Consider the following 144,179-nt stretch of genomic DNA (forward strand, 5'->3'; position numbering starts at 1 on the left):
TAAGGGCACTCAAGTTTAAATTTCTCTAGTATTTCATATATCACAAAATATCATTCTTTCAATTTTTTCCCCAGCAATGTAAAAATGTAAAAATGATTTTTAGCTGGCAGGACATACAAAAACAATCAGTGAGCCAGATTTGGTCCAAGGGCTATAGTTTGCTGACCCCTGCTCTTGATCCCTGTGAGGCCCCCAAATCCAATGTCTACAGTGGACAGGCAGATAATAAAATGAGTGAAACGGGTTGGGCAAACATTAGGGGTTAGTGGAGACTATGGCTAATAGAAGAGCCCATGGCTCCCTCAGGGAAGCTCCTACTCAGCTCTTAACTGTTGTTGCCACATGAGAATGTGGCCTGAATTGCCAATCCTGTCAGATTGTCAAAGGAAATAAGCTAGAAGTTCAGGTTTGTATTTGCAGTCTCCCTGTTTCAATATTAGCACTGAATTAAAGTTTCTGGAAGAAAATACTGTCGATCAAAACACAACTTAGATCAGATATGACCCATGGGTCCCCTTGTTTACACCCTCTTCACTATGGTTGCGTGGGTTCCCAACCCTGGCTACTTTGGGGGATCATTTTGGATGCTTAAAAAAATGAAGATGTCTGGGCCTCACCCCCAGAAATCCGATTGAAATTGTCTGCGGTGCACAGACTGTATATTTTTAAAGCCCCTTGCTGATTCTGAGTTGTAGCCACAACTGCCTCCTTCGGCTGGAGCTGTGCACACGCAGACTGAAGGAGGGCAGATTTCCAGCTGCTCTCGGTCCAAAAGTCGACTCATTTAACCTGTTCCCGTGCCTGCCCCGAAGCTGGTGCATATAAACACCGCCACAAAGGACTGCAGTCTTTTACTCATTAATCTCACTTGTTAGATACAAACAATGCCTCTTCTTGTCTGACTGGGGAGCAAAATCATAAGGACCACTTGCCAGTGAGGTCTGAACGCACAGGGAACCAGCTGGGGCAGATTTGAGAAATGGTCTGACGGCAATTTGTTCTGCTCAGTGCCCTGCCCTGTTGAGAATACAGGAGGGCCTTGAACCCTGGCTGTAGACAAAGGAGCCCCAACCATAGATACAGACCAAATCCTGCTCTAGAGTCTTCACTAGCTTCCCTTGGCCTTCAGCTTGGCCTGCGTGGCGTGGTCCATTGTGTCTGTCAGGGTTGAATGAAGAAACACTGTGGGTTATGGGGTAAGAGATTTATTCACGAATTAGATCTTGCAGAGCTATAGAAGGACAGCAAAGCTGGAGTATCAAAGGTGGCACTAGCCAGTCCTTCTGACCAGCCAAGCATATTTGGCCACCAAAACAAAATTTGGCCAAAGAAAGGCTCTATGGCAAACTGTGCCTCCATGTAGTGACTGCCACAAAGCATCAGGTGGTGGGACAGGGGCCGCTGTTGGTCAGCGGGGTCAGCGCTCAGGGAAAGAGCTGGATGCAGAGCAGAGGAGAGCAGGACAGGTGGCACCTGCAGGCATCTCTGCGTCTGTCTATCCCTGTGTCTGACCATGATGACCTTTGGTGGTGGCTGCTGCTGCGTTTGCCTCTCCCGGCGAATCCAACAGGGAAGAGGCTTCTAGGAAACATTTCCAACTTAACCACGTTGACACAGCACAAACCACACATCCCTGCCCTCCTCTCTCGCCTCTTCTAGCTGTGATCCTCTGTGATGGTTAGTTTTATGGCAACTTGGCTGGGCCATGGGATGCCCAGATATCTAGTGAAACATGATTCTGCGTGTTTGAATCAGTAGACTGAGTCAAGGAGAGCATCCTCCCTAACATGTGTGGGCCTCATCTATTCAGTTGAAGGCGTGGGTAGAACAAAAAGAAAGGGGAAGGGAGAATTCTCCCTTTCTGCCTGACTGCTGAGCTGGTCTTCTCTTGCCTTCGATGGGAACTTATACTTTTGGCTCCTCTGGTTCTCAGGCCTTCAGGCTTGAACTGGAAGGATACCACCGGCTTCCCCGGGCTTCCAGCTGACCGGGAGCCTCCGCCTTCATAATCACCTGAGCCAATCCCTTATAATACCTTTCTCTCTCTCCCTGTATATCCAATTGGTTCTCTTTCTCTGGAGAACTGTGACTAATCCACACTCTCCTTCCTCCTTGGTTCTTCTTTCAGTTCCCAGAGGTTGCCAAGTTCTTTTCCACCCCAAGGACTTCTCACTTCTAGCTGAAGTGTTCTTCCTCTCATCAGCTCCTCACCTAGCTCCTGTTTCCCACCCTCTAGGGCCCAGCTAAAGTCACTGTCCCTGGGTTTCCAATATAAATGATCTCCTTGCTCTTTTTCTCTTACATGTACAACTAGGGGTTGTATCTGTACAGCAAAGCAGTAAGTCCAATACGTAGCATAGGGTTGCATATTTACTCAAGGTCTCTCTCCTGCAGGCTCTGAAGCTCTTTGAGGGCAGGGGTTGTGTCTATTATGTTCACCATCATAAACCCAGTGCCTGCCATGTAGTGGGTTCCAAAGTATACCTATTAAATGACTGAACATAGTAATTTTCAAGGCCAATGTTTGATATAGTGTTTAGGAGGGGGAAAAATTAGTCTCTCCCCTAATTCATGGCTTCATTTTGCTATATAATTTGTGGTTTACATATAGCAAAACAAAACAAAAAAATACTTCAAGTCTCTGCCAGCAGGCAAAAATTAGCCTTCCCCCCCCACCAACCCTTCCTGGGTCCCCATAGGCCTGGAAAAACCATGAAAAGCAATTGGTAGGACTTTGTGGTCATTACATAACCAGCTCTCAGCAGGAGTTTTAATCGCCAGCATGTGAGGTCCAGAAAATTTCTATGGCTTAATGGCCCACATACATTCCCAGCTCTACTTGCTTGTTTAACAGCTGCATCATTTGCTCTGTGAGAATGCCTTATCTGAGTGGGCTATTTTGCTTAAAAAATTTTTTTCCAAAAAAATTCCAGACAGTTATACTTCCCAGTGATAGCAGAGCTTCCTACTGCAATTCATGAGCTAATGAAGACAGAGAGGTTTGTGGCATCCCTGAGACGTGGTAGGCACTTAATAAATGGACGGCACTTTCCTTCGCACATCTCTGGGGCTATTTTCTTCTGAGGATTAAACACGCTTGCAACAGGCAGGAAATAAGTCCTAGAGATGTAATGCACGCTATAGTGAATATGGGCAACAGTATTGTATTCTAATCACCAAACTTGCTAAGAGACCAGGTCTGAATTACTCTGATCACTAAAAAGAAACGCTAATCATATGACACAATAGAGGTGCTAGTTATCACTACAATGGCCACCATATTATAATATTTTAATATATTAAATTAACATGTTGTACACCTCAAATTCATGCAATGCTATATATTAAATATATATCAATTTTTTTTAAAGTGCAGTTGAACTCAGATTACTGGATATGAAAATGTCCCTGAAAGAAAATAAATAGGTAAATAAAGACATTTTTTTAGCGGAAGAGAAAAATAGATATTTAAAAAGGTCTGTGGGGCCTCACCTGTACCCCATCTTGAAGCTTAACTGTAAATCTGTAGTATGCTTTTTTTCTTATTTTTCATGTAAAACATGAATTAAAAGTTGGAGAAAAGATTATGCTAATTCAGAAAATAACTCTTTGGAGTAAAGAGCTCAGTGTTTTTTCAGGGACCATTCTGATTCTTCCATCTGGTCCCCATCAGAGAATTCTTACTCTGCCATATCTCAGTGTCCCTGTGGTTACAGTGAAGCTCCTCTACCCTTTGCCTAAGAACCAGGGTAGGAAACCATCTCCGTGGATGGAATCATGGGCTTTAAATGAAGCAAGAGTAGATGATGTTCTACCACCATCCAGGCTTGAAAGGAAATCTCCAGCTTGCCCACTGCAGACATTCACCACCTCCATCAGCACCACGTCTCTGGGGACAAGGCCACCACCCTCTATTGTAGAGGACCTACAACTGGCCTGAGCTATGGCAAAGGGTTTGTCCACATAGAATGGACAGGTTGTGGAGCTGGCAAGTCCTGTGGCATAAAGCAGGGGCCCTAGGCTGGCTGTCGGTGGCGGGCAGTCCTCTCCAGCCAACATAGCTTCTTGCACCGACAGTTTCTGCTTGAATGAAGATAAGTGCCTGCCCTTGGTGACACAGCTGCAGTCTGTGTGGTCTTTCTCTTCTTCCCCAGCCTAAGCAGTGGGTCTCCAAACGTGACCCCAAGGCCAGCAGCATCAGCAGCACCTGGTTAGAATGCAAATTCTAGGCCACACCCAGACCAACTGAAACCCTGCAAGGTGGGGCGCCGCAATCTGTGTGTTTTAAGAACCCTCCAGGTGACTCCAATGTACACTATAGTTTGAGAACTGCTGCTCTAAACAACTTAAAAAATTTTGTTTTAATCTTCACCTGAAGACACGCTGAGAGAGAGAGAAAAACACCAGTCAATTGGCTTCCATACACACCCCAACCGGGAATCAAACCAGCAACCTTTCAGTGCACAGGCTGACACTCAACCAGTTGAACCACTGCTGCTCTTGTGCTTCCTAAACTGTGCTTATTACTAGCATTTCCTGGGAAACTTTGAAAAATCCCCAATGCCCAGGCTTCACCCACACTTGTTAAAGCAGAGTCTGGGTATCAGTAGCTCTTAAAGATCCCCCAGGTGATTCAGAGGGGCAGGCAAGTTTGAGAACCAGTGTTTTGCTCTGGGGCCTGGCTACTCAAGAGTGTGGTCTGGGGGCTTGTTAGAAATGCAGACTCTCAGGTGCCAGCCCAGACCTGCTGAATCAGTCTGCACTTGAGCAATATCCAAAGAGACTGGTAAGCACAGTAAAAATGTGACCAGCACTGGCATGGGGTACAAAAAAACCACAATCTGAAGCATGTGTCTGAAAGGTTCTGACTTACGGATCAATGATTTACTGAACCGGGTTCGGAGGTTGCTGCTTTCATTTCTCTGATTTTCTGCCCCCTCCCACTCCATCTCCATCAATGGATGCTCTGGCTCGGGGAGGGGAGAATAGTGAGGGGGAAGGAATTACATTCAGTGAGCAACTCTTAGGGGGGGCTACAGAATGAGTAAGGGACATCTGGACATATTCTGGACAATCCCTTCCACCGTGCTATTAATTACAGGTTGAATAATAGCTGCTCCCAGGAGGCCTCCTCCTGAACCGGCTGTTTCTTATTCACATTCTGCCCCACCCTCCAATTTCTTCTTTCATTCATTTCTCACCCGATCACTACCCAGTGATTTAGAAAGTGAAACCAAGGCTGTCTCGGAATTGGAATAAATGTTAACTTGAACTTACTGGCTTCTTAAGGAAGTGAAAAGAGCCTCAGATTTGAGTAGACCAACTTGGTGATGCAAGACAATAGAAACTTTATTGCCTTGCAGTTTTTTAACTGACAAGATCTTTTTTTATGAACCCAGTCCCCAAAGTATGTCTTTTTTCTCATACAGAGAGTGAGATGTGGCTATACACTCATCTCTGTATATGTGTTTATGTGTAGTTATGACAAATAGGATTTCCGAGATGCCTGTGTGTCCTGTCCAGGGAGGTGTGGAAGGAAAGGGGCCACCGCTGGGAGTGAGGACACCTGGATCCCTCCCTCATAGCAAGTCACCTCGCTATGCTGGGCCTCAGTTTTCTCACTTCTTGAACAAGGCAGTTTGACAGTTGAAGTTGCAAATTCAAATGTCTGCAGGAGTCAGGGTGGAAATCCAAATGGGACTGATGGCAGCCCCTCCTCTGCCCTCCTCTCCCTGTTAGCCTTGGGAATGTGGGCCCAGGGAAGAAAAAGGAAATCTGGATTTCCTTTGCAATTTCACAATTTTCGAATGTTGAGAGGTAATACAACTTGTTGTTGTTGTTGTCATTGTTGTTGTTTTGCAGAATTTGGAAACCACACAAAACACTCCTGAGGCCATAGTTCACCTGGGGCCAGCCAGGTAATGACCTCTAGACTAAGTGATATCCCAGGACTCTTTTAGAATCCAAATTCTACCTCTTTGATGAATCTGTTGCTTTTTGTGTAGTGATATCTGTGTCTCTAGTTTATTCTTTCAGTAAATATTTGAGGACCCTTTATGAGCCAGAAACCGTAGTTAATTAAAAAAAAAGAATGAGATGGAGTTTCTACTGAAGGTGAGTAAAGAGCTTAGTGAGATGCCCCAATAAATAATAAGGCTCCCTGAAAGAACTAGACTTGCTGAAAAGTCTAAGGAAAGGCAGATGTGATTCTTTACCGAGACACACAATCTTTGTGAGTCTTGGTAGTTTCATCTGTGAAATAGGGAGACCAAGACCTCCCCATCAGGCCTGTGTGCAGATTAGAATTCTATCTATAAAGTGCTAGGCATATAGTAAATGCTCAATAAATAATGCTACCTAGTGCTACTACTTTTATTATTATAAACTCCTTGGAGTTAGGGCTTGGGTCTGATTACAGTCATGCAGTGGCAATTGGTAACTTGTAAGCAGCAAGCAGGTTGTGTTCCCAAAGTGTATGCCTCAGAGCTTGTTTCCCACGGAGATGGCACCCATTGGTTACTTCCCCAAGGCAAATCTGAAAAAGCCTATTTAAACTACAGGGTGGCCTAAATATTGCACACTTGCAATTTTTTCAAAATCAAAAAGCAGTGTTGATGGGAGGCAAATACAACTGAAGAAGGTTTTTCAGGTTCTTTTTTTTTTTTTTTTTTTAATAAATGATGTTACAAGGCATCTTGCTTGTGAGTGGTACTTGAGATTCTAAGGCAGGTTTATTTAGAAGGCCAAGAGCAAGAGTGCACACTTGATGATCCTGAAGGGGGCTTCTAGGGATGTTCAAGGGCCTTTAAGATGGATGATTCTAAGTTTTTTAATTTGTCTAATTGCACTTAAAAACATACAACTTTCCTTTCCCTTGAGCCCATTATCTCCGACATTGTTTTCATACTTACCCGTAAGCATCATCTTTAGGTTGATGACTCTCAAATTTATATCTTTAGGCCACATTCTTATATATCCAGCTCTCAGTTTGGCATCTCTACTCAGAGATTTCATCCAGGCCTTGGACTTAACATGGTCAAAACAACTCTTGACCCAAATTTGCCTCCTTTCAAGTCTTTCCTATATCAATAAACACTGCCATACACTGGGTGCTCAGGTCAAACCCTGGGAAATATTCTTACTCCCATCATACCCCACATCTAATCCCTCAAGTAGCACCAGTATTCCATGGCATTATATGTAACATGTGATCACTTCTCCCCATGTGCACACTCTCTCTGACAGAGACTTCTAGTTCTCCCTCAATATCTACTTTTCCCTTTTCCCTCAAAAATGGAACCTCCTATTTTTAGCTGAGTCCAAAATAGGCCAATCCCCCTTAAACTGTTTATAGCTACATGGCTAAGTTCTGGCCAATGGAATATGAGCAGAAATATAATGTGGCAGCTTCTAGGAACCATCCGTAAAAGATATTTGGCATATACCCTTTGCCTCCCCACCCCTTTTATTCATTCTGCTGGCTGGAATGTGATGTGATGGCTGGAGCTGGAACAGCCATTTTCAATCATGAGGTAACCTTGGAAATGGAAGCTGTGCACAGCAGAGCAACAAAGTAGAAGGACCCTAGATTGCTGGGGACTTCATGAAGCAACTAGCCATAGCCAACCTGGATTACTTGCTTCTGGACTTCTACTGTGAGAGAAATAAACTTTTATCTTATTTAAGTCACTGTTATTTTGGGTCCTGTCACCAACTTAATTCCAACTAATAGACTATTCTGGCTAAAGCAGCCCTCTTTCACACTTATCTGTATTTTTTTCTTCAAAGTACTTAGTACCTGAAATTACCCTATATATTTACTTATGCTTCTGTTTATGTGTTTATTATGTGTCTCCCCCCCCCCCCAAGATAAACTCCTCTAGGCCAGGGATTATCTGATATTCACTGCTGTATCCCCATTCCCTGGGGGTACGCATGGCACATAATAGGTGCTTAATAAATATTTGTGAAATGAATTGGTGAATGAACACCTACTATGTGCCAAGGAGGGAAGATACAAAGATGTTTCCTGAGTCCCTTGCTTGAGAAGCTTATTGTGTAGTGGGAACTGACTCTAGTTAGAATGGCAGTCATCCTCATTGAATTCATCTAGAACAGCGGTTTTCGGCCAGGGGCAGTTTTGCTCCCCAAGGGGCAATTGTCAAAATCTAGAAACATTTTTGACTGTTGCAATTTGGGGGATACTACTGGCATCCAGTGAGTAGACACCAGGGATGCTGCTAAACATCCTACAAGGCACAAGGCAGCCCCCACGACAGAGAGTTATCTGGGCCCAAATGACACAGTGCAGAGGTTAAGAAACCCTGACCTAGTGAAGGTCAGCACCAGTTAGCTTTGCCAGGGAGAAAGCTGCTTGGACTATATGAGAGTAAAATCCATGGAGTGGGGGACAATTGCCATGTGGCCTCTCCAATGGTATTAACAAGAATGTGGGATTAAGCCCCAAGTAGAGATCAGCTGAGCTGTCAAATTCGGCAAAGCTCTCCATTGAGAAGCCAACCCCAACCATGAACCTTTACTTGGCACAGGGCCCATGTTTTGAGGACAATGTGGACTCAGAATAGGTAAAATTATGTCCAGAACTCTAGAAACCAAGCCAGAGAAGCTCTTTGAATGGTATCATCATTAATATAAAGAGCTCCACCATGAATTTTCACTTTGTTTGGTTTCCTAGGAAAGGCTGAGAGAGCTCTGAGGCTCTACTGCTCTCTGCTGTAATAAATCTCTTCTCTATATTCACAGCCCTCCTGCAAAATGTAATTTTCTCTTGCAAGTAAACAAATGATAGATGAGGGTAGTCTAGGGACAGGAGATTATGAAGGTGATAGTTCTGAGCCATTTCATATTTTAACTTTTTTTAGCTTTCCAATATGTTAGACATTGACATGTTTGGTGACCTTAGACAGGATGCTTAATCTCCCTGAGCCTCAGTTTCCTCATCAGTCAACTCCGGGGGTTGGATCAGGCCATGATTTAGTTGCCTTTCACTCTAAATAATCATAATGATTCATTTCTCACTTGTTACCAAAAGATAATTGATGGCAAATAAATGCCTGGGCTTGAAGAAAGAAATTTGAAAATAGAGGAAAGACTACAGTGATTATTTGCATCAATGTACCCACCCCCATTTTTAAAAATAAAACAAGCATTAATCTTTGGAACAATATTTCCTAAAATATGTTTCTAAGAACATAGCTCCTTAAGATATGAAAATGGGGCTCTACGTCAAAAAAATGGGGAGCACACTAGAGTGCCTTCTTGGAGAATAGCAATAAGTCATTTTAACTTTTTATAAACCCAGTGTTTCTCACTTATTTGAATAGAGAATCAATTTTTTATTGACTATTTATTAATATCCTTACAGAACCAGTGTTCCTTGAACTCACTTTTGGAGACCCTGCCTCAGTATATGACATTACTCTTTTTGCTCTGTACCTGTTAGGAGAGGGAATGATGGGACCTGCTAAAAAGAATCCCAAAGAAGACAGGCAGAATGCTTGTCAACATCCCTGGCCTTCATTGGAAACATGGAATTACCCACATACCTGATATCAGGCAACAATAACATAGTTGGAAACACTATTAATAAAATCCACTTATCAGCCTCATTTTGTTATTACATAGCCTGTGATGCAAAGAGAAAAATTTAAACTTGTGCCCATTTGCTGAATGTACTCTGTCAATCTTACTAAGTTACTCTATTTCAGGGGTGGCAAATAGGTGTGTTATTTTTTGGTCTCATGACAACTTTGATCAATGGGTAGTAGCTGCCTGGAGCTCTGTATCGAAGATGATACTAAGACCTTCAATGGGCTTGGAAGAAAATATGCTGTGATTGATTCCTAATGTCTGTCGTGGGCATAGTGCTGTGATTGATTCTTGATGTCCGTTGTGAGTGTAGACTGGATGGAACGTATATGATGCTGTGTGTTTCCTCACCAAAAATCAGAGGCTTCTTACAAACTACGCACATTGGTTTGGTTGGGGAATTAAGACTTAGTACACTTAAGTGCTTAAATGAGAGGTTAAGATAACTCTGGAGGGTCAGAAAATGGGGGTTCCTTTAGGTATTAAAGATAAATTTTATGGAAGAATTGACTTGGGCCTTGAAGGGTAGAAAGGTTAGGTCTTGTAAGGAGACCCTGGATCATAATTCTCAGCAGAGACTGCTGATGGGCTGCCAATGCCCCAGGAATAGCTTGTACCTCTAGAGCTGCCCAGCTACAATGTAGGCATCACGTACGCAGAGAGGAATGGGTCACATTCATTTTAATAATATATTTTACTCAACCCAATATATTATCACTTCCTATAATCAGTATAAAATTTATTAATGAGATATTTTATGCTCTATTTTTGGTAATAAGTCTTTGAAAGCTGGCATATATTTTACTGCCAGCATATCTCAGTGGGAGCCAGCCACACTTCAAGTGCTCAGTAGCCACAAGTGGCCAGCAGCTGCCGTATCGGATAATGTCGGTCTAAACGAGAACTCTTGCTCATAAAGTTTGAATACAGTTAATGAGGTTTTCAGCAGGTTTCCCACACTATTTTGACGAACAGACTGGCACTAGCAATATTTTTTAATCTAAAAATTACTTCTATAAATAAGATATAAGAAAAATCTATTACTTCATTACTTTAAAAATAATTTAACTTAATAATTTCTTAAAAATAAAAGATTTTGTTTTTTGTCTCTTGTTACTATTAGGAAGGCAGCATTCTTAAGTAGAGAACAGTAATAGTTCCTTTGACTTGCTCTCTCTCTCTTTCCATTTTTTTTATTGTGGTAAAATATACATAACATAAAATGTACCATCTACGTGAGTAGTTCAGTGGCATTAAGTACGTTCGTGTTGTGGTGCCATCACCACCATCCGTCTCCAGAACCCTCCAACAGAAACCCTGTACCAGTTAAACAATAACGTCCCATTCTACTTTGTGTCTGTGAATTTGACTACTCTAGGTTCCTCATACACATGGAATCATGTAGTATTTGTCCTTTTGTATACAGCTTGTTTCACTTAGCATAATGTCCTCAAGGTTCTTCTGCATTATAGCATATCTCAGAATTTCTTTTTTAAGGCTGAATAATATTCCATTGTACGGACAAGCCACATTCTGTTTATCTACTCATGGACACTTGTGTGGCTTCCATCTTTGGGCTCTTGGGAATAATGCTGTATGAACATGGGTATAAATATCTAGTTGAGTCCCCACTTTCAATTCTTTTGGGTATATACCCAGAAATGGAATTAGAAATCATATGGTAATTCTGTTTTTTAACTATTTGAGGATCTTTCATAGTGTTTTCCATAGTGTCTACACCAGTTGACATGCCCACCAGCAATGCACAAGGGTTCTGACCTCTCCACAAGCTCGCCAACACTTATTTTGTTTATTTGTTTATAATAGCCATTCTAATGAGCAGAAAATGGTGTCTTATTGTGATTTTGATTTGCATTTCCCTAATGGTTTGTGATGTTGAGCATCTTTTTGTGTGTTCCTTGTACACTTGGATATCCTCTTTGGGGAAGTGCCTATTCAAGTCCTTTGCCCATTTTTTAATTGAGTTGTTTGTTGTTGTTGAATTGTAAGAGTTCTTTGTATATTCTGCACATTAACCCCGTTTCAGATATATGATTTGCAAATATTTTCTCTCTTCCGTGGGTTGCCTTTTCATTTGCTGATAGTGTCCTTTGATGTTAACAAATTTGGTACATTATAGAATGGTCAGAAAAATGTTCCTCCTCCTATGCCCCTCAGGTAGTTTTCAGGTAGGGAGGTGTCTTTGATATCAGAAACCCAGGGTTCAAAACCAGTTTCTGCTACTTACCAGCCGGGTGGCCTGGGGCAAGTTACTCACTAAACTCTCTGAGTGCAGTTTCTTCCTATCTGAAAATGAGGATTTGATAATATTTACCTCCCAGAGTTTGAGGAATGGTGGTGGTTAGACATAAGTATAATTAAAATTCTAAGTAGTCATTATTATTTTAACAAAATGGTGATAAATGTGGTATCTGCTTTTAAACTGGGTAGCACAGGGCCAGGCTTTGTCGTTTATTAGCTCTTTCCCATCCTGGTATTTGCTGTGAATAAACACTTCCCAAACACTTGCTGGTGATTTGGAGATCAGGCTATTAATTTTTCTATAATCCTATTATTTTCATATTTCTATTTCCCTTACCCGAGGTGATTTCATACTCGGCCATCTGCTTTCCCTGCATCCAAAAGCCACCTCAAGTCTTTTTCTGAGAAGCTTCTTCCAGGGCCCAGCAGGGAGGGTCCCCTGAGAGGTGGCATGCCTGGAGGATGGTCCGAACGCCATGCCAAGCATTGTGACCTTCAAACCATTCTAGCAAAAAAGACCTTCCAGAGTAAGCCTTTATTTGCCTCCTTGGCATGGGACGAAGGGATCGTTTTAGTTATGACACATAGCAGACCACCGAAGAGGCTGAACGTTTCTATTTCAGCAAGAAGTCAGGAGGGAAATACTTATCCTTCCCTTACTTGCTGGGCTCTTTCACTCTTTAACGATAATGAATTAAACTTGTGACACATGATGGCTTTTAAGAAAATGGGCTACTCATACAATTCGATAGATTAAGTTGATTGTTGGCTAAATTATAGGGGCAGTGTGGAGACAGGTGAGGCAACCCCATGTGAGTTTAAACTTCAGCTCTATTATTTACTGGCTATATCACTTTAGGCAAGTTTTGTCCTCTATAAGCCTCTGCTTCATCATCTGTAAAATGGGACTAAGAGGAACAACCAACTTTCTGTGGTCAGCTTGAGGATTCAATTAGCAATTAACTAATTATGTAAGGCCCCTAGCACCAGGCCTGGTAGGTAACAAGAGCCCAGTAAATGTTAGCTATTGTTGATATGAATTATATCATCATCATCATCAGATTTGGGTGACTTCCAAGAAGTGACAGCAAATGCTGAAGGCACCACTCTCCTGTACCCTGGCTTTAGCTTCCATCTGCACACTTCCTATTGCGGCCCTCACCACGCATTAATATCTTTTCAGCCCAGTCCTGGTGGGCCCTGACTTTTGGCAAGATGCTTAAAGAAGGCTGGATTGGGTAAGAACTCAGGGAAAGGCACTAGAAGCCATAGCTTAAAATAAAATAGTCATGGGGACGTAAAGGACGGTATAGGGAATATAGTCAATAATATTGTAATAACTGTGTATGGTGCCGGGTGGGTACTGGAAATATCAGGGGGAACACTTTGTGGAGTGTATGGTTGTCTAACCACTATGCTGTACACCTGGAACTAATACAAAATCATATTGAATGTAAACCGTAATTAAAAAATATTTTTAAACTGAGTGAAAAACGAAAGGCTACATTGCTAGGAGCTCCTTCTAATAACAGCCAGACAGGAAAGAAGATACACTCTCTCTGGCCAAACAATATTTGTCAGTTAGCATTCAAAGTAGAAGGTCCTGCCCTCGCTGAGTAGCCCAGCTGGTTAGAGAGTCATCCTGATACACCGAGGTTGAGGGTTCAATCTCCGGCCATGGCACATACAAGAATCAACCAATGACTGCATAAATAAATGGAACAACAAATCTCTCTCTCTCTTTCCCTTCCTCTCTCTCTCAAATCAATAAATTAAAAAAATAAACAAAAACAATTATAAAAAAACAAAATAAAAAGACTGACTCCCATAAAGTCCAATTCTTCATAAAGACATTTACTAGCTAAAGGAAAGAAATATGCTTGTTGGGCTCGATCCCCAGTTGGGGGCATGCAGGAGGCAGCTAATCAATGAAGACTCTCTTATCATTGATGTTTCTCTCTCTCCCTCTCCCTTCCTCTCTCTGAACTCAATAAAGATGTATTTAAAAACAAACAAACAGAACTTAAAAAAAAAAAAGATAACCACACAAGCAATAGGTGGCAATGACTTGCTGCAGAGATGTTATTTACATACTCTGCATCTTATTTAACTGATATTGCTTTAATCTTGAGAAGCAAAGGAGGTGGCTCCTTTAGAATCCCCACACAAATCCTTGGTAACCACTAGGCCAACCATGGGGGAACCTCACCCTCTCGGTTTCTCCACATTATAAGTCTCAAACAGCTTTGGCTGGGCGTCATCGCCCTCCTATCTTATTGTTTGGAGAGTGCATAAGCCACTGGCAGCACGTCTTGTGTCCTGATTCATAGAAGCTTGGCCCTTGCCTCAAGCTGAGGCAGCCTGAGTGGAGGTTTCAAATGTGTCATGAGGTTTCCCAGCCAAATTCCTCCAGCACCAGCTTGAAAACTGGCTATAAAAATAGCCCTTACTAAGGGAGCCTGACTGTGACAACGATTTCCTATCTGGGAGCAGGAATAAGAGGACTGCTGTTCTTATTTTTTAAAAATCTTCTGTAATGTCTCTCTGATGTGGATTTGCTTTTAAGATTGTGTTTTAAAATCATTTTTGTACTCAAGTCTCCTGTTTGAGGATGAAGTTCCTCCATGCTTGGTGCCTAATTGGGGTTAATCCAGCATCAGATCTGGGAATTAAAGGGAGCAAAAGAGAGAGCCTTATTTTTTGTTTATCAGGATATAAATTTGAGAATTTGTCTAGGAAATTTGGAAGATCTATTTAGGAAAATCCTGGTGGTTAAGGCCAGGGTCTTTCAGAAGTTAAGAAAGGCTCAGGTCAAATTGCAGTGTTTGAGGCTCTGAGTATGTTAAACATTTAAGAAATAGCAAACAGGGCACAAAATTTATGGTATATTTTAAGAGTTTTCCTATTTATAATTGAACACTTTTAACACAATGCAATATAATGAGCTATTCACCAGATTTATTATGAAGTGTTCATGCAGAGTCTCTGCAGGCTTATGGACCAATAAGGGGACACAATTTTTAAATCCGGACATCTTTCCTGTCAGCATTCCTCTGGGACTCTGTATAACCTTATTAGGCCATAATGTCAAAGGTCTAAATCTGAGGCCTTTGACATATGTGAGGTTGGGACCAAATGTCTCTTCTGTCCCTGCCTGTGACAGTTCCTGCCTATCACCAGCAGGTGACCTTGGGCAGGCTGCTCAGTTCCTCTTGGTATGAGATACCTACGTCATAGTGTGGTTCTGAAGAATTCCATGAAGTAGCCCACACTGAGCATTTGGCTCAGTGCTTGGCATTAGTAAATGCTCAATAAATATCAGCTAGAGTTGGTCACTATTATTAGAGTTAAGACTCAATGCCTTGGCCAAAGTTTATTTAATTGGTCTATCTGGGTCAGTGCCACACCCTATGAGTATTCATTCTTTGTCCATTCATTCAACACGTATTTACTGAATGCTTCATTTTAGTTTTTGAAATTTTTGTTTTATAACTACCACTTCTGTATTAGGAAACTAAGAATAATCAGGAAAAAAAAAATCCCCCATGATCCCACTTATCATAGGACATCAATATTAGGTAAATTTAATACATTTTCTTCTAAGTTTTTTTTTTTCTATGAAACCTCCCCCTCCCTTTTTTAACTCAGTTGAGGTCCTAGCACATGCTCACTTCTGCATCTCATGCTTTTCTTTTTAACAAGTTAACATCATATTTTCCTGATTTCATTAAAAATTCTTCATAAATATAATTTTTATTGGTTGCAGAAAAGTCTAACTATGAATGTATTATCTCCTAATCAGTTTCCTACTGTTGAACATTTTCTTGCTATTAATAAGTGAAACTGAGATTAACACTTTTGTATTGATCTTAGTCCATATTTTTGTTAATTTAAATTTCATTCCTCCCATTAACAACTATTTTTGACTTCCTACACTGGAGATCAAAGGGGTAGAGGTGGGATGGGTGTGGACTTTGCTTTCACAGACAGAGCTCGTATCCTAAGGGCATGACAGATAAATGGGAGAAAAACTTATACTTGCAGATGGTGATGGGTGCTGCCAAGGAAAGAAGTAGGGAGTGTCACAGAGTACCTGGAAAGGGTACTGGCCAGCTTTTGGGGGGCTGGGAGGCCAGGGAAAACCTTTAGAAGAATTAAGATGGGCCATAGAAAGCTGCCAGGACTAGGGTGAGGCAGGGTTGGCACTTGCACAATCCTGAGAGTGAGTGTGCCTCCTTGAGTTTGGCACCATAAACACTTCACTCACTTTCACCCTGTGGAAATTACTAACGGAGACTTCAACCAGGACCAGAATCGGGGGAGGTCCTGGTGGAGGAGCTCTCACATCCATGATGGTTTCAAAAGCTCTGCAGGAAGATCTCTATGGTTATAACAGCACAACACCAGCCACTTCCCCTTCCCTCTATAAGAACTTCCTCTCCTTTGATTTCCCCAACTTGAAAGAGGGACGTGGCTTGCTGTAGCTAAACATGCTGAATTGCAATCTTTCCCCCCCTCCCCCCGCCCTGCTCCCACCCCTACCCCTGAAGAAATCCTTTTTGTTGAAGGAATATCTTGGCTGACTTTTTGCTGGCGATCAACACAACCCTGATGGGAAAAATGTAGGAAAGGTATTCCAGGCAGAGGAAAGAGCAAGTACAAAAGCCCACAGGCTCTGGCTTGGTGTGTTTCAGGAAGAGAAAATTGGTCTCTATGACTTGAGTGGAATGGAGAAGTGCCAATGGAACCAGTGAAACAGAACCACCAAAAGAAATGAAAATAAATTTTTTTGTATAGTTTTGAGACTTGACCATATTTGATATATATTTTTTAAAGTATCCAAGTAGTTGTCATGGGAAAAACTGGGCTTTCAATTCTTTTTTTCCCAGTGGTTTAGAATTGTCTTTACAGCCCACATATATTAGGATTTGAGGTTCAGGGGGCACTGATAACATGTTCAGTGCTTACAGGCTTGAAAGTGGTGTTTCTAAACCTTGGCTGCACATTAGAATCCCCTGTGGAAGTTTTAAAAAATACCGATGCCTGGGTCTACCCTGAGAGATTCTGATTTAGTTGGCCTGGGGTGAGGCCTCGGCCTAGGGATTTTACCCTGGGGACAAAATAGTGACCCACATATAGGATCCTGATCTGGATATGAGCTGCTGTGGGATATTTGCAATGTACATTAAAAGAAAAATTCCCTTAGATAGAGGGAGAAACATTGATGGTCTGGCTCCTGCACATCAGGGGACTGACCCTGACTGGCAATCAAACTGGCAACCTTTCAGTGCCTAGGAGGAAGCCCAACCAACTAAGCCACTGGCCAGGGTGACGTTTGCAGTGTAAAAGAAACCAACTTTTATAGCCTCTTGTAGGCTCTTAGTAGTGACAAGTATGGGAAGCCACTGATGGGTTTTAAGTAGGATGGTAACATGATCTGATTTTTATTTTAAGAAAATCACTTTGGCTGCAGTGTGGCAAATTTTCTTAGGGTAGGTTCCCAGAAGTGGAATTACTGGGGGAAAGGGTATTAACAACTTTAAGTCTTTGGATACACACTGTTCAATTGCTTTCCAGGAAGTTGCTGCCAAATGACACCTATCTCCTGTGTCCTTACACAACCCGTTTGCCAACACTGAGTGTTTTTAATGATTTCTGTGGGAGAAGTACAAAAAGCAATGATAAATAAGAAGCAATTGTTTGAGCAACCTGCCAGTTACTTTTTTTTCTCCTGCTTCATTGGTCAAATATTATCCGAATGACCATGTGTTTCAGAGAGGTTGTAGGTCTAATTTTTAGCTATTATTTATTCACTGCTTACTGTGTGGCATGCACTGTGCAAAGAACTTTACAGGCAATATCTCTGTTAATTCTCTCAACATCCTTAAGAGGTTGGCAGTACTGTTATCATCTCCATTTTACAGATGAAAAACTGGGGCACTATGAGTCAGGAGATTGCTGATGCTTCCTCAGTTTTTAAGGGGAGGGCTTGGAATTTGAACCCAGAGTCCATCCTGAAATTACTCTGCTGTTGTTCTGTAATTTGGAAAGGTTAGAAAACTCCTGTAATTTTTCTCAGGGGTTGAAGGTTTTGGTTATTCTGCTGCAAATTATTTTAGAATATGAATAATTGACATAATTTGTTCGCTGTATCATTATTGCAATCAATTATTTAAGGAAGTACAAATGATTTCTTGGCCACATCAGCCATTTGCTCATGGGCCTGAGGGTCCAGAAGAGGAGGGGAGCATCATCTCACCTGCATAAAAAGTAAAGATTCTGAGGAAAACAGGTTCAAGGACATTTGGAATTTAAAATTAAGAAAAGGCTTTGGGAGAGGGGGACTTTATAGTCAGATTGAAAGACAGGCTTGCAGGGTGGTGGAGAGAGGGCAAACCTAAATATTGTAGTCATTTCTTATAATAGAGCTGTCTTTCTGACCCCTACTTCCAGAGTTCCTTGAGGACAGGGAAAGAATAAATCATGATTAGGCTGTACATTAAAAATACTTGAGGATAATGTATTCACTATTGCTTATGTAATCAAACATCGACTACAAGATACAAAATCAAAATACCTTGTGGCAGAAATAAGTCTTCCAGAGAGGACCATACTAATGAGGGGACCCTAACCTTGGGACTTGATTCAAGAGGGACTCTTTCTCTTCATAGAAGAATAGGGGAGAGGAAATAATAAACCAAGAAGAAAGGACACCTCTTGTAGGGCCTCTTTTACAACTGATAGGACCCTTCCTCATATCCCCCCTCAGCAAGAGAGAGGTAGGCAAATGTGGAGGTACTAGGGCAAATTTCAGGCTGGAGTGTGTACATGAGGAATATAACCCTCTTAACTTGGGTGCACTATTAAATTATTTTTTTACACGTCTGGTTGACCATGCTTGGGTCTGACCTAGTGAGAATTTCTCCATTGAGTCAGATATCAGCTCCAGTTCAGAGCAGGAGTTTCTTTTCTCCTGAATGGGGGAGATGGGCGCATGCGGAGGAAGGGCTCATTTGAAAATCTAACTTTCCATCTTTTAGAGTTGGCAGGATCATAGTTTAGTGAGGGTTTGTGGGGATAAGCAAGGAGCCAAAGATTGAGGGGTATGTGTGTGGAGATACCAACATCTCATAATCTTCAAATACTTTTGGTAATAATTTTTAATTACACAAAGACTTTTTCTTGCAACATAAAACAAAGGGTTAAGACCCTCTAGGTAGACAAGGCTAACTCCAGTTACCGGTTTCATGTGACTCTTGTCCACCTTTCCTTTTCGTATCTGCATCCACAGTACGTATTAGGTGCTTTAGTAAAGCAAGTCTTTTGGGGAGACTGTTGGGGGGCTGGAGCGGGGGGAGTGCGCAGGTTTGCCTCTCTCTAGCCAAACTCTTACAGGTGGGGAAGGTGGACAAGCGCTAGGGTGCGAGGATTTCAAAGCACAGTTCCTGTTGTGGGGACGGGGGTTCGTGGTCACTGCCCTTTCCCCCTCTATTTAGCTTCGTTTTTTGCTATATGAAGAAATGGTCAAGGTGTCAGGACTCCAGGGCACACTTCAGGTTGGGGTTGGGTAAGTGGATATCCACTCCCTTTCTTTTTCATTATTTTTACTTTTCACCACACAGGGTGGGAGGGTGGGCGCCCGAGAACTGAGAGCGCCCGCGGGTACCCCGGGTCCGTGATCGGGTGCCTCTTACCGTCTGACTGCCTGGCCCGAAATGGACAGGTGCTTTCCGGGGCGCGCTGGGAGGGTGCGCATGTAGGGGTGGTGGCGGAGATCCCCTCTCCCATGAGCCCCCGCGGCGGGCCCCCGGACCTTGGCGTGGTTTGCGGGGAATGGAGGTGAGCCCTGGGCGCGGGAAGGCTGTCGGCTCGCCCCGCCCCGCCCGGCCCCGCCCCCTCCCCGGCCCCGCCCCCTCCCCGGCCCCGCTCCTGGGCCCCGCCTCTCGCTCCCAGCATGCCGTGCGGCAGCGCGGCGGGCGGAGTCGGGAGGCGGGGAAGCCGTAGCTGTGTGAGCGTGAGGAGCTGCCGCCACCGCCTCCTCCGCGCCGTCCTCCTCCTGGGCCCCGGCGTCGCGGGCCGCGCACGGGCCTCGAAGAGACGTCGCCTCCCCTTCCTCCGCCTCCCCGTCGCCGTGCCTCTCCCGCCTCCTCGTCCTGCGCTGCGGGCTCAGGCGGAACCCGGAACGGCCGTCTGCCTCCCCCGCCCTCCGCCGCCGCCTCCTCCTCCTCCTCGGCTTCCTCCTCATCCCCGGGCCGGAGCAGAGTCTCGGCGGCGGTCGGTTCGGGCGGCGACTCGCGCTTCTTCGGGCGGCGGCGCTTGGCCATGTCGTGTCGGGGAAGGTAATGAGCCGCAGAGCCCCGGGGTCTCGGCTGAGCAGCGGCGGCGGCGGCACTAAGTACCCGCGGAGCTGGAATGACTGGCAACCCAGGTGGGTGAGCCGAAGCCCAGCCCGCCACCCCGACCCCTGGGCCCCGCCTCGGGCGGGCCGAGGCCTAAGGCCGCTGGACTGGGAGGCGCGGCCTAGGCCCTCCACCCCCCGGGAACCGGGCGCGGCTTCCTGGGTCCCCTCCCGTCCCGGCTCCGGGTGGAAGGCCGCTGGGAGGCAAGGCCTAAATGCCTCTCCTCTACCCCCTGGGCAGGAGCCGGGACCCTGGGCGCCCGGCCGAGGCACTGGCCTAGGAGTTGGGTTAAGGGTGGTGAAGAAAGAGGCCTTGCGGTGGGGACACATATTAGTTACCATCTCCCCAAGTTGGGATTAGAGTTGGGGGATCCTGAGAGTCCAGGACCCTCTCTGTTACTCTTTCACTTGGTCCTTCGCCCTCTGAGCCCCCATGTGAAAGACCTCCTCCCCTGTGATCTCCTCTGTGACTCCCCCCCACGTGTTAATAATTAAAAAACAACAACGCCCGACTCAGGTTTTCGTCTGACTTTAGGCAGGGTAGTGGCGGGGCATGAGGTGAGATTGGGAGTGTGTTAATGGGGCTGACCAACTCGTCCTGGGAAATGAAGTTTTGGTGGAGAGCAATTCATACCTGGCCACTCTCTCAGAGTAGAGAATTTCCCCTTGTATGGAGGCTTTGCTCTGAGGCCGCTTTGGGGCCTAGTTGGTATTGACTGTAATAAATAGGAGCATCAACTTAAAATGTGGTGTCTTTCTGATTAATCATGGGGCAGTTGTGCTTAATTTCGGACTGATTTATTCTTACCTCTCTTATTGAATAAGTGCTTGTAATATTCAGAGACTTTGTAGGATTTAGCCCGGTGCCTAGAACTCCCTAAATGTATATAACATTTTAGGATTCGTTGATTCATGGAGCATTTATACTTTGAGGCACACTTGCATTATGATTGTCCAGGAACTGGCCAAATACATGTAAGACACAGGTTATTGGGATAACTTTTCCTTTTTGATGTTAATTCCAGCAGTGTTTGGAAAGAAATAATTGGGTAAGATGTTAGTGTGTAACATTTTAAGACTTGATAGAAAAATCACAATGATCTTTTGGCTAATGGGTGGTATGCATCCTATTTGATTTACTATGTCTAGACAAATCCCGTGTCTGTTGAGAACTGATGTATGTAACTAAATGATCTGAAAAGATAATGTCTGAATCTGGAATTGAGATGTTACATAGTTTTTAAAAAATTGTTTTAAAAAGTATAGCCAGGTAGAGTTTGTGAGTGCTTTAAATAAAATCAGTTGACTAGGGTAAGTATTTTTATCTGTAATTGATGTCCTTAATTGTTTTGTTCTTTCATTGAAATGTGTGATTTTTTTTTTTTTTTGCATTTAAGGAATTAGATGATAAATGCATTTGAATTTGACAGCTCTTTTTTGACAGTGGATTTTTTTCATTATTTTTCAGTATTGTGGTCATTATATACAAAATAATTTAATATCCCTTTAGAGGACTATGTAAAGTGCCCTTCTCAAAGAGTCCTAGAGCTTTTGGAAAAGAATTAATTGTAGCTTGTAATTCTAAATAGATAGCAGAGTTGCAGCCACCTGCGGGGGTCACCTGACATTTAACATATATGAAGCAGAATGGCCTCTACAGTTATGGAATATATACATGGATTATTAATATTACCCATGTTTTCTTCTTTCAAGTGCTTTATTTCTTGGCTTTGTGGGATGGGGTTTGCTGAGTTAGGGGGGATGTATGCTTGCTTTGAAGCCATACTCTGTAATAAAGTGTCAGAACTTATGCCTAGGTGGACGGATACTGTGAGGTATACTTGGTTACACAGAGTAACCGTTGGTTAGGATGTTGGAAATAACTTGACTTTTGTTGGAGAGTAGGGAACAGAGAAATATGGACAATACCCCGTAGCTTTATTTGCATGGTCACCTCAGTTTTGTTAAATAGCCAATAAAAAACAACCTTAGGTGTTTGGCAGGTCATAAGTTTTCATAAGTTAAATTTGAGGTGGTTCTGTCTCCACTTCACTTCAGGAGAGGTGACGGTCTCCTGTTAACTGACAGAATGGAGCTTGATCTTCCCCCTTGTTTAAATGGAGTTTTCTTTCTTAAATAAATATTTGTTTTTAACTTATTGATTGATTTTAGAGACAGAGAGGAAGGGAGGGGGAGACAGACAGACAGAGACATCGATTTGTCATTCCACTTATTTATGCATTCATTGGTTGCGTCTTGTATGTGCCCAGACTGGAGATTGAACTCACAACTTTGGCCTATCAGGCTGACGCTCTTACCAACAGAGCTACTCAGCCAGGGCTTATTTTCTAAACATCTTCAAATGCAGGCAGATTCCTGTGGTTCATCTGAATCACTTTGGTTTTTTAAAAGACTCTTTGCCTTTCTGTACCATTCCTCCTTTGCTTCCATTTCCCTAGATACAAGCTTTAGAAAAAAGTGAGATTTTAAAAAGTAGTATTTGTTGGTTTCTTCTAGTCGGTTAGTCTGGAAACTGACTGTTGAGTCAATCGTGGCCACACGTGGTACTTCACACAAATTAACAGGAAGTGTTCCAGGTGGCTGAATAGAATAGTGTCATATGGCATCAGAACAAGCCCACCTTTGCTAAAAGCATACTTTCAGCAGAAAGCATTTTTCTAGCACTATAGTCTTCTTTTCTATTCACTGTACTCTCAAGAGTGATTAGGCAAATGTTTTTTTTTAAATTCATTGCCTCTAGCCAAACCTTTTCCTTTTCTTCACTTTATTTTGGGAAGTAACCTAGTACCAATCAAGATAGAGATCAGAAGGATTTGTTTTTAAAATAAAATGTGTAATTAGTTATTGTACATTTTAATATTCCAAATGACATGATTAATTTTACATTGAAGTCAAATATAGATTAGTTCAACAAGAGGAAGCATGCAGGTCAACAGAAAATAATAGATTTTACTTCTACATTTGGGAGTCTTAGGCATTTATTCCTTTAACAGCTAGGTACTAGGTGTCTTACAGTGCCCAAACTTATGATCTTTCTACAATTCTAAAAGGATGAAACTGTATATTAAAAATATCTTCCATTTTGGTAAAATCTAGACAGATTAAAGTTCTCAAAAGTACAAATACCTTTAGTCTCCATTGTCACAGACCAAAAGACAAGGAAGAATGCTGTGAAGATAGAAAAGCCAGAAACCAGTATGTCTGACATTGTGAGAAGCTGGATTTTTGAAGTCAGAGTTGTCTATTCAGCCTTTTATGAGTCTGTACTGTCTAATATCCATAGATGCATAATATAGTAAACTACATAAGGAAAAAAATTAAGAGAAGTTACATGTTTTATAACTATAAGTTGAGCTTTAAATAGAATAGAATTTAATTGGCAATTATGTACCACTGATTTCTAAGCCCACTAAGGTTTTTCAGGTAATTGTGTATGGGTGCTTAATTTGCGCGGGGAGGTGCTATTTTTTCCATTGTAAAATAAAATATATATTTTTTAATGAAATAATTGTGTCTTTAAATTGCACCCCCCCCCATCTGTTTTGGTTCTTTTTTAGATTGGGAGTATAATTGAAGGGTTTTTTTGTTTTTTTTTAGTTAACAGGAGATTATGAAATATTCTAATTCAATGAAAATATTCCAGTTCAGGAAATATTGATGCTTTAGGGATTTTTATGACTAATAGAGGAGGTTATAGGTTAGTACGGCAGATAAGAAAGGACTTTGTAAAAGGTTAAGTATTATATGGATATTAATTGTAATATAATTCTTGGTATAATTATTTTTATATGTGATTGATAGTTTAAAACCTGGAGAGTCAGAGGAGGGAAAGCTATGGTTGAATGGGGGTTACGGGGTGGGGAAGCAGTGGGACCATAAAATTGATCTCTACTATTTTGACAGTAAATGGTGTGTGTGTGGGGTGGGGTAAGGAATCTTAAAAACAAACAGAAACAACAACAGAAGAAAGTACGGAGATGGCACAATGTAAGTTGTCCTTGGTAGAACATTTCTAGTTTGTTTAGAAGGATGGGATACTTGTGGGGAGTAATACAAATAAGAGAGAAAGCTCAGAGTTGGATTGGAGCTGGATTGTAGGCCTTGAATCATAGTTTAAATGTATTTGGAATGACTTTAGGGGACCACTGACATTCTACCAGCAGGAAAGTGGCATAAATTTAGGAAGATTAAAATTAGTTGGTGCGTGCGTGCGTGCGTGCGACATTGCAGTAGGAAGTAATTGGAACAGTCTGGACAAGAAACTGCTAAGGACCTAAATATTCTTTTCATAAGTCATGATTTTAATTCAGACAAAACTATTCAGCCCAATATACCGGAACTTCCATAAGCAAAAGCAGTCATTTGTTATCTGGTTTTGATTTTGAAGATGATCACTAAAGTGGTACCTTTTTTCTGCTCACACTTCAGGTTAGGACACTTACATTATAAGGAATGGTCATACACATGAAATGGAGTGTGGTCCATGGTGTCTTTTGGGAACATTGAATTCTCACAGCTTTTTAAGATTTCCTGCCTTTACTACCTGGCATGTAGTAGCACTTGCTTTTTTGCTTTTCTTTCCCTGTCCTAACCACCTAAAGTAAATCAGTTGGGCTCCTTTTAGTGGACTTCACACAAGTCGTCGTTTTGTTTCTCCTCGTATTATTATTTTGGTTATTTTTCTTTGTCTATCTTAAAGTTTTCTTAGAACCCGTTTTACTTTGGGGACTACAAAATGAAACATAACACACTCTCTTATATAGAGACCTAACAGTAAAGATTGCAGACATTTTGTGGTTTAATTCCTTTATGAAATACTTCACCTTACTACATTGAAATTTTTAAAAATGTAGAGTATTATCTGTTAAATTCCTATAGCCTTTTGATATAGAGATGTTTGTGTTTTTAAAATAGGTCTACTCCATCTTGTATTAGTTGAGTGTACTTTTCTTAGTTGAATTTTTTAAACTCCATTGTGTTACTTTCTTTATATAAAATTTACATATGTTTAGGTCTTAATTTTACTGTATTTGGCAAATGTAGACACTTGAGTGACAATGACCCTAAACAAGATGCAGATACACAATGACTTTTCAGTTGGATTTCACTCCCACTCCCATCCCTACCCCACCACCACCCCCCCGAAAAAACCATGGGTGGAGTACACAGGTAGGTTTTGCCTTAATTTAATTTAATTTTTTTGTAGAAAAGAAGCCTTAGAATATTATCTTATAATTTATTACCAACTTAATGGTTTCTGAGGATTGATAACCTCATCATCTTCAAGATATTTCTTTGATTCTTTTTTTCTATAAATATACTTAATTGGGATATTTGAAGATCCCTGTGAAATCAGGTTTGGACGATGGATCTGCTGGTAACCTTTCCAGGCATTTATGTCCTGGAACGCAGAAGAGCTCCTCTGCTTGGCCAAGTTTATTCCTGTGAGCCACAGGTTCACGCACCTTTCTCTTTCCTCTCCATACCTACTCTCGCTTAGTTCTTGTTTTTCATACTCAGCAATATAACCCTTAAGACTCCTCCCTGTTACCTCTGCCCTCAGTGATCCCTCTTCTTTCTGAATCTTGCAACAGCTCTCCAATGAAAGCTAATGGTGCTTATCTCTTCAGTGATCTCTTGTTCTCCAATTAGTTTAAGTCTCTAAGGGCTGAGCCAGAGCCAGATTCTCCCCTGCTGTGCTTTCTTGCCATAAAGCACTCCTCAAGCTCATTTCTGCCTTAGGACCTTTGCATGTGCTATTCTTGCTGCATGTTACTGCACAGTTTTCTCTTAAAATACTTGACCCTGGGATACTCTTATGCTGTCTCAGCCTAAATGTCACCCCCTCAATGAGAAGAAGCAGTGTTCTCTAACACTTCACTTTGGTTGTCTTCATAGCACTTACCACTACCTAGAATTTTCATATGTGTCTTCCCCAATAAAACATAACTTTCATATGTGCATGCATCTTGTATAATCATTGTACCACTGTATTCTTTCTTCCCTGCTATAGTACATCAAATAGTATATACTCTATTTTGTATATTTCTATTTTCTTAAGTAGATACATGAAAATAGAATTCTGCAAGTTTGTTTCTGTATTTAGAGTTAACTCCAGAATTTACAACACTTTTACTATAGGAGGCATTTTGAGAGGAACTGTTTTTGTACAACAGCCCAGTTAGCCAGAGACAGCAACTTAAATAAGCTGATTGAACAGGTTCAAAGGGAACAGTGTTCTAGTGGACTGAGGTGGCCAGATCTTTTACAGAAGAAAGAATATGGTTATTTAAGATTCATAAGTTTTATCCATCTTGAAAAAATACCTTGCTCTCATATTTAAAGTTTTTATACATTATCTTATCCTGTAACTATTGTATCTACTTGTACATTCTTTAAATCACTTAAAGTTAAGCACTGGGTTGAGCTTTCTGGCATTTCATCAGAATGACTTGAGGAAACAAACTACTTGCCGTATGCCCGCTGATTCTGGGAATGACTGAAACCCCAAATTTCCAGATTCAACAGATTTCTAAACAGTGAATTACTTCTTTTATATTAATCTTTATGTCCTTTCAAAAAGGAAATTTTATTCCTGCTAGAAATGATTGCTTTGGAGGTTAGTGTTGTTATTTATATTATTATTCATAGTATGTCTAGGATGTCATGTTTATTACTTGGAAACCTTTAAGGACTTTTTAAAAAATATATTATTGATTTCAGAGAGAGGAAGGGAGAGGGAGAGAGAGAGAAATATCAATGATGAGAGTCATTGATCGACTGCATCCTGCACGCCCCCTACTGTGGATCGAGCCCACAAGGGCATATGCCCTGACTGGTAATCGATCCATGACCTCCTGGTTCTTAGGTCAGTGCTCAACCACTGAGCCATGCCAGCCAGGCATAACAGACTTTTTGTATTATTTAAAAACATTTCTTTCAATTCTGGCTGGTGTGGCTCAGTGGTTATAGCTTCTATCTGTGCACCCATGGGTCCCGGGTTCAATTCTCGGTCAAGGGCATGTACCTGGGTTGTAGGTTCATCCCCAGCCCCAGTCAGGCCCATGTGGGAGGCAACCAATTGATGTGTCTCCCTTCTTCCCTCCCTCCCTCCCTCCCTCCCTTTAAAAAGCAATGGAAAAATATCTTGGCTTGAGGATTAACAACAACAAAATAGTAAAAATATTTTTTCAGAGGAGTTTCTGGTATCAGAATTGTAGACTGTTTTTTGGTATGGAACTTCTTAAGTTATGTTCTTTCTCTGTTTATAAATAAGAGAGGCACTACTTTCCCCCTTTACCTTACCCTTTTTTATCATAATAAAGAACCAAAATTATTAATGGCTCTGCAGTGGTCTGAGATAATTGTATACTCATATGTCTCCAGATTTTTAAAAAATTGTTAAATAGTTACTACATCTTTATTTTTGAGTCACATCCAATATATTAATACCTTTCTGTTGATTAGGGAAAAGGCTCCATTAATATATACATATTGAACTTTATAGCGATATAGCTTAGTTTTTCCTTCATATTTGACAGCATTGGCAACATTTTTTTTTTTTTTTACTGAAGTTCTTTGAATTAAAATTTTTCCCTCTTATTTAAATTTATTAATTGAAAGCTTATCTTTCCTCTTTCCTCTTTAGCATTTTAATTTTTCTTTTTTTTAAAATATATCTTTATTGATTTCAGAGTGAGGAAGGGAGAGGGGGAGAGAGAGAGAGAGTAGAAACATCAATGATGAGAGAGTCATTGATCAGCTGCAGCCCGCAACCTGGGCATGTGCCCTGACCGGGAATCGAACCCTGATCGCCTGGATCCTAAGTTGACGCTCAACCGTTGAGCCACGCCCGTCTGGGCAGCATTTTAATTTTCTGATTTTAAAAGAGGTCTGTTGTATGCAATTGAAATTTTAACTTTCATCTTGAAATATTTAGTTCTTTGAAGTAATTCATGACTCCTGCTATTCAGCCTCTTGAGGGTCTCCTTAGTTTATATTCCTGATAATATGAACCTTGGAATGTCTTGCCTGAAGTGTAACACTTCCTTTATTTCCAGATTCTTTGTTTTGATTCTAACCCTGGAAATTCAGATTCATTGCCCTAATGACAGATTCTATGATGGTGTGGGGCTAAAGAAATAATACTTTTTCTCCCATCTAAATTCTTCTGGCTGGTCTAATAATCAAATTAACAGATAGAGTAACAGGAGAAAATAAAATTTTAATGCATGTGTACGAGGAATTCACATAAGCATGAAAATTCCAAAGACAGTTTGGCAAAATTGTGTGTGTGTGTGTGTGTGTATGTGTATGTATGTATTTGTCTTTTGGACAAAAGAGAAGGGGTTGGTTAGTGATGGGATTTGAAAGGAAGTAGGCAATTTACAGGTACTTGAGAAAGAGCTGAACATACTGCAGGTCAATTCTTGCTTCAGTGGGACACAGAGGGTATCTAGCTAACTAGGCTCCTGCCTGGTGCCTTCCTATCTACCATACTTAACTCAAATTAAGCTGAGGCGAATAAGCTAAGGTTTCTTTCTTGGAGCAGATCTTTCCATCTGAATCTTGGGCAGAAAAGTAGGAGGGTTTTTTGTTTCTTAATCAGCTTAAAATCAATATCCCAAAAAGCAGGACTTTGGTCCCCTTCATTGGCTTTCTGATATTTGCCAGAAGTTAGAAAATCCTATTCATTTGAGGAAAGGTGTCAAACTTTTTGTTCTCTTTATAAAATTGGACTGTTTTCTGATTAGATGATTTAAAAAATCCGAAGATGATCAGTATCCCATAGTATGGTACAGTTGAATGAATATATGTTTAATTGGAAAGAAAACATTCTGGATTTTTTTTCTTAAAACTCTGGTGGTTTTTCTTGCTTGTCCTTATATTCTTTGGATAAATGTGAAAATGAAAATGTTGCAGGTTTCCCAGTAGTAGGACTATAAAACTTGAGATTTAGTGTATATTTGTTAGGTTTAAAGGAATCTAAAGGCACGGTTTGTATTGTTTTTGAAGGAGTTGGAGTTAGGATTCTGTTATAAGCGATTAATTCTGTCATTATTTCAAATATTGAGCATTTTAATATGTGATATCTTGTCCCTTTTTGGAAAAGATTGAAATCAAAAATTAATTTAGGCTTAATAAAGGTTGTGTGTGAGAGATTATCAATTGACTGACTAAAAAACAAAACTTTGTAAAAGAAGCCTTTTATTTAAAGTGGCCTGTCTTGTATAGTTACTATAATGCTAATATTCCCTATGTTTTTATTGTAATCTTATTGAGGATATAAAAATTATACCAAGTGCTGTTCTCCCCATTCTTTTAGTCCATTTAAAAATCCACTTGATGTCTTAGTAGAATTGCATCGGAGAAGATAGAAATAGAACCAGAATGTTTTAGATTCCTCTCTAAGATGTATTCATTTTTAAGAATATGTGCATTTTTAGTATTAATCCTTCACATACATTTATCTTAGGAGAGGCCGGTGTCATGAAAATAGCAGTGGGCTAGGAATGGGAAGACAAAGGTCTTTTGTACTGGCATTACAACAATTCCTCTGAGGAGGCCATTCTTACCTTCCTAAAATGTAGGGTTAGAGCTGGTTAAAGATAAAGTTGGAGAAATTACTTTATCTGTTAAAGTGCTACACAGATGCTATTTGTTACTATGTCTGAATCAGATGTGGGATTTTATCTCTTGTCTCTTCCTCAAAAAGTTTTAGAATTTACTATACATATGTACACACACACGCTCTAGTTCACTTTTCATTTTTCTCTTTTAGAGTGAGTGAGTGAGTGTGTGTGTGTGTGTGTGTGTGTGTAGTAACTTCTAAAAATTTCATAAAGGGCCCTACCTGGTTTGGGCATCAACCTGCAGACTGAAGGGCCTTGGGTTCGATTCTCGTCAAGGGCATGTACCTCAGTTGTAGACTCAATCCCTGGCCCAGGTTGGGGTGCGTGTGGGAGGCAGTCAATTGATGTGTCTCTCTCCCATCGATGTCTCCCTCTCATCGATGTCTCTCTTTCAACCCCCTTCCCTCCCCCTCCCCTTTCTACTCTGAAAAGCAATGGAAAAAATATCCTCAGGTGAGGATTAAAAATAATAAAAATTTCATAAAGGTTATTTATGTTGATTGAATCTCTTAGAGTATATATGAATGAAAGCTCATAATTGTTAAATTTTTGTTAAGTATGGCATATGACATCTGTGATATTGTTTGTATTCATACTTAAAAAATATATTGGTAGAGATGCAGTTAATTGCTCTCCAGTATAATGGTGTTCTTTCTGCATTTTCTACTGTGCTTCCATTAGGCTATAAACCTGTTTCAAGTGACTAATGAGGAATTTGACTGTAGATCTGCATCATTTTTTCCCCCCCTATCTTTTTATTCACGTTAAGAACTTGGTACCAGTTGAAACTGATCCAGCAAACATAATCTTTGTGACTACATATATTGAAGGGCAGGGACAAAGGGAATTGAATAGAGAAAGGATAGGTTAAAAGGTAGCTTGTACCTTTCTTAACTTTTATTATATCATTGGAATTTAAGAACTAATTCTTTTTTTTAATTAATATATTTTTATTGATTTCAGAGAGAGGAATGGAGAGGGAGAGAGAGATAGAAGCATCAATGACAAGAGTCATTGATCAGCTTGCCTCCTGCACGCCCCCTACTGGGGATGGAGCTCACAACTGGGAATCTAACCGCAGTCTCCTGGCTCATAGGTGGATGCTCAACCACTGAGCCATGCCAGCTGGGCAAGAACTAATTCTTCTAAGAACGCCACTTGAATGCTGCATTGCTTTCCCCCAGCCCCAGACTAGTATGTGTATGTATGTTTTAAAAGGAGTAGGGAGATAGATCCATGGAATCATGGAAAAGATATACTCTGCCAGTGCAATAGGTGGAAGTACTTCTTTAAAAAAAAAACCTACATGTATCCTCTAAACAAAGATAGAAATTAATGAAATTTCATATCATTGTAAGAATATATATATAGTGTTAAGCTGTCATGAAATTTTGGTACTATTTTAAATTATGGCACTATAGATTGACTCAAAATGAGTAAAAGATGTTTCTTAAGGGACTTAATCTAGAGACATTGATTTTTCTTTTTTGTTGTAAAGGGAATTATAAAAGGTTCTTATTTGAAGCCACTTTAAATCAATCTGATTAAATTGTGTTCCGTATACAATGTAGCAAAAGAAAAAGATACAGTTTGTATAGATCGTGTGGGTTTAAAATGGCTTAAGTGATCATTTTTAACTGTTCCAGAGCTTTCTTAAACTTAAGACTACATACTTTAAATACCTCAGTATATTTCTGGCTACTGATGAGCACAGTGGGAGCATTGTTTCCTGGTCCTTGGTTGCTGCTTGCTTGTATGTTTCAGGAACTACAAAAACTATCTTCATTTAATACATTTTCCTCTAGTTAGAATAGTGTGATTATTCTGCAAAGTATCTTTCCTATTAGATTTAGGAGACCGTATCTTTTGAGATTTCCTATGAGACATTTTTCTTTATGTTTTAGTAGTAGGAAATGGCTATTTCAAAGCACCCCTAAAAGAAATCCCAATGCTTAAGTAGGAGGGTTTATCATACATATTTTACCTTTGATTACAGATAGTATGTTTCTTTATCAGTTTGTTTAACAGCATATTTCCTACTTCAGGACACCTAAGGACATAGGTTCTGTAGTAGTTTTTTGTTTTTTTTTAAATATGTCTTTATTGATTTCAGAGAGAGGAAAGGAGAGGGAGAGAGATAGAAACATCAATGATGAGAGAGTCATTGATCGAGCCCACAGCCCGGGCATGTTCCCTGACCGGGAATCGAACCCTGATCGCCTGGATCCTAGGTCGATGCTCAACTGCTGAGCCACGCCCGTCCGGGCCTGTAGTAGTTTTTGAAGATGTTGAAAGGAACCAGAGTCCATTTAAAAATCCACTTGCTGTCTTAGTATAAGTACATTAATTAGTAGAGTTAGAGATAGAACCCCAGGGTGTTATAGATTTCTTCCTAAGGTATATTTTTTAAGAAGGTTGCAGTCATGTATAATTTGAGAATCCCCTAAAGATATTTCTAGTAATGTCCTCATGTTTGTTGAGAATCATGGGCATGGAATGTGAAATTCAGTTAAGTGTCTTTTCTATATTTGCCATTATTTAACATGTGTTACATGTTAAGGGATGCCTGATAGAATATTGCTCTTATGATGCCCCAAAGCCTTGACTGTGCCCAAGATTTGTAGGGTGTACTATACCTTTGTGATAATGTAGTGCCTAATGTGCTATTAGTTTTCTTTAAAAGTACCTATGTCTGAATTGCATAATATGTTTTTTTTTCTTAATGTGTTATGAATGATTTTTGGAATCACATTTTTTTGACCACTCTCACCTGTTATCTGTTACACAGTACATTTGTTTTTAAAGGCGACCATGGTACCTTTTTTTTTTTTTTAAATATTTCTTTATTGATTTCAGAGAGAGGAAAAGGGAGGGAGAGAGAGATATTCAGAAACATCAATGATGACAGAGTCATTGATTGAGCCCACAACCCGGGCATGTGCCCTGACTGGGAATCGAACCCCGATCGCCTGGATCCTAAGTTGATGCTCAACCGCTGAGCCACGCCTGGCCGGGCTCACGGTGCTTTTTAAAATTATTTTTTATTTTTAATTTTCACCGGAGTGAAACATCGATTGATTGCCTCCTACGGGGGATTGAACCCACAACCTAGGTAAGTGCCCTGACTGGAAATCGAACCAGCCACCTTTTGGTGCCTGGGATGATGCTCCAACTAACTGAGCCACCTGGCCAGAACTTTAAGATTATTTTTAAAGAGAAGATTTAAAATATGTAATTGTTAGAGAATCTCACATGCATGTCAGCCCCTTGGGGATATGCTTGAGACTATTAGCTAGAGGAACTTTATCAAAATAACTCTAGTTAGGTAATAGTCATTACCTAACTGTTTTCAGGACTTTTTAAAGATGGTTATATACATTTCTTATATTAGTAAAACACTGCTTTTCCTTGATTATAGAGCCTCAGTCTGGTTTCAAGATTCATTCTTTTAGGGTTCCTGTGGTGTTTAGCTCTTAGTGATTCTCCATCTCCTCTGTCCTTGTAGTGCTATGTTTGGCTTTTAACTAAAGAGCCTGGGGGTGGGACATGGTTCTTTGTAGACTTTGTCTTTTTGTTCTTCCTGTGCTAGGGAGGTTACAGAGTAAGAGATTTCCTTTCAATCTTGGCTGTTTCCCAACTGAAATGGATGTTTCTAAAGTACTTGACTTGCTGGACAAAAGGGGAGGATAAGTGATGCAGATGGGACCTTAAGCAGGGTTTCTTTTTAAGGCTGTAAACTAGCTTGGGTTTAAAAATAAAGGCCAGGAGAAAGTGAGTCAAATTAACATGATAGATTCAGGAACCTTTAGGTGTATGATTATTTAGCATAAACAAAATTGTTTTTGTTAAATACTGAACATCGAATTCACATTTGTATTGGAGATTAAAGCATACAAGATTTTATAATTACCAATATTCTTGGTACTTAGTAAGATATGAATTTATGCCAGTTGAGGTACAGGACCTCAGAATACTTAAATACCTAAAATAAATTAGCAGGGGATTTCATGTCTCTGTCTCAGCCAATGATTTTCAGATTTTATCAGCCTTAGTGCTTTGACTCTAAATTTTTTGCATTGCCTTAGTTGTTAATAAGACTTCAGCCACAATTTTGAAAGCTTATCAAAATGGGTAAGCGATAAAATATTAAGAACTTATGGTGCATTTCTTTTTTTAAAATTAAGTGCTAGCCCTGGCTGGTATGACTCAATTGGATGGGCATTTTCCCGTGCACTGAGGGGTTGCCGGTTTGATTCCTGTGGGGCCATGTGCCCAGCTGATCAATGTTTTTCTCTGTCTCTCCCCCTCCCTTCTTTTCCCTAAAAATCAATAAAAGTATAAAATAAAATAAAAATTAAGTGCTAAAAGATTGCCCTGTATTTCTTGGGCATTGATAATAATTTTTTTTTGCTATAAATTTAGAACTTATTATAGGTAAGAGTTGGCTTTTACTGGTATAAGTGCACTGTTTTGTTTCTGTGTCTTGGCTAAATTAGTCCTTTTCAAGCTGTAAATTCCAACTCTTCATATAACTGATTAATTAATTCAGACACTAACAGTCTTTGGTTTCATTGGAAAGCACAGCAACTTTAAGCCAGTGCTATGCTACCTTTTTTTTTAAAATCCTTTCCTGAGGATATTTTTCCTGTTGCTGTTCAGAGAGAGTGGGAGGGAGAGAGAGAGAGGGAGGGAGAGAAAGAGAGAGAGAGAGACATTGATTGGTTGCCTCCAGCACCCACCCCAACCGGGGTCCAGGGATTGAGCTTGCAACCAAGGTACGTCCCTTTGGCCCGAATCGAACCTGGGACCCTTCAGTCCAAGGGCTGACACTAACCGCTGAGCCAAACCTGTTAGGGCCACGCTATCTTTCTGCTTTTCCATTAGAATGACTAAATATGGTAGGCAATACAATACATGAGATACTGAATTATTAAAAATAAATCAAGTCGCTCAGCCAGATGTGGTTTATGTGGCTCAGCGGTTGAGCATCAATGTAGGATCCAGGAGATCATGGTTTGATTCCTGGTCAGGGCACATACCCAGGCTTCGGGCTCGATCCCCAAGCCAGGGGTGTGCAGGAGGCAGCCAATCAGTGACACTCTCATCACTGATGTTTCTATCTCTCTCTGTCCCTCTCCCTTCCTTTTTCTGAAATCAATAAAGATATATTTAAAATAAATAAATAAAATTCTCATCTTTTATACTTTTACTGTAAAGAAATGTGTTTCCTTTAAAGTCAAGTTTATTGAGGTACAATTTACATGCTGTGTAGTTCTTTGAATTTTGACAAATGTTGTAGTATTGTAACCGTGACCACCATAATCAAGCTATAGCAGCGATTTTCAACTCATTTGCCACACAAGTTTTTTTTTTTAACTTATATTTTCTATTTATTGCTCCTGCTAGTGATTTTTGTATGTGGATTTTATACTCAACAATCTCGGTGATTTCTTATATACATATTTTTTAAATCCTCACCTGAGGATATTTTTTTCCACTGCTTTTCAAAGAGAGAGGAAGGGAGGGGGAGAGGGTAGGAGGAAGAGAGAGAAATGTTGATGTGAGAGAGACCCATCGACTGGTTGCCTCCCACAAGCACCCCGATCAGGTGTGGGGAGTGAATCTGCAACCCAGGTATGTGCCCTTGACCAGGAATTGAACCCCGGACTCTTGAGTGCGGGTGGTGCTATGGACGCTCTTACCCTTGAGCAATACTGGCTAGGGCCTCAAGAATTTTTAAAACATGCAATACCTGACTATTTAGTCAGGGGTACTGACCTCTTTTCCCTTAGGCTGTCAAAAGAAAAAAAAAAGCCAACACAGCAATAGCTATCTAGTGTGAATGAATCAAAATGATATCTTTTTGTTGTTTTCATCAGATTGGCAAAAATATGTCTTTTGATGTGTTGCAGCTTAAAAGGTTGAAAATCACTGAACTATAGAATAGTTCCATTATCCTCCAAAATTTCCTTGTGCCTTTTTGTAGTCAACTTCTTCCAAACCCTGGTGTAACCATTGGTCTTTTTTCCCCTCTGCAATTTATCTTTTCAAGAATATCATAAATAAAGTTCTTTAAATTGTGGTAAAATGAATATAAAATTTACTATCTTACAATTAGTGTTAAGTACATTTACAATGTTGTGCAACCATTACCACTATCTAGTTTCAGAGCTTTCCATCACTCTAAATGGGAAGTTTGTACCCATTAAACAGTCACTGCATTCTCCCCTCTTCCCATCCCCTGGCAACCAGAAGCCTACTTTCTCTATGGATTTGCCTGTGTGCATATTTCATATAGATGGAATCATACAATATGTAGCCTTTCATGTCTGGCCTCTCACTTAGCGTGATATTTTCAAGGTTCATCCATATTGTAGCAGGTATCAATACTTAATTCCTTTTTATGGTTGAGTAATATTCTGTTGTATAGATATACCACTTTTGTTCATCTATTCATCCTTTGATGAACATTTAGGTTTCTGCCTTTTGGCTATTGTGAATAGTGTTGTGGTGACATTTGCATACAAGTTTTTGTTTGGACACCTATTTTGTTATATTGCGCATATACCTAGGAGTGGATTTGCTGGGTCATATGGTAATTCTATGTTTAACTTTCTAGATCATAAATTCCTAGAGAGTTGGAGCCATCTTAGTTCACCTTTTGGAATTGTTAACTCCTAATTAATGCCCTTGTAGTAAATGATCAAGAAAATATTGTTGATTTAATAAAACATATTTGAGGGAAAGTGTGGGTTGCAGGTTGAATTTTATTTTTTTTAAATCCTTTCCCGAGTATATTTTTTCCATTGCTTTCGGGGAGGGGGAAGACAGAGAGAGAGAGAGAGGAACATAGATGTGAAAGAGACACATGGATTGATTGCCTCCCACATGAACCTGCAACCAAGGTATGTGCCCTTGGCTTGAATTGAACACGGGACCCTTCAGTCCACCAGCCGACTCTCTAACCACTGAGCAAAACCAGCTAGGGCACAAGTTGTCTTGAAGAAAAGTTAGTGTTGTGTTAGGTTAGGGGACTGCTTTTCAGAGTCAAGAGAATGGCCTCAGTTATGAGAATAGGCAATCGTTTGGTCAGCAAGTAATTTATATGCCATGTAGGCAACGGGGATATAGTGATAAGCAAAATTGACAGGCCCGTGGCCTTCTGGCATTTATAATCTCCTGGCAGAACATAGTTAAAGAAGCTTTTCAAATGGTGTAAGAGCTAAGAAATTATTAGGTTCTCTGGTAGCACATGTATATAGCAGGGACTTCTGGCCAGTTCCAGGGGAATCAGAAACTTTCCAAAGGATAGCTGAAGCATGAAGAGTAGAAGAAATTAGGTAGGGTTGGCAAGGAAGGAGGACAAGGCTGTTCCAGGAAGACAGGGGCTGGGCAGGGTGATTCTTTCCATGGCACTGAAAGGTTAGGATGATGGAGAGTGGGGTGTAAAAGGGGTGGTTGGTAGAGACTTAGCTGAAAAAGGAAGTGAGATACATAGGATAAGGACAGTGGGAGGAATATCAGATTTGTGTTTTACAAGAATTATTTTTGTTGCAGTGTTGAAAAGAGATGGGATAGAGGTGAGAATTGGAGATGTGACACATGTCTCACTGATCAAATAGTGCCATTTATTAGAAAACAGTTGATGATTGTGCTGTTTATTAAAATAGAAATTCTGGGAGGAAAGGAGCCAATTGTGTTTGAGGCGTTAGAACATTGAGATGTTTTTTAAAAACAGTTGGATATATAGGGCTGGCCCTCAGAGTAGACCTCTATGGTGGAGCCCTAGATTTGGGAGTTGGTGGAATACAGATAGGTGATAAATACTGCCATTGGCATGTATTGAGGGAGAGTACAAACGGAGGTGAATAGAGGCTTAAAGCTTTGAGAAACTCCAAGATTAGTGGTTTGGTAGAGGATACTGAGCAAACCTTCAAAGGCTCCTGAGATAATAGAGCCAGAGAGGTGGGAAGAAATAGAGTATAAGGTCCCATAAGCCAAAGGAAGGGAAGAATCCACTTACTTTAAATTCTCAGGATCTGAACACAGAGGATTATTGTAAGAATTTTTAAAAGTGGTTTTCATTCAACCCACCTCATTCCTTTGCAGGGAACCTTTGTGCAGACCACAACCTGCTCAACTCTGCTCAGCAGCACTGTGAAAGCTGCTGAGAGGATGAGTAAGATGAAGCCTGAACTATATCTTGGATTTAGCAACCTGGAGGTCATAGTTGGTTTTGCCAAAGTGATGGGGTAGAAGTTGGATCAGTGTGGATTGAGGAGCTAGTAGAGGAGAAGAAATGGGAGTGGAGAGTAGAGACAACTCTTAGTTTGACTGTAAAGAGTGAAGGCAGATTGTTGGTGGAGGAAGATGTGGGATTGATGAAGTTTTTATTGTTTTTAGAAAAAAGTTTTTGTATTTTTAAAGGGGAGACATTAGAAATTTTTACATGTTTAAGGAGAGGATTCACTTTGGTGGGAAAGGTAGACTCCACAGGAGAAAAAGTATTTGAAAAATTGAGAGATGGAAGTAGATGAAGTTCTAATCAAGGCCTCTAGAATTGGGTGCAGATGTGTATGGTATCTTCCCCCCCCCCCCCCATGGTGAAGAGAGAGAATGTGAGAGTTTGTGAGTGAATATGAGTGTTTGAGACAGTGTGTGTGTTGGGGGGGGGGGCAGTTAGAGTATTTTGGAATGTGAAGAGAATGAGGAAGGTCTGAATAATGCATGTAGCGAATGGGAGATGAATATCGAAGTACCTGAGAATGTGGTGCTTACTGATGGATGATGGATAATTGATAGTTGGGTTTATCCATAGTTGGATTTTGCCAGATCAGTGTGAGGAAAATATTAAGGGAGATTTAGGGGATTGGCAAGAGTGTTATTGAAATGATAGGCCATGATGAAATCTAAGCTGTTTAAAGAACAAGTGAAGAAGGATGAAAGTACTGTGAAAAAGTAGTCACTGGATTTAAAGTTACTAAAAACCCTTCAGAGTAGTGTTGAGAAAGTGACTAGACAGTTACCTAAAGCAAGTTATTGGGGGCATTGAGCAAGGTGAACTGAAAAGGACATGTGACATTTTTTTATTTTTATTGATTGATTTTTTACTTTTATTTTTTTTTAAGAGAGAGAGAAACATCCATGTGGGAGAGAAACATTGATTGGCTGCCTCCCATGAGGGCCCTGACTGGGGATTGAACCCGCAACCTAGGCATGTTCCCTGACCAGGAATTGAACCCACAGCCTTTCGGCGCACAGCACGAAACTCCAATCAACTGAGCCACACCAGCCAGTGTGGGCATATGGCATTCCTACTTTGGTAGGAACAGTTTCAGTGTAGTGCTGACAGTGGAACCCAGATTATAGTTAGTTGAAAAGTGAGTGAATGCAGGGAAGATAAATTTTTCTCAAGAGGTTTGTCTTTGAATAAAGACTTAGAATTAGAAGTAGATAGGGAGTTACGATTTGGATTTTTTTAATGAAGGAAAGACTAGAGGGTGCTTATATGGTGATGATGTGATGAGCAGTAGGGAAGTAGGAGATCCCAGACATACCTCAGAAGATAGGGGGATGTCTGGATCCAGAGGGTTACTGTATATACAGGATGTACTTGTTCCATTATGTGAGGGTGATAGAAAGGCTGTGAATGCACATGTAGGTGAATTTGTGGACTTGCTGGAAAGAAGTTGGCAGCAGTGGTGGAGTATTGAAGACCTCTGAAGTTAGAACTGAGTTTGAGTTCTTGCTCTGCCTCTTAACATGCTGTGCTCCTTTAGGTCAGTAATGGAACCTTAGTTACATCATCTGTAAGATGGTAACTGATAGGATTATGTTAAGGATTAAGTAACATAATAAATATGTAAATTGCTTGGGTAAGTTGCCTACCAGACTTCATAGGAGCTAAAAATTATTAGCTCTAATGGAGAGTGCTATAGAATGAATGACTTGTTCACCAAGGGTTTGCTTATGAAAGCAGGGATCTATAAGGTCATCCACTGGTAGTACTGGGGAAAGGAAGACGGTGCAGAAAGTTTGAAAGCTTCTTTGGAAAGGCGAGACCCCTAGCTAGGGAAATGGGCGCAATATTGAACACCCTGTTGTCAGAACTACATGGGAGTGGTATGTTCACCAACCTTTTCACTGAAGACAATTGTGGACATGAAGCAAAGGTTAAAATCTGATGTGGTACCCTCGTAGAGTTGCTTTGTTTCTCCCTCTGGTTAATTTGATGAGAGGTCTGTCAATAGAGGGTGTATGAGATTTCTTGGAAGGGAAATAAAGTACAGCAGGTCCTTGAATAATGTCATTTTGTTATAATGTCCATAAGATGCCATAGGATCTTATCTCTTATTTATATCAATTAGATAAAATTGGTTTTGTTATATGCCATTTCACTTAAAGTTGCAGAACCTATTGACCATGTTAAGTGAGGACTTACTGTACTGAAAGTCAGTTCTTTATTATATTTGCTACAGATGTTATTTAAAAAATTTACAGTCTTTTAAATTTTGGATTAGCGTATATTCAGTGATTTTTAAATATAGGTGCATAGTTAGAGGGGGCATGGTCCATAAGACCATCTTTACTTCTGACACCAGTTGCAAGGAGGACCCCAAGACTATTCTTAGGTAGGATAATTCAGAAGGATTTACAGAACTCATTGAATTCTTATACTTGTGGTTACAGGTTTTTATAGCTAATGAATATTGATTAAAATCAGCCAAACATAAAGGTGCATAGGACAGAGTACAGGAAAGTTGCAAATGTGGAGCTTCCAGTTGTTTCCCTGTGGAGTTGTGAACAGTATTACTTCCTGGTGTTGATTTATGACAATACCCATGGAGTATTACCACCCATGGAAGCTTACCCCAGCTTTTGGTGTCCACAGTTTTTATTTGGGCTCCATGATTGACTGCCCACATGGCTGAACTTAGTCTTCAGCCTTTCTGGAGATCGAGGTGATTCATGTGACTGAAATCCCTTACCATAAATGGTATTGTTATATTTTCTGGTGTGACCCTAAACCCCTGGTGAACAGGAACACTCTTATTAGGCATGACATTCCAAGAGTTTAGAGATTACCTTCCAGAAGCCCAGGATAAAGGCTAGACGTCTCTTTGAGGAAGGTAAAAGTCTTACAAGTTTACAATAGTTAAACATATTTTCATATTTTGAGTCTATAGTAGCTATTTAGTTGAGAGAGTGAGTAATAATTAAAAATTAAAAAACCTATAAATAGAAACCTATAAATAGATAAAAATAAATAGGAAGTTTCATCAAGAAATTATATGAACTTAATATTTTAATATTGTAAAACTGATATTTCATTTATAACTGGCATGATGGTTCAATTCTGTTTCATTAAATTTGAACTTATTTTTTTCTATGAGAAGAGTTTTATATAATGAAGTCCCTGAGTCTCCCAAGTAAATTTTTAGCCCTAGACTCATTTTAGAGCAGTGTTTCTAATGTGAAAGTGATGTACACAAGGCTCAAGGTTATGCATAGTTTCACCATTTTTCTTATTCCCCATGAAAGCATGTCTGAATCCAGGTGAGTAAGAGACATCACAGGGATAACCTTGAATTTATTTCTAAAAAGGTAAATCATTTTCAAGTGGTATTAACTGTTAGTATGAAAAACTCAGCATATCCTAATCCTACAACATCTTTGTGACAGTGACAAAGTACCGTCTTTGAGTACCGTTGCTTTAGAGAATAAGTGTATTCCCACTTCATTGGCTTTAGTGCAAATCTTACTTCCTGGTTGATACCCATTACTAATTAGATCTCACCATGAAAGCAAAATCCCTTACTAAGCCTACTTAAAAACAGCTTGAAGCAATATGATGCTTATTCCCGTGGCACCACCAGGTGTGGTGTTTGCATCAAGTCATTTCGGGGTGCTTTATGGAAATACTTCATGATAGGGAATTCCTTGACTTCATCCTTCCATAGTGGCTCTTTTTCTCCCCATTCTTTATAATGCTTATAAGAACTGGACCACATGACCATATTTAGCCAGGAGATACTATTCTCTAACACATGGTAGATTGTTGATGTGAGGTCTGAGGATTTGGGTCGTTCAAAAATGAATGACTTCTCAGATTTGTTGCACTTTCTATATACTGAGAATAGGTCACTAAAATGAGCGGTAACTATATTTGCATGTGATTTGTTTGTTATAACGAACATTTAAGTTCTTCTATGTACTAAAAATTCTTTTGGTTGCCACGTTAAGCCTCTCTAAGGCACAGAGTGGCTTTCCATTTCAGTTTTTGCTTCAACATATGAAACCTAGAGGACCATAGTTGAACTAAAACACCTAATCCATAAATGATATTTGCTTCATGTGTGAACAACAAATGTTTTAACCCACTGCCTTCACTAATATTGTAACTACTGTCTTACAGATTGACTTGATGCAAAACATCACAAAGGCTCCATATTATACAGTATGCGATTTTTGAGGTATGAGCTTTAGAAACTTACCTCTCGTGTGGCATGTACATCAGGCTTTAACTTCAGTTTAATCATCTTGGGGAAATTTATGCATTTCTTTTTTCTCTCTCTCTCTCTCTAATATTTTTAGAGTATTAAAGGGGCTCTGGAGGTATTTTTGGATCCTTGCCCTAGGATTCTTAGTCTTAACAGATACATTTTCTTTAATCACTAAATTGAGACACTAATTCTGGCAGATGATAGCTTTTTCGGCCCTTACAACTAGCTTAACATTTATGCCTGCCTCTTTGAGTTCAATCTGCATTTTTTGTTTTGTGCCTTTGATTGCTTCATTTTAAGTGCTCATTTCTGTTCTTTAACAGTTTTCTGTTTATTGGACTGGGATAATCTTGATGATTACAACCTGATACCGAATTTTTTTTTTGGTTTGAGATCTAAGCAGTCTAGAAATTATAAAATACAGATTTTGTGGAAATGCTGAACCATTGTGCTTTTGTGTTCAGAATACCAGTAACTTGAATTCTAGTTGGAAATGTTTTAATCAGTTTGTATTAAAAGAACTTGACAATTGGGGAGTTTTTAGACAGTGGTTCTACCCTAGTGAATATTTTGGTTAAATTTCTGAAAACCCAAATTCTGGGGGGGAAAATCTTGGTGGTCGTAACCAATGGAATTTTAAAAACCCGTATTTTTAACAGATTGGGAAGTTGCTCCTGTTCCTTTTTTTCCCTATTTTTTTTCAGTTTAGTTTGAAATCAGTACTTGATAGTTAGAAATGTATTTGTTAATAGCTGTAGATTGCTTAATTTCTTTAATGAAGAACTTAAAATCAGCTGCAATATATTGAGTGTAAGAACTCATTTTGATTGTCTTCATATGTTCATGAACTGCTTATACATCTATTACAGTGGAAACCTTGAGTTAATTTAGTGGTATGACCATAATCATTGTGCGTACTCTGTAAGCTGAGTATTTCTTAAGAATTCATCATCTTATTTAAGCCTCACAACAACCTTCCATTAGTGTTATCCCCATTTTAAGCCAGTGCTCGAGCTGGGATTTGAGCCCAGATCTTTTTAAAATCTTTTTCTGCTGGTTTACTGCTATGCCACCAGAAAACAATACAAATATTTAACTTTTAATAGTACGGGAAATATGTGTGATTTATAAATATAATGAAAACAGGAAATTCAGACATTTAAACATTGGTAGACTTCATTTATCTAGGTGTTTCAGAATTATTTTACTTTCGTCATTCATTTTCTAACAGCTTACTTTCCCAGGTTGTGTTAGATGCCATACGTACAGAAAGTTCAAAACCTGTCAGAAAAGCTTGTATGTTCTCTTTTATTTTTAAGTTCCCTTTCAGAAACTAATGGTATGTTATGGATTATTACAGGTGAACATTTAATGTACTATTTTTAGATATATCTGGGTAATGTTTTTACATTAGTTTTTTAAAAGAAGTCCTCATGCTCCATTTAATGTTAAAGGTACTTAAATGCTTATAGATTTAGTATACTTAAAAATATCCTCATACATTTTTCTTGAAATTTCATTGATTCCCTTCCCCCCCCATATGTTGAAAGTACTGAGCTTTGTCTATCATTTAGTGAACCCTGTATGTTTGAAGAAGATACTCCATTATGAAGTCTTAGTTGTTTCAGTATGCTAGGGTTACGGAATTTTATCAAGTTTCAAATTGAGAGCCTTTAGGAATAATTTAGACTTGTGCCACTTAGGTATCTTAAGTTTAATTGGACCTACTGTCTGTATTCTATGCTAACAATCATCATAGTAAGTACATATCAGGGTGTCTGACTAATTGTGCCTGTGCAGAGTTTCATGTTTAGTATGTTTGTGGATGAGGGCAATGAAAGGATGATAAATAAACTAAGTGAAATATATTTACAAATACTGCAGTCATTTTTATACATGGGGTAGAGGCACGGGAGTTGAGGAATAGAGTAGTTTCTGCTCTTGCCAGTGTCCTTAACTTTTCCAAATAATTGTGAGTTCAGAACATGTTTTCAGTAAGTATCATAAAAGTGATTTAATTTTCAAAAAGTTGTTCCTCTCAGAAGAAATATCAGGAGAGGAACTTTTTAAAATGTTGCCATATAATATGTAGTGTTGTCTTATTTCTTGATACTTTGTGATTGATGGTTGGAAGGATAAGGTTCATGAGAAATTATGAAGCCCAGCTCTCTATTTTACTGATGAGGACATTGAGGCATAGAGTTGATCCTTGGATAATGACACTAATTTTACCCTCGTTTATTAATATCCAAGTATCAGGATTATTCTGGATAATGCTTGATTTTTAAAAATTTTATTTATTGATTGATTTTAGAGAGAGAGAGGAAGGGGAAGAGAGAGAAACATTGATTTGTTGGTCTGCTCATTTATGCAGTCATTGGTTGATTCTTGTATGTGCCATGACTGGGGATGGATCCTGCAACCTTGGTGTATCAGGACAATGCTCTAACCAACTGAGCGACCCATCCAGGGCCAATAATGCTTGGTTTTTAACTAGATTATGGACTGTAACCTTCAAACTTGGCTTTATTGGATACCTTATACTTTCATTTTCCTCACTTTTTAGAATTTTAATAGATTTAAAAAAAAAACTTTATTGATTTTAGAGAGAGGAAGGGAGAAGGAGAGAGAGTTGAAACATCAATGATGAGAGAGTCGTCATTGATCAGCTGCCTCCTGCATGCCCCTGACTGGGGATTGAGCCCTCAAACTGGGCATGTGCTCCGACTGGGAATTGAACCGCGATCTCCTGGATCCTAGGTCGATGCTCAACCACTGAGCCACGCCTGGCCAGGCTTAATAGATTTTTTTTTATAGTTAAGGAATCTTCAGTGAAGCTTTCAGTATTGCAGTTCATTAAAATAATCTTACTCTGCAACTAATGTGTTCTTTCCTTATGTCCCACTGAACTTGCTTTCAAATATCATTCTATAATTTATTTTCCATCAAATAAGTTACAAATTCAGGTGTGAGAGAGAATGGCGCATTGCCCTGAAGCAGTACTTTAAAAGTAATTTGGTAAAACATTGCCCCTGCCTGATATGTTGCCAGTGTTTTTTACAATTGGGGAGATTAATTTTTCCACTGATTAAACCTCTCCTGGGAGGAAGAACTACTTTTTTTTTTTTTTTTCTTTTACCTCCTGCTCCTCCCTCTCCCTGTTCCCCCCTCTCTCTAGGTGATACTGTATGGTTGACTTGTTATCACCTTGGTTCTCAGGTACCATGTCTTCCATAAGCTTGTAACTTAGAGATCCACTCCCAGCTATGCTGTAGGATTAGCTCTCACCAAGTAGTCTCCAAAGCAGTATTACAACCCTTTAAAGTCTTAACAGGAAGTCCTGAATCCTTTTATGAAGTGCAGGATCCAAGAGCTACTTGGAACACTAAACTCTGGTTCTCCTCCTGCCGTATCACTCTGTGCCACTGTCTGCAGTTGACAGGGTCACTTCCCAGTTAGGCAGAGGTGAGGGGCAGCTGAAGATAATTTCTTCCATATTCCTAAATTCGAATCAGACAAAAGCCTCTTTTTCTAGGCATTCTCCCTAAGTAACTATTTTTATTGAGTCTTGTGAAGAGAATCCTTGTCCAGGGTGACCAAGTATCCCAGTTTGCCTAGGACGGAGGGAGTTCCTAGGACATGAGACTTCCAGTGCTAAAATCAGTTAAGTCTTGAGCAGAGTGGGATAAGTTGGGAATCTTAATCCTTGTAGTTACTCATATTTCTAAATGGGTCCTTAGAATAGTAGTAGAAGGGGCTGAAATCTGGCATTTCATCCATTGACAGGCCCCTTCCCAGTTGAGACTTACTAGATACTAGACATTGGAGTGCTTATTTATAAGAGTAATGATTTAAAAAATTAAAAAGGTAGAGTGGAGAGGGGGGCTTATATAAAAGAAAGATTTATGACTTAGGCCAGCAATTTTCAACCCTTTTCATTTCATGGCACACATAAACTAATTACTAAAATTCTGTGGCACACCAAAAAATATATTTTTTTGCTGATCTGACAAAAAAAAAGGTATAATTTTGATTCATTCACACTGGACAGCTATCATATTGGCTGTTGCCATTGTTTTATGACAATCCAAGGGGAAAGGTGTCAGTACCTCTGACGAAATAGTCAGGCATTGCATGTTTTAAAAATTCTTGTGGAACTACCAGTGTGCCTCTTACAGCACATCGATTGAAAATTGCTGGTTTAGGCTGTTAAAATGTTCATTTAAAGTTCTAATCTTATACTCTTCTCTCTTTACAGAACTGATAGTGCATCAGCCGACCCAGATAATTTAAAATATTCTTCATCCAGAGATAGGGGTGGGTCTTCCTCTTATGGACTGCAACCTTCGAATTCAGCTGTGGTGTCTCGGCAAAGGCACGATGATACCAGAGTCCACACTGACATACAGAATGACGAAAAGGGTATATATATTTTCTTATTGGTAGAGGCATATTTTTTAACCTACCCATCTCTCCCTCCCCTTTCTTTCCCTTCTGTACCTCTCTCTTCTAACATGCTTTAAATATAGCTATTTTATATTTATATAAAATGTCAAAGTAAACAGTTTATAATAGGCAGCACACCATAGTGCAGAGGAAAGAAAGCCTGGACTTAGAGCTATGTGGTTTAAAGAATATCTATATCTATATCTATATATCTATATCTATATCTATCTATCTATCTATATATATATATATATATATATATGTATAATACAGTGAGATTTTTGAAACTTTCTAAGTTTGCCCCTTGATTTTTAAAAATTAAAATGCTCTTTATATACATATAATACAGTAATGCAGTTTCCTGCCCAAAGAGGAAAAATATAACATCATTAAGGCTGAAGTCTTGGTCGACTTACTGTCTTCTCTCCAAAAGTGTGTTTAAAAAAAATTATTTATTTTTTTAGAGAGGGAGGGAGAGAGAGGGGGTAGAAATATATATATATAGAGAGAGGGAGGGAGGGAGGGAAACATCCATTTGTTGTTCCACTTATTTATGCACTTATCAGTTGATTCTTGTATGTGACATGACTGGGGATCGAACCTGCAACCTTGGCGTATTGGGACGATGCTCTAACCAACTGAGCTACTGAGCCAGGGCTATCCCAAAAGTTTTTAAAGACCAAATCTGACTTTATTTTCATTTATCTTCTATTGAAGATATTAAATGAAATAAAAATGATTATAAGGTAGGCAGCACAGGGACAGGTAAGAGAAGCAAAGGCTGGTTGAGCTGTAGAGTAGGCAATAAGATCCTGAACTCTCAGGAATTCATTGAATGAAACAAAGAGCCTTATTTAAAGAACGAATATTGTTGTTTTTAGGTGGTTACAGCATCAATGGAGGATCTGGGGAAAATACTTATGGTCGGAAGTCGTTGGGGCAAGAGCTGAGGGTTAACAATGTGACCAGCCCTGAGTTCACCACTGTTCAGCATGGCAGTCGTGCATTAGCCATCAAAGACATGAGGAAATCACAGGGTAAGACTGGGCAAACTGGGGACCAAACACATGTGCTTCCATAAAGACCTGTATCTTCTCTTCTCCTGGATACCTTATTTCTTACTAATACCTTGCACATGTGTGAGTTGGTTAGTTTACTCTGAGTTGAAAAACCTGTGCATGTCATAATTTTTTGCATTCCTTTTCCTGTGAACTGTTTAAGTAAATTCCTACCAGAAAGGTTTTAATACTTTTTAGAAGAGAATTCTGTTAAAATAAGATGAGAACATGATAAGACTTTAAAGAAGGGATTTTCCTGATTATTGTGGCTATTGACTGTGTATGGGCTCTTATTGCTGCAAGTCCTTGAACCCTAATGCCTAATATATAGAGTGGACCCTTCCTGAAGTTAAATACACTCATGCCATTTTCTGCCTTACGATACAAGCCTCAGTGTATAGATAAAGTACCCTGAAAATTCAGGGGATTAGAGGTAATGATTATTTTTTTCCTAAAAGAGAAATTTATTTTATTGGTAAAACTGAGTATGAAATCAAGATGTCTGATTTATACACTTTGTTGGATATAGTTACTCTTTGCACATTTAGTTTGACTTTTTCCGTTGGGGGTGTGTGTATGTATGTGTTGTGTGAATCTTGGTGAACATCTTTTTGCATATAGTTTTTGAAAAATGATTTCTTTTGAATAAGTTTCTAGAAGTGGAATGCCAAATCAGAGCCTGTACTGTTTCTTAATAATGTTTGAAGTTTTAGACTTCTGTATGATAGAAGCTAGAATGTGACTCCATCGCTAATTTATTCCAATTCTTCCTCCTCACAGGCTCAGAGTTATGCAGTTGGCAGAATTGTAAATACACGCTAGGTTTCCAGTGTGGTATCCTAATGAAATATTCAGTATTCATCCTTACTGAAATACCCAGTGGGCTAGGGATTTCAAAAATTCCTATTCTCTCATATGCTGTAATTTCTTTTATTGTAGTTTTCCTTTCATGCCTTAGAGAGAAATGAGACTGCCAGACCCTTTGATGTGGTTTGTTAATGTACACTGGTTAATTATGATAAATGGCACAGCTGAAAACTTAAAGAAAATTTTAGTACTTAAATGCATCTTTATTTATTGTCAAGCATTGTTTGAGCATTCCTGCTTGTTTTTGTCATTAAAAAATAAAAGGAAGAAAGGTTCTGATTTGCCACTTTCTGAGTGGCAGCATAACTTGCACATAGTAGGTAATAGTGAAACATGATTTCAGTTCACCAAAACATTGTGCTAGGAAAATGATACTGTGAACAAGAGGCTCTGAGCCTCCTAGTGAGGTACGTAGGTGAGAAATAGAACCATACATCCCGTTTCTACCTGATCGAGACTTTACCCCTAACCTATACCCATGCTCTTTACTTGGATGTTGAAAACGGTTTGGAACAGATCTGAAGAAAATAATTTCTGACCTTTTTTTCTCTCTCAGCTGATCCTCTGGAATGAGGTATCTACTTAGGTTTGTCTTTTCTGAGGGTCTGTAATGTGCCCAGCTCTCTGCTGGGGCTTGGTTTATAGTGATGAACAAAAGTGATGGGACCTGCATTCATTGAGCTTTAATTGTCCAGTGGACTATGATTTTTGATGTACTTTAAAATATCTGGGATATAAGGTTTCCAAACTTATTTATACTCAGTGGATAACAAAATGTTTATATTCACAGAGCGATCGATGTCTTACTCTGATGAGTCTCGACTGTCGAATCTTCTTCGGAGGATCACCCGGGAAGACGACAGAGACCGAAGACTGGCTACTGTAAAGCAGTTGAAGGAATTTATTCAGCAACCAGAAAATAAACTGGTAAGTATAGCATGTTTGGAATTGTTGATCATTTTTGTGTTTCCATAATAAACTAGGTAATGCTATCAGGAGTGGTTTAAGAAGGGAAAAGGTTTGCTTCTAAGGAAGAATAACAGGGATTCCTTATTCCAGGTTCATTTGGCCTGTATTATGATGGCCTAGAATTTAGTGCCCCTGTTGTATAACTTATCTACAATTGTTGGATCCACATTGGTTGCCTTCTGCAGTAAAGTGCTTTTAACACATGTATTGTGTTGTCCTCAGAATTTTTTGTGTGTTTCAGGACAGAATGTCTGTTGTTTTTCATATGTGAAATTGGGGCAGGGGTACATATTTTGTTCATGGGTAAATTTGGTCTGGTGACCAGGGCCAAATAAATGGAAAAACTCTTTCAAGGACAAAGTGCAGGAACAGTTACATATTTCTCTCTACCCCAAGTAATTCTCCTAATGTTAAATTAAGAATTGGATACGGATTAGGAGAAAATTAATGAGAAATATGGTGAATCAAATAATACTTGGTTAAAGCAAGCTTCTAGAAGCCCCTACCCCCCAATTTTATTATGAAAAATTATAAATATACTGAAAATTGAAAGAATTTTACAGTGAACATCATATGCCCATCATCTAAATTCTGTCATTTAACATTGTACCATATTGCTTTATCACATACTCATCTCTCTCTCCATCCATCAATTCATTTTTTAAAAATGCTTTTCAGAGTAAATTAAGCCTTTTGAGGGTTGTTTTCCCCCCCCATTGATAATCATGGCTATATGTTTTGTATGAATAAATTTTTTTCATAGTCTGAAAGGAAACTTTTAACACTCCTGATATATGCTAATTGGGGACTGGGAATAATAAGGAAAGTAAGGTGTTGTCCAAGTATAATTTTGAGGGGGACATAAAAAAGTACACAGTGTTATTCTTTAAAGTATAGGAATTTGAAGTTTTTATAAATGTGGGTTTTTTTTAAAGGTACTAGTTAAACAATTGGATAACATCTTGACTGCTGTACATGATGTGCTTAATGAAAGGTAAGTAACATAATGGTTAAAGTACAAAAACTAAGGTATGTTTTTAGAAATTGTTAAAAAATAAGATAAACCCATTGGTTTCATTTATGAACATCTATTTAATGTTTCACTGGGTTCTCTTGTCATCTTTATCTGTGTTAAAGTATTTATATGTTAACAACCATTGCATACAAATGGAATCCTTGAAAGGCATTATTTTTAAAAAACTTGTCAACATAACTGAATAATTGGGCATTGACATGTAGAGTGACATAACTCTTAATGCAAGCATGAGTGAATGAATGCAATTAATGTTTGTAAACTAGAGAATTTTGAAATTGCTCAATGAGTAGAGGTAAAAGGGATCTTCCTTTTGTGGGCAGCAGTCTATGGGGCTTCTGGGGTTCTCCAAAGGTATGCAGTCATTTATCTGTATGGTGATTCCCAAAGAATTGCAGTGTTGGAAAGCACCCAAAAATTTATCTCAGCAGGTCACGAACCTTACTGCTTTATGGTGGTTTTATTTTATATAGTTAGTTACCTATTATACTTAAATTAGTGTTATTCTTTTAAGTTTATTATATTTAACTGTTATAATTTCCTATTTTTATAGCCCTTACATATTGAACATTACACAGTATATATTTATAGTGTGTTTTTTCTAATCATTCGTTGCTCTCTTTTCTGTGAATCATTTAATGAAGCTTGAGATGGAATTGAAAGCATGAATTTTAGTATATCTTGGTCTTTCCTCACTGTAAGTCATTGATTCTGTAAAAGAAAGCCCAGTATCTAACAAAGGTACTTTTGGACACTGCAGGATAGAGAGAATAGAGAATATTTGAAGTGAATAAAATTTCAACCATTTATGTAGTTTGAATAGAAATTTTAAAAAAGTCATTTAAGACATTCTTTTATAAGATGTGTCATACTTGTCATCTTTGAAAGCTTAAGCTTTTTGTGTGTTTTGTTTTGTTTGCATTAAAATAAACACAGTAGCAAATTGCTTCAGGAATTGAGACAGGAAGGAGCTTGCTGTCTTGGCCTTCTTTGTGCTTCTCTGAGCTATGAGGCTGAGAAGATCTTCAAATGGATTTTTAGCAAATTTAGCTCATCTGCCAAAGATGAAGTTAAACTCCTCTACTTATGTGCCACCTACAAAGCACTGGAGACTGTAGGAGAAAAGAAAGCCTTTTCATCTGTAATGCAGGTAAGATTGGGGGTTGGGGGGGGTGTTGATGATATGCTTGGAAAGAAAATTGTCCTTAACATGTTCTTGGAGGGGAACTTGAAGAAAGGAAGCTTAGAATAGGGCTATCTACTGATAGTAAATATGATGTAGGTAAAATCCCTCTTTCTGAATTTGAGTAAAGGATACATATTAAAGGTAGGCTTAAAAATAAGTTACGGTTTCCCCCCCCTGCTTTTTAGAAGCTTGCCTTTGAATTTGTTTAGTACTAGAATTATCTGTAGGTTTGAAAATAGGAACTCCGTGGAATAGGAGGGGCTTCACATATTTTGAAAGAGGCAAAAACTTAACATCACAACTCGTACTAGGCTTTTTTAGGTTTGATAATATGTCAAATATTCTTCCAAGTGATATAACATAATTGTGTATAAATGAATATTTTTTAAAGAACGCATTTTCCCTTGATTATAGAGGTTATGAACATTTTTTTTGGAAAAGATTCAGAAAATTATCTGTAACTAAACGGCATAACACCAAAATGGGCTAATCCTATACAGTTTTTATCTTATGAACTTTTCCCCAAATATTTATTTTGAAACTTTTCAAATCGACAGGAAAACACATTAGACAATGAACACTGTACATCCTTTACCTAGATTTGTCACTTATTAACATTTTGCTACAGTTGTTTTATTTTTATACATACTCTTTTTTGTTGAATCATTGGAAAATAAATTACACACATCATGACAATTTACCTCATAATACTTTGACATGTCTCTCCTAAGAATAAGGCTATTCTATATTACAAAATTATAATCATACTTTTATTACATAATACAATTATATTCAAATTTCTGCAGTTACCTCTAAGATGTCTTTTATATCTTTTGTCTTACCTGATACAAGATCTCATAAAGATTTATGCATTGTGTTTGGTAGCATGCCTCTTTCTCAATTAGAACAGTTCTCTGTACCTTTTTGTCCCCCTTATTTTGTAGGGGGGATAGCTAATGTTCTACTTTCTGGGTTTCTCTGATTATTTCTTCCTAGTTAGATTTAGTTTAGACATTTGGTCACCAATACTTCATAGAAAGTTTATACTTAGTATTGCATCACACCAGTAGATGCGTAACTTCAGGTTGTGTTACTCTCTGAGATGAAGAGTTTGTTACCTAGTTGAGGTGATGACCACTAGGTCTTTTCATTGTGAAGGCTTATTTTTCTCCCTTTGTGATTAGTGAGTAATCTGGGCTTGATTCTATGAGACCCTCTGAGTATCCTCTTTTTTAGTAATACTGTAGCCATTGATTTTAGCATCCATTCATATTCTGTCCTCTATAGATTATAATATTGGCTGTTGCAAAATGTTAGTTTTCTAACTCGAGCATTTCGGCAACCTTTCCATTTTGGGGGGAAAAATGGTTTGTAACAGCTGCAAAATAGTCTATCAGTGGTATGCCATATATTTATTTTAAATATATAGTGGTAATGTGAGCCTGTATGTCATTTCATGAGTTGGGGCCGTGTTCATCTCAAGGTCATTCCAGTTTGAAGCATGTACTAATATTTTAAAATATAAACCGTACAGAGTTTGCTCTATATTTTTAATTAGAAAGTAATAGTGACATTTTAAAAAATGTTTCTAAGCACATCTTAGTTTTTGTATTTGAAATTCAATCACATGTATTAAGGGGAGTGCTTAGGAATAATGTAAATAGGTATTACTTAGAAATAATTTTAACAGACATCAACAAGGAGAAAACAGTATTTGTTTTCAGCCTTATATCTTAGTGGAATGAAATGATGTCAACTTTTTTTGAGCTGAAACTATAGAATTTATTTTCTTGGTATTTTAATCAGATTTGGATATAGTCAGTATTAAATAATGAACCTAATTTGCTTGTTTGCTTCCTGTTTTGTTGAATGTTTATGGCTTGCAATTTTTATTTTTTAGCTTGTGATGACCAGCCTGCAGTCCATTCTTGAAAATGTGGATACACCAGAATTACTTTGCAAATGTGTTAAGTGCATTCTTTTGGTAGCTCGATGCTACCCTCATATTTTCAGCACTAACTTTAGGGTGAGTCCCCCAACCTCCTCTTTTCTGATGATGGAGTGAGAGATGAGTTGTATGTATGAGGACCTGGGACCTCAGGTAGAAAACAGAGCTTCTGCTCCTTTTGAGTATAATTAGTGATGTTTGAGGGTCCAGGATTAAATGGTGCAGCAATAATATTTTATAAAGCAGAAAACAAAGCTTCTGCTCCTTTTGAGTATAGTAAGTGATGTTTGAGGGTCCAGGATTAAATGGTGCAGCAATAATATTTTTATAAAAAATACTATCTATTTTCTGACACACATACCTTAACATATTTAAAGAAATACATATAATTTCATCAGTTCCATTATTCCCCTGATTGCCCTCCCCCTTTTTCACTTTGTATAATGTCAAGTAGGTTGAGCATAGATGCCCTTTCTAGGGTCTCTTACTCTGAAATCATCCACAAGTGGAATAGCAGTAAGACCTTAAGTTGCTTACGTCCCTTCTCTTTGTTTCCATCCAGGATACAGTTGATATATTAGTTGGATGGCATATAGATCATACTCAGAAACCTTCGCTCACACAGCAGGTGTCTGGTAAGTGGTTCAGCATATACCAGTTACATAAATATTGTGGGAAGGAGCACTGGTCCCTCAAAGACAGCTATTAATACTACTTCTTTGATTGTGCAAGAAAAATAATTGTTTCACAGAAATAGTTTGATTATTATAAATGAACATTACTTGTTAGCTAAATTTATCTTTTCAGAAGAAAACTTTGTACTTTGTAGTAGGTAGGGAGAGTCCAAATACAGATTATAATGCTCCAGTGAGAGATTGAAAGGACTTAACTAAGTCATTTGTGGCAAGTGCTGGTAGGAGGGGATAGAATAGTGGTCATATCCTGAAATGTAGAATGGAAGATCCTAGATATTTGTGACTTGTGTGTTTTTTTAAATAAAAAAACAAATGGATTAATTTAGAAAATTGTCGTAAATGATACAGAAAAAAAAAATTTTTCAGTTAAGTAAATGACTAGCATGGCTCACTTGGACATTTTAGCCTGTTCTAGCCTGCTGTCTCTTAGCTTATTTGGTACAATAAACTTCTGAAAATAAGGTATGCAGGTGAGACTGGTTCTTGTCATTTCCTCTAGGGAGATTGGTGCACACCTTTGGTCGCTAGCTATGGCCCTGGAATAAATAACCAGACTGGTGGTTGGTAGGTTGTGGCATTTTAGTCTAAGCCATGTGTATAGTGACAATATGGTTATTAAGTCTGCTGAAAAATAAGGGTATGAGGTACACATTTTAATTTCTGGATAACATTTTTTGCAGCATTTAAAAGGCATTGGTTAATCATGGTTAGCATGCTTAATAGTAGTCCTAGTTTTATGATACAGGTCATGTTTAAGAGTTGGCAAGTTGAAAAACAGATGTCTTTTAAAACAAGGCTCTCAAATATATTTTTTTATTTGGATTTTCTGTTTTTTCTACTCTTTCAAATTTCTTATATGATTCCTAGGGTGGTTGCAGAGTCTGGAGCCATTTTGGGTAGCTGATCTTGCATTTTCTACTACTCTTCTTGGTCAGTTTCTAGAGGACATGGAGGCATATGCTGAGGTGAGTATAGAGAAAGCTAAGTTATTTCCTAAAATTTTGCTTAAAAAACAAAACACCCAGTGTCACCCCAATAAATTCAATAAAAAGGAAAAAATAAATTCCTACCAAAACAAAGAACAAAACAAAAATCTTAAACAGTGCTAGATTTACTTTAAAATAATTCAGACCACCTGACATTTGAGCAGAAATTATAGGACTGTTGCCAGTATTTTGTTTTATTTTTTTTAGATGTTGTTTTTAAGTTATCAGCAGAATTACTGGAAAGACTGAAAGAAAAATTGTAGGTCTAATTTTGCAAAGCTTGAAATCTTTTTTTAGCTGGTAGTTTTCTGAAGGTATTTTTTGTAGGTCATGCTTATTTTTTGTTACTAAAAAGAGTCTCAAAAAGTGAGGTGAGTCGTGGCTGGTGTGGCTTGGTTGGAGTGATGTCCTGTGCACGGCAGAGTTGCTGGTTCTATTCCCAGTTGGGGCACATACTTGGGCTTCAGGTTCCTCCGTGGTGGGGATGTGTATGGGAGACAAGCGATTGATGTTCCTCCCTCCCTCCCTCCCTCCCTCCCTCCCTCCCTCCCTCCCTCCCTCCCTCCCTTCCCCCCCCCCCAAATCAGTAAAAACATATCCTCCAGCGGGGATTTAAAAAAAAAAAAGGTGAATTGTTACTTTATGAAACCCCTGAAGACTTTCTCTTACATGTATTAGAGATCATAGCTCATACTTTGGAGGATAAGACTTGGTTTCCACCAACTTTTGCAGCTGTGCAAGTACAAATAGCAGCTTTAAGGGTGCTGTGGAAGTCTCTGTTACTGTTTCTTGGCTTTCTTAGCCCTACCTATTGTCATGGCCTAAACCTGCCGCTACCTGTCTGAATCTTTTTGGGTTTCTTCCGTACTCAGTGTTCAAGGGTCCCATTAAGATTTAGCTTCATCTTCTTGTTATACCTTGGCTACTTAGAGCCAATAAGAATTCACTACTTTTAACTGTACCAGGGAATATTTTGCATCCACGTGTTTCTTTGCCCCCACACATAGAATGTCTTTTTTCCTATGCTACCTTTAAAGCTATCTGCCTCTCAGAAGCCACTTACTCTGTTTTGTAGAGACTCTTCCCCTTTGTATCCATAAATCTAATTCCCTTTCATCATTTGGTTGTTTAATTATAGGTAGTAATATATTGGTTCTTGTATCCCAGTTTTTGCTAATCTTTTCCTTTTGAGTATATCTTATTTCTGCAGCTAAATTATAAATCTCTGAACCGGATCTTACCATTTTTACGCCCCTCCACACATTCTCTTTGTGTGCATAATGTTGGTGTGGAATACTTATTATTGAGTCGAGTTGCTTGAATACCTGGAATGAGATTTTAGTGAAAAACAATTTAGGAATGGCAAAAATTTCTGGCCCCATTTATACCAGTATAAAACTATAGTATATGTAACTACAATTAATTTTTCCCCAATTCCTATCTGAGTTGGTGTAAGAAGTTATTTCTTCAATCTATTGAGGTTACTATTGGCTTATTTAGAGAAGTAAAATCTACTTTTACATTTAGATTCATGTTGCCTTTTCTCAGGCCAAAATACCTCTTTATTTGTATAAAATCTATTATAAAGTTAATTGAAATGTTTTACTTAAATAAGAATGCTGTGAATTCACTTTTAGGACCTCAGCCATGTGGCCTCTGGGGAGTCAGTGGATGAAGACATACCTCCTCCTTCAGTGTCACTACCAAAGCTGGCAGCTCTTCTCAGGGTATTTAGTACTGTGGTGAGGAGCATTGGAGAACGCTTCAGCCCCATTCGGGGTCCTCCAATTACTGAGGCGTATGTGACGGATGTAAGTGTCTTTAGGAGTTCTGAGTATTATTCAAAAATAAAATTGTTTAGTATTGTGAATGCTTCTGGTATACTGGTATTAACCTTTTATTTGTTTAGCATGTATGTATCTGGCTGCTTTCTTAAATATTAGCCAGAAAAGTTGGAAATTCTCATTTTACTACTACTTCCTCCTTTCCCCCCATGGAAAAAAAGGCTACTGTTAATTTTATTTTATTATTTTTTTTTAGTAATTATTTTTAAAAAATTTATCTTTATTGTTGAAAGTATTACACATGTCCTCCCCCCCCCCCGCATTGATCCCCTCCACCCCGCATCCGTCCCACCCCCAGGCCTTCCCCATACTGTTGTTCATGAACTTTTCTCTTAAGAGATCCTTCATAGATCCCATTTATTCTTGTTTTTAAACATATATTAAAAATCTTTTGTTTTTAAATAATCATTATTTTGCTTTTAAATTATTGAGTCTCTTTAGTTTTCAACATATTAAGAATAACACACTATAGAGAAAGCCTCGAAAAATAATTTTCTGTGAGCATGACAGGATGAAACAACTTGATAGCCTGACATCAAAGGATATAAAGATATAAGGACTTAAAATGTGTAGTAATCTGAGACCAATTATAAGATTGCCACACTTCTGTAGCCCCCAATATCAGCTGCACTGTATTATTGGCTGGTGAGTGGTTCAGTATAATAGATACAAGAAATGAACCCACATCATTATATTCTACTGGAATAGGAAGAGAGAAACGTGTGATACAATAAAAAAGTTTAAATAATTAAATTTTACTGTTGGGACAAAACTCTAGCTTTTATGAGCATTTACTTGTGTTCAACATACTGTTCGTTAAAATAGGACATTAATTATGTTTGTAATTCTTGCTAAGTTAATTGTGTATTTGAGCAGAAATGTTTGATCTTGAAGATAATTAAAAACAGCATGTTGATAGTGTAAGCCTGATCAAAATGGTTTAGTATCTTTGTTTCTTTTTTACTGTCTCAAAGGTGGTGGTTTGACGACTGTGTCAGTTAACTCAGATATAAAATGAAAGGAACATAACAGTTTTCCAGGATAGTTATATGTTAAGCGTATTCTTTTATGAAGGTCTTTTAGGCCTTTTTAACCTATACATAGGTTTTAAAAACCTATGTGTAGTGGTTGTTGACTATTACAGAAATATATTAGAGATAACTGTGTCAATTTGTTGTTTTTCCCCAAAGTTATTCTTATTAGAAATTTAGTACATTAATATTGACTACTATAGTTCAGTGGGGGTTTGGTTGGAAATTACACAATTTTCATAATCCTCATGTAGGTATCGTATGCTTTCAATGAGAGTACTTTTCTTTCAAAAGAGACTATCAGTACATGAACTTTCATAAGCTAAAGATGACTTGGATGTTTAGTTTAAAAAGAATGATTGTCCAAAGCCCAAGTACTAAATTACAAAAAGTTATTTTCATGGCAGATTATTCAACTACTGTTAATGCTTTAACTGTTTTAAGTTCTGGTATGTTTCATGATTATAAAGATTCTGAACTTCAGCCATTTAGTGATGTTGGGTGCATAAGAAGAAGCCAGTAGGACAGAAATAGAGGATGGCAAATTCCATTTCCTGTCACAATAGTGCTTTAGAATTTTTTGGGCAAGATCATTTTTGTGTATTGTACTAAAGATACCCTTATTATTATTCAACCTCTGAGAACTAGAATATTAAGAGACTACTCACAAGCCAGGCATTTAATTTTCAGTTGAAACTGCATTAAATAGAAAATATTTTTTTGCTCTGGAAGCATGTGAATTTTTTTAAAAAGCTGCTTGTTTTCCCCGTTTGCAGGTTCTGTACAGAGTAATGAGATGTGTGACGGCTGCAAATCAAGTGTTTTTTTCTGAGGCTGTGTTGACAGCTGCTAATGAGTGTGTTGGTGTTTTGCTCGGCAGCTTGGATCCTAGCATGACTATACATTGTGACATGGTCATTACATATGGATTAGATCAACTGGAGAATTGCCAGACTTGTGGTACAGATTATATCATCTCAGTCTTGAATTTACTCACGTTGGTATGTGAATTCTTTTTTGTTGCTTTTTAATATGTTGGTTTATTCAGGCCCTTAAATTTAAATTGATATGGAAGAAATTAAAGCCTTCGTTGTTTGGGGGCTTTTTTGAGCACATTAGTTTAATTTATGTAATCTAGTTTGCTTTTGCCCTAGTATCTATTTACTTTTAGTGTTTGATGGCTCATCTCAGTGTAGATGCACTTTTTTTTTTTTTAATGAAACATCATCCTTCACATGAGACTAATACTCCTGATAAATACTGTATAAGAGAAGGTACTTGATAGCTATTGTGGAAGAACCTGTTATGTTTTGTTTCCCATATGAAACTTCTTTTATAGTTTTAATTCTTAACCATAAACATTCCCCTTCAGCCTTTTATTGTGGACATTTTTAAGCATATTTAAAAAATAGAATAGTATAATGAATCCCTGCATACTTAATACTACTCAGTTTCTGTCATTAGAAACACATGGCCCATCTGGTTTCATCTAGACTCCCCCTCCTTCTTGCTGTCCCTCCATCCCCAACTGGATTATTTTAAAAGCAAATTCTAGATGATATTCTGCTGACCATGTCTACCAGAGCTACACTTCCCTTTGCCAATGTGAAAAGATGCCTTGGCTGGTATGGCTAAGTTGGTTGAGCATCATCCCTTGAACCGAGAGGTCACCTATTCGATTCCTGGTCAGGGCACATGCCTGGGTTTGGGTTTGATCCCCAGTAGGAGGCCTGCAGGAGGCAGCCCATTGATGTTTCTCTCCCTTTCCCTTCCTCTCTCCCCCTTTCTCTCTAAAATCAACTTAAAAACATTTTAAAAAGCTATAGCATACACACACACACACACACACACACACACACAGAAATAATGGACTATTTTTCAAAACAGTTTTTGGTTTACAGAAAAATTGAGCAGAAAGTACAGGGTACTTATGTACCCTCTTCCCCCAGTAGCTTTCCCTGTTATTAACATCATGATTTAGTGTGGTATTTATTATAATTGATGAGCCAAATTGACACATTATTGCTAACTGAATTTTATAGTTTAGGGTTCACTCTCTGTACGTTCTGTGGATTTTGACAAATGTATAATGCCATATATTTACCATTACAATGTCACACAGAATAGTTTCACTGCTCTGAAAATCCCATGTGCTCCACTTCCTCCTCTCTTCCTCCTTCCCCTTAAGTTCCTGGCAACCACTGATATTTTTACTGTCTTCATGGTTTTGTCTTTTCCAGAGTGTCGTAGTTGGAATAATGCAATATATAGCCTTTTCACATTGGCTCCTTTCACTTAGCAATATGCATTTAAGGTTCCTCAGTGTTATTTTGTGACTTGATAGCTCATTTCTTTTTATTTTATTCTCTTAGATTGTTGAACAGATAAATACAAAACTACCATCATCATTTGTAGAAAAACTGTTTATACCATCATCTAAACTACTCTTTCTGCGTTATCATAAAGAAAAAGAGGTAAGCGATACATTCATAATTACTCTTGATAACTTAGGTCATTGAAGAGTTTGACTTATGTTGTTTATAGGCTACATAAATGAAATAATAAATATTTGATTTAGAGCATAGTGATTATGATTGTTTTAACATGGTGTTTGTAGATTGCAATACTATATACCTTTGATGAATGAGTGCCATTTGTTCTTTTCAGATTTTTATTGTTTTTATTAAATTTGTTCAGAACTACTGTGCGTGTTATACATGAAACTTCATTATTAGTTTCTCAACAGACTCCATATGTAAACCACTATAGACTTTCCAAGTAGATGTAGTGAAACCAGTTCTTAATAAACTGCTGTTTATATATATGCTTTGACACTGACTGCTTTTTAAAAAATATCATTTTAAGAAATTTCACATAGCCAGTTTTAATTTAGAGTTTCCTTTCTTTGTAATAATGGTTTATAGATTTAAAAAGCTTACTGATATGTGTAGGTTCCTAAAAGGTTGGGTTTTTAGGAATTAAGATCTTTAGTGTTCTGTATAGTGAACTTAGCAATCTTAAATTGATTTGCATCATCACCATGTGTAAATAGTAATTTATTTTCTGTATAATTGTAGAAGATTTGTTTTCCATTAAATTATTACTTTCCTGAATTCTCTTTTTAAGGTTGTTGCTGCAGCCCATGCTGTCTATCAAGCAGTGCTGAGCCTGAAGAATATTCCTGTTTTGGAGACTGCCTATAAATTAATTTTGGGAGAAATGACCTGTGCCCTGAACAACCTGCTACATAGTCTACAACTTCCTGATGCCTGTTCTGAAATAAAGCATGAGGCTTTTAAGAATCATGTATTCAATGTAGACAATGCAAAATTTGTAGTTATATTTGACCTCAGTGCCCTGACTACAATTGGAAATGCCAAAAACTCACTAATTGGGGTGAGTCTTTACTTGTAATCACTTTGTTTTATCCACATTGAAGCCTCTTCTCCTTTCTTATTTATGTATTTTGTTTATTTGTTTCATATTTATGTATTTCCCTGTATAACAAATGGCCATAATTAGGGCATACCTGAATAATTCTACAGGAATATGCCATTATGTTTAGCTCTCTCTCCTTCCTTTTCTTGACAACTCCTAGATAAGATTTTTAAAATATTTTTTTTTTATTTTTTAGAAACTCCTTTTTATGAATTTCTCCTACTTACTTTAACATGCTTATAGAAAATTTGTCAACATTTTCCACAGCTCAGATTTGTATAGTTCTTTTACTATAGCCCCTTCTTCCCCTGGTACTTTTCTCCTCCTCTTTACTAAAATTAGTGCTTACATATGGCCTTACTTTTGACTGCTCACTTTTTTAGGAACATTTATATATGATTTCTTTGGAGAAAGAATAACAATTTCTTTCCTTTAAGTAATTTGAAGTGATCCTGTTTTTTATAATTATTGCTACAGTTGTATATTTCTCCTAGTGGACCTTGTAGAATTGAAAAACATTACATCTAATAAAGAGTAATGGCATGTAATTAGGAGATTATGCTTTCTAAGAGAAGGGAGGGAAAAATCAAGATTTGATGTTTATACTTGCATGCTCTCCATATTGTTAGATCAGATCGTCTTTTATTTATTCCTTCATAGCTGTTCCTTCCCTCACTGCCAGTTATGGCTTATGTTGGAAGCCTGCAGGAGACTCTTCCTTTCTTTACACTCTAAAAGTTGATTGTTGTGGAGTTCACACTGTATACAGATTTGAGGAGGTTTATGTCCTTCATTCTGGGAACCAGGAGAAGGGATGGGGATAGAGCAGTCAGGTGGAATAGAGTATTTTAGCATTTAAAAGGAAAAGGGAATAATAGAAAAGGCTTAAGAGTGTCAGGATGTTTTTTTCTCAGTGGCCAGGGCACTTTGCCATTTGCAATATATGAAAAATTGAGGAAATCCAATGTATGACACTAAAGATTACAGAGGGCTTTGTTTAGGCCAGGGATCAGTAAACTACAGCCCATGGGCCAATTGTTTTCTCTCTCTCAAAAAAATCTTCATTGAGGTATAATTTTTATGCCATACAATTCCCATTTAAAATTACAAGTCAATGATTTATAATATATTCACAGAATGTAGCCATCACCAAACGTCACCCATTTTTGTAAAGAAAGCTCTGTTGGAACACAGTCACTTACCTGTTCTGTCTATGACTGTTTTCTTACTGCACTGGCAGAGTCGAGGGGTTGGACGTTACAACAGAAGTGTCTTATGGCCCACAGAATCTAAGATATTTACTTTCCTGTCTTCACAAAAGGTGTTTGCTAACCCCTTGTTCAGTGTACTAGATTGTTTCCAAATTTAAATGTCATTTTAATTTTATAAAATGTATAGACCTGCTTTGAAGGATAAATTCTTGGTACACTCATACATATATTGGAGGTGTCACTTACTTTGTTTTGTTCATCATCAGATGTGGGCGCTGTCTCCAACTGTCTTTGCACTCCTGAGTAAGAATCTGATGATTGTGCACGAGGACCTGGCTGTTCACTTCCCTGCCATTCAGTATGCAGTGCTTTACACTTTGTATTCTCATTGTACCAGGTACTGTATGTACAAATATTTCTTTAGAAGAAAAAAAATTTTTAAGAGCTGGTTGGGCCCTTTAAAGTAGAGATTTAAAAAATATATGAGTTGATTTAACTTTGGAATTGCTTTTTTAAAAATAATAAAGATGAAAAGATGATCCAAACTTTGTCTTCCAGGCACGATCACTTTATATCTAGTAGTCTTAGTTCATCATCCCCGTCTTTGTTTGATGGAGCCGTGATTAGTACTGTAACTACAGCTACAAAAAAACATTTCTCAATTATATTAAATCTCCTGGGAATATTGCTTAAAAAAGATAATCTTAACCAGGACACAAGGTAACTGAGTAATATTTTATATTAACACTTCCTAACTTTTATTAATTTGACTTCATGATTTGAGAATAAGAAATGAAGATATATTGAGTTTTGGGGTAGAGCAACTTCTTCATTATGAAACTCTTTAAAATTTGGTTTTGTTTAATCTAGGATTTCTTATTCTTTTTTAAAAGAACAATATGAACCCACCTCCAGTGTTTTATGGAAGAATATATTTATAATAGATTTTTAAAAGGCATACAATTTTTGACAAGGGGATTTCTGAAGTTTCAATTTTTGTTTCCTATTGCTTGAGATATTTAAAAAAACAAAAAACTAATGTAAGAAGAGGAAATTTTAAAAATTGATTTTACTTTTTGTAATGTAAAATCACTGTATATTTTGTGTTTCAGGAAACTGTTAATGACTTGGGCTTTGGAAGTGGCTATTTTAATGAAGAAGTCTGAAACATATGCACCTTTATTTTCTCTTCCATCTTTCCATAAATTTTGCAAAGGCCTTCTAGCCAACAGTAAGTTTGTGATTCTTTTAATTTTTTTAACACTTAAAAAGGGATCATTGGTAATGGGAGAAAGATAGTCACTTGAGTACTTTCATGTCCTGAAATGTATAATCCCCATTTTACTGAGAGATGCATAATCTGTTTTGTGTTTTTTTTTCTCATTCTTAATATGTGAACAATAAGTAGTTTAAAGTGATTGTCACATTTTAAAGCTTATGTGAATGTTATATGTTTCATGTACTTTTAAAGTTTCCCTCAGAAAAAGGTTTGGTGAAGAATAGCCACTTTAAGTAAGTTTTGTTGAATCTATCATTTTTCCAAATGCTAGGGCCAGTGAGAATTCCAGGCAGGGGCAGAGCCTACTCTAGAGTGGGCGCTCACTATTGGTTGAATGTCAGAAAATTATGACATACTGGTATATAAGTTCTTTTTATTTATTTAAAATACGATTTTATTGATTTCAGAGAGAGGAAGGGAGAGGGAGAGGGAGATAGAATCATCAGTGATGAGAGACTCATTGATTGGCTTCCTCTTGCACGCCCCCAACTGGGAATCGAGCCCACAATCTGGGCATGTTCCCTGACTGGGATTTGAACTGTGATCTGGATCCTAGGTTAATGCTCAACCTCTGAGCCACGCAGGGCAGGCTATAAATTCTTTTGGCAAGTTGAAAATAACTATCTTTTAATTTTTAATAGCTCTTGTTGAAGATGTAAATATCTGTCTGCAAGCATGCAGCAGTCTACATGCATTGTCCTCTTCTTTGCCGGATGATCTTTTGCAGAGGTATGGATAAAGATCCTATCTTTTGACCCTAGCTCTAATAACTTGGAAATATTGCCACGCCTATACTATCTGTTTCATTTTTTCGTAGGTGTGTTGATGTTTGCCGTGTTCAACTAGTTCACAGTGGGACTCGTATTCGACAAGCATTTGGAAAGCTGTTGAAGTCAATTCCTTTAGATGTTGTCCTGAGGTATAATAGTAGTTGTGTTGGGGCAAAGACATTCCACTATGTTTTTACTGCCTAGTCAAGTTTAGGAAAAGACAGATCACTTATGAGTGAATTAATATCACATCTTGTATGGCCCTTCTTAGTGATTGAAGAGAGATAAGCTCATAATAATTAGTATAGAATAATTTATGTAGTGCCAGAATGCGTTTCTTACTAGTTTAGGTATTTGAAAAATTAAACTGATAATTTACTTTTTTGATTAAGTTAATTTGGGAGTTTTAAGAACCAGAAATTTCAAAGCTATAATAACGTTCTGTCTGTTTTAAAGCCTCAATTTTATTTTTTTACTTCCAAATTTAGTTAGCAAGGAAATGGCCCATTTATAGTATGTATTAACCATTTAACTAAAACATTTTACATGACAGTAACTTTATTTTCTGTCTACAGCAATAACAATCACACCGAAATTCAAGAAATTTCTTTAGCATTGAGAAGTCACATGAGTAAAGCACCAAGTAACACATTTCACCCGCAAGATTTCTCTGATGTTATTAGTTTTATTTTATATGGGAACTCTCATAGAACAGGGTAAGATATTTTCCTTGACTCTTTAACTGAGGAAAGTAACATATACTTGAATATCTTGGCCCTGTGCCTAATTTTGAGGAGAAAATGTCAGGAGTGGTGGAGTAGAAAGTAATATTCTTAAATGGGTTTAGTTTTCAGTAGGAACCATTGCTTTGAAGATAGCATCTGAAGGAAGAAAAATGGCCTTTGAAACTGAGTGATGGAATGTGGTTGACAGTTAACTGATCTGACCTTATCATCAGTGCTTTGGGGAAGGGTCTGGGGGCATAAGACATTCTGGAGATTCTTAGTTGGAGTGAATGTTTTAGCCTGATAACCAAATTGTCCTGAGCCATTTGCCCTAATCATCCATCCATACCATACTCCCATCCTGTTTTAACTTGAACAGACCTCCTTAAAATGAGAGTTGGGGGTATAAGGCTTCCCAAATTTATAGTTTTTGCCTTCTTGGAGTAGGAAAAATTGTAGTTCCCTACTTCATTCCCCTTGCAATTTTTTAAATTATTATTGTCTGTTAAATATGAAACTACTTTTCCCAGGAAGGACAATTGGTTAGAAAGATTGTTCTATAGCTGCCAGAGACTGGATAAGCGTGACCAATCAACAATTCCCCGCAATCTTCTAAAGACAGATGCCGTCCTTTGGCAGTGGGCTATTTGGGAAGCAGCACAGTTCACTGTCCTTTCTAAGTTGAGAACCCCACTGGGCAGAGCTCAAGATACCTTCCAGACAATTGAAGGTAATCGACTCTAGTTCTTTTTCAAACATTGTGATGTAAATACTTTCAAGCTTTATATTAAGAAATTTGTCTTTGTTAAAACAAAAATTTGAGAGAGTAATATTTTTCTTGACTATGTTTATCTTTTCTATGTGTTTGTTGGAATAAGCTTTCATTGAATAATTGTGTTGGCAACATCATGGTGGTTTGTTTTTGTTTAAAAATTTAAGGGATTTGTATGGAGAAAACACTTTTCCCCCCCAATGAAAAATCTTTTATGTTTAGAGTTTTGTTTTTAAATGATGGCTATACAGAGGAAACTTGGTAAATGTGAATTTGTGAAATTGTCTCCAAGTATTTCTACACTTTTTAGAGATTTCTTTTAAATTTGGAATGTTGTCTTTGCTTTTAGGTATCATTAGAAGTCTCGCAGCTCACACATTAAACCCTGATCAAGATGTTAGTCAGTGGACAACTGCAGACAATGATGAAGGCCATAGTAGCAACCAGCTTAGACTTGTTCTTCTTCTGCAGTATCTGGAAAATCTGGAGAAGTTAATGTATAATGCATATGAGGGATGCGCTAATGCATTAACATCCCCTCCCAAGGTTGGTTTCAGTGGGCTCAGTGTTGCTCTGTAGTAGTTTCATGCACAGACCTGGTGGTGTGTGCAGAACCGCCATCACAGTAGACTTGTGTATTTGTTGTATGTGTATTTGAGACATTCAAACCTATAATTTGAACCTACTGTCTCTGTATTCTAAAGGTTATTAGAACTTTTTTCTATACCAATCGTCAAACTTGTCAAGACTGGCTGACTCGGATTCGACTCTCCATCATGAGGGTTGGATTGTTGGCAGGCCAGCCAGCTGTGACAGTGAGACATGGCTTTGACTTGCTTACAGAAATGAAGACAAATCTATCTCAGGTAAGGTGGTGTGTTTGGAGTTAATTTTAAATCTGTCGATTCGAAAAACTTGGGCTTAATTCCTTTGTTATTATTTAATCTATGGGTAAAAGAAATGAAAACTTTTAATTCATATTCTAAGCTTTTTATCCATTCTTTTATAAAAGCAATAACTTCCAAAGTCACTTTATTTATATTTTGTACTTAGAACATGTCAAAGTATGCATTACTTATACATAATGTTGGAACATTAAAGGTAATTCTAAGAAATCTATAGAAATACTTTTTATAATTTATAATGATAGTTTAACGCATAGGGAAGTATGTAAATTATAATGTATGCAGAAATATATAATAATAATAATGCAACATATGGGAAAAGTGCTGGCTTGTAAGTGGGTTCAATAAGTGAGATCCAAAAATAGCAAATGTTTGCTAATTAAGTTAATGTCAGGCAATATTCAGAGACATGAAATTAATCATCTTTTAATTCATGTTTTTTATACTTAATTTGGCTTTATATTTACTTCATGTGTTACTCCTACAGATGCCACAGTTTAAATGTTGGGGAACTTTTATTTTGTAAAGACTAACGCCCATGTGCTATTTAGGTTCTGTCAGTCACCTTTTATAGCTACATTTTAAGAATTCTAAGCTAAATAGTGTAGTATCATTGTTGTAAAAATACTTAAGTACATTTGACCTTAAAAATAGGCTTTGATGATGGCCAGTAGTTGTAAATTTTGAAGAGATATGAATTTTAATGCTATTGATGTCTGACGTTAATTTTTCTGAGTGCCATTTTTAGGGGAATGAATTGGAAGTAACCATCATGATGGTGGTAGAAGCACTGTGTGAACTTCATTGTCCTGAAGCTATACAGGGAATTGCTGTCTGGTCATCTTCCATTGTTGGTAAAAATCTTCTCTGGATTAACTCAGTGGCCCAACAGGCTGAAGGGAGGTAAGTTGGAAGGAAGGAAATGGGTGATAGAATTTCTTTATGTTCAGGTCATTTGTATTATTGGTTAACATTGTAGTTAAATACTAAAACAGCTTTGATCAGTTTTAGCTGTCGGTGTTTGCTATAAATCATTTTACTAGGACACATCTTCAGTCTGTTTTTTAGTAGCAAAACTTGGGTACCTTTCTTATTTATGAATTAATAGGAGTTCTTCCTTAAAACAAGATCTGCCAATTTCTTGTTTTATAAATACTTTTGAACTTAATCCTTAATTGATAACCTTTCACATCAGAGTCTGGTACAAATTACCCTTTATGGCTAGAGTAATTGCTCATTAGCCCTGTACACTCAACATACAGACTCATTTGATTTCTCTAGGTAAATGAGCATGTACCATAATAGCCTGTGTACACTGGTGTAAGTTTTATCAAATCTGTAAAATGTAGAAAAAAGTAAGAAAACTGCTCATAATTCCATCTCCTAGTGGTAACTGTAGTTTTGGTGTATATGCCTTTCTAGTTCATTTTTCTTCTCATAGCTTTCTCCCCTTTTCACAGAAATAACAGTGTTTCTGCTGGCCACATGATTTTGCGTTTTCCACTGAGCAATATTTTAAAAATACTTTGCCATGTTAAATATTCTACAGTGATTTTTAATGTCACAGCTGTATTTATTTGTGAATGTACCTGAATTTAACATCCCTATTGTTGGGCAATAAGGTTGTTTCGGATGTTTTTTTTTGTTTTTTTTTTTTAACTAATCTTAATACACCATGGCCCTTAGCTTTCTGCTCATAGTTGTGATTATTTTCTTTTCTACAAGCTGATTTACTAGAAGAAGAGCTATAGATCATAAGGCTTATGATACATACTGTTGATAAGTTACCCTACAGAAAAGTTGCTTCCAATTTAAATCCCTAACAATAGAGTAAATAAAACCTCTTCACCTTGTGAATACTGAGGGTCGCCAAGAAACAAGAACCCTACTACCATCATCAGTGAAAGTTTTTGTTTTATTTTACATTGCTTTATTAGTGGTTAATAGTAGAACTTTCACTGTGTGTTATATGGACCATTTGTGATTTTTGTGATTAAGTCTTCATGGCCTCTTTCTTAATTGATCTGTGAAATTTTAATATACACCAAGATTGTTGATGCTACTTAATTTCTTGACTTGTAATTTGTTTTTAATGTTTATGGTGTTTTTTTGATACCCCAGAAATTGCAAATTATTATGCCATTAGATGTTAATTTATGGATTCTTTCCTTATATTTATTCTTCTATTACCTTTTGCACACATCGAAATCAGATACTTATCCCAATATTTTCTGTTATTTTTTGCTATCTTTTTTTCAACGTTTAACAATATAATTTATTTTCATTTGTTGTGAGGAAGAGGTCTAATTTTGTGTATGCCCAACCTCATGCAAAATAATTAATTCTCTAGCTCAGTTTATTGGGTGATTCATTTTTTCCCAGTTTCTATGGAAATATATGGATAATTTAAAAATAAGGCTATCTCTGTTTGTGTTGAAGGTTTGAAAAGGCTTCTGTGGAGTACCAAGAGCATCTGTGTGCCATGACAGGCGTTGATTGCTGCATCTCCGGCTTCGACAAATCTGTTCTTACATTGGCCAATACCGGGCGAAATAGTGCCAGCCCCAAACATTCTCTGAACGGTGAGCATTCAACATTTAAATAAAAAGTAGTAGTCAAATAGTTTGTACTGATGATCTTACTGGATGCTTTTAGATTTCTGCACTCTGAAATATTTATAACTGCTCTGGATCTCTCTTTTCTAAAATATTTTCACTCAGGTGACTCCAGAAAAACCGTGTTGTCCAAACCACCTGACTCTTCCCCTGAGGTTATAAATTATTTGGGAAATAAAGCTTGTGAGTGCTACATTTCAATTGCTGATTGGGCTGCTGTACAGGAATGGCAGAATGCCATCCATGACTTGAAAAAGAGTACCAGCAGTACTTCTCTCAACCTAAAAGCAGATTTCAACTACATAAAGTAAGGATTTTTTTTAGTTGTAAATTATGATGCTTAGCTCCATTAAATAAATTTTCAATAACTTTAAAGGCTTCCTCTGACAGAAAAATATTGAAATTGGTCATATCTATTGCAAGATGGTTGTAGTTCTAATAATAACTGCATTCTAAAAATGACTATAGTGAGAAACCATCATTAGATGTGAGGAGGGCATCATGCAATGTGAAAACAGACTCATAATTGCTGAAATGGTTATTTGGTATGATTCTCAGAGCCTGTTCTAAAATAAAAATGAATATATAGAAGTCATCTCCTCCACCCCCTTGTCCACAGGGGATACTTCCCAACACATCCAGTAGATGCCTGAAACTGCAGATACTACAAATCCCTGTACATACTATGTTTTTTCCAAACATGCATAATCCACGATAAAGATAAGTTAGGCACAGTAAAAGATTAACAATAACTAATAATAAAAGAGAACAATTATAATAATATACTGTAATAGAAGTTATGCGAATGTGGTGTGACTCTCTCTCTCATTAACTAATCTGATAACCTGTTGATAACTGAGACGGCTACTAAGTATACATGGGCAGGTAGTGTATATAGTGTGAATATCTGGACGAGAATGATTTTCATCCCAATTGGGATGGTGTGAGATTTCATCAAGCTGCTCAGAAGTGCACAATTTAAAACTTACGAATTGTTTATTTCTGGAATTTTCCATTTAGCATTTTAGACCACTTGACCTTGAGTAACTGAAACCATGGAACGTGAAACCATGAATAAGGGAGGGACTACTATAAAGATAAAATTGTCCCTGCTTTAGAAAGGATCACATTTGATGGCATTGTTTCTAAATTACTTTTGAATACAATAAATCCTCACTAATGTCATTGATAGGTTCTTGGAAACTTTGACTTTTAAGAGAAACAACATATAACAAAACTGATTTTATCATAGGCTAATTGATGTAAACAAGAGTTAAATTCTATGGCATGTTTCTAGTCACAAGAACATCAGACTTCTAAGTAAAGACCCAAAACACTTCTAATATTAAACATTGAAATGTGAGCTGTAAATACACTTACGAAATATTAATAGAAACAAAGCAAAGTAAAAATTAGTAATAAAAAGAAGTATGAAAAGGACTTTGACCCCTAATAAGATAAAAAAATCTTAGGTGGAATTGGATAGGAAGGCCATGATCTGTTTCAGTGGTGTTCACTCTGCTGTGTTGTGAAGAGACTGGAGATGTGGGCGAGGGTGGAAGTATGTAGACTATTAATTTGTGGGGGCAAAGGTATGGGGAGGAGAAAACATACTATTAATCGAAGTAGGAACACACAGAGAATAATGAGACATGTTTAAGTAAAGTGCTTGTGAAACATGCAGATGAGACTCTTAAGTATGCAGTTAAGAATTGCATTTGGAACTAAGGAGGAAAGTCTAAGCCAGAGAGATTTGGGGATCATTAGTATATAGGTAATAATCAAAGGCCTGACTCTATACTCTGAAGCCTTTGTAAACCACCAACCACAGGTAAGGCTCTGGAGAAGAGTGAGTGAAAAGGAAAGAGGGCCAAGGTCAGAATCCTTTTGAGCATCTGTTAAGAGATGGGAGAAGGAGCCATTGAAAACACAAGGACATTGAGGAAAGAAGTGTGGGAGATGTAGGAGAGCCAGACTGGAGTCATCAGCCTTTTCAGAAGCTCCAGACTGCAAGGAAGAAGAGCTTTGTAGAGAGAGAGAGGGAGAAGGAGCCAGGTTGAGTACTCTTGGGTGGTAGAGAAATTTGAAAGTGAAAACCTTTAGTTAGGTTCTTTGGGTAGTGAGTTTTTCTTGAAGTCAGGGGGAGGAAGCTGTGACCTAAGGAGAGTATTGTGTGTTTATTTTAAATATTGGTGAGATTAAGTGTTCTTTTAGACAAAGGGATAGGAGCCACTAGAAAGCAGAGGTTGAAGAAACTGTAAAGAACCTTGATTAAAGGATTAACGTCCCCACCTTTTCTGTGCCTCAAGGAAATCAGTTGAAGTTAGATACAGATAGTTTTGGGAGTGGATGGTGAGTTGGTAAGGGTAGAGGAAATTAAAGCCTGTGGTTTTTGTTCTTTTATTTATTTCCTAAGGAGTCAGTCATTAGCTGAAAGTGTGAGGGCATTGTAGAATATAGCGGGCACAGAGGGAACTTGCCAGTGAGAAGACTTAGACCCTGTAGTGGCAGAAGGGGTAAGTGCTTTGACCCCCAAACTTCGACAGTTCATCAGCTGTATGGCTCACCTGAGAGGCTGGTGGTTGCATTGAGCCAGGCTTGGGACTTGTTAAGGTGGAAGCAGGTACAGTCAAGCGATGTCAATTTACAGGGCTGGATTCAGGCTGAGATAGATGTAAGGGAGGTGACGCAGTGGGGGGACAGGAAAAGATGAGTGATTAGTGGAGAAGAGATTGAGAAACTAAGTCATCTTGGTTGGAGAGCACCTATAATGGGAATGGGAGCAGGGTCAGGGATTTGAAAGTAGCAGTGGAGGAGCTAGGAGGTGAGGCCTCTCATTTTGGCATTGATGCTTCAGGACTATAGAAGGGAGTTTTGTCACCATTTTCAGATAAGGTAAGGAGATGGAAAGGAAGACTTCTTTGAAAGAAGACAAACAGGATCCATGAAACATAGTGGGAAAGGTAGAGGGGGAGGGAGGGCATCCTCAGTGAATCAAGGCAGGAGTAGGATATAAAATCGGGACCTACAGGGTCTTAGGCTTTAGATCATGGGTAAGGCCCTGAGGGAGTTTGATGGTAGCTTGGGGAGAAGTAGATGTCGAAGTTGCCCTGCAGAAGTCTATTGTCAGTTTGTTGGAGGGGTGCCAAGGAAAACAGTGCAAAAAGAGGAGGGAGACGTGGAGGGGTGAGCATGCTAAACTAAATGTCTAAAACTGACTTTCTGGTTTGCCACTCCAATTTTAGTGCTAATTAAGATGGTAGTCACATCTTCAAAATAAAAATGAAGTGGTGGCCTTCGTGGAAAGAACTTCATAAAAAAAAAAGCTGTGTAATTGTGCTTTTTCTAGAATTTGTTCTTTTTTTTTAATGGTTCCACAGGCTGGAAAGGTCGTAATACAAGCTAATCAATATTTTAATTACAGATCACTAAGCAGTTTTGAGTCTGGAGAATTTGTTGAATGTACTGAGCAATTAGAATTGTTACCAGGAGAAAATATCAATCTACTTGCTGGAGGATCAAAAGAAAAAATAGGTATTTGAGATAATTTTTAAATTGTATTTTTATAGACAAGTTGCTGGAAATGTTTGACTTAGTATATTTTACTGGGAAATCTGGGAAGTTATTGCATATTTATTTTGGGGCAGAGTCCCATGTGAATCAACTAATTTAGGACTGTTCTGTTTATATTTAATTTGGCTAATGAAAATTAGTTTAATTAAAATTAAACAAACATAAAAAAGGCTACAGTAATACTTTGAAATTTATCTAGCCATTTTTCTTGAAAAAATATAAGTAGTGTTTAAGCTAAATATTTTTTGTGTTTGACATCTTGATGTGGTTCATTTATTAAGTTCTTTATCACAACTAAAACATTTTATATAATGTTATACTATAGTTGGTATTGAGTAATCTACGTGGTAGCATTAATTTGCTAAATTCAGCAAGATTTGCCAAAGTAGGTCTAGATTAGCTTGTATAAATAGTAGGTGACTTACTGGCTTTTGAGCCTTGAAATAACTGATTTGGGGAGGTCTGAAGTATAATTTTATATAAAATATAACTTATATAGGTATCAGGAATACTTAATCATAGTGTTTAGTTGGTTGAACCTAATATGAAAGGAGGTATTGAGGTATTCATTGGTGATCATTTTTTAACACTATCAAAATATCTTATAACTCATACATTAAAAGTGAATTAACTTTTAATGGAATCTATTTAACTTCTGTAGATATGAAAAAACTGCTTCCTAACATGTTGAGTCCAGATCCAAGGGAACTTCAGAAATCCATTGAAGTTCAGTTGTTGAGAAGTTCTGTTTGTTTGGCAACTGCTTTAAACCATCTAGAACAAGATCAGAAGTGGCAGTCTATCACTGAGTAAGTTGAATCCTAAGAAGGTAAATGTGCATTATGTATACCTTATGACAAATGTATGTACTCTGGTGAGTTGGAGACAGTTACCAGAGCACTACAGCGCTAGTCATGATAGCTTCCTTTAGTTGTAGAAGTCGTATAATATGTGAATGCCACTTGCCAACATACACTGAGGTTGAAAGTAAATAAAATATAAAAATTCCCCCAAAGCAAATGCCCTGACTTGCTTATATCATTTTAATAAAGAGCAGGCCCGCTCCTTTTTCTTTCCTCACTTTGGATGCCAGTATGGAAGCATCTTAACAAACTGCTCTATACCCTTTAGTGGTTACAAGTTGAGAAATCTCATTTATTAATTAATAATAAATACTTTGTTTCAGAAACGTGGTAAAGTACTTGAAGCAAACCTCTCGCATAGCTATTGGACCACTGAGACTTTCTACTTTGACAGTTTCCCAATCTCTTCCAGTTCTGAGTACCTTACAGCTGTATTGCTCTTTTGCTTTGGAGAACACAGTTTCTAACAGGCTTTCTACAGAGGTGCGTATATTTTTACCCGGATATTCTTCTGAACATCAGTAGGCACTAGGGTAGAGCAAAGACTATTTTTCAAGTTTTTAAAATAGTGTTTATAGGTTTTGTTGGATAAGCTAGCAAATCCAGAGATCTAAACAGCCATTTTCAGGCTGTTTTTTTATTTGAGAAGTGTGTAAGGCAGATCGAAGAATCTAAGATACATAATCTCAAGGATGGTAATTGCTTAATTTTTTTTTCTTCTTTTTGGAAGAGGGGTTGGTGTACATGCATACATTTCCCCTGGACAGATTATATAAATTTTAGATATGACTAAAACAAAGGCACCCCCTCCTCTTCCCAGATACGTTAAAGTTTAACCAAAGATAAGCTCTTCCCAAGGGAATTATAATCTTTGAGAATGTGTTCATAAAGAAATAGTTTTAATATTTCTGTAATTTAGCTTCTGTTTTGTAGTAAACATGTTTATTTTTTATAAAAATGTGCATTCATTATTGACAAGTGTATTGATAAATTGGAGTTACATTCTGAAAAACAGTTTTTTTGGGGGGTGGTGAAACAGAGGTTTTCTCTTAGAGTGTCTTTTTCTCCTGTGATTAAAGCGGAGAGTTTAATATAAATAAACCTGGAGTAGAGCTGAGGTAGCCAACGTATGGAGATGTAACTGAACTCAATCTATAAACATATAAGGAGACTGTTTCCATTAAGGACTTTTGTTTTTTCCCTGGCAGGACTGTCTGATTCCACTCTTCAGTGAAGCTTTGCGTTCATGTAAGCAGCATGATGTGAGGCCATGGATGCAGGCATTAAGATATACCATGTACCAGAGTCAGTTGCTGGAGAAAATAAAAGGTAACTAGGTTTTTATTTTTTTAATTTTTATTTTCTTATTTTTTTTAGGATTCAAGTCAATTATTTTATTAAGGGAGATAGGTTACTCGGATATCAACTGTACATTAAACATATTAAAAGTCAGGTGCGTTGGTAAAGGAATGAGAGTACTAAGGCTCTGCCCAACATATATTCTGAATCCAGGGTTTCCATATTTCTCCATGGCATGATTTCTCATGGGTCACTTGCTATTCAAAAGATTCTGGAGACTGAATGAGATAGGATTCTTTTGGTTTTATCAACCAAGAGTCTTCAGCCAAGACATCCCAGTGAAAATATAATTTATGCTTCAGATTCTCCTGAAGAATTAGAAAGTCTCTTTTGCATCTGATTGCCATGCTCCCTGCTCCTGGTCCTTTTTTCCATGTACTCGTTCTTCAAGCATTCTCTCATCTCCCGATCAAGGACCAAAAAATTTGCAATGACCAAAAAATTTCAGAATGCTGTGATTTTTGTGACATTCGTTAAGTAAGTTAATCAAAATGTTGCATTCTTCAATGTGCAAGTGTGGAGATAAGTCAGGATGCATCTTTAGGAGAAGGTGATGGAACATAGCAGAGCAACCCGACTCGTTGCCACACAAGGAGGGTTGAAGATGCCGCATGCCACGGCCGGCTCGCCTGGCCGCAGAGCCGGGCCAGCTCCCGGTCGGGAACGCTCCTATGCTCTCCACAGCCAACCTGCTCCGCCGGCCGTAACTAGGTTTTTAAAAAAGTAGATAATTATTGAGATATAATTTACACATTATAAGTGGATAGTTCTTTGAGTTTTAACACTTTCTCACCTGTGTAAACACCAATAAAATAGAAAATAGCCCGGCCGGAGTGGCTCATTGGTTGAGCATTGTTGTGGTTTAATGAAGTCATAAGACTTGTTTATGTGTTTTGGATATAAATTCTTTGTCAGATATAATATGCTGTGAATGTTAGGTTTTAAACACTCCAAACAAATAGTTAGAAAAATGTCTCATTTTTAACAAAGAAATGTCTTTCATGTTAAAGGGATCTATCAGTTTACTTTTACTGCTCTAAAATGGAAAACTTGCCAGAATTCTGTAGAATTTTAGTTGAAAATGTGGTAGCTGGAGTTACTGAATAAATTTGAATGTTAAATTTCAACTGAGCTAATGCTGGGTATGGACTTCATTGCAGGGTGATTATTGGTAAGTGTGACTCACACCCTTAATGTCATATAGACCTGAGTTTGGATCTTTAGCCCAGCATTTGCAAATGGGCAAGTCATTAAACTTCTGAGTCACTTTCCTTTTTGGTTATGGGGATTGCCCCACTGATGTGATTCTTTGTAAGGATTTATAGGAGATGAGACAAGGTATATAAAACCTTTGCACAGAGCATGGCATGTAATAGGACTATAAATATTGCCTTTTCTATCTTTATTGAACATGTTCTAAAATTGGAAAGAAAAAGTCAGTAATCCAGTGGTTACATTTGGAGACAAAACTCCACTCCTCCTCACTTTTCTTTCTTTATTCAGCAAGTGTTTATCAAGTGTGTGCTCTGTGCCAGGTATAGTGTTTCAAGTTGGGATGTAATAGTGAACAGACACGCTGGTTTTCTGTATTCCTAGGACCAAAGGGATTCTAGAGTCTAGCAGGAAAACTGACATCAAAAAAGGAGCAGCACTACCGTGCACTGCATGGAAATGCACATGCAAGTTAATGAAAGAACATACAAGAGGGGTACTGCCTAATCCTAGGGCTCGAAAAGGAATTGGAGGAGAAAGTACCATTTAAGATGAGACCTGAAGGAGTTAGAGATGTGAAAAAAGGGCAGACTGATTTAGTTAGGGAAAAAACATCATATGTGAAGGTCAGTGGCAATAATGAAAGATGCTTAGATGACCTAGTTTGCCTAAGGGAGAGTGGGAAGAGCTGAAGCTGGACGAGATTGAAATTGGAATGGAATGCAAAGCATCAGTGCCTTACATGCCACATTCAGGAGTTTTGGCTTTGTCAGAAGGGCAGTGGGAAGCCATCAAAGGGAAATGAAGTGTTCACACTTCCCTCTGTGTAAGAGTGCTTCAGTCCTAGGTTGGAGAATGAATTAGAAGAAGGTAAGATGGGGGCAGAGGTACCAGTTAGGCTGAAGTCCCTGTCACAGGTAACCAAGGTAGTGGCATTAGGGAACAGAAAAAAGCAGATGTGTTATGAGGGTTGAAAGTAAAGTCTAAGACGACTGCTGAGACCTGCTCAGGTAGCCAGGTTGATCTTGTATCTTTCCTTGAGGAAAGGAAAATAGGAGAAGGAAGAAAAGGTTTGAAGATAGAAAGTGAATTTCACTTGACTTGGGTTCAGTTGTGTTAGAAAAACCTGAGTGTGGGTGACCGGTAAGCAGGTGGGACTCAGATGTCTGGTCTGGGCTAGAGATAAAGATTCAAGAGTCATCAGTATTTGTATGGTAATTAAAGCCACAGAAGCAGATAATATTGTCCAGGGAGAGTATGCAGAGTGAGAAGAGTAGAGAGCCTTAGGACTGACCTGAAGAACACCAGTTTTAATGGATGGGTAGTGGAGGAGAAGGAAGCTGAGAAGGAGTCTTCAGAAAGGTAGGAATAAACCAGGAGACAATGGCAGGGGGTACTTACACAGGAAGTGGGGGTGGTCTAGCCTTACCCTCATTCCCCACCCTTTGGCCTAGGTTCTTTACTTAAAAGATTCAGAAACTAAAAGATTGGATTTCTTATAGCGATTGATTTTTACTTTAGTCTACATTGTTGTATTCATTTCAACAAATATTTGTTTATTGTATGCCAAACACTATGCTGACCGCTAGGGATTTAAAGAAGATGGAAAAAATGAGTTATCTTTATTGAGGGAGGTGGTGGAGAAGGCATGAGTTGGGGAAGAATTTTTTGGTTGTGTTTCTGTGTGGTCTGGGATTAGACCAATCAAGGACTAATAAAATATTTTCTTCTCTCCAGAACAAACAGTTCCAATTAGAAGCCATCTCATGGAATTAGGCTTAACAGCAGCAAAATTTGCTAGAAAACGGGGGAATGTGTCACTTGCAACAAGACTACTGGCACAGTGTAGTGAGGTTCAGCTGGGAAAGACCACTACTGCACAGGATTTAGTCCAGCATTTTAAAAAACTATCAACTCAAGGTCAAGTGGATGAAAAATGGGGGCCTGAACTTGACATTGAAAAAACCAAATTGCTACATACAGCAGGTTAGTAAAATGAATTATGTTAAATACATATTTATGATCACAGTCGTGTATGAATGTTACTGTGTGTGGTGCAAGGCAGTAGTAGAAATGTGGATTTTTTTTCAGCTATTGTAGAACATTTGAGTCCTGAATAAGAATGTATGTTTACTGACTTATCGCTATAAATTATTACTTTTAAAATAAGTAATTTTGTTACTGATTATTAAAATAAAACCTGCTTTAAGAGGTCATTGGTTATCCCTGAGTTTACGTGTTTTTTAAAAGTTCATTATTTTACCCTGAAATAATGTCTTTTGCTTGCTTTGAAGGCTTCTAAAGGCTTGTTTTTTGGTTTTCGATAGGCCAGTCAGCACATGCAATGGAAATGTTGAGTTCCTGTGCCATATCTTTTTGCAAGTCTGCCAAAGCCGAATATGCAGTTGCCAAGTCAATTCTTACACTGGCTAAATGGATCCAGGCAGAATGGAAAGAAATTTCGGGGCAGCTAAAACAGGTTTACAGAGCTCAGCAACAGCAGAACTTCACAGGTCTTTCTACTTTGTCTAAAAACATACTCACTTTAATAGAACTGCCATCAGTTAACACAGTGGATGAAGAGTCTCCTCGGATCGAGAGCGAATCTACAGGTAGTATTTCTTTCTCTTACTAGCTTTAAAATACTAATTTTAGAAGTTATTTTGTCCCGTTTTAAAATTTACATTGTTATGCTGGCTGTAATTGGCCACAAAAAGTGTCTCTATGGAAATTTAGTATATTAAATTGCCTGGAAGTAACTAAAACACATTTCTTTAATATCTAATACCACTGGAAGTTATTGAACTCTGCTCTCTAGGCCATACTTCTCAATTCAAGATGATTTTATGGACTTAAATGTTTTTTGCTGGCAATAAGATAATCTAAAAATTCACATCACATTAGAAGAAGCAAAAAAGATATAAAATAGTAGTTTGTGGTCCCCTTTACTGGTGGACCACAGAAATTACAGAAAGATTCAAGTTTCACATAGTGACGCTAGTGTTAGTAACAGAAAGGTACCTGACAAATAGGATAGTTAATTCATTCAGTATTTGAGTGCCTGTTACGGTAGGTACCATTATCCAGTTTTTACAGATTGGGGGTAATTAACCTCTTTGCTGAACATGAGAATGTACCTTCATTTTGTTGTGAAGCCTAGGATCTTAATTACTCAACATTGGTCTTATATTTGTAATGTGTATATTATAGGGTCTTGATATTCATAAGAGAAGGGATATGTCTTTGTAAATCTTCATATTGGCAACTAACACTAGAGCAGGCAATATTTTCACTTATAAACTTGGAATAAAGATATTTACTTTATGAATCTCTGAGTGAGATTGTATACTCAACTTCATATCATTTTGCCAGAATGTTTAGGTTGAATCTAATCATAAGGAAATAGCCATTCAAATCAAGAATGCAAGACATTCTACAACACATCTGACACCTGAACTGTTTATAAAGTTCAGTGTCATGAAAGACATGGACCTTTTTTATAGGGTTATAGTTGAAGCTTGCTTGGGAAGCTGAGTGATTCATCTCAACGTATTAGCCTTTTAGAAAAGTATAATACAAATGAATGCTTTATCAAATTATGTACTATAGTATTGTGGAACTTAATGATTGTTTGCAATAGCAAAATCCTAAAATGTTAATGGGAATGCCATTAGAATGTGAACTTGCTATAGCAACAAAGTTAACCTATTCCAGTGCTTTTTCCTCTATGAGACAAGCAGTTTATATAGACTTAGATAGTTTCCCCCCAAAAAGGAAATCTATGAATGTAATAGTGCTGATTGCTTTCATTATTTTTTTTCTTCATCATGGCAGTACATATTGGAGTTGGAGAACCTGACTTCATTTTGGGACAGTTGTATCACCTATCTTCAGTGCAGGCACCCGAAGTAGCCAAATCTTGGGCAGCCTTGGCTAGTTGGGCTTATAGGTGGGGCAGAAAGGTGGTTGACAATGCCAGGTATGTATGTTGAAATGTGTAATTTATTTACTGCATTGCAAAATAGAGATTTAAAATGTCTGCTGACATGGTAAAGTTTTCGTAGCTGAAATATGATGACTTATTTATTTTTATAGTCAGGGAGAAGGCGTTCGTCTCCTGCCTAGAGAAAAATCTGAAGTTCAGAATCTGCTTCCAGACACTATAACTGAAGAAGAAAAAGAGAGAATATATGCTATTCTTGGTCAGGCTGTGTGTCGGCCAGCGGGGATTCAGGCAAGGAAAACATGATACAGTGTTTTGGGGAAATAGTGTCAAGGTCACGGTTCTAATTCATTTTGAGGAAGTTGATCACATGTACTTGACTAAATGTTTTGTTTCAAATAACAACTTTGGTTTTTAAGATGAAAGTGAGATAATAGTTTTATTTCTTGAGAAATCAAGTTATTTTCTTAGGGTCCTGTTAAAAAAGCATTGGAGAGAGTGGTTAAAATAAGTTCATTTTATGTAAAGTAGATTACTCTTGAAATGCTCTTCGGATCAGAAACCAGGTTCTTAACACTGGCTTGGCAACTTTTAAAATATGTCAGTGCCGAGCCCCACCCCAGATATCCTGGATGGAATGTGTGTGCTCACATGCATGCGTGTGCATGTGTATTTAAGCTTACTAGGTGATACACAGCCAGAGTTGAAAACCGATGGACTAGATGATCAGTAGGATTTACTCCTTCCCCTCTCAAAGTTCTATCAATTCTAGAATGTTATGACAATTAAGTATTTAGTTGCAGACTTTAAAAGTTTGGATTTTATTGATTCACTTCTTACTCAAGACTTTAGTATATATCATTGTCTGCCACCGCCTATGTTATATGTACTCACAGTACTGTACAGAGAGTAACTGTACAGTTGTGACTGTATTCTGTGTACCTTCAGTCTCAAACTTTTGAACAGATTGTGTTTCATTTTCTTCAGGCAGAATATTATATTGTAACTTAGAACACTTAAAGTCCAAAAACCAGTCTTTAATCTTTGGGAGATGCTTGTATCTTCTTAGCTACATTAGTAAATGTATTGTAAGGAGAAGCATATTGACATTGATTTAGCCTGTATAATGCTAAATATGGAGTGGTTTGGTCTCTCATAATGAGAAAAATAATTTGACAGGAAAATCAGGTACCTTCTCCCTTTTCAATTTGTATTAAAAGTAGCATTTTATGCCCCATTTTTCTTTAGGATGAAGATATAACACTTCAGATAACAGAAAGTGAAGACAATGAGGAAGATGACATGGTCGATGTTATCTGGCGTCAGTTGATATCCAGCTGCCCGTGGCTGTCAGAACTTGATGAAAGTGCAACAGAAGGAGTTATTAAAGTGTGGAGGAAAGTCGTGGATAGAATCTTCAGCCTGTACAAGTTGTCTTGCAGCGCATATTTTACTTTCCTTAAACTCAATGCTGGCCAGGTAGGTCTCACGTTGTTCTCTTTTAGCAGATTTATTTGAAAATTTTCCTAGTAGACGAAAATTCTGAATTGTTTCTTCCTTTTGTCTTTCACTAGATTCCTTTAGATGAAGATGACCCAAGGCTACATTTAAGTCATAGAGCAGAGCAGAGCACTGATGATGTGATTGTGATGGCCACCTTGAGATTGCTCAGGCTGCTCGTGAAGCATGCTGGCGAGCTTAGGCAGTATCTGGAACACGGCTTGGAAACAACACCTACTGCTCCATGGAGAGGTGATAGTCTAAAAAATGTCTCAGCAAAAATGATTTCTGGGTAGGGTATCTGAGGCAATAAAAAAGTAGTAGTTCCTTTATGTTTATTATTTGACTATGTTACAGAATGGCTATATTAGTTCTTATGACACCCTGAGCTGCTCTTACATCACTTCCCTCTTACTTTTCGGAAGAACGGAAAGCTGAGAGGTGGAAGCTTTTTATAATACAAAATGAATTTTGGAGAGAGTGGTTAAAATAAGTTCCAAAAATTGTTATACACCCTGTGGAATCTAGAGATCAGACTGATGGTTTCCCAATGAGAGGGGTGTTGGGACTGGGTGAAAAGGTGAAGGAATTTAGAAGTACAAATTGGTAGTTAAAAAATAGTCATGGGGATATAAAGTACAGCATAGGGAATATAGTCAGTATCAATAATATTTCGATATTACTGGAAATACCAGAGGAAACACTTTGTAGAGTGTATGATTTTCTACACCACCATGCAGGACACCTGAAACTAATACAAAATAATAATGAAAGTAGTAAACTGTAATTGAAAAAATAATTTCATACACCCTTTTTAAAAATTGTGTATGTCTGCCTTTTACAGGCATTCACAGAAAATATATTTCTTTAGAAAAACTCAGTTTGTAAAAAGGGCAGAATATCTGTAATCTTTGGCCAGTTTAGTGCACAGAATACATTTGAATTGCTCTAGATTTTAATTATAGCTCTGTACCCTAACCAGTCTTGCAAAACAAGAACTATTGTGTACGGTTCTTGTTATCACAGGGAGAAATTGAGGCCCTTAGAAAGTGATGCTGGTGCACATCAGGTTCTATGTTTGCATCCACTATTGACTCTTTTTAGCAATTTAAAGTATGTTTCTTCTTATCCTGAAGGAATTATTCCACAGCTTTTCTCACGCCTAAACCACCCTGAAGTGTATGTGCGCCAGAGTATCTGTAACCTTCTCATCCGCGTGGCTCAAGATTCCCCACATCTCATACTGTATCCTGCCATAGTTGGTACCATATCGCTTAATAATGAATCACAGGCTTCAGGTATGGAATATTAAAATACTGCTACTTTGAGTATAAATTATTTTGCAAGTGTTTGTTAGGTAAATTTTTTTCGAGCTTTATGTTAGAGTTGATAAGTGCTTGTAGTTTTAAAGATAATAACAGTTGCCATTTATTAAGAGATTAACTGCTGTGTATCTGGCACCTAGGACATGTGCTTCACACGTTATCTTCAGTCTCACAGTAACCCACCAAGCATGGGAAATTGAGGCTCTCTCATGTTCTCTGAGCTGAGTAACTGGTGGATAGAATTGAAATCAAGTTCTGGGCTCTGGCTGGGAGAACACTTTATTTGCTGAGACTTATTTCTTACTTTTCTCCCATTTATCTTCTGTTAGCTTATAATACAAAGTTCATTTTGTAAACAGGGCAGAATATCCATGATCTTTGGTCAGTTTAGTGTGCAGAATTCCAGTTATTTAAATGAGTGCCCTGGAGTTGAAGAGCTCATCAGTGTTTTTCTCAACCTGACATATGCCCCTGGGAGAAACATCCAAAGTCTACCTTATCTTCCCATTTTATTATAGGAAATAAGTTTTCCTCTTCAATTCCAACTCTGCTTGGCAATATTCAAGGAGAAGAATTGCTGGTTTCTGAATGTGAGGGAGGAAGTCCTCCTGCTTCTCAGGATAGCAATAAAGATGAACCTAAAAGTGGATTAAATGAAGACCAAGCCATGATGCAGGATTGCTACAGCAAAATTGTAGATAAGCTATCTTCTGCAAACCCAACTATGGTGTTACAGGTACAGAAAACCCAACTCATACTTTAAAACCAATTTTTATTATAACCATACCCTCCCCCCACAAAACAACCTATAAACAAAACTAATTAAAAACTTTTATGGAGCCTGGCGGGTGTGGCTTAGCGGTTGAGCATCGACCTATGATCTAGGAGATTGAAGTCTGGTTCCCGGTCAGGGCACATGCCCGGGTTGTGGGCTTGATCCCCAGTCGGGGGTGTGCAGGAGGCAGCCGATCAATGACTCTCCCATCATTGATGTTTTTAGCGCTCTCCCCCTCTCCCTTCCTCTCTCTGAAATCAATAAGATATTTAAAAAACAACAACAATAAAGCTGTCATGGAGATTTTGAGGAACAAAACTTTTAGAATAATCAAAATTGGTTTTACAAGTCTGTATTGATAGGCAGAATCACTAATAAGGGTTCTCTAATTATATCATGAACAAAGACACACACAATCAACCTACAGTTTACAGTGTTTGCAGAGCTGTGCTGTCTATAGACTTACAGATGAGCATGTTTGGATGTGTTGTTTCCGCAGGTTCAGATGCTCGTGGCTGAGCTGCGCAGGGTCACTGTTCTCTGGGATGAGCTCTGGTTGGGAGTTCTGTTACAGCAACATATGTACGTCCTGAGACGAATTCAGCAGCTTGAAGATGAGGTGAAGAGAGTCCAGAACAACAACACCTTACGCAAGTATGTTTTCATTCACATACTCCAAAAATGAAGCTGCCTCTTTTAAAAAAAATTTATTTTAATACAAATTTTTTAATTTAATTTTTTCCAATCACCATTCATCCCTCCATACCCTCTTACACTCACCCACCCCCTCCACTTGTCCATGTCCATTAATTCTTCCCCCCCCTTTTTTTCTTTTTTACTCAATCCCTCCATGCCTCCTGCATAACCCCCTCCCCCCACCTCCACCCTACTCCCAGAGTTCCCAGCCTGCTGTCTATCAGTCTGTCTCTGTTTTACTTATTAGGCCCATTTGCCTCTTTTTTTAAAAGTAAACACGCATAACAAAATTTACCCTTTTAATCAGTTTTAAGAGTACATTTGAGTGGCAGTAAGTACATTCATAGTGTTGTATAACCATCACCACGCCCATTTCCAGAGCTTACTCATCATCTGAAACAGAAGCTCTGTGCCCATTAAATAGTCCTCCCCATCCTTCCCTAACCCCAGCCCCTGGTTATGCTCGTCTACTTTCTGTCTCTGAATTTGACTACTATGAGTACCTCATATAAGTGGAATCATACAGTATTTGTCCTTTTGTGTGTCTGTGTTATTTCACTTAGCATAAGTTTCATCCATGTTGTCGTATGTGTCAGAATTTTCTTCCTTTTTATGGCTGAATATTTCATTGTATGGATATGACTCATTTTGTTTATGTACTCATCTGTCAGTTGACACTTGGGTTGCTGCTCCTACCTTTTGGCTATTATAAACAACGCTTCTATGAACGTTGGTGTACAGATATCTGTTTGAGTCCCTACTTTGAATTATTTCGTGTATGATTTAGGGGATTTTCTGGGTCGCATGGAAATTCTTTTTAACTTTTTGAGGAACTGCTAGATTATTTTCCACCGTGCCTGCATCTTTTTACGTTTCACCAAAAGTGAACATGAATTTCAATTTCTCCATATTCTTGGCTGTACTTGTTATTTCTTTTTGTTTTCTATTCTTTTATTTCTGATAGTAGCCATCCTAATGGGTGTGAAGTTGTTTCTCATTGTGCTTTTGATTTGCATTTCCCAATGACTAATAACATTAAGTATCTTTTTGTGTGCCTATTGACCATTTGTATATCTTTGGAGAAATGCTGTATTCAGATCCTTTGCCCATTAAATTTTTTTTTATTGATTTCAGAGAGAGGCAGGGAGAGGGAGAGAGAGATAGAAACATCAATGATGAGAGAGAGTCATTCACCGTCTGCCTCTTGCAGGCCCCCTACTGGGGATCGATCCCTCAACCCGGGCATGTGCACTGATGGGAACCAAACCATGACCTCTTGGTTCATAGGTCAACACTCAACCACTGAGCAACACTGGCCAGTGGCCAGACCTTTGCCCATTTTTTAATTGGGTTATTTATTGTTGTTGAGCTTTAGGGGCTCTCTTCATATTCTGGATATTAATCCATCATCAGATACATGATTTATAAAAAGTAATCTTTCCCCATTTTGTGTGTTGTATTTTCACTCTCGTGATACTATCTTTTGATGTACATATAAGTTAGTTCCTTTTTTCTTTTTTAAATTTGAGAGAGAGAGGAAGTGAGAGAAACAATGATTTATTGTTTCACTTGTGCATTTATTAGTTGCTTCTTGTATGTGCTCTGACTGGGGATTGAGCCTGCCATCTTGGTGTATTGGGATGATGCTCTAACCAACTGAGCTACGTGACCAGGGCCTGATGTACATACAAGTTTTTAATTTCGATGTAATCCAATTTACCTGTTTTTCTTTTGTTACCTGTGCTTGTGCCATATTTAAGAAATCATTGTCAAATCCAGTGTCAAGAAGCCTTTTTCCCTTGTGTTTTCTTCTGAGAGTTTTAAAGTGTGAGCTCTTAAGGTATTTGATTCATTTTGAGATTTTTTTTCATACAGTGTAAGGTAAGTGTTCAGCTTTGTTCTTTTCATTTGTTCTTATCCAGTTTCCTAGCACCAGTTGTTGCAAAGGGAAACTGCCTCTTTTACATGCTGGATTTTTTTTTTAATGTGCTGTATTTTTTAGAATGCCATGTCATAAGTTACTTTGCCAATATTTTATTACTTTATTTTGTCTTATTCTTTTATACTGTTTACTTACACTTAGTACATTTAAATTGTTCCTTATTTGTATAAAACTCTTTGTCTTCCTGGTCAGAGAAGAGAAAATTGCAATCATGCGGGAGAAGCACACGGCTCTGATGAAGCCCATTGTGTTTGCTTTGGAGCATGTAAGGAGCATCACGGCGGCCCCTGCGGAAACGCCTCATGAAAAGTGGTTTCAGGATAACTATGGCGATGCAATTGAAAATGCCCTAGAAAAACTGAAGACACCGTCAAACCCTGCAAAACCTGGAAGCAGCTGGATTCCATTTAAAGAGGTAAATCTCAAGCATACTTCTAAAATGGGGAGTCCTCTCTGAGATACAAAATTTAAATATGGAGACTTTCCTTACTTGGAACACGAGAAGGAAGCTCATGGAAGGCAGCCTATTACTAGTTGCTTATAAGAAATGTAGAGAAAAGTGTTTTCTTCATTTTGAGTGGGCCTAGGGTGGCAAACTTGCATCTACAATTCGCACCAAGAAAGAATGTACTTTTAAGAAATTAGCTAAGGATTGGGCTCTGGCCTTGAGCTGAATATTGATTGCCTGCTATCTTCTCATAAAATACTAAGAAATTTAATCTTGTGCCTGTATAGTTTTTCTAAGTCACTGTTTTGAAATCAGTTCTGTATAGGCTATTTGGAGATGATTAGTATATTTAAATATTTGAGAATCCTTATTATCTTTTAAGTTTTGATCCCTTAAATTCTGTATTTTCTTTATTTTTTATCTTTTACAGCAATAGCACTATTAGTTGGGGGAGCTGTGTAGTTTTTTTTTTGTTTTTCCTTGTCCCTTCTTTCTCTGTGGCTTACCTTTATTGTCCCTAACTGATTTCCTTACTTTAGTAATGAGGAAACTATTAAAAGATCCAGGGTAGAAACAAAAAGTGCACCTAACTTTAGTAAATGCAAACTGCTAAATTGAAGGGAAATAGCTAGAAGCACAAGACAACAACAACATGAAGGATGAAACTTATTTTGTGTGAGGTAGCCAAACTTGTTTCCTTGCTTTTCCAGCAGTTTCTTGCTTTTTTGTCCCCTTCTCAGTAAATTAAGAAACCACAGGAGGAGACATGAGGAATATATATATTTTTTAATATATATATTTTTTATTGATTTCAGAGAGAGGGAGGGAGATAGAAACATCAATGATGAGAGTCATTGATGAGCTGCCTTCTACATGCCCCCTGCTGGGGGTCGAGCCCGAACCCATTGCATGTACCCTGACTGGGAATTGAACCTCAGTCTCTTGGATCATAGGTCGATGCTCAACCACTGAGCCATGCTGGCTGGGCGAGGAATACTTTTAAAAACCGAGTGTGGTGTGTGTGTGTGTATGAAACAAGTAAAAATTTTTTTGATAATTGCATTCATTTTTTCAAAACATCTTTATTGTTGAAGATATTACAAATGTTCCCTTTTTTCCATTGATTCCCTGCACCCCTCCTTCCAGGCCTTTAACACAGTATTGCCTGTATCCATGGGTTATGCAGAGATGCATATAAGTTCTTAGGTTAATCTCTCCCCACCCACCCCCGCCTACCCCCGCCTTCCTTCTGAGATTCCTCAGTCTGTTCCATGCTTCTATGTCTCTGTTTTGTTCATCGGTTTATTTTATTCATTAGATTCCATGTATGAGTAAGATCATGTGATACTTGTGTTTCTCTGGCTGGCTTGTTTCACTTAGCATAATACTCTCTAGGTTCCACCATGCGGTCTCAAAGGGTCAGGGATCCTTTGTTTTTACAGCTGCATAGTATTCCATGGAATAAATGTCTGAGAAGATACTTGATATGATTTCAGTCTTCTTGAACTTGTAGAGCCTTGTTTTGTGTCCTAACTTGTGGTTTATCTTTGAGAATGTCCTATGTGCGCTTGAGGAGAATGGATATTCTGCAGCTTTGAGGTGAAATGGTCTGTAGATTGTATTCATTTTAAAGAATAGTTTTAAAAATTATAAAGAATACCCGTATCTCCCTTCCCTTTTTTCTGTAAGTGCAGCTAAAAAAATAGAATTAGCTAAAGAAATACAACTTCTTAGAAGTCTCACATGTCCCTCCCTAATGCTATCTTTCTCTCTGCAACCACTGTTCTGAATTTTTCATTAACTGTTACCTACTTAAAAAAAATAGTTCTTGTTTATTGATGCATTTCTAAATGGTGTATTGTTTAGTTTTTGCCTGTTTTTAAATTTCATATAAATGAGAACATTTGGTATATATGTGTCTGTACTTACTACTTCCATTGTTGATGAATTAGCCTTAGGGTTTTTATTTTGTTTTGTTTTCATTAGGATTCATCTATGTTTTGGGTGCAGCTGAATATTGATCTATCACGGTGAAATACCAAAATTTATTCATTGTCTTTTTAGTGGGCACTTAGGGGATTCCCAGTTGTCTTTTTCCTTTTATGAACAAATGCATGCTAAGGAATGATTTAAAAATTTTTTCACATGAAAGAGCCCACGCACGGTTCATTAATTCAGGTGCAGATTATTGAGTTAGCTAAAAGTAGGGATACAGCTATTCTTGTGACCTGTTGTTCCCTGTCAGTTATTAGAAGGGATTATGGTGTTCTGCATATTTCAAGTGATCAGAGCTCTGAATTGTTACCAACTTTTCAGGTGGCTTCCTCAGGATGTGTCTACCTGACAGCCAACATTGGCTACACCTTTTGCTCTATGGCAAGGGCCAAATTGTTTTGGTATTGATTAGGCATAGTGTAACAGTGGAGAATGAGTTTATAGGCCCTTGTGACCACAGCAGTGATTTCCTTCCATCTGCTGTGATTTCATTGCTTATTTGGACAGGAGGAGGAAGGGTTCTGAACAGAGTAGAAACCACCTAGAGTATACCAGCACACCAGTGTATCCCCTCCCAGGAATACCCAGCTATATAACAACAAAGTAGGAACTAGAGGAAGAGGTATTTGTACTGGCATTTCAAAGTTACTTGCATGCCACATTGAATGTGGAAGAAAATAAGTGTCGTAATGATAATATAAACTTGTTTTCCCCATCTTATAGATAATGCTGAGTTTGCAACAGAGAGCACAGAAACGTGCAAGTTACATCTTGCGTCTTGAAGAAATCAGCCCGTGGCTGGCGGCCATGACTAACACTGAAATTGCTCTTCCTGGAGAAGTCTCAGCTAGAGACACTGTCACAATCCACAGTGTGGGCGGAACCATTACAATCTTACCTACCAAAACCAAACCAAAGAAACTTCTTTTTCTGGGGTCAGATGGGAAGAGCTATCCTTATCTTTTCAAAGGTGAGATTTAAAAGAAGAGTATTAGTTTGACAATTATTTTTTTTGTTTTGTTAATCCTCACCAGAGTGTATTTTTTCCATTGATTTTTAGAGAGAGTAGAAGGGAGTGAGGGAGGAGGAGAGGGAGAGAGAGAAAAACATCGATGTGAAAGAGAGAGAGACATCGATTGGTTGCCTCCCGCATGTGCCTCAACTGGGGCTGGAGATCAAACTTCCAACCCAGGTTTGTGCCCTTGACCAGAAATCAAACCCATGACCCTTTGGTACTAGGGCCGATGCCACTGAACAACACTGGCCAGGGCATCAGGTGAATTTCTATATGTCATGAATAGCCGGGGGTATCCTGTATCTTATGTGATTTTGAATGGAAGTAGTTGGATGCTGAGGAGTTAAGATTTTCCATTCCCACTCTCTCTGCTTATGAATTTGTATATACAAAACAACTGAGGTACAGCTAATAATGCTAATATCTAAAATCTTGTGACTGAATTGAATGTTCTCTAATGCTCTAAGTGTGCCTTCTTAACTATCATTTCTTGACTGCTATTGCTAATTGAGAAGGACCTCAAAAAAGTGCTACATTTCCAACCCTGCCCCATTGTACTTTACCCCATTTGGTCACCTATACTAGCTACTTTAATTTTGTTTCCATAGGATTGGAGGATTTACATCTGGATGAGAGAATAATGCAGTTCCTGTCTATCGTGAACACTATGTTTGCTACAATCAATCGCCAGGAAACACCTCGTTTCCACGCTAGACACTATTCTGTAACACCACTAGGAACACGGTCAGGGCTGATCCAGTGGGTCGATGGAGCCACGCCCTTGTTTGGTCTTTACAAACGATGGCAACAACGGGAAGCTGCCTTACAAGCACAAAAGGTTGATAAAAATTTAAGTATACATGTACTTTTATTTGAGTGTGTCTAAATAACTATATTAGCCTCTGTTACATGTGAAATATTTCTCGGCTTTACTGTACTTGAGCATTTTTGCAAGTTTGTAAGTTAAAGAAGGAACAGACTCGCGGTGCATAGGAAAGTATTTTTGAGGGACATATTATAAAAATTAAGTTTTAATAGGCAGAAATAACAACATTGGGTTAATCTTCTAGACATACATGGGGGGTAGGATGGTAGTACGTTTAATACTCAGTAACTTGATAATTCACATCTTAATGCTTTTTATTTGGCTTACCCTAGGGTCTTTTAAATTAAATTTGTAAATAAAAGATAGCTTTGACCCAAGTTCCTGGGTCAAATATGTAAGTAAGAAACAACTTTAGAGTTAGTCACTGTTTTGTTCCTGTGAAACTTATATACTTTGATTTAGACTGGGAGTTTTATTTAGAATATATTTTAGCTAAGTATCTGAGTGCTCAGTATATGCCAGGAACAGTAGCACTAAATACTATGGATATAAAGATAAATTTTATACAGTCTCAACCTCATGATTCTACATCTAGCCTAAGAAAATGATTCTAATCAGAGTAGATATGGGAAGGAGCAAGAGTTTGAAAGGAATTGAATTATGAAGTAGGCATAGGAGACTGTTGACAAGCAACTTAGAGATCGGAACCAGAGGTGGGCTATCTAAATTTTTGTTTCAATATCTGTTAATTTTATATTAAGTCATACTGATGAAGAATGAAATATGTGTGTAAATGATAAAATACAAACAGAATTACATGTTACAAAGAAGAATGTAACGTGGATGTTGAGTTTGAATTGAACTTCAAGAAAACATAACAGTAGACCAAGTTTTTAATAAAGTAGTAGCAGTAGTACCTAATTAGGAGAAAGACATGTAGATTGTAAGAAAGATGCATAGTCCTGAAGAATTGGCTGTTTGATGCATGAATTTCACCTGGGTGGCTGGAGAATGCCACTAAAAAAAGAGGTTTGAAAATGCTACTTTCCATTCAAAGTAATCTTTATTTGAATAAAGTTGATCTTTTAAAATAATTTTATTACAGGCCCAAGATTCCTACCAAACCCCTCAGAATCCTGGAATTGTACCCCGTCCTAGTGAACTTTATTACAGTAAAATTGGCCCTGCTTTAAAAGCAGTTGGACTTAGTCTGGATGTGTCCCGACGGGATTGGCCTCTTCACGTAATGAAGGCAGTGTTAGAAGAGTTAATGGAAGCTACCCCACCAAATCTCCTCGCTAAAGAACTTTGGTCATCTTGCACCACACCTGATGAATGGTGGAGAGTCACACAGGTATGTTTTGGTTTTTTATTTTAATCAGTATTGGGTTTTTGGCCTCCTTCCTGTCTTGTTTGCCTGGTTCCCCCTTCTCGCCTTCCTCCCTGCTTCCTTCCAGATTTGGTAGTTTGAGACCTGTATTTGAATCTTATAAGACATGGCCATAACTGTGTGAGGGTGGAATGGAGAGAATTATGGATGAAATGAAAGGAAGAATCAAAACTTTAGAAAGAGAAAAACTAGGGAGGCTGAAGAATAGTTTTGTTTTTTAAATCCAGCATTCTGATATGACTTAAGTAGGATCAATGAGGACCATGGTGTGTATGCAGCTGCTCAGTGCAGAGCCTCTCCAGCCATGCATAGCAGCCCTGAGGAGTGCCATTTTATTTAGGAACAAAGGAGTTAGGATTATGGAATTTTATAACTTTTAGAGCATTAGTCCATGTTGGAAGGAAATTTGCTAATGTGCTTGCCTTGTTTCCCCACCCCTTCTTCTTTAGTCTTATGCCAGATCTACTGCGGTCATGTCTATGGTCGGGTACATAATCGGCCTTGGAGATAGACATTTGGACAATGTTCTTATAGACATGACAACTGGAGAGGTTGTTCACATAGATTACAATGTTTGCTTTGAAAAAGGTAAAATTAACTTGGACTTTACATTTATTATGAGGGTCAAATGTTTTTTGATGAAAGGACAAAAATATGATTTGTCTTTTCAAGGTAAAAGCCTTCGTGTTCCTGAGAAAGTACCTTTTCGGATGACACAGAACATTGAAACAGCACTGGGTGTAACTGGAGTAGAAGGTGTTTTTAGGCTTTCATGTGAGCAGGTATGCTCTTTTCTCTTATACCTCTTTAATTAACAAATCCTGTGGCATGAAAAACTACATTTCCATCAGGAAACTTGTGGCAAAACTTGAATTCTTTTGAAAACAGGTTCTACACATTATGCGGCGTGGCAGAGAGACTCTGCTGACATTGCTGGAGGCCTTTGTGTATGACCCACTGGTGGACTGGACTGCTGGGGGCGAGGCTGGGTTTGCTGGAGCTGTCTATGGTGGAGGTGGCCAGCAGGCCGAGAGCAAGCAGAGCAAGAGAGAGATGGAACGGGAGATCACCCGCAGCCTCTTTTCTTCCAGAGTAGCGGAAATTAAGGTGAAGCCAGTGACAATAAGCCATTGTTACCTTTTTGTTAATAATGTTAACGTGCCCATAAAAAAGTTTAGTGAAACTGTTTTCTAAAAAATTTTTTGCAAGGCTATAATGTATAATATTGAAATGGCAGTGAAACTGCAATTTGATGTCTTTTTATTAGGAAATACTTCCATACGGAGACACACAATGATGTAAAAAACTATACTTTTTTAAATGGATTGAAATGTGTTTTCAATGACTATTTTAAGGGCTCTTTAATTGCATAGCCTCCCCTCAGTCTTGGTTTTAATATCCTGGTAGCCAGTGATGCTAATCTTGTTTTGTGTGGTATGGTGGTAACTGTATGGGACTGTGGAACTGAGTCTTTATGGCTTTTTGAATATGGACACTTTTGTTACTGTTGTAAAATATGGGTGATGCCTTCACTCCCTCAGGGTTTTGTTGAGACTTAAATAGAATAACATGTGTGAGATATCCTTCTAGCATGATCCTTCTGAGTGACAACATGGCTCATAGTTGACCCTGTAAGAATCTTCCTAACCATAATACCTTTCACAGGTGAACTGGTTTAAGAATAGGGATGAGATGCTCGCTGTGCTTCCCAAGCTGGATAGCAGCTTAGACGAATACCTAAGCCTGCAAGAGCAATTGACAGATGTGGAAAAACTGCAGGGCAAGCTGCTGGAAGAAATAGAGTTTCTGGAAGGAGCTGAAGGAGTGGATCATCCTTCTCACACTCTGCAACACAGGTTTAAAACAGTGTTGAACTCGTTTCTAAATATATGCCATTAAGGAGAATTTATGTTTGTGTAAATATTGTCAACTTGAATTAGATTTATTGCAGCAGCTCACATAAATGACAAAAGCTCTCCCAAGGACTGCAGTTTCAAAGTGTTAATAAACACGAATTCACTTAAATTTAATGCTTTATTATATTTAATTTAAATGATTTAATTTAATTTAATTTAATTATTAAGCATAGGTGGCATAGTGGTTAGAACACTGAACTGGGCTTCAGAAAAACCTGGGTTGTGTTTTTTCCCCTCTACACTTGAATCTGAATCTTTATTCATTTTACATTGGCGATTATTTCATCTCCTTCTCTGAGTTTTTAAGCATTAAATTAGGGTGATCTAAGTGAGCCTTGCAGAGAGCAGGTACTCACAGAAGGGTAGTTCACTATGCAAGTCCAGACACTGCATGAGGCTCTGAGATTATAAAGGTCCATCAGCGTCAGTCTTTTTTTTAACCTTTAAAACTCAGAACCTGGCAGGTGTGGTAGAATTCTGCTTAAAATGTTGTGAGTATAGTTGAAGGGACTGTGGGCTCAGGATAAACCAGAAAAGTAAGGGACATTTGAGTAGTGCCCTCAAGATTGAAAAGGAGTTTACGAGGCAGTCCAAGTGTGAGCAAAGTTGGGGTTATAAAAATACATAGAAGAAAGAACAGAAAGCGATTTAAAATTTTTTCTCTTCTATTAGGTATTCTGAACACACCCAACTACAGACTCAGCAAAGGGCTGTTCAGGAAGCAATCCAGGTGAAACTGAATGAATTTGAACAGTGGATAACACATTATCAGGCTGCATTCAATAATTTAGAGGCCACACAGCTTGCAAGTTTGCTTCAGGAGATAAGCACACAAATGGACCTTGGTATGGGTTGACTTATTTTAAATAACACGTGAGCGTGTGAGTTTTGTAGTTGTGTCTTTATGTGTGGGGTTCTGGTTTGTGCTCCCTTGCAGTGACTGCTGATTTGAAATTGTTTCATCACAATTAATAATTACTTTTACTCAAAGGTCCTCCAAGCTATGTGCCAGCAACAGCCTTTCTGCAGAATGCTGGCCAGGCCCACTTGATTAGCCAGTGTGAGCAGCTGGAAGGGGAGGTTGGCGCTCTGCTGCAGCAGAGGCGCTCGGTGCTCCGAGGCTGTCTGGAACAGCTGCATCACTATGCAACCGTAGCTCTGCAGTATCCAAAGGCCATATTTCAGAAACATCGAATTGAACAGTGGAAGACCTGGATGGAAGAGCTCATCTGCAATACCACAGTAGAACGCTGTCAGGAACTCTACAGAAAGTAAGTTTATAGCACTTCATTTTCTTTACTTCTCATTAGGGTTAGAAGCAAAGTTGTGTTCAATTATTTAATTGCATAGTATTTTTAATTTTTCTTGAAAGAAATGGTTGATAGATGAAATTTATCTGGAGTCACTTTTGTCTTGGTTTTAAGAGGATTTGAGATCATGTTTTTCCTTATAAGACAATGGGTTTTTCTAATTTATTAAAATGTATTTTGTTGTAAGAGGGGTGGTATCAGGGTAAAGAGAGCTAAACTGAAATACTGATTCTGTCACTTACCAAGTCATCTTAGAACGTTATTTTGGCTCTTGAGACTTTTCCTATTTGTAAAATGGAAATGATTCCTACTCTTCAAAGTTTAAGTATCAAATGCAATATTTAATATGTAGTATTTTATAAACCATGAACTTATTTACAAGCAGGGAGTGGTTATATTATAAACAAGCATCTCTTTCTATTTTTATATAGATATGAAATGCAGTATGCTCCCCAACCACCCCCAACAGTGTGTCAGTTCATCACTGCCACTGAAATGACCCTGCAGCGGTACGCAGCAGACATAAATAGCAGACTTATTAGACAAGTGGAACGCTTGAAACAGGAAGCTGTCACTGTGCCTGTTTGTGAAGATCAGTTGAAAGAAATTGAACGTTGCATTAAAGTGTTCCTTCATGAGAATGGAGAAGAAGGATCTTTAAGTCTAGCAAGTGTTATTATTTCTGCCCTTTGTACTCTCACAAGGTGAGTTAGCTAACCTCATATCGAGATCATTTTGTTTTCTTGGAAACACTGATGCATGTTGAAATTTCATGACTCTTTTGTCCCAAACTTAAGGTATACTTTATTTTCATTAGTCTGCCCAGTGTTACAGCTTGCTTTATTTCCTTTTAGATTTTGAATTATTCTCACTTGTGAGTTTAGCGAAGTCAGTTTCACTGTACAAATATTTGTCACATTTAGGCGTAACCTGATGATGGAAGGTGCAGCTTCGAGTGCTGGAGAACAACTGGTTGATCTTACTTCTCGGGATGGAGCCTGGTTCTTGGAGGAGCTCTGCAGTATGAGCGGAAACGTCACCTGTCTGGTTCAGTTACTGAAGCAGTGCCACCTGGTGCCACAGGACTTAGACATTCCCAACCCCATGGAAGCGTCTGAGGCAGTTCACTTAGCTAATGGGGTATACACTTCACTTCAGGTGAACACTTTTAAATTAGCTTAAGTTTTAGAAGTTGTTTTAGATATTGAACCTTGTACTTCTCATCTCTTTAATTCAGAACAGCAATTTGACTTCCCCCTCTTTTAGTGTTGCTTAATTAGTTACTTAAAGATCAGTGTGAGGTTCATGTCCATAAGTTGGTTACAGTTGTATCAAGTTTGTTCTTAAATTACAGCATTCTCTAAATGTGTAACTTAATCTAAACTCAGAAAAACATTAAATTATATTTCTTACATATTTGTAGGAATTAAATTCAAATTTCCGGCAAATCATATTTCCAGAAGCACTGAGATGTTTAATGAAAGGAGAATACACATTAGAAAGTATGCTTCATGAACTGGACAGTCTTATTGAACAGACAACTGATGGTGTCCCCCTGCAGACTCTAGTTGAATCTCTTCAAGCCTATTTAAGAAATGCAGCTATGGGGCTCGAGGAAGAAACACATGCTCATTACATCGATGTTGCCAGGCAAGTGCTCTGTTTTCTTCTGAAAGACATGGGGAAGCCAGATAAGGATTTTGAGCTATTCTTTTACTGTAAGTTTACTTTTAATTTTTAGAGTAGATGTAATTATTTATAAATGTTTATATACAGGTCTTTTTAAAAATCTTTTATATGAAAATAACTACAGATTCACAGGAAGTTGTAAAAAAAATGTGGGCAGGGAGGTCTTGTGCACACTTCACCCCTCCAATGTCAGCATCTTGCATACCTGAGGTACAATGATAACACAATGCAGATGGCATTGGTACAGTCCACAGAGCTGCTAAGATTTCACCAGTAACATAAGCACTCACTTTTGATTGTGTTTGTGTGCATGTGTAGTTCCATGCAGTTTTATCAAATACATTCATATATCCTTTCAGTGCTATAATTTCACCATACCTGCACACAGCACAAAGCGGAGTGATGTTTTTTAAAGCCAGCCCTTAGAACTCTATGGAAGCATCTGAGCCTTAGCTAATGGAGTATACACCTCAATTCAGGACAGTGCTTTTAAATTAGCTTAAATTTTGTAAGTTTGTTTTGGATATTGAACACTGTATTTCTTAGCTATTAAATCCAGAAAAACAATTAGACTTTGGAACCTGTAGACATTGGGCGGTACCTCTACCCATGCACGGTACCAATAGCTAACCTCCAAGCCCTTTTGTCCCTGGTGACTCAAGATCTCTTTCTTTGGCATTCTGATGTCCAGTTCATTCCAGAAAGTATAATTGAGGGAGTAGAAATGAATTGTCCCATCACACTTCCTCCCATGGGGAAATTCAAAGATATAAGACAGTTGAGAGAATAGTATAATGCACCCCCATCTTACCAGTATCAGTAATTATCTGCACCTAGTCAATCTTATTTAAGTTGTACCACCCCAATTTTCTTGAAGCAAATATTTTTTCATTATTAAATACTGCAGGAAATGTATATGTAAAATATAAACTTTTTTTCTTAATCATGGTGTCATTATGTCAACAAAAGTAACAATAGTTTAATGTTTTCTGTTGTCCTGCACTCAAAATTTTCCCATTTTCTCATGTTTCTTTGTAGTAGTTTTACTATACAGTAAAAAAAATGAGTGTAATTATTATAGCATAAGCATGTCAGCTAAATAGTGAATAAATGGCAGGTATTTCAGATACTGTCTATAGTCGGCTCTACCATGTGACAATAATGTGAACATACTTCACAATTTTTGCTAGATTCACCAGCTTAAGAATTGTGGGATTCTTCACATTTTTTGTTTTAATATTGGGGATTTGTATTCACATTCTGTGTGTGATGTGAGACTGTAATATTTTATATAGTTCTTTTTAAAATTGTCACAATTCAAGTTTACATAAAATTTAATCAAGTGAACAATTGCTAATACTGAATTGAATCATTGACTTCACGTTGTGATTGACATCAAATGTCATTTTATTGTAACGCTCCTTCCTTAATGCCAAAAGACTTTTTTTCTAGACTGCATACTACTGTGAGATTTGTTGACAGTTTGTATTCCCCACAAATGTATTGCTCTTTTTGAGGGTTTTAACTCCTTGCTTTTTTCCTCTAGAGTACTTCATGCTCAGTATGGTGAATTAATCCAACCAAGAAATGGTTCAGTTGATGAGACACCAAAAATGTCAGCTGGGCAGATGCTTTTGGTAGCATTTGATGGCATGTTTGCCCAAGTTGAGACTGCTTTTGGCTTATTAGTCGAAAAGGTAAATATTGACTTGGTTTTATAAGTAATGCAAGTGTATCAGAGTAGTTGCTCAGTGTGGGAAGAGTGGAGAGATGAACTTTATTTTTTTCATTTACATAGTTAAACAAGATGGAAATTCCTGTAGCTTGGCGAAAGATCGACATCATAAGGGAAGCTCGAAGTACCCAAGTCAATTTTTTTGATGATGATAATCATCGGCAGGTGCTAGAAGAGATTTTCTTTCTCAAAAGACTACAGACAATTAAGGAGTTTTTCAGGCTCTGTGGTACCTTTTCTAAAACTTTGTCAGGTAATATTTCACATTTAAACATGCTGGATTTAATTGTGTAGTGTTTTGGAAGGGGGCAGGATAGGGTAAGCTTAATTTAATTGTTTGCTCATAAAATTTTAAATTTTTAGATAAGCAGCATTATTATTTTAGTGTTGCATGAAATACTTTAAGGCAGTTTTCCTTTTTTAGGATCAAGTTCACTGGAAGATCAGAATACTGTAAATGGACCTGTACAGATTGTTAACGTGAAAACCCTTTTTAGAAACTCTTGTTTCAGTGAAGACCAGATGGCTAAACCTATAAAAGCATTCACAGCCGATTTTGTGAGGCAGCTCTTGATTGGACTGCCAAACCAGGCCCTGGGACTCACGCTTTGCAGTTTCATCAGTGCGCTCGGTGTGGACATCATTGCTCAAGTAGAGGCAAAGGATTTTGGTGCTGAAAGTAAAGTTTCTGTCGATGATCTGTGTAAGAAAGCTGTGGAGCACAACATCCAGGTTGGAAAGTTCTCTCAATTGGTCATGAACAGGGCAACTGTGTTAGCAAGTTCCTACGACACTGCCTGGAAGAAGCATGACTTGGTGCGCAGGTTGGAAACCAGTATTTCCTCTTGTAAGACAAGCCTGCAGCGTGTTCAGCTACATATTGCCATGTTTCAGGTATTTTTTTTATAATGTGTTTTTCTTTAATGTGGGAATTTGAAAAATGGGGAATTAATATAAAACAGTGTAATAAAGTAGAAAACTTTTTAAACTTCCTGAACTGTGGCAGCCAAGAGCAAACCCAGCTTTAGTATTTTGGTGCTTTCCAATTATTCTTATTTCTTTTTTATGTAGTTGAGATAATTTTGCATTTACAATTCATGTCCTTTGAATTGGTTTCTGTCCGTGTTAATAATGGTTACTATTATCTATGTCATTAAGTATTACTTAAAAATATAATTTCTGATGGTTATATGTATTTGTTATGTGGATATGCCTCCTGTATTGTTTAACATATAATTCAGATTCTTTCTAAAGTGACTTCTGTTTCCCTGGTACTCTGTGACAGCAGCTTTGTGCATAAATCTGTTCCATCTGGGAATTGCTTTTAGAAGCCTATTTTTTGTCCCTGGTTATTTAGGAGAAGTATGACAGAGCAGGCTTTAGGGATGAAGTGGATTTGGATTCAGGTTTATGAACTTGAATTTAACTTCTCTAAGGTCTGATTTCCTTATCTGTAGAACGGGGACAGTACCTGTCTAAAAGGTTAATAGTTGTGTGGGTTAAAAATGATGATCTAGCCCAGGGGCTGAGTGGCGCCATTGGTTGGAGCGTCTGTACACAGAAAGGCTGAGGTTTTGCTACTTCTATCCCCAGCCCCTGTTAGGGTGTGTGCAGGAAGCAACTGATTAATCTCTCTCTCTCTCTCTCCCCCCCTCCCTGTCCCTGTGTCTCCTCCCTTCCCCTTCCTCTCCCCCCTCTCCCTCCCTTTCCTTGCCCTCTCTAAAAATAATCAATGAACATGTCCAAAAAAAAAAAAATGTATGTAAGACACCAAGCACAGTAAAAATTGTAGCTACTTATTGTTTTTGTGTTTTTTTTTTCCAAATATAGTCTTCACTATTGTCAATAGCTTCAAACAAGCTGTACATGGAGTAATATTTGTGTACTACATTTTCCTGGAATCTGTTCTGGCACAAACAGTGTTTACTTTGTACCATTTATATTGAAGCTACTTCACAATAGTGGAATTGGTGATGTCAGCTCAGTGCCTGAACCCAGCATATTTCCTTTTCTTCGCAGTTTTATTGTTGGCTGTTTTCTTAGCTCGTAAGTTAAGAAAAGTAATTTACTCAGATTGTGAAATTGCATTTATTATATAATAGCAGTCCCTTTAGCACATTGGGATGATTTTTACTTCTAAAAAAATGTAATGCTGAAAAGTTTGTTTTATACATTTGGAGTTTATTCCCTTAAAAATTGACAACTGTATGGAAAACATTGTAAAAATCTTTTCAGTAGTATCTGAACACATTTTAAGCTCTAAGCACAATGTATAACTTTTAAATTGTTGCCCAAACATCCCTTGGGCCTTCTGGAGCCACCCTTACAACATACAAAATGACTTGATTGCCCACCCCTTTCTGTCACTTCTAGGTTCTCTGTTTTGAGAATTCTTTCTTTTGTGACTCCTGCCGTTAATTCTTTTGGTCACTTGGCTAGTCTCCATGCTTGACAACCCACCCCACCACTACACCTCTTTCTGCCTCTTAACTGGAGATTACCTTTTCAGTGTGTGTGTGTGTGTGTGGGGGGGAGCGTGTTGTGTACTACTAGTCTTTTACATAGACTAGGAAATATTTTCAGAATTACTATTTCAGTGTTGCATATCACTGATCCAGTAAATTTATCAGGCATTTTCTATCTCAGGAGAATTTTTACCTGGTGTGATTGTTTTGTAATGTGTCTTCTATTATTCTGCCTTCCCACTTCTCTTTACTGCAGCTGGGTTTCTCTGTCTTCCCCCTCAGTCCCAACTCACAGTTCCCCTCACTTTTTTTTTTTTTTTAATAATTTTATTATTGTTTAAAATAATACAGATGTCCCTTTTTCTCCCCAATGACCCTTTCCACCCCGTTCCTTCCCCCTCCCCAGTCCCTCTCCCCACCATTGTCCATGTCCTTGGGTTGTGAATATATGCACATAAATTCTTTGGTTACTCCCCCCCCCTTATTATCTAAAGTTTTTTCCCCTCCTGATTTTATTTCTTTTTCTTTGAACAGTGGCAACATGAAGACCTCCTTATCAATAGACCACAAGCCATGTCAGTCACACCTCCCCCTCGGTCTGCCATCCTAACCAGCATGAAAAAGAAACTCCATACTCTGAGCCAAATTGAAACTTCAATTGCAACAGTTCAGGTGTGTTTTGTTACATCTTCTTTCTAGTACATCTTAATTTTAGGAATAACCTAAACTGATTAAGTGTTAGTGCTGTGTTGTTTAGTATATCTACATGCTTGTCCTTGGCTTCTAAGCCACAGAAGCATAACCCCCTTCTCACTTTTAATTTATATCTTTTTTTGTTACCATCCAGGGTAATTGAATCGTATAGTTAGCAGTATATTTTGAACCAGAAACAGAGACATATGAAATATTTCAGGTTTTTAATGAATTTGATGATTACTATGCATTTGTACATTAAGGGAACCTTGGTGATTAGAAAAACTTGAATACTTAGTTTTCTGAAATGTATATAAGCAGTTATATCTAGTAGAACATTTTTCAAAACTGTTATTACTCATTGTATTTCTTTGTCATTTTAGCACCTCCTTTTTTTAAATACAAGAAACTGGTCTTAATGATAGTTATATATATCTTTTATTGTGTATCCTTATACCTCATGTACTCAATAGTAACATTTTACTGTTCATTTTGTAAATTAGTACTAGTATAAAACAAGTATAACCACTTCTGTAATATTTTTAAAAATAGTAATGAATATTTTCTGGAGCTCACTTCTTTGAAGATTGAAATATCTCTTGTCTTCTGCATACTAGTCCTAGTTTTCAACTCTTGCCTTTTTCTTTTCCTGATTTTGGGGGGGAGAGGAGGGAGAGGTGTGTGTGTGTGAGAGGGAGAGAAGCAGGGGAAAGAGAAAGAATGTGAATTTCTCCACCTGAAATGTTGAATAAATAATGAAATAACTTTGTTATATATAAACCTTCCTTGCCATGATAATCTGGATAGATTTTTACTATTATTTTAAAACTCTTGAATTTGTGGGAATCTGATTTTCATCTTTCACAATCAAAAGTATATGGATTTTCTAATAGCACGTATAGTACAGTAGGAATTTAGGGTAGCGGGTGTTTTATATTAAAGACTAAAAATGAAAATTGAACTTCCGTCTGCAAATTTCAAGTCAATAAACTGAAAGCCAATTCTTATCTCCCCAGACTGACTTAGCTTTAAATATTCCAAAGGTGACTGTTAAAGATGTTTTCTAATACATATATCCCATCCTGCTTGTTTTGAATCTCTCATATAAAATGCTCAACAGACAGGAAGTGGTGGAGAGTGTGAAATATTCACTGTGATTCTTCTGCCTTTTTATAGGAGAAACTAGCAGCGCTTGAAGCAAGTATTGAACAGCGACTCAAGTGGGCGGGTGGTGCGAACCCTGCATTGGCACCTGTACTACAAGATTTTGAAGCAACGATAGCGGAAAGAAGAAATCTTGTCCTTAAAGAGAGCCAAAGAGCAAGTCAGGTATTGTGACTCATGTATGCCATCTTAGTTTTCAATAGCATGGTGGTATAACTGATTGGAAGTTACGTGTTGGATAACTAGGGGTAGCTTGAGAGCCCACCCTCTAGTCAGTCACAGCTCTGGAAAGAGGGACCAATAAAGGCCATGGGTGGGGGTAACATTCCCTAGGCTGAGCTCACAGCCAGTTATTTCCCTAGACCCTTATTACCTCCCAGGAGCCTCTGTTGGAAAATAAAGAGCTTAATTCCATGTTTATCTAAGGCTCTCTTTATATGTAACTAAGGTGATCTAAAAATTTGAATATTGTTTTTTCCACATGGCAATAAAATGCCTATGATCTAGTGTTCTGCCATGGGTGGTGGATTAACTTTGTCGTGAATGGGGCAGAGGGGAGACAAAAAAAAACAACTTAATGTAATTTTCAGTCAGGTACAGAATTAGACTAATATAATGATTTCCATATACTCATTACCAGAATTGAAAAATTATCAACTTTTAAGGCCTGTTTAAAAAAAATTTTTTTTAAAAGATATGTTTTTATTGATTTTAGAGAGAGAGGAATGGAGAGGGAAAGAGAGAGACATTGATGCGAGAGAAACACTGATTGGCTGCCTCCTGCGCATCCTCTACTGGGGATCGAGCCCACAACCTGGGCATGTGCCCTGACCAGGGAATTGAACCGGTGGCCTCTTGCTGCATGGGATGACGCTTAATACACTGAGCCACACCGGCTGGGCTACTTAAAGGCCTATTTTATTTCCTCTCTATTTTTTACTCCTCCTTCCCATCCCATAATTAATGGAAGTCCCACATATTATATAATTTTATCTGTAAATATGTCAGTATGTGTCTGTAAAGATAACTATTTAAAAAACATCACAATACTGTTATCTACCTTAAAAGATGTACTTAATATTTTCAAATATCTGGTTAGTATTTGTGATCTTTATTATAAAGTTAGGCAGGAGTAGGAGCAGAAGGGGAACATTCCAAATTGAAATTTGGATGGAGCAAAAATGCAGCTGAATATGGTAACAGTTTTCTCTTGGAGTAAATTTTTTTGTGAAAAATCAATCACATAGATACACATACCTAATTATACTTAGGTGCTTTTGGCCATCTCAGACCTTACTGCATCAACAACCAAAAATGTACATTTATTTACAGCCATAATTTATAAGGATTAGGTCTTTGTTTCAGAAGAGTCATAATTTATACATTCTCAGAACCTGTTCTGTGATCCTGAGTTCTGGAAATGAATAGGTAGTATTGTTTCATGTCATTAATTACCTTTTTCTCTCCCTTGTGGTGGTTCCATTCCTCTTTTGCCTCTTCACAGGTCACTTTCCTCTGCAGCAATATCATTCATTTTGAGAGTTTACGAACTAGAACTGCAGAAGCCTTGAACCTGGATGCTGCATTATTTGAACTAATCAAACGGTGTCAGCAAATGTGTTCATTTGCATCACAGTTTAACAGTTCAGTTTCTGACTTAGAGCTTCGTTTATTACAGAGAGTGGTGAGTCTTGAATATTGGTGGGAGAAGAGAAATGTGGTGACTAAAATGATAAAGCTAATGATAATACCCTCAAAATTAATATATTCACTCAATTTATGTTTTTTTGAATGTGTACTGTATATAAGGTGTTTTGAGGAATACAATGATGGTTAAGTCTTGTTCTTAGCCCCTAAGGAACTTATTCATACAAATAATACAATGAATGATAAAGTGGAAAGCATTCTCAGAGCACTGTGGAGGTTCAGAGGGGAGGAGAGATACACTGTATAGCAAATGACTCAGATGCACTGAAAATAGGGTAGCAAGCACACAGAGGGGTAGGTGAAAGATGAATGTTGGACAGGTGAGTTAAGTACAGAAATATCAAGTTGATAAAGTTGGTGTTTACATTTTGTGGGGAGGCTTTAGGCTGTGTATCAGGCAGTTCAGATTTTTGTTTTTGTGTGTGTTTTTTTAGAGAGTGGGGAGGGGGGAGAAACATCGATCAGTTGCTTCCTGTATGCACCCTCACCAGGGATTGAACCCAAGACCTTTTGGTGTACAAGATGACGCTCCAACAAACTGAGCCATACCAGCCAGGGCCACTTTCATTTTAAAGAGCGTTTAGGGTCCTGGATATGGGTCATCTTTGTCATTCCAGATACACCTTTTAGGTTTTAGACTGCAAGCATTTATTCCCTGTATGATTATGCAGAAAAGTTAAAAATCTTAGCCTGTGTTTCATACACTGTTTAAATTAGTATTTTGTGGGTAATTAATTCATTACTTGGCAACTAAGGTTCTTTGTGTCAACTTGAGTTACTAATGCCTTTTGATGATGATGAAGAAAAGAATCTTATATTATTCCAGCTGATACTTAAAATCAAACAAATGCTTGTTCTGTTTAGGACACCAGTCTTGAACATCCTATTGGCAGCTCTGAATGGCTTTTGTCAGCACACAAACAATTGACCCAGGATATGTCTGCTCAGAGAGCAATTCAGACAGAGAAAGAACAACAGATAGAAACGGTCTGTGAAACAATTCAGAATCTGGTTGATAATATAAAGACTGTGCTCACTGGCCATAATCGGCCGCTTGGAGATGTCAAACACCTCCTGAAGGCAATGGCTAAGGTAAGACTAATAACACTGACATACAGTTACTCCCCGCTTTTATAAAATTACAACTAGTTTTATTTATATGACATATAAGCAAAAACAATGTCTCTTAGATTGCATCTTCCAATTTGTAACTGAGTTAATTTGTGTTTTCATCAACTATTTTTTTATGCAGGTTGTAGTATTCTGATTTTGTACACAGAGAAAGTGAAGGTTAAGGAAATTGATTCACCAGTCACATAATTCATAATAGAGCTGAAACTTGAACTTAGTTTCAGAGTGTTTAGATCTCCCACCTCTCTTCTACCATTACCCCCACACTCATAAGTTTGCCTCCAAAATGACTGAAATAGTGTCTCCTTTCTAGTGTCCTGCATAATCTAGATAATAAGGAAACAAACCCCAGAAAAGGCTAGATTATTCATCATTACAAAACAAATCATTTAATTTTAGGATTTATTTTTACTTGGAATTTTCATTTTGTGCTGGAAACAAGATTCCTGTAGAAGGTGACTTAAATGGTAATAACAGATTGTGCGTTGATATTTGAAAAACCTTTATTGTTACTCAAAAGTTGGCTGTCAAGCGTAATTACTAAAACAAATACCATTTTTCTTGACCATTAATATATGGATTCTAGGATGAAGAAGCTGCTCTGGCAGATGGTGAAGATGTTCCCTATGAGAACAGTGTTAGGCAGTTCTTGGGTGAATATAAATCATGGCAGGATAACATTCAGACGGTGCTGTTTACATTAGTCCAAGCTATGGGTCAGGTTCGAAGTCAAGAACATGTTGAAATGCTCCAGGAAATAACTCCCACCTTGAAAGAACTAAAAACACAAAGTCAGAGGTAAGAATGTCTTGTGGCCTAAATATAAAATGTAAATTTAAAACCTCTGGTGTAGTAAGTTTTGTTTATTTAATTCATTTAATTTTTTTCAGTCTTCATGTTTATAAGTAGTAGTACTCTGGTAAAGCATTTCATAACTAAACCATTTTATTTTGTATTTCAGTATCTATAATAATTTAGTGAGTTTTGCATCACCCTTAATCACCGATGCAACAAATGAATGTTCAAGTCCAACATCATCTGCTACATATCAACCTTCCTTTGCTGCAGGTAGGATTTTCTTACTTCATAAAAGACCTGAATCCTGATCTTGTTAATCTATACATAGAAGCTAAGATGTTTAACTGTTAAGTGTCTAATATGGTTATAAGTCATCACCTATAAAGTGTTTCCCTAAATTCTGCCATATCCCAAACTGAACAAATTTTGGTTTAATTTTAAAAGTACTAATGTTAGAAAGTAAAAATATCTTGCATTCAGATACTGTTTTAATAGTTTATTTTATGATTATGAAATATATGCCTGTTAGGGGAATCAGAAAAATAATAGAAAAATTTGCATTTCTGTTCTAATTAGAGGTAAAACCACTTTGCGTTTGTTGATTAACTTTTCTGTATGTATGCACACACATGCTTATAAATTGTTATCATTCTGTGAAGTAAGATATTTATAGTATTTTGATGCCACAGCAAGTTAGGGAGCATTACTGTACAAATTTGTACCTGAATGTCTAGCTGTTTAGGCTGTATTTTTAGGAGGATAATTTCTATTTCAGGGCATAAGGACTTTAAGGTTGTAAAATCACCTGTTTTCAAGGTTGTGCATTGTAGTTGGTGATTGAGAGGTGTCACCCTGCTGTCTCCTCTTTTTCCCTTTCCATTTTCTGTTCACATGTTAACTGAGCTGCCAACTCTTTCTCTATAGCAGTCCGAAGCAACACTGGCCAGAAAACTCAGCCTGATGTCATGTCACAAAATGCTAGAAAGCTGATTCAGAAAAATCTTGCTACATCAGCAGATACTCCACCAAGCACCGTTCCTGGAACTGGCAAGAGTGTTGCTTGTAGTCCTAAAAAGGCCGTCAGGGACCCTAAAACTGGGAAAGGTAATTAGTTAGAATAAGGATGCCTTAAATATTCATACAAGGTAGTGGTGTGACTTATATATGTTTCCATTGCTTCATAGCTGTGCAAGAGAGAAACTCGTATGCAGTCAGCGTGTGGAAGAGAGTGAAAGCCAAGTTAGAGGGTCGAGATGTTGATCCAAATAGGAGGATGTCAGTTGCTGAACAGGTAGGTGACCATTTTTTAAACTTGAACTGCACATAGTAATGCAGTACAGATTTAAAGATCCCCTTACCCATATACTTGTGGCTTCATCAGGAAATGAGAAACTTAAATATATTTTTAGGATTCAGAAGTTTTTGAGTAACAGCTCTGGAATTAAGAAATATTCACCATTTTATTCTGACTACCCTCTGAACACTTCTATTTTCTCCTTAGCCCTCTTTTAAGAGAAATTTAAGGTGTGACTTGACCCTCCCTCCCTCTCCACCAGTAGACAGTTAATTTACACTTTAAAGAGGACTATCTGAAGGTTTCAAATGAACTGAGGATGACATTTTGGGTGCAATAGTATCTATAAGGTGTTCGTGGATATCACTTTGTCTGAAGTCATTACTCTGAAATGTTCTAATTAGTGTTACTAAATTTTACATATAAAATTTGAAAATGAATTAACTCCCCCCTCCAGCTGTTTCTTTTGGAAATTTTCAAACCTACAGAAATGTAGGAATGCTCATATATTTTTAACCTAGATTTGGGAAACCAGTTGTTAATCTTTTCCTACATCTGCTTTACTTTCTCTCTCGGTATATGGAGATAGTTTTTCAGAACCATTTGATAGTTGTAGACATTACAATACTTCATGCCTGAATACTTCAGCATGTCTCCTAAACAAAACATTGTAATATATAGCTACAATTTAATTATATAACTGTCAAGTCAGGAAACAACAATGATACCATAACATTTTATTTCATCTTGATAACATTGACTTTTATCTAACATTCAGTCCATATTTCGATTTCTCCAGTATCCCCAAATGTCCTCTCAGTAAACCATCTCCACTCCCCATACAAGATTTAATCAAGGTTTGTCCTGTTTCATGTACTTGTTCTATTTTTAGTCTTTTAATGTCCAGAACAGTTCCCCAGCCTTTTATTTTTCTTTTGACATTGACATTTTTGATGTGTCAAGACCAGTTAATTTGCAGACTATGCCTGTTTATGTTTTTCTGATATTATTTTTCTTATCAGAAGATTCAGAATCAGGATTTTTGGCAGGAACGCTATGTCAGTGGTGTGTCCTCAGAGAATTTTACATCAAGAGGCATGTGTTTGTGCCATCTTTGACACAAGTTAGATCATTTGGTCAAGGTTCTCCTGAATTCTCCATTGCAGATGTAACTTTTCTTCTGTAAAAATTTGAGACTTAAATATCTTATTTTCTAATGGTTTGGCATCCACAATTCAATTTTAATAGCAGGGCAGTTTTTATTTTTATTTTAAACACTATTAAATCGCTGTGTAGGACTTGAGCTTACACTCTTCTTGGTCAGGAGTCACTCTTTAGAAACAATTTGTCATTTGTCAAAAACTGTGGACAGTGCTTTGAGTTGGTATCTTTTTCAGAAACTTTCTTATAGGTTAATGGATTGTATGCTTTCATGACTGTCCATCATAGCTCTCTGTTCATCTTTTAAAAGGAGGCTTGGCTATTGTACTTTTTATTCTGATAGTCATTTCATTTTATGTGAAAATAAGGGTTACAGGAGTGAGGTAAGTATAGAGTTCTTTGCACACAATTTTTGTATAGGTTGTAATTCAGCAGCCATATAGTGAGCATTTGCTATATAATTGGAGCCTGATGGATGCTCTAAATATAGAAATGATTGTATCTCTTAAAATAAAATTTTGCTGAGTCAGAATCAGTGGACATTTGTTGAGCACCCAACTGTGTTCCAGAATCTGCTAGGCACTTTTTTATACCACACCTAAGCATTTACTCAGTGACTATACATGTTCACCCTAAGAGCAGCTGTGGGGTTAGTGAGACTCTCCCTTCATCTAAGGATTCATAAGGTGCAGAGGGGTTGTGACTTTCCCGACACCCATCTTGTAAGCTGTGCAATTATGAGCTCAGCTTACTTAAACCTCTCTTTCCACCACAGCAACTACACTTCCTTTGGGTGATTAATTTGGATGATTATAAACTAAATCTTAAACAATTCATGTTACTCATGTATGAACCATGTCAAGTTTTAAATGTCTTTACTATCCTGCCTATTTTTACAGGTTGACTATGTCATTAAGGAAGCAACTAATCTAGATAACTTGGCTCAGCTGTATGAAGGTTGGACAGCCTGGGTATGAATGGCGAGATAGTAGATGAGTCTGGTTAAGCGAGGTCAGACATCCACCAGAATCAACTCAGCCTCAGGCATCCAAAGCCACACCACAGTCGGTGGTGATGCAACTGGGGGCTTACTCTGAGGAAACCTAGGAAATCTCGGTGCGCTAGGAGGGGAATCCTGCAGGGCAGCTGCACTCAGGGATACGCCCAACACCATGGCCTGCCACCCCAGGGTCAAGGGTGAAAGAAAGAAAGCTCACCGCCTGAACACGGAGATTGTCTTTCTGCCTCAGAACAGCTGCAAACGTGTCAGGAGGTTAGCTGCAGAAAGAAATCGGGATGCTGCGGAGCACAGAGTGATTTGGAACTCCATTCCACCTGACCCTGTGTGTACAATCCAGGAAAAAACCAACCCCGTTCAGAAACAGAGAACTGGGGCCGCGAAGAAATCACAGCCAAGGAAGATTTGATGCATTCAGATTCTGTGTAACACTTGTTGCTTGGCAACAGTACTGGTTGGGTTGACCAGTAAGTACAAAAAGGCTATGTGATACGAATTTCAGAAATGGACTGAAAATGGAGAGCTATGTAACAGATACACTACATGGGAAGAACTTACTTCTGAAATAAAGGGAAAAACCCCGCTCCTCCTCCTCCTCCCCAGACCCTACCACCTATCCTTTCTCCTTTTACCTGATCTAGTAGATTAGACATCTTTCAAATTCACTTTTTGTTCAATCCTCATATTTCATATACTTCGGTCTCAATGCTGTTACACAACTTATCTTTGGAGTGATAAACAGAAATCTCTCTAAAACCACTGATAACATGGAAAATTCAAGGATTGTTTGAAGGTCTGATGATCACATACAAAATGTAATTCTGGTTAAGTCATTTCTGTGATTCTATCATGTACAGTTTCCAGAATTGTCACTGTGCATTCAAAAGTAATGAATCTAACAGACATTTGATTTCATGTACACTCCCCTTTGCTTATAGTGTGCATTTTTTTGGAGGTCATTCAATTTTTCCCTCTTCTGTGATTGCTGTAGTTTCTTTCATAGAAAGTAGCTAATCCAATGTAATCTTTTTACCTTTTTAAAAACCAGGATAGAGTACCTATTAGAGTTTTACATTGTTGATGACAGATTAAAAATAAAGTGATGTTCTCTTGGAGGTAGAGTGAAATGTTTTTTTAATTTAGTTTTCTCATTTAATACTTTTAATTTACAAGGTGTAAATTAGAAGTGATTTAGTTTACTGGCATTTTTGGACATGTACATGAAGCATCAGCAAAAATGAGAACCACCAATATCTTTTATTAAGTTCAATTAGTCTGTGAAGTACTTTTCTATTTGCGTAATTTTAATAGTTTGCTGTTTAGTAATACATTATAGTGAATTCATGATCAAGTTTTCCTTAAATTTAGCATTGCATTTCAGTACTTAACTTTGTAAATCGTTGATCCAAAATAAAATCCAGATTAGAATAGGATTCTTAAAATCACATTAACACGAAGTAGAATACAGTTAAAATCTTGATTGAGTCCCATTTTTCCTGCATTTTAGAGATTAGGACTCTTGATCACTTTCTAGTTGCCAGTCTTTACAAACTTGAAAGGTATTAAGGAGAAATTCCACATAGCTCTGGCCTTTTCTGTATTCTGATTGCCACATTATAATCTTTACCCATCAGAGAATGCATTTCAGTATCAGTGCTTTTTAAATACTTCAACAGATACTGCAAGAAAGGTATTTTTTTTTTAATACCCATTTGTGTCTAATAGCAAGATAAGGAACCTAGTGCATCAAATTTTATTCATTCTTTTTGAACCTTACTTTTACAATCAGAACAACCTGTCTGGAATAATAATGCCATATCGTGTTTTGCATGCTGCTTTATTTCCTAGAGGCTGTGGGAGCTAGTGCATTCATCACTTGATTACCTCTGCTCCTCAAGATTGAACAGTCTTTTCAAAAGCAACACTGTCACAAGGAAAAACTTCCATCAAAATGATAAAACCAGTTCATACTAGTTTGTCCCTATAGGTAGTATTCAAAAATTGCTTCCTCTTTGGTAAAGAAATGAAATAGGTGAATTTTATCGCCTGAGAATTTCAGGCTTCAGAGGTACCTGGCACCTTATCCAAGCAAAAACAAAACAGCTTTATATCAACACGTGCCTCTGGTAAATTATCCATCACTTATTTTAAAATGCTCCCTCAGAGAATAGTGTGGCACATACATGTTTGGTTGTGGGGCAGATACGAATAATTGATGACTTCAAAGCTGCTCTTTACAAAGCTGCTCTTTACTGCACCCTGGGCAAGACCCCAGTCTCTAGTTTGGCTTCCTCTGGGAAGTCATTCTGCAGGTAGCCTTGCTGTTTTAAACTGTTGTAAGGCCTTGTTCTTTTAAACTGTTGTAAGAGAACTCAACAGTTAAAGAGTTAATCAATGGTAAAAAGCCCTGATGATCTAGCAGATTGAGAAGTCAGGGCTATATTTTGGGGATTATCTTGTAACATAATGTAAAGTTTAGAGTGCTGTGGTTATGAAGTCATACGTTTTTAATGATAAAAGAATACCTATGGAAAACCAGGGGTCTGCTCCTTTCTCTTCCTCTCTTTCTCTTAAGATTCAGGGGGTACAGAATAACCTACCACCTCTCGTTCAAAGTACCCTTGGAAATTGAAGTTTATCCGAAGTGTTTTGTTGTCTTTAATTTTCTAGAATTGCCTGAGTGTTAGTTGATTTCTCTACAAAGCTGTGGAGGCTTAATGGTTTATGGAGCTGTATTTCACTTTTACTCTTTCTTTGGTGTCTTAACAGTATTTATTTCTGAATTCTTAACACAGTTTGGTAGGTGACAATAGATTCTTTTGTGTCTGACACTTATGGTGAGTTGTTTTTGAGATATGTAAGATTTCTTTGAGAACTGATTATCAAGCTCTTGATCTGCTTCCTTAAATTATTTTGTAAGAGCCCAAACCCAGGTTCAGGGTGAGGGTTTGTAATACAAAGAAAAAAAATTTGCATCACTCTGCCCTTAACACTTGTCTCTATTAACTAAGCTTAGTATGTAGTTTTTTAAAATATTGTCCAATGTTTAGTGTTTTCTGCATTGTTTTGTGGTTATTCTGATGTGTGAAATTTAAGGAAAGAGCCATTTAAAAAATGCCACACAGGGCAATGCAAGTACAGCCAAATATTAGAGTTGATGTGCAATCTTAGGTTCTTTTAAATCTGGGGTATTATAGGCAGTACTTTAAACTGAAAAGTCTTCCTGGCCTATTTTCCTCCACATATTTGTGAATACTCTGGGGGCTTACTTGTTTTGGCAGTAAGGAGCTTGTTCTTTTCTCCCAATTCTTTTCATATTAAAGAAAACACAATTAGCCTGTTAGCCCTGTTCATCTACATAAAAGAATCAGTGAATGTTTTATTAGCACATTTAAGTACCTGTTTTACATAAAATTAGAGGCATATGAAAACCAGTGACTTTCATTCTCTTGAGCTTGTAAAATGCCAGTAATTAAAGCTAGAATTCCCCCGAACCCCCTTAAGTCAAGGAGGTAGAATATATTAAAGGGTCACTTAAAGAAGGTAGATGTTTTCAATATTTGGGTTGTATTAGAAAGATTCCTCCTATGGGGAAAACTAGCATTACAAAGTTTTCCAAACATTGGGAAGGGGAAATTCACTGTATTATGACCCCTAAGGGTTGTTGCACTTTTCTTTTTAGGCCTGGGTAACTATCACCATGCCTTCCGTCCAAATGGGCAAATGGACTCTTAGGGCAGCTTTATAGGTCCAAGGGTTAGTTGTACAACATGCACTGCTCAGTCTTTTGCTTTCTCTGGGAATTTGACTGCGCTTAGTAGGGAAAAGCTGTTGGTTGTGCTAATGTAAAAATGTTGTACGATTAGCTCGACTTTTGAAGATGGTAAATTTAAGGAGTTGTATGTTGTTCTGAAATGCATACTTGCAGAATTTTTTTTTCTTTCAAAACAGGCTGATTTTACCCCTTTCTTCCTCCCCCCTCCCCCCTCCCTGACAGTCCCAGTTTCAGCTCCTATTTCAAGTTCTTGTGTCAGTTATTTTTCTGGTTTAAATTTCCCTTATATTTCCACCTGTAATGTCAGTGGCAACATCATACTTGTTAATTTACTTTACCCTTATTATAAGAGCAAATTGAGTTGAACTGAATCTTCCTTGTCCTAGTAAACATTGTATAAATTAAAGTGGCTTCTCTGTACAAAAGGTTGTAATGCCTCCTGATGGATATAATTTTGTGATTGTATTTAAGATTAAAAGTTGAACAAATCACACCAGCTTCCTGAAAATGTTCATAATGCATCATTTGGAAAACAAAAATACATGCCTACTTTGTGCATATTTGCATTACCATGGCAAAGATTGTATGAAATACCTGTTTTTCAAAAAATAAAGTCTAAAAAGATGTAGCATTTAAGCTCTGAATTTCTTGGTTGAAGTAGTTTCCAGAAAACTTAACTTTGCAATCTGGGTAGCTTTTTTTTTTTTTTAAAGCATTAATACCTCCAGAAAAGTTTTAAAACCTTTTCTACCCTCAAAGTGCTATAATAGAACTTTGAGGGTAGAAAAGCAGTGGAAATTTTACTTCAGTGGCAAAGTTCTTTTTAAGATATAATTAAGGTTCATTTTGTCAAAGTTTAAAAACAAAACTATAGGACATTATTGACATGTACGTTCCCTGGGGTGTGAAGACCTGAAGGAAAAGTAAAATGTCTGGTTTTACTATCTGGAAGTTAGATTGCATGTGTTGCTGCTAGATGTGTTAGGATTCCTGTTAACTGTTTTAGTCATCTGGCATGTTTCAAAAGATCACATCCTGTTTTTGTGGTACAAAAACAGCTAGAAAGCTACACTAAAGGACACTGTTCTGTTTTTTTATTACGCCCATTGTAATAGAGACCTTATAGCAGTGCCTCTGTGAAGTTGCATCTAGCTCTGGAACACTTTCCTTGAGGAACAAAATACTCCAAGAACCTGTGCTGCTTGAGCTGCTGAAATTTTTTTCACTACCCAATTTCACAAGCTGGTGTTGAAAAGTCTTCCTTCTTAAGTTGTACATAGGGAAACGGGTGGAAACCAGAAGCATTTCCCAAAGTAGAAATGTTAAGGTTTTGTTTTTAGAAATGTCACTTTTTAAAGCATAACTCAGGCCTCTCATTTGGAAGTAGATGTTTCTGTGCCTATATCAAAATTTTATACTCAGTCAATATATTCACTAGTTATGTGGCTGGTGATTGGGACCTTTTTCTTTTAATCTTCACCGGAGGATACTTTTCCCATTGCTTTTCAGAGTGTGGAAGGTGGGGGGGAATAGATTGGTTGCCTCCCACACGTGCCCCAACCGGGGCCAGGGATGGAGCCTGCAATCGAGGTACAGGCCCTTGGCTGGAATCGAACCAGGACCACAGTCGGACACTGTAACCACTGAGCCAAACCGGCCAGGGCTGGGGCCTTTTTCTTTTGAAGAGGGAGGGGAGGGCCTCACCCTCAAACTTCATAGCTTTAAAATCTCCCAAAATGGGTTCTCTAGATCAGCTCCCTGTACCTTACCTACATAATCCGTTTTCCACCCAATAGTCCCCAAAGTAGCACTTTATTGAAGAGTTCCTTTCTCTTGCAGAGGCCCCCTGCCCCTCCGTCAAGTGTTTATATGTGATCCAGAAGGTTTATTTTTCAAAGATCCTACCCTTTCTTGAAATGCCTAATGCTCCTGTGTCCAGCTTTCTGTGGTCTGTAGCTATAGTCTCTCACGTTTCTTTATGCTTTCTCTGAACTTTTAAAACAACCTGGTAGTTATCTAGATGTTTTAAAACATTTAAATTCGATGGCATAATACAGACGAGTATAAAAGGATAAAAAGCTTCGTGAGATTTCCTAAAACGGACATCTGACCACGTCAACATTTGGCATGATTTTGTTTAAGTGAAGTCAACGCACTTGTTACTTCCTTACGAAATCCTGGAGAGAAGACGCGTAAGTGCCTCAGTTCATCAAGTTCCTAAATTGCTTACGAATTCCACTGCTTACGGGAGGGTTTCTGTCTTTCCTTGGCATGGTTTCTGATGTAAGAAAGGGTCTGTCAAAAACCAGCGCCCTTGGCGAAGGAGGTCGCAGTTTCCTAATCCAAGGGCCCCACACAGACAGACCCCATAGGAGCCAGCTTCACAAATCGATGCATTTCTCCCCCCACGATTTCTCCAACTATGCCCGGATTACCTCCCCTCCCCCCAGTCAAGCTAAGGACTTTTTGGTAATGGAAAGGAAAAAAAGCAGGAAATCTACATAAATAGCTCAAAACTTCAGGAGGTGGGCACGAGTCTCCGAGTCCCAAACCTGGGCGAAACTGCTCCGCGGCTGGACCGGGGCGGCCGGGGGCGCGGCGGGGGGCGCCGGCCTGGTCCGCAGGAGGATCCCGGCCGGCCCGCCCGGCAGCACAGCGAGGTGAGGGACACATGCCCGCCCCTGCCCTCCGCCTGGCACTGCGAGGCTTATTTCTTCGAGAGCTAAATTTCAGAGCCTCCTTCGCTGCTCCGAGGTTCCGCAGACGGTCCGAGAGATACCGTGGCGGCCAATCCCGGGGATACAGAGGCCAAGACGAATCCCGAGGCGGCGGCCGTTCAACCGCTTCCGAAAGGCCCGACAGGGGCTTCGCACATCTCCTGGGCGCTGATTGGTCACTCTCTGTCCCCGCCCCCTCGGCCTTGCGCGGCCTCTCTTTCCTTTGACCTCGATTTCAAGCCATGCGCTGGGCAGCGGTTGGTCCGGCTCCCGTTCAGCTTGAGTTCCATATGCCCAATGAGGAGCGAGCTTCGCGGGGGCTGTCGGGAAAGGCGGCCGCCCTATATAAGCGGCTTGCTGGGCGTGCCGTCGCGGTGGGGTCGCCGTGTGAATCTCAGAGGGAAGAAGGTAGCGAGGCTGGATTGTGCTCACTCAGGCGGCACCTTGGGGACGATGGCGGAGGGAGATAATCGCAGCACCAACTTGCTGGTGAGTCCCGGCGCCTGCCGCAGGGGAAGCGAGCGGCACCTCTGTACCCGGCGGCTCTGCGGCCTCGTATTTATAACCAGGGGCGGCCCCGGCCCTCTCCCGGTTTCCAGGCGTAGGCGGCGACGCCTGCCCCTCCGGCTTCTTGGGTAGCTTCTGCTTGGGGCCTCTAGGCTTGACGACCCCTAACATCCCCTGGGGAAGGGGCGAGGAGGGCAAGTGATCAGTCATCGACAATACGGGTTGAGAATGTGGGAAAGGGGGGCTGTGGCAAGTCTGGGGTGTAGCCTGGGGCAGAGGGCCGCGAGGGGCCTGGCGAGCGCTTTTGGGGCCTAGGCCCCAGCCGTGTCCGGATTTCTCCTCTCTGATCTTAACCAGGGTGCCCCTTCGTCCTTTTTCCTCGTAACTGGGCAGGGGAGGAAGGTCAAAGGGCTGTTGCAGAAAATTTCTGTTAGAGCTGGCAAAGCTTAAAACGGCAGGGAAGCAGCGCGCTCACCCTAGAGAGCTGGGAGCGGGGTCCAGCCGGAAGGACAATGGAAGGTCCAGGCGTTTGTTTGGAATTTGTAAGTCTGGGGAACACAGGATGACGTTAGGATAAGCAGGGGTCCGAAGGAACTGCAGTGAGGTTGTATCACAGGCGGACAAATTTAACCTCACTAGGAATTTCCCAGCACGCTCTAGGTAAAAACGAGAGAAATCCGTGTATTTTCTACGTTCCATTTCCCCAGGGAAAGGCAGGCCACACACCACAACCACAGCGAACAGAGCGAGCAAAGAATTTAGAATTTAGTTTTTGACTTTTGATTTTCCAGTAGCCCAGGTGCTAAGGGATTAAGAGACTTTGCAGGGTGGTTTGATTGTGTGTGCATTTGTTTTTAGAAATGCATGAACGAACACACACACACACACACACAGGCACTTCTCAGTAGTCGGCCCCTGCCAGGTTCCTTTTAAGAGGATTGATCAAAGCACAAAATTGTCCAAGTTCACACAGCGATTGAAATGACAGGTCCTGGACTGGAGCTCAAGTACTCTTTCCAGGAGAGCAGTATAACTTTAAGGAGAACAAGTTTTGCCACGTTAGCTCGTCCTAGAAGTCCACTTGTCAGATTTTCAGAGAAATTTGAAGTCTAAACAAAATATCCTTATAGCTGTAAGAAGCGTTGTAGAGGAGATAAACGTGTATATTGAGCTTAAAATGCCTCATATAATTTGGTGAAAGTAGTTTTCCTTAATTGTGCAAATGGTCAACAACTAAATGATTCCATTACACAAAGAGCTATTTTAGAATTTTATTGAGTGCTGTTCAGGGGAGAGGCTTTCCTAATGGACTTAGAAGTAGGGGGTTAAATCAATAAAATGACAAAACAACAGATCAATTCTAACCACTGGAAATAAGCAAATATAAAGTGATCTAATTTTATACCGTGGGTACTGTGCTTGGTAGTGCATGACTTTGGGAAAGCAAGTTCACCATTCTTTAATTGTAAAGTGGGTCTTAATTATCCCTACCTTATGTAAAGAGTAGCCCGGTTCTTAGACTTGGAAAGTGACCATTAAATGATAGTTTTATTTTTTTTTCTCCACTGATTTCCAAAATTGATTTCTCTCCATTGGTACCAAAATTGTTGAGTTTTTTAGAAACTAACTTGTTCAAAGTAGTGATTTGGTTAACAGCTATTTTATGTACTTGGTCCCTCAAAAGAATTTAACTCTCTAGGAACCACTGAAATGTTGAGAGTAGTAAAATGATGGCTTTAAATATTGATCATGTATAGGCTGCAGAGACTGCAAGTCTGGAAGAGCAGCTGCAAGGATGGGGAGAGGTGATGCTGATGGCTGATAAAGTCCTTCGATGGGAAAGAGCCTGGTTTCCACTTGCCATCATGGGCGTGGTTTCTTTGGTGTTTCTGTAAGTCAGCTATTCAGTTACTTAAGATTGTGCTTGTTGTTAATAAGGATTCATGTAATACACAGCCTCCATTTATGGAAGTGTCTTAACTCTTTTGTAAGGTATAATCTGTACAGAATGCCTTTTCTTAGAGCAGTTTGCCCAGTTTTCACAATTTGTAGTACTTACGTAAACTCAATAACATAATGCAGTTGAATAAATCAGTGACTCTCAAATTGTTTGGCCTTAAAACCCTTACACTCCTACAAAGTATTGAAGACCCCAAAGAGCCTTTCCTCTTGGTATTCACATCATCAGCTATGTCGTCATCATGTCATGAAGCTTCCAGAAAACCACTTGTGAGAAAATTAGAATGAAAAGAGCAAATGACATCTGTGAGAACCAGAGGACTAAGTGAATAGACATCTTCAACTTAGGAAAAATGACTGTGTTTTTCTAACCTTTATTAATTTTTTTGCTTTTAAACAGGAATATCTACTACCTAGATCCATCAGTTCTGTCTGGTGTTTCCTGTTTTGTTATGTTTTTGTGCTTGGCCGACTACCTTGTTCCCATTCTGGCACCTAGAATTTTTGGCTCCAATAAATGGTAGGTGGCATGATGATTTGGCATTGTGATTTCTGAGAAGTTACCCTCTTGGCTGTGATTAGTATTCTGTAATTAACCACTGAGAAGGCCTAACCATCAGGCACCTAGGGGTTAGATTTACTGCTTTTATATGAAGAGGTGTGTTTGTTTTTTTTTAGCTCATTCATATGTTATTCATGAATTTCCAGTACTTAAATATCTCCATAGGTCTTTTGTGGTCTGGCGTTTATTTTTACTTTATTTTTTCCCTTTTTAGACCTTTTTATAAAAGTGAGGGGTTTTTTTAGGTAAACACTCCTACAAAGTATTGAAGACCCCAAAGAGCCTTTCCTCTTGGTATTTACATCATCAAGGATTGTAGAACTCATGAGCTTTATCAAGGATTGTAGAACTCATGAGCTTTCCATAAAAGTAGTACATTTACATTTTATATTTATTTCCATTGATATTTAAGATAGTATATTGATTTCACAAGTTATTTTTGAATGAATACGAAAACAGTAACTGCTAGATTTTTGTTCATTTAGCAACTATTGAATGTCTTTTATATTAGGCACTGTTCTGAGAGCTGTGAAATATTTTGCTTTTTAAGATTGGTCTTGTGTTTAAGGTTGAGAGTGCAATGGTAGCTAAACGCATAGCAAGTGCTTCGGAGTAGGTTCAAGTTTCATGTACAAGTGGGTTGTTAATTTCATTTATACCATTCTTTTAATTAGTCACTGACTGAGTTCCCAAGATATAGTTAAGTGGCTATGGATCATATGAAAGTATTTCAACTTCTCTCTGTAATGCTGTGTTTCTCACTTTTGACCCAAATAATGAGCAAAACTAGACATTGGAATAGATTTTTTTCCTCCTAGCTGCTCGTCTCCCTCAGTTGTTTAATTTGATTAGTAGTCTACTTACGCCTTTAGCTTTTTGTTCCCCTGGTAATAGCAAATTATAAAATAATCCTTAAAAGGAAGAATTTTACATGTAAGCCCTTGGATCTTTGAGAAAAATTCAGATGTTTTGGGAGAGCTTGCTTAAGTTATGGGATAAGTATATTTATTTAAAGATGTTTCCCCCATAGCAGAATGGATGAGTGTTAGGAAATGTCCTTTGAATTGAATTGTTTTCCACATGCAGTAATGAATTATGCTGCTGTTTTGAGGCAAGTCTGTAACTATGCAGTGTAAAAATTTAACAAACAGAATCAGCTTCTGACCTTGACTTTATCAGCCAGATGGCATTTTAATGTGTGCTAATTCATAATTCCTGGAGAAAAGTTTTCAGAAATAAACACCAAGTTTCATGGTAATCAGTACGTCGCTCAGTCTTATCAACAGAGCGGTTTTATTGTTTGATCTTTATGGGGAAGGAAGAACACTGCTGCATGGCCATAATCCAGCCTTGACCATGGGCAACATATAAGGTCGAATTGTTTACAGGAAGTTCCAGGGCCCAGCAGAAATCATCCTACTGTATCTCTCACTGCAGTTTCACATGGAGAAACTAGAGGAGAGAAGGCAATGTATTCCCCGAGCATCGGGCCTGCTTTTTAATAGCAGCCATTATATCTGTATAGCAAAGGTAGTACAACGGCAGTTTTACATTATAAATAAAAAAGGGCTTTCTTGGAGGATCTTTTTGAATTTTTACTGCTGTTTATATTATCCCCCAGTGGAATTAAACTTAGATTTGTTGTGTGTTGCTGCTTTGGCATCAAATGTATGAAGCCCAGTTGAGGGTAGTATTCTGGTAGTTATTGTCTTACTGAAAAGTGCTCAAATTAACTGTTTGGTAGACACTTCACATCTTCCTCAAAATAGTGGAACTCTTGTGGCCTACAACCCAGAATTCACTAGGATCTGAAAAATTATATAGGAATAGAGAAATTAATTTGTACTGATTTCTGCACAGCCTACAGTAGTATGAGTCTTTTTTCATTAACCAAATGTGGCTTTAGAACCGTAGAGTACCATTACTTTGTGGACATATGCATGTACATGTGTTTTTGTAAAACTCATTCCTGTGCTATCAAAGGCGTTTTAATGGTACAAAAACTTTTTACCTTTATAAGATAATGAAGAATCATTTTCTATTTCGATTTTCTTTAGAAGATGGCTTTTTAAATATGAGAGGATGGTGTATTTCTGTTTACTATAGAGATTTGCATACAGTGAAGGGGGAAATTCTTTTTCTAGGACCACTGAGCAGCAGCAAAGATTCCATGAAATTTGCAGCAATCTAGTAAAAACTCGACGCAGAGCTGTGGGCTGGTGGAAACGCCTCTTCACACTAAAGGAAGAAAAGCCGAAAATGGTACTTTTTTTTGTTTTGACTTATTCACATAAAGCAAAATTTTAAGATTGAATCAGTTTTTGCTTCATTGTAGTGTGTAGTATAATGATCGCCTTTTTGTTTGAGTGGTTAGAGTTTGATATTTATCATCCACTGCTTTAATTCCTTTTGAATACATTCATAAGTGCATATCTGTATTAGACTGAGTCATTAGAAGTTAAAATTATGTTTTACATTTAATTTATATTCTAGTAAAGTGAAATCCTTTTTTTCCTACTGAAATAAAGTAAAAGACATATACTTAGAAAGCATTTATTTTCTATTTAAAAAATTTATTTATTGATGAGAGATTTATGCATTTATTGGTTGACTCTTAAATGTGCCCTTACCAGGGATCAAACCCACAATCTTGGCATTTTGGGACGATGCTCTATCCAACTGAGCTACCTGCCTAGGGCTAGCATTTATTTTCTTAATTCATACGAGGTTACTATGTGAAGTTATTAATTGTAAAAGTTGTATAATTTATATTATAAACTAACTTAAATATAGAATTACAGTAGTTCTAGGAGGGAATGTATCCAAATTCTATAAAGCCAGGTCTAATGGAGTTTCCTATGGGTTTTATATAATATATAGATACTAAGTATTTTTAAAGAAAAGTGGTAATAAAAATCATTTTCCAACCTTAGTCTGTTTCTAGGAGTTGATACATTCTTATTATTTTCATTATTAGTACTTCATGACCATGATCATTTCTCTTGCTGTGGTTGCGTGGGTGGGACAGCAAGTCCACAACCTTCTTCTCACCTACCTGATAGGTAAGTCTTTTAGGACACAGGCACATCCTGGGCAGTGAAGTCTTACCAAGTTTAAGGCACTGATCAAGGAACTGTGGGAGTCTAAAAAGAAGACTAAAACCCAGGTTCTTGTTTGCAGGGAGTTTCTGGTCTTGCAGGAAATTAAGGCAAAGAACATAATAACCAGGGTAGAAAGAAATGTGCAGGAGGTAAAAATAAGCAGTATGTGTCATCTGAGGTTGGGAGGTTATGATGCCAAAGTTTCTAGAGATAAATATCAACAGATGTAATGGATTTCACATTGCTTCCTCCCATTAGTATGCCTAATAGTCTGGGAAACTACCTTCTCTAGAATATAATAACATTTAGGAAGTGAACTGCTGCCTCCTTAATTTTCTTTATTTATTTTTAAGTGACTTTCTTACTGTTGCTTCCTGGACTAAACCAACATGGAATCATTTCAAAGTACATTGGAATGGCCAAAAGGGAGATGAACAAGCTTCTTAAGCAAAAGGAAAAGAAAAACGAATAATGCATCTTCTTTATTCAGTGTGAGTAATGGAGTATACATTGTCCTTGGGAAGTTTCTGTTACCTGGATACTAAAGTGTTACAGAAGTAGCTCGTTGCTCTCACTCCTTCTGCCCTTAGTTACTAGAAATTCAGACATGGGACATAGGGCTTCATACAGTGTCTTCATGTAAAGTATATCTGGGTGCATTCTCATCAGTTGGCCTTATATGGACAATTCATTTATGAATACAACTTATTTTGATTTTTCTCACCCAGGGTTAATTGAATTTTTACTTATAGGCAACTTCCTTTAAAATAATATAGTGCTGAACTTCAATCCTTAGTACAAGTAGCAGTGACTTTGGGTAATTGTTCAAGTTGATCTTTGCTTTAGCGAGATACAAGGTGTAGTGGTCTGTGCCTATAGGAAGCTGGTTCTACCATATGCTTCCACAGTCTGCTTAAAAAAAAAAGTCTGGTTTCAAGAATGTAGAGACCAAGTTTACCACTTCCAAAGAAGAGACCAGTTAGGATTTGTTCGTCATTCTGTTTTTATACCATGGAGAAACATTCTCATGGAATAAAAGGAAACTAATTACATGCCCTAGTATGTGTTGGTTTCTCCCTTGTGCAAAACTGAGCAGTTTGTAGAAAACGTTGATCCTTCCTCAAAAATGGGGAACCTGACTGTCTTAGAGCCCTTGTCCCCTTGCACTTAGCCTTCCAGCTAGTAGGTCCCAAATGCTTTTCAATAGCAGGCTTCCAAAAGCTTGGATTTGGGCTTTTTAGCTTACTTTTAATTTCAGATTTTCAACTGTTTAAAACTAAAGTACATTAGAGCTGAAGACTTGTGCCTATGACTTTTACTCCAAGACCAGCTAATGAAGGACAAAAGCCTGTGTTTCACCAAGATTCAGAAGAAAATAATCTTACCCTACTCATTTTTCAGTTCTCATGTTATGGTAATGTTGGCTGCGTTGGTCCCCATAGGTTTGGTCTAGGAGGTGGTGACTACGCTGGCATCTAACTTTTTCCCTAGATATTTCTCTAAATACAGGGCTGTTGGTGAGAGCAAACTTGTGTAGATGATAGATGGCCTTAGGTCTATAGCGATGTTGTAACTATTGGAAAGCGTCTTAGAATCATTCTCCTTCTCAGTAGCTAGATGTTTATAGTAGTTGAAATCTGTGGAATGAACCTCTAAGGGCCGAAAATGTGACATATTTGGGAACAATTCTTAAACTCTGATTAACTAACTGTAATATAGTTCTGTGAGTTTATTGCACTGATGCTGTAAAACCTGGACCTCGTGGTATATCTGTCCTAAGTAAGTGTTGCTTTCTCCCCTTCAATATTGCTGTAAGCAGTGGCACCATGTAGCATATGTTTGAGTCTTTTAATGTTTCTTATGAAAACTATAAGCTACCTTAATTTACATGTGTTTCCTCATTGTAAATAAGCCTGTCTTCGTATCTGGATTTTTTTTTTGTATACATGTTCTACCAGTTTAACTACTTTTGTGGTTTTAATCCTGTATTATTTCTTCTACTTTGTTTTGTGAAAAGGGGAAAAATAAAAGCTGGTATCCCATTTTGTGTCCTGCTTTCTTTCTACCGTTGCCAATACAATATTTTCATGAGTGGATTTATGGATCTGATTAATGAACTACCCTGTGTGATCAATACATGTCTGTACGGTCCTCTTTAAGAACTAAGTAAAAGATTTAAATCCATTCAGCAAACATCCGGACACCATGCTCGTTGCAAAAGGAAATACAATGAATAAGCGATAACCAAAGATGATGTGTGAGCACTGGTCTGGGAGAATAGGCAGGAAGCAGCGCAGGCTCGAGGGAGAGTGCCTTCCGTGGGCACCTCTGTACCCCAGGGTACATGAGGGGCTCAGTAAGTAATTGGTGGGTGGCTTCTGTCTGTACTTTAAACCTTTTTTTACTGTTTTATCATTGGGCCTCACTGTCTATACTCGGAGTGTCCTGGGAACAGATTCAATCAAATTCAGTTTTGAGACCTACCCTGCCCCTTTCCCTCCAACAAAGTATGGATCCTTTGGAGCCTCCTGGGAGTTGGTGATGTCAGGAAAGGAAAGTCTCAACCCAAGTCGTCATAGATAGTCGCCTGATACTTGGAAATGCTGGATTTCTACCGTGCAGTTGTGATTACGTCTCAGGCCAGTTGCGGGCTTCCTTCCCACGTCAGCCTGGCTACCCAGCAGAAGTCCTGTTTTGACACTTGCTTGGCATCACCTCCAGTGGTGGTCCTATCATCCCAGAGTTCACAAAGCATTGAGGGAAGGCCATTTTGACTTGGTTGTGCCAAAAGGAGTAAAGATTTGGGAGTTTTAAGGTGATTGAATGCCACTTCATCTTCCACATGGTTGTCATTTATCCTCACCTGAGGGTACGTCTTGGTTTTAGAGAGAGGGTGAGACAGAAATAACTGTGAGAAACATCTACCACACACCCCAACTGGGGATTGAACCCGCAACCTAGGTATGTGCCCTGACTGGGAATGGAACCCTCAGCCTTTTGGTGTATGGGATGATGCTCCAACCAACTGAGCCACCTGGCCGAGGCCAGTTGCCATTTAACAATCAGATCATGACCAATCCTATTTGAAGTCCTCTTAGCAGGTTCCAGTTTGCCTACAGCATAAATCACGAAGTTGTAAGATAGTTTATGCATGGCCCTCTTCTCCAATTCCACTCTACCCTGTGTCCCAATTCCAACCCAGACATTCTGAGGTTTCTGTTCATCTTTATCCATGCCCTCCTAGTTCTTGGAGCTGTTGTAAGCCTAGAATATCTACTGCCCTTATACCCAAACGTTTTGGGATCAGGTAGACCTAGATCCAAACCTCACCAAGTTATTTCTCTAGTAGCTTAGACAAGTAACTACTTTTTTTTTTTTTTGCTTTGACTTTTAAAACAAAATTTTAAGATTGAGTCAATTTAGGATTGAACTTCGTCTTTTCATTTGTGAAATGGGGATAATGGTATAGATCTCATAGGTGTGGTATATAGTCGCATCTGTTTTGTAGGTTCAATAGTTAATCTACAGGAAGCACTTGGTGGTCATGAATTGGTAGGTAGTAGCCTTCACAGCACAGATCAAATTGCACTTGCTCTGTGGAAGCTTTAGCAACATCTCAGGCCACCTCTGCATTTCCACAGCACTTCATATTGGCATCCTATAAGGTACGTTGCCTGCTATTGTGTTAGAGTTTTGTCTCCCTTCAGGGCAGGGATATATTTTTGTCCCCTCACCACCTGTCACATGATGTTTTAATGTTTGTTCAATGAATGGATGAATGAAGTGTATGGAGATAGTGGATGCTGCTATTTTCCTATTTATAATAAGGCTCTTGAAATGGGTTTATTCACTTAACGCCCCACGTTGCTAAGGCCCTCAAGGTGAACTCCATATTTTTAGTAAACAAAACAAGTAAGCGTAGGGGAACCAGTTCTTCAAGGAAATTTTCATTTAAAAAGCAAATGGTATTTGCCCAGCTGGGCGTGGCTCAGCAGTTGAGCATCAGGATCCCTAAGATCTGGGGTCAATTCCCAGTTCCGGCACATGCTGGGGTTGCAGGCTTGATCCCCAGTAGGGGACGTGCAGGAGGCAGCTGATCAATGACTCATCATTGATGTTTCTCTCTCTCCCTCTCCCTTCCTCTCTGAGATCAATAAAGATATATTTAAAAAAAAGAAAAAGCAAATGGTACTTTTGTAATGTTTATGTAACCAGGAAATTCTATATCCCTGAGATATCCAAATTGGGAGCTTTACTTTCCTGGAGTTCACTTAGGATTTAAGAAGTGGGGGCGTGGTAGGCAGAGGCTTTATACTAATGAATGTTAATCTCTTTTATGGATTATTTCATTTATCCTCACAGCAACTTCAAGTGATTGGTAGAATCACCCCCATTTTACAGATGGGAAAACTGATTTGCCCATAATTTATTCATTTATTGCCTGGATATATGTATATATAATCTCCAGGGCCTACGATGTGCCAGATAGCTTCTCTGGAAGCTGTGAGTACAGTGGCAAACAAAACTAAGTCCCTGCTTGCTAGGAACTTAATGGGGACAGAAATGCAGTTCCAGTTTTCAGGTGGTAAGTGCTATAGAGAAAAATTAAGCAGGGCCATGGGGTTGGAGGTACAGCTAGGAGGTCCTATGTGTGTGCGGCCAGGCGACCTGGGGAAGCTATGTTCAGATGACAGTGAAATGCAAAGGCTCTGAGGTTCAGCATGCTTGGGAGTGTCTGAGGAAAGGCCAGCCTTGGGGGGTGAGGTCTGGTGTGTGGTGCAAGGAGGCAGGTGTGCACTTCAGGGAGGGCCTTGTCAGCTTCGTAAGGAATTTGCATTTGATGGGAGACCTTGGAAGGTGCTCGATCTGACCGGTTTTCGGTTTGAAAATTTCATTCTGGCAGCCAAAAGACAAGGATGGGGGGTGGGCAAGGGCGGAAGCAGTGAGGTGGGGAACTTCCAGGGAGGGAGTGGGGTAGGTTCACTCCCTGCCAGGTGATTAGCAGCCCGGGCTTCGAGCAGTAGGTACAGCTCCCTTCCCGTGGTCAAAATGTGCTGAGCATCTACGTGACAGATGTGACAGATGTGCGAGCCCTCTGTCACCATTATCCCATGTGCCCCTCCCAATAACTTTTAAGAGGCAGCAGGTATTATTATTATTATCCTCGGTTTATATGTGGAGAAAGTTCAGAGAGGATAAGAAACGTATAAATTGGTTCTTCTCCGGGCGCAGAAGGGCAGGTAAAAGCCACCGGCTCCGGATCCTGAGTGTTTATGTCCGGACATTTGTGGCTTTCTTCCAAAATGGGTCTGCCAGAACTCGAAAGAAACGCCTGGAGCCCTACTAAATAACGTCTAGGATTTAGCGAGAGACAAAAAGGAAGCGCCGAGTAACACCCATACCTTTGACCGCTCTGAAAATGCAGACACGCTTCCAACCGCAGGACGGAAGCGCACGGGGAGCAGAGCGAGCCGCCCGCCCAGCGCGCGCCGCCCCCACAGAGGCCACTACCGAGCTCGGCCGCTCCTTCCCGAGGCGCTATAGATACGCGACATTAAAATGCAGTCTAAATGCTGAACAGTTACTGCAATAAAAATTAGCAAATACCTAGGCCCTTGCCGGTTTTTAATCTTTTCAGATTAAGGCCTGCAAGGGAGCGGAACCACGGCCTAGCGCCCAGCCCCGCCCTCCGCTACCCGCAGCCTCACCTGGGAAGGTGGGTCCCGCCTACTCCCCGCTGCCCACCCCCGACGGGGCTCCGCCCTTTCCCCGCCTCCTTCCACGAGGCAGGGCTTTTTTTCCTCTTCCCCGCCCCCTGGAGGTGCTTTGAAAATCTCGCGATAGCCTGCCCGCTTCCCATAACTCCGTGTGCTCGCCCCTCCCGCCCTCTTTCCGCCATCTTTCCGTGCCGGTGAGTACGTTTCTGAGCGATCCAGCACTATCCGTTCGCTATCGGCGCCATCCTACAGTCTGATACTCAACTTCTGTGCTCTGCGAGGATGCCGGGCCATGTCCGGGCCGGGAGTATTGGCCTTGAGGGGGTCTGGGCAGGCGGAGGGGAGAACCATGCTCGGTCTCCCCACGCTCAACACCCTGGGGAGCGGGCCTGCAGCACTGGCGGGAACCGGAGCTTTACACCGCCCGAGAGGCGGTCGTCCCGGTTTGGTCGGCGGCGCCAGGATCTTCCCCATGGCGGCTGAGGCAGCGCCTCGGTTCCGGGCGGCGGGGACGGTGGCCGTCGTGGGCCGCGCATGACTGCGGACGCGCTGGGAGCTAGCGAGGCAGGGGACGCTCAGCCGGGAATACGCCCAGGGGTGGCGGCTTGCGCGGAGCTCACCTGGGTCTTCAGTGCTTGGGGTTTCCCCGCAGGCACTGTGGAGAGTGAGGAAGCAGGTTGGATCCCCACTCTTGGCGCTTAAAACATGACTTGGACTCCATCGTTAGCTTTCCGAAACTTTCCCAAACTTGGTTAGAGGAGCGGCTGGTGCCCGCTGGGGTAGAGTCCGTGCCCGTGCATGTAAAACGCTCCCGTTCGCCCCCGTGTCTACGCTTGCTGTTGGACACAATGTTAGATGGCACAAAGACGGACGTTTTATCTTCAGTAGTTACGGGTGTTGGGTGGGCAGTGGTACCTTTTGTGTGTTAGGACAGGGCTGACGTTGAGTGAGTTGGTTTAAAGGACAGGTTAATAGTGCTGCTGGGTTTCAGACGCGAGGGAAACATTGTCAGCGACTCGCAGGGCCTGTTCCGAGTGACTGACCGACCGTGTGTGATATTTTCGTTTAGGGAGCTGTCGCTGGGGATACTGGGGAGAACCAGGCTGCTTAAGAGATTGGAAAACTTTGTCATTATAGAGGCAGGGGGGAAAAGGGGTGTGGGGTGACTGGGCGCCTGTTGATGCTGGCAGTGACGGTGAAACTCTTGTTTTGTGTTCCCGGAGCAGCCATAATGGTGCGCATGAACGTCCTGGCCGATGCTCTGAAGAGTATCAACAATGCCGAGAAGAGAGGCAAGCGCCAGGTTCTCATTAGGCCGTGCTCCAAAGTCATCGTCCGGTTTCTAACTGTGATGATGAAGCATGGTAAGTGTTGCTGTAATTTTATGTTTTGACGTAAAAAGATATTTAAGGAATCGATCCTGTAGAGCTTGTGGGCCAGAGGACTGGGTAGATGGGGGAGCCAGACGTTTGCCAATACCTGGGGAGTACTTGCATTGGACTTGGCCGCTGTGGGTGGGATAGTTCGGGAAGGTGATGTTCAAGGGACACTGAGGACTGTTGAAAGGATGGATGAAGTTTGTGACTTGCTTTGGTAGGTGTTTGGGAGTTAAAATGGCCCTTCAGTTGCAATATGTCATTGGAAGGGCTCCTGAATTTTTCTAAGAGCTGCTTAGGACGGAAAGGATTGTTGCATGTCTTGGGCAGAAGGTAGCCTTGGGGAGTGGGAATGTATGAAGGGGCAAGGGGGAAATAATTCACTTTGAAGAATTGCAGGGTGGGTTTTGGGTGCTGCCCCCTGAATTTTAAATATTTATTAGGCTGTAAAAATTAGTTCTGATACAGAGCAACTGTCTTTCCCTAAACTGCATAGAGAAATAATAACAAAAGAAAGAATCTAATAGGCAAACAGCAGGCGTACTAGTACAGCATAAATATTCAAGTCTGTCAAATTGCTGTCTGCCATTTAATACAGTTATGTTCTGTAGGTTACATTGGCGAATTTGAAATTATTGATGACCACAGAGCTGGGAAAATTGTTGTGAACCTCACAGGCAGGTTGAACAAGGTAAGACTTCATTATTTTCCACATTTAAGAATGATCTAAAATGGTGTTGATGTGTTGTAATTGCCCTTGTAAAACTGAATGGTGGTGTTGTGCTTGTTTTACCTAGTTAGGTGAAGACTGTCACTTTAGGAATTGATTAAAATCTTTAAATTTTATATCACATTTTACTTCCATTTGTTCTCCAGGGTTGCACTTGCCCTAGAATTGTTGACCTAGTGTTTGTGAAGTATGGGGCTGTGTGAAGGGAGATACAGGAGGGTTGGGGTGAAACTGGTGGTACTGGTAATTGAATCTACTCTGGTACACTGCCTGCCTCACTAGCTTGAACTTGGGTGGCCAAAGCCACTAATGCTCTCAGTGTAAACTTTTGTCCTTCCTCTCTTTTGGTGAGTGTTGGGTTTTTTAAGCAGAATGGGGTTCTCTAACAATATTAATATTTTTGCTGGCATAAGCTGTACGTGTGTCTTTGAGGTCTGTGTTCCCTTTGAGTTGTCAGCATAACCTAGTGGATCTTTTTGATTCATTTGACTTTGTGGATTAACTGATTGCAGGTATTTGGGGGGCAGGTGTCTGTAAGCTAGTCAGGGGCCCTGAGCTGCCAGCCTGCTTTCTGTGTTCTGTTTGTAGCTTTCAGATTTGCAGGGAGTCTGAGATCCTGCAGTTCAATACAGATTGGGGGCGGGGTTTGGGGAAGGGGGAAATTGAGTCCTAGTTATAGGCAGAGGTCAGATTGATTGGTAAGGTTATTTCTTGTCCAACAGTTTCTTTTACAAAGTTGCTCCCTGTAGAGTGAACTTGCTTTGTGTGTGGGTAGATACTTAGTGTTTGATGAAAACTACTGAATGTGAAGCCTTTATGAGATTTAAAGGATTGTCAGGGGTAACTTTGAGTATGTCTTGTCTTGTTCTAGTTGTAACTATTAGATCACAAGCCCAAGGTAAGATTTAGATTCACTGTTGAAGTAGAAGATTAAGTGTGTTACTGAAGTAGGTGTGTCAGTGTTTTTTTTCTATTTTCAGGAGTCAGGAAGCTGAGATCTGAACTGTGCTCAAGGTCTCTCAGCTCCTTAGTAACCAGTGGGAAACAGATAGTTTTATAGCACATCTTAAAACTGTCCTGCAGAAGATAAAATTTATGTTAAATTTTTTTAAAACCAAAATTTAAGTTGGAGAAGCGCTGTGTACCAAATTCCTCTTGAACATTCACTGTACATAACAGCTTGAGAAGTTAGTTTGAACAGAGCGTTTCCCTAATGGAACTCATTTGTGGCCCCTTGTTCTGTGGTATGCTAGTTTGACGAATTCTGGCTCAGAGATAGTTGAAATCCAGGCCCTGCCACTTAGGTGTCTGACTTTGGGCAAAACCAACTTCAGTTTTCAGTTTTTCTGAATTTCAGTCTTTGTCATGTTACTTGTTTCCTTCATGCAAGAGATAGATGTACCCTTACTGTGCAAATGGGCTGGGAGAAAGGGTAGTTTTAAAGACTCTGATTAAGAAATTCTGACTTTGATCCCATCCTCTTAAGATTCATCTGGTTTGGGAAGGGTGTGCTGATTTAATTCCACTAGCTGATTGAGAGCATTTTTTTCTGCTGGAATAAAAAACCTGGGTGCTGTGGCATGGAGGCCTCAGAAGGGTCTTTCACTGTAGGTTGCTTGGAGAAAGAACTGGTTTTCTTAATTTTTCCATCCAGTGTGGGATTGCCCTTGCCAGTCAAGTGACATCATAGCTGATAGGATAATGTTAAAAAAGGAGTACCTGAGTAGGCTTCCTAGGTAGGGCAGTTGGGCCTGCGAGGCCCATTTTTAGTTTCTTTGGGTTCAGATCTCTACCTAGGGAAGTTTGACTGCACCAAAACTTGAATAAGTTCTGACCTCATAATTTCCTTTAGTTTACTGTTAAGCATCTTGGAATTTTTAAATAAATGATTGTCTACCTGCTTTCTTAGCCTTCTGGTGTTTATACGTTGTTCTCACATGATCATTTCTTGTGTGTAAACAAACAGTGAGAGCCTGTCTGCAGTGATGTTTTTAGGTGTGCTAGTGATTTATAGAGTGCTCATATGAGCAGGGGGTCATGTTGGTCTCTAAAGGTTTTTGATCTCCCCGGCTTCCATCTTTAAAACCCAGTTGATTTAGTCAGACCTAGTATGAACCCATGGGTGGACTCATGTAGCTTGTTAGTGGATGTTTGAACATGTATTATGTTTTAGGATTTGTATATGATCGAGTGATTGAAGTATTGTGCTTTGACTCTTGGAGAGCTGTCACTGGGAGGACAGTTGCTGTGTCTCAGTAGCAAACAGGTGGGATAATGTTAAGAACTCTGTTCTTTCTGCTTCCCATTCATTTTGTCAGGTTAGTTTGGGAAAGTTTGCCTGGGGTCGTAGGATAGCATTCCTCAGAAATATTTAGTGGTACTTCATTGCTATGGAGCAGTGTTCTTAGATTTTGGTTTCGTGCCTGTGGAGTTTCTTCTTAGAAATTCTAATATTTTGCATAGTTAGTGTATAGGTGAAGGATTTTAGACCCTACATATTTATTTTAGCCTTACTGTGTAAAAAAGTTTTGACTACAACTTTATTCCTCTAAGACTTTGTTTTGCGACAGCTTTGCAGCCCATGGGGGGATGGTGCATGCTGGTGACCTGACCCTGCTGTGTATTGCCTGTGCTCTCCCTCCTTAATTGACTTTCTCAATACTTTGCCTTTTCTCCCTGGGCTGGCATTGTCATAATTCTGTGTATTTTTCAAATGGCATTTATATCAAATACTGCACAGAATAGTTACCCATTAAATTTTGAGTTGGTTGGTTTATATAACTGTTCAGCAATTATAAATACTGTTCTTTGTTACTGTTTTTCTGTTATTGGTTAAGTATTAACAGTGTTTTATGTTATGCTTTTACAGTGTGGAGTAATCAGCCCCAGATTTGATGTGCAACTCAAAGATCTAGAAAAATGGCAGAACAACCTGCTTCCGTCCCGTCAGTTTGGGTGAGTTGATTTTCCTCATTTAAAATAAATTAATGTTAAGGATTGCTATGGTGCAATTTGACGAACTGAGTTTGTTTGTTTGTTTGTTTGTTTGTTACAGCAGTAGGAATAGTCTTCATTCCCAGTCAGCTTGGCTCAAGGATTTAGCTCATGCGTTGCTGTATTTCATGTGTTCATGTGTTCGTGTTAGGATTCAGATTCTGAGAAGCATGTGAGAGCTGAGGCTGAGAGATAGCAGATTTGTGTCCCCTTTAATGTCTGCTTTTGGTTCAGGGCATATAGTTCATGTTTATGTTTGATGTGATCCCCTTCTATAGCCAAATCACTTCTGAGCTCTAGGCCTTGGGGGAAACTCAATTTGAAAATCTTGATCTTTGGTAAGAGACTGATTTCAAATCCTTGTTTTCCTACTCTAAAGCTATGACTCTTGGGCAAATTATAGCCTTGATATCTTTATCTATAAAAATGGGAAAAGTTCTGTTACCACCTGATTTAATTCTGTTAAAGCACTTTAGGGTCTGGCACAGCACTTTTTCTGTGGTTATGAACTTAAGCCCCCCCCCCACCTGTTTGGTGATGTGGGTGGATATACTCCCACTTCATGATTCCTGTATAACAGGTATAGTGTTAGGAGCCGGTCATTTCTGATTATAATTATGATACTAATTTTAATGCCTCACAGTTGGCATGTATTATGTGTCTTACCTTGACCCCATAGTAACTGACAAGATAAGCCAGGTGGGACTCCCATTGTCCAGGTGGCTGTCTGTACGGTAGTTTGCCTGTGATCATACGTACAGCAAGTGGCAGAAACATTTCCATGCTTTAAACTCCATGTTGCCTTACCTGAGAGCAGAAAGTGACGTTCTGAAGATGAGGAGTGCAGTCTTTGTTTTCAGTTAAGCCTAATAGAGTTATTTCTTACTGTTAGCTCAGGGCAGAGCTGTATGAGTGTGTGTGGCTGAGGTCTCTGGATTTGACTCTTTTGGTTCCAGAAGTCATGCCTATGCATGGCCAGCTTGTGGAGTCAGTGTTAGCCTCTGTGTGTTGCTTTTTTGTACCAGAAATTGGCTTTATTTTGAATTATTTAGGGGAAAACTCACCAGCATTTTTTTTTTAACTCTCCATAGTTTCATTGTGCTGACAACCTCTGCGGGCATCATGGACCATGAAGAAGCAAGACGAAAACACACGGGAGGGAAAATCCTGGGATTCTTTTTCTAGGGATGTAATACATATATGCAAATAAAATGCCTCAGTGGACTCTGGTGCTTCACTCGGTCGTTTTGAATGTGACAGCAGAGTAGCAAGAGCTCCTGTGGCAGTGTGCAGCCTTTGTTAATTGGTGAATGCTGTTTCCCTGAAGTGAATAAGAAGGCCTTGACTTGTGACAACTCATCCATCATGCTCATGGCCCAGCAGAGGAAGGCGCCTGGCCCTGGATGGTTGAATATGGGTTGGGGCCCAGGTGGTGAAGCTGTCCCTTTCTGGAGTCTTATGTCAGCCCTGGAAAGAATGGTGCTTTTCCTCTTTATAGCTTGACAATAGTACTCATTTCATGTACTGTTGTTAACTGCCCTGAAAATATATGGTTGATTAATTGTAAGTAAGTGCTTAATAAGGAAACAAGGACCTCTAGAGCCCACAGCTCACTAAGACTCATCTCAAAGTAAATTTGGATGGCATGTCAGCAACATTTTAGCCATGTGTTCGTAAAATGGCATTTTAAAAACTAGTTCTGTAAACCTGTCACAAGTTTATTTCTGGGGTTGAGGTGAATGAGTTTGCTGGACCACTTTACCCGGGAAATGCTTATAAAGAGCTCAACCACCAAAGAGGACAGGGTGCTTCTTTGAAATAGACCAGGTTTCCACTCCCCTTTTTATAGCATTTTGTATTACGTTAAAATTTTAACGTAATTGATTCAAAATGGAATTTTACTCTGTAATAAGTCTTTGAAATCATGTATATTGTACATTTATTTACACTTAAAGCACACCTTATTTGGGACTAACCACTTTTAATAACCACATGTGGCTCGTGTTCTGTATTGGACAGCACAAATTAGCCTCGATTTTTGGTAGGCCTGTGGGTCTAGCCAAGTAGAGTAGAGTGGGATGTGGGCAGGATTCAGGTCACTGTCCTGGCACCCAGTTCCCCCCTTTTTATGTTTTAAGTGATGTAATAGGCAGTGGGAGTGCTGAAGACCACACAAGATAAGCGAAGGAAGGCAGTTAAATATGATTAAGAGAATGGACTTGGGAGTCAAACACTGGCCTTTCATTAACTGTGATCTTGGGCCAGTTGCCTTGCCTGTGCATCAGTTTCCTCACCTTCAATACAGGGATAATAGTAGTACTTCCTATAGCAGTTGTGAAGATTAAATATAATGATTGTGAAGTGCTGGAGTGGTAATTAAAATAGAGCTGCCTGCAAAATACTCAGGTTCTCCCCTTGCCAAGCACATGCACTTTCCATGTGACTAATTCTGGCCAGTGAAGGAGCTATGAGCAGAAGTGGGATGTGTTGCTTCCAGGCTGAAGCATTTAGTGGCTGGTGTGAGATCTACCTCTTGACTTTCTGCCATGGTGATGGGCTCTGTGCCAGAGGACAGCTGCTCCATTAGCCTAGACCTGGGGGTGAGGGTGACAATGCAGAGGTCCAGCCACCCAGGAGGTCACCTGTGGATTCAGGTTTGTTACTAACCTGATACAGATGCTTAGAGCAGCCTCTGACATTAGGGCTTCAGCTACAAAAGAAGGATGAGATTTAAGGATGACCGTTGAATGGCGCTCGGGAGACTATCCATGGCACCCTGTTCTCGGGGTGGCTTTTTCCATTACCTTCCATTTTCCTTCTCTTCCATGCATCCACCTGGCTCTCAGATACTCCCAACTCTCAGCCCTCTGACACAGCTCTTAAGCCCTTGGATGGAGCACCTGTGTAAAACCATGTTGATACCTTAGGATATTTTGAACTGGGAAATGTGAGGTTTTTCTCTTGAAAATGGTGGAAATTGTAAAATAAGAACTGTGAGTTATGTTTATTGTCATAATTTCTGCCATGTGGAAATGGCAGTTGGAGTGATTACAAAGAGGAATAAATGTTCATGAACAATACAGAAGAGACGGATCAGGTACTCATGGGTTTGAGTCTAGGCTTCCAGTTGTTCCTGAGGTGCACCTACACCCCTGCCTTCCCGTATTTGTACTCTGAGCAAGGAATAACACCCTTTTTAAACAGAGTACTAGTTTGTCCTAAATTTAAATTTACTGGTTTGAGCTACATTCTAGTCACTTGTAGACTAACACAGCTCTTCCAGCTCTTTTCACTGATCTGCTCTAGGACTTCTTGGGGATAAATCTTGTCACCTGTCAAATGGGGGCTGGACTATTGGTCCTATCCTGCCTTATTAGTCAGTGTTCTTAGTTGCAAAAAAGAAACTAAACCACTTTAGCTAGTTTAAATTATTGAAGGATATAAGATAACCCAGAATCTGTGAAAGGGCCAGATAATTAGTTTGGAGGCTTTGCAACGGGATGGTGTCTCCATGATCCCTCTGGCCCAGTCCAGTGGAGAATTCTGCTGCAGCTAGGTCAAGACTCCACAATTCCCTCTGTGATCCTACATCCCTAACATGCTCCTGAGCTCTGCTATTGCCCCTGCTGTTTCTGGAGGCTTGAGGTTTCTTTATTGCCCTTACTGGAATAACTGGTACTATTGACATTGTGGGTTGAATAATTCTTTGTTGGGGTGGGGGCTGTCCTGTGCATTCTAGCATGTTTAGCAACATTCTTGGCCTCTCCACATTAGATGTCTCCAGCCCTAGCTGGTTTAGCTCAGTAGTTACAGCACTGGCCTCTGGACTGAAGATTCTGCTCAAGGGCACGTAGCTGGGTTGCAGGTTTGATCCCTGGCCCCGGTTGGGGCGAGTGAGGGAAGCAACCAATTGATGTATCTCTCTCACATCAGTGTTTCTCTCTCTCTGTCTCTCCCCCTCCCTTCCATTCTTTCTAAAAAATCAATAGAAAAAATATCCTCAGGTGAGGATTAACAACAAAAAATGTCTCCAGACATCGCAAAATTTCCCCACTGGGCTAAATCTCCCTGTGCTGAAAAGCACTGCTCTCTTGTATCAGAGGTTCGCACCCTAACTGCAAGCAGACAGTGTGCCAGGGCAAGAGATCACAAAGAGTCCTTTGTGCCATATATCTATATATTTAAAAGTTATAAATTAAGCTAACAAGCTGATTAATGTTTTATTTTCCTACCTAAGAACTACATAACAAAACCCCAAACAAATCTGGTTTTGAAGTTGGCAAAATATCAAAGAAAATGGAATTTAATTATATCTGAGCAAGTTGATGGGCCAGCAATATTTGGATGAGAAAATAAAAATGTTTATGATTTATGGACTATTTCATGTTTATTATCGGTAAAACTTACTTATCTTGCCTTTATTCCCATAAAATCACTAAATATGTTGTTATGAAAAAAGTGCCTGCATAGCCTGGCCAGCGTCGTTCAGTGGTTGAGCGTCGACCTATGAACCAGGAGGTCATGGTTCTATTCCCCAGTTGCAGGCTTGATCCCCATTAGGGGATGTGCAGGAGGTAGCCGATTAATGACTTTTCATTGATGTTTCTATCTCTCCCTCTCCTTTCCTCTCTCTGAAATCAATAAAAACATATAAAAAAAAAAGTTCCTGCATAATTTATGATCTACTGGCAGTAATGATTCAAAGAACAGAAAAATGTAATTAGTTTCAAATTACAAAAAATTGAATGTTTTTATAGAAAATATAAGTGAAAATAAAATTTAAAAACAAAAGTTCAGAAAACTTTTCAAAGTTGCTTTCTAAATATTTAAAAGTGTTTATTAAAATTATGAGGCAGAGTACAAATATAAGTAATGAACATCGAAGTTTTAAATCAAAATTGTTTAAAGCTGAAAAATTTAAAAACAGCTTTATTCATCTTACATAGTATTTTTATTACATAACTTTGCAATTCTAGTTTTCAGTGTCAATATAGTTGCTAATATAAAGAATTGGTATCACTTCACACATCTTGTGTCTAGATCTCATATATACAAGTTAGAGAGTGATATAAATTGTTTGAGTTGCAAAATGTTCCTCAGCTACAATAATCAGGAGTATGAAAAGAAACAGAAAAGTGAGTGCTCAAAACTGCTGCAAAATGACACTTGTTAGGCTGGAACCTATCGCATGCATGCTACTTGAGAAGAGGAAATTAATTAAGAAGTTAATTAATTTGTCCTTTCACGTGTTTTCAGCACTCAAGTTCTTCACATACTCTGAAGCAGTGTTTGCTTGCAACATTGGCAGAGGCCTCAACCCTTTGTGCCTTTTGTTTAGAGATTTTAGGGCAAGAAGTAAGGAGAATGTTGTTTGCCCTGAGCACTGTTACGAAATCGGTTGTCTAGGATTACAGGTTATGCTAAGCCAGTGCTAAGCATATGATCCTGAGTGACAAGAGCACACTTGTGTTCCTTAATGAAAATTTTTTTTGGGGTGTATTTCTAAGATGCAGGGCCACCTTTGCAGTGCACGTCTGGCTGCAAGGAAGCCTGGGAAAACAAGTCCTGGGCCTCCCACTGGGATCTTTAGACTCATAAAATAGGAATTCCCCACACACACAGAAAGATTGCTCAAAAGGTGCTGGGCAGCCCAAAATGGCTGGATAGGGAACTAATGAGCTGGCAAAAATCTGTCAGAATCAGCTTTTGAAGAACTCTGGAACCTAGTCAAAAAACAACCAAGGGAAAACTTGGAGAAACTGCTGCTTTATGGTAGGAGTGCTGCCACATTTTAAATTTGAACCTACCATCCCTCACATTCCGTGGTGGTGGCCCAGACTTAGGGTGCTGGTTGCTAGTGCCAGAAGGAACGATAAGGAATTTATCCTCAAAGAACTGTGGTGGATGTCAAGCTGTCTGGTGGCTCCCCTCAAGGACATGTGGAAAGGCTTCCTATTTCTTCATTCAGGGCATTACCAGGGCTGAGGTAGCCTTCCAGGTGGCTTTTGCTGAAAGCATTTATAGGCACAGCTACCGGCCTCAGCAGCGTGAGGCAAGAGACAACACTTGGGATAAGTAATAGACCCAGAAGCCTGGGAAAGAAGACTTTGGAAAAGAGATATGTGTGGGAATAGAGCTTTTCAAAACTTCCATGTGTGCCAGGAAATCAAGACAGCCAAGAGTGAGACACATACTCAGAAAAGGTTGGAGAAGACTCTAAGCTCTCATCTTTTGCTGGCCTTCAGGCTCTGCAAGTAGGAACTGAAGCTAAGGCAGAGTTAGTTGTAAACAGCCTGGCTAAGTGTTCCAGGAGTGAGTGCCCTGACAGACATCCAATTTTCAAAGACCAGGAGAGTATTTTTTCTTTCCTTTAAAAAAAAGTCTTGATTTTTTTTGTTGGTTCCAGGCATTTAAGGTAACTGTCAAAATATCAGCTGTATGGTAAGCTTAAGGAACACAAACTTCAGAGGCAAAGACTATAGATCTTACAAAAACAGTTTAGAGAAGTTGCTAAATGTGCAAACAGCAGCAGCCCACAATAGGCAGCAACAACAAACCGCGGAGAGGAAGGAAAATCTGACTTCTAGAGTTACCACATAGTCAAAATATCCAGTATTTAACAACAGCAACAACAACAACAAAAACAAGCCATGCAAAGAAACAAATTATGGCCATTTACAGGAAAAAAATTAATAGAAAATGTATATGAGACGGCCCAGGTATTGGTCCTACTAGACAAAGACTTTAAATAAACTGTCTTAAATATGCCCAAAGAACTAAAGGAAACCATGGACAAAGAACTGAAGAAAACCAAAAGACTGTTGTCTCAACACATAGAAAACATTAATAAAGAGAGAGGAATTTAAAAGAAGGGACCAAAATAGAAATTCTGGAGCTAAAGAGTGTAATAACTGAAATGAAAAATTCACTAGTGGGGTTCAAAGTAGATTTGCACAGGCAGAAGAAAGAATCAGTGAATTTAAAAACAGGACAATTGAGATTATTCAATCTGAGGAGCAGAAAGAGAAAAGAATGAAGAAAAGTGAAGAGACCCTAAGAGACCCATGGTCCACTGGGAAGAATACTAACATCCATAATAGACATAAAGAGAAACATAGGTTGATAGAATCGAATGAGAGTCTAGAAAGAAACCCATACATCTATGGTCAGTTAATTTTTAAAAAAATATATATTTTAAATATGACTTTATTGATTTGAGAAAGAGGAAGGGAGAGGGAGAGAGGGAGATAGAAACATCAATGAGAGAGTCATGGATTCGCTGCCTCCTGCACGCCCCTGACTGGGGATGGAGCCCGCAACCTGGGCATGTGCCCTGACCGGGAATCGAGCCAGGATCTCCTGGATCCTAGGTCAATGCTCAACCGCTGAGCCACGCCAGCCGGGCTGGTCAGTTAAATTTTGACAAGATGCTAAGACCGCTTAATGGAGGAAGGATCGTTTCTTCAACAAATAGTGGCAGAATAACTGAATGGTCACATGCAAAAGAATGAAGTTGGACCACTGCCTCACACTGTATACAAAATTAATTCAAAATGGATCAAAGTCCTAAAGGTAAGGGTAAAACTATAGAACTCTTAAGAAGAAAATGGGTAAATTTTCATGACCTTGGATTTGGCTATAAATAGGACACCAAAAGCACAGGCAACAACAACAAAATAGATAAATTGGACTGTACCAAAATTTAATCCTTTCATGCATCCAAGGACACTATCAAGAAGATGAGAAGACAATCTACAGAATGGGAGAAAATATTGCAAATCATATATCTGGTTAGGATCCAGTATCCAGAATATAGAACAGACTCTTAGAACTCAACACAAAAAGACAAACAAGGTAATTAAAAAATATGCAGAAGGGCCCTGGCCAGGTAGCTCAGCTGGTTAGAGTGTTGTCCCGATACACCAAGGTTTCGGGTTCGATCCCCAGTCAGTCAGGCACATACAAGAATCAACCAATGCATGTATAAATAAGTGGAACAACAAATTGATCTCTCTCCCCCCCTTTTCTCTCTCTAAAAATAAAAAAAATAGGCAGAGGATTTGAATAGACATATCTCTGAAGGAGATATACAGATTGCCAACAAGCACATGAAAAGGTACTCAATGACATTAATTATAAGGGAAATGTCAATCAAAACCACAAGATAGCCACTTCACGGTAGGATGGCTGCAATCAAAAAGTGGATAGTAAGCCCAGCTGGTGTGGCTCAGTGGTTGAGCATTGACCCAGGAACCAGGAGGTCACCATTCAATTCCAGGTTGGGACACATGCCCGGGTTTCGGGCTCGATCCCTGGTAGGGGGTGTGCAGGAGGCAGCTGATCAATGACTCTCTCTCATCATTGATGTTTCTATGATGTTTCTATCTCTCCCTCTCCCTTCCTCACTGAAATCAATTAAGAAAAAAGTGGATCATAAGCATTGGTGGGCCCTGGCCTGTGCTGCTCAGTGGTTAGGGCATCGGCCTGTGCACCAAAGGGTCATGGGTTCGATTCCTGGTCAAGGGCATGTACCTAGGTTGCAGGTTTGATCCCTGGCCTGGTCAGGGCACATTTGGGAGGCAACTGATCGATGTGCCTCTCTCACATCAATGTCTCTCTCTCTTTCTGCCCCTCCTTTCTTCCCACTCTTTAAAAAAAATCAATGGAAAATATCCTCAGGTGTGGATTAACAACAACAACAAAATAAATGTTGGTGAGAATGCAGAGAATTTAGAACTCCCATACATTGCTAATGGGAATATAAAATGATGCAGCCACTATGGAACACAGTCTGTCAGTTGCTTAACCAATTAAACAGAATTACCATACGATCCAGCAATCCAATCTGAGGCATATACCCAAAAGAATTGAAAACATGCATTCAAACAAATACCGTGTGTACAGATGTTTATAGCAGCCCTATTCATAACAGAGCCGAACTGTGGGAACACCTCAGCTGTCCATCATGTGAGGAATGAATAACTAAATGTGGTATATCCATACAATGGAGTAGCAGTCATCTAAAGGAACGAAGTACTGATGCATGCTCTATGTGGGTGAATCTCAAAAACATTAAGCTAAGTGCCCTGGCCAGTGTGGCTCAGTTGGCTGGGCATTGTTCGTGCACCCAGGGGTTGCCAATTCGATTCCTGGTCAGGGCACATGCCTGGGTTGTGGGCTAAATCCCCAGTGGGGGGGTGTACAGGAGGCAGCTGATCAATGTCTCTCTCTCCTCCCTCTCTTCTCTGCAAAAACAATGAATACTAAAAAAAAAATAGTTAAAAAACACACACATTAAGCTAAGTGAAAGAAGCCAGACAAAAGGTCACGTATTGTTTCATTCGTATGAACCATCCAGAATAGTAAACCCATAGAGATGGAGAGCAGGGGCTGGGAAGATGGGGAACGGAGGTGCCTGCCTGATGGGTAGAGGGTTTCCTTTTGGGGATGGTGAAAATGTTTTGGAGCTAGGTAGAGGCGATGGTTTCACAACATTGTGAATGTGCTAAATGCCACTGAATTGTACACTTTAAAATGGCTAATTTTATGTTATGAGAATTTTACCTCAATTGAAAAAAGAAGTACTTGCTCAGCT

The 144,179-nt window shown here is 38.8% G+C and overlaps 3 protein-coding genes and 1 pseudogene across 6 annotated transcripts; 3 read left to right on the forward strand and 1 right to left on the reverse strand.

The window, feature by feature from the left end:
• Window positions 1-20,121: 20,121 nt before the first annotated feature.
• Window positions 20,122-115,550, forward strand: SMG1 (SMG1 nonsense mediated mRNA decay associated PI3K related kinase). Of its 3 annotated transcripts, XM_087815637.1 has the most exons (64): window positions 20,265-20,299; window positions 42,338-42,395; window positions 46,684-46,847; window positions 47,753-47,908; window positions 49,587-49,723; window positions 50,701-50,759; window positions 51,735-51,948; window positions 53,885-54,010; window positions 54,495-54,567; window positions 55,495-55,592; window positions 57,251-57,424; window positions 59,265-59,489; window positions 60,861-60,962; window positions 61,615-61,884; window positions 63,404-63,534; window positions 63,696-63,857; window positions 64,250-64,368; window positions 65,058-65,145; window positions 65,234-65,335; window positions 65,762-65,902; window positions 66,442-66,641; window positions 67,033-67,229; window positions 67,388-67,549; window positions 68,337-68,491; window positions 70,028-70,170; window positions 70,309-70,510; window positions 73,628-73,737; window positions 74,438-74,585; window positions 74,963-75,122; window positions 75,848-75,968; window positions 78,948-79,196; window positions 79,538-79,822; window positions 81,045-81,189; window positions 81,306-81,444; window positions 82,402-82,632; window positions 82,728-82,905; window positions 83,790-83,951; window positions 84,497-84,714; window positions 85,253-85,407; window positions 87,584-87,806; window positions 90,558-90,804; window positions 91,458-91,687; window positions 92,781-93,029; window positions 93,515-93,653; window positions 93,738-93,847; window positions 93,954-94,172; window positions 94,731-94,921; window positions 95,654-95,826; window positions 95,973-96,252; window positions 96,723-96,995; window positions 97,215-97,449; window positions 97,715-97,941; window positions 99,527-99,677; window positions 99,779-99,968; window positions 100,140-100,609; window positions 102,715-102,852; window positions 104,050-104,202; window positions 105,542-105,721; window positions 106,609-106,836; window positions 107,462-107,673; window positions 107,837-107,943; window positions 108,598-108,777; window positions 108,858-108,964; window positions 111,028-115,550. In XM_087815637.1, the coding sequence occupies exons 2-64, from the start codon at window positions 42,382-42,384 to the stop codon at window positions 111,103-111,105; spliced, it is 10,905 nt and encodes a 3,634-aa protein (XP_087671763.1). In that variant the 5' UTR covers window positions 20,265-20,299; window positions 42,338-42,381; the 3' UTR covers window positions 111,106-115,550. The 3 variants fall into 3 exon arrangements, with proteins under 3 accessions (XP_016051744.2, XP_016051748.2, XP_087671763.1); XM_016196262.2 differs by lacking the exon at window positions 42,338-42,395 and having other exon boundaries at window positions 20,123-20,299; XM_016196258.2 differs by lacking the exon at window positions 42,338-42,395 and having other exon boundaries at window positions 20,122-20,299; window positions 93,515-93,847.
• Window positions 76,290-76,604, reverse strand: LOC148093537 (COX assembly mitochondrial protein 2 homolog pseudogene; annotated as a pseudogene).
• Window positions 115,551-118,028: 2,478 nt separating the features above from the next.
• Window positions 118,029-125,809, forward strand: ARL6IP1 (ARL6 interacting reticulophagy regulator 1). Of its 2 annotated transcripts, none has more exons than XM_087815638.1 (6): window positions 118,029-118,127; window positions 119,903-120,036; window positions 120,505-120,624; window positions 122,811-122,928; window positions 123,644-123,732; window positions 124,121-125,809. In XM_087815638.1, exons 1-6 carry the CDS (start codon window positions 118,092-118,094, stop codon window positions 124,212-124,214), a joined length of 591 nt encoding a protein of 196 aa, XP_087671764.1. In that variant the 5' UTR covers window positions 118,029-118,091; the 3' UTR covers window positions 124,215-125,809. The 2 variants fall into 2 exon arrangements, with proteins under 2 accessions (XP_087671764.1, XP_016051743.1); XM_016196257.2 differs by having other exon boundaries at window positions 123,644-123,728.
• A 3,813-nt stretch (window positions 125,810-129,622) lies between these two features.
• On the forward strand, window positions 129,623-135,808 carry RPS15A (ribosomal protein S15a). The gene is made up of 5 exons (XM_016196256.2): window positions 129,623-129,678; window positions 130,711-130,848; window positions 131,472-131,551; window positions 134,460-134,545; window positions 135,676-135,808. Exons 2-5 carry the CDS (start codon window positions 130,716-130,718, stop codon window positions 135,767-135,769), a joined length of 393 nt encoding a protein of 130 aa, XP_016051742.1. The 5' UTR covers window positions 129,623-129,678; window positions 130,711-130,715; the 3' UTR covers window positions 135,770-135,808.
• The last annotated feature ends 8,371 nt before the right edge of the window (window positions 135,809-144,179 follow it).

The sequence above is a fragment of the Miniopterus natalensis genome, chromosome 3 (genome assembly GCF_054644295.1).
Source record: "Miniopterus natalensis isolate mMinNat1 chromosome 3, mMinNat1.hap1, whole genome shotgun sequence".
Taxonomy (NCBI): domain Eukaryota; kingdom Metazoa; phylum Chordata; class Mammalia; order Chiroptera; family Miniopteridae; genus Miniopterus; species Miniopterus natalensis.

Bases quoted from the DNA above. Each gene is read 5' to 3' on its own strand.
- ARL6IP1 (XM_016196257.2), top strand. From the start codon at position 118,092: ATGGCGGAGGGAGATAATCGCAGCACCAACTTGCTG. The intron at 118,128-119,902 runs GTGAGTCCCGGC...GATCATGTATAG, and splicing joins ATCGCAGCACCAACTTGCTG to GCTGCAGAGACTGCAAGTCT. The intron at 123,729-124,120 runs GTAAGTCTTTTA...TTTATTTTTAAG, and splicing joins TCTTCTCACCTACCTGATAG to TGACTTTCTTACTGTTGCTT.
- RPS15A (XM_016196256.2), top strand. From the start codon at position 130,716: ATGGTGCGCATGAACGTCCTGGCCGATGCTCTGAAGAGTATCAACAAT. The intron at 131,552-134,459 runs GTAAGACTTCAT...ATGCTTTTACAG, and splicing joins TCACAGGCAGGTTGAACAAG to TGTGGAGTAATCAGCCCCAG. The intron at 134,546-135,675 runs GTGAGTTGATTT...AACTCTCCATAG, and splicing joins CTTCCGTCCCGTCAGTTTGG to TTTCATTGTGCTGACAACCT.
- SMG1 (XM_016196258.2), top strand. From the start codon at position 20,214: ATGAGCCGCAGAGCCCCGGGGTCTCGGCTGAGCAGCGGCGGCGGCGGC. The intron at 47,909-49,586 runs GTAAGACTGGGC...TTATATTCACAG, and splicing joins AGACATGAGGAAATCACAGG to AGCGATCGATGTCTTACTCT. The intron at 105,722-106,608 runs GTGAGTCTTGAA...TGTTCTGTTTAG, and splicing joins TTCGTTTATTACAGAGAGTG to GACACCAGTCTTGAACATCC.